The sequence below is a fragment of the Mirounga angustirostris genome, unplaced genomic scaffold, assembly GCF_029215605.1.
Source record: "Mirounga angustirostris isolate CCGP_5_RB_7025 unplaced genomic scaffold, mMirAng1.0.hap1 SCAF_12, whole genome shotgun sequence".
NCBI classification, from domain to species: Eukaryota; Metazoa; Chordata; class Mammalia; order Carnivora; family Phocidae; genus Mirounga; species Mirounga angustirostris.
The window spans coordinates 34,426,662-34,570,840 of record NW_026991720.1 but is presented as its reverse complement, the minus strand read 5'-3'; the positions used below and the strand labels follow the sequence as shown (position 1 = coordinate 34,570,840).

Below are 144,179 nucleotides of genomic sequence, written 5' to 3'. Positions count from 1 at the left end.
TAAAAGGAACCCAACAAGATCTCACCTTTTCCCTGCCGGCTTTATTGAGATATTATTGACATATAACATAGTGTAAATTTAAGATGTACAATATGATGATTTTGTGTATATATATGTATATACACACACACACATATATATATGATTGAAGAATGATGACCACAATGAGATTAGTTAACACATGCGTACCTCAATTATAATTTTTTTGGTAGTGAGAACATTAAAGATCTACTCTCTTAGCAACTTTCAAGTATATAATACAGTATCGTTAACTATGATCAACATGCTGTATGTTAAATCCCCAGAACTTATTCATCTTGTGACTGGAAGTTTGTAGCCATTGACCAACATCTCCCCATTTCCCCCACTCCCTAGCCCCTGACAACCACCATTCCAGTCTCTGTTTCTATAAGAGGGGCTTTTTTTTTTTTTTTAGATTCTAAATGTAAGTGAGATCATACATATTCAAGATCCCACCTTTAATAGAGCTGTATTCAAAGAAACAATAACATTCTTGAAAACTCTTTCCTCTGTGTTTATCTTGCACCCATCACCTACTTCTACTAGGAAACGGTATATATGTGTAGAAATGGAAATACGTGTACATATCCTCTTATGTCACTATTTCATATTGTTCTTCAAAAAGCAAGATGACCCCAACTCCTCTGCCATTAGGGCAAGTCTGAAGTCCATTGTCCTAAATCATCTACTTCCCCAGTTTGTAATCACCGCATTCCTTCTGCACTGCTTCCATCCTCTTTCCCTCCTCTCAGTATCTTCAGCTAAGGGACAGGAAGTGTTTGTTGTCACTCTCTGATGAAGGATAGAATTCTGTTCCTTCTCAGTCCATGATGGATGCAAAATATACCTTTTTTCCTGCTCACTCTCCAGCCACTGTCCGCCATCTCCTCATACGCGCACTTACGCACACTCAGGCACACACATACCCGTCACCTGTGGACGTGGCTCAGCTCCACTGCATTTCTATGCTGCTGTCCTACTTCTTCCTTCTTGTCTCCTGCCTTTTCCCAGAGTTGGTCCATAGTTTCTAACTTTGTTTTCTTTGTTGATACCTGCAAAATAGATTGGAGCTAGATTGGTTTAATATGAAAGGCTTGGTTATGGATCAGTGACTTCCAAACCCAGCTCGTTATCAAAATCCCAATGACAGGTTAAAGAATGCACCTTGGCAGATCCACTCTCCTTGAATAGCAGGTCTGGTGTGAAGGTGAGGTACCTGTAATTTAAAAAAAAGACTCCACAGGTGATTCTAATGGCCAAAAACCCTGTGACTTTTAGTTTTAATTCTGAAAACCATGAACAGAGACTGGAACTAGCAGATGTTAATAAATATTCTATTAATCACATACTTATTAATTAATTGATATTGTAGAAAATAGTAGTGATAGTTGGTGATACAATGTGGCAGAGCCATAAGTTAAATATTCCTGAAGAACATGTTTCCTTATTACAAAATATTGCAAGGAAATCTGGCTTCATCAGTAATAAACACGTTTACTTAAAGAAGGACTTCTCAGATCTTTTAATATGCTCGTGTGAAAAATGAATCTTCAAGAGATGTATACATCATCAAGCTTAGGTGACTCTGCATCCATCGCTTTTAAGTTACTTTTAAATGTTTTTGTTTTAAGGAACATTTTGGCGGACGATTATTAAGCAGAATACCATCTGGAGAAAGCTTTTCCAGAGCTGTCTGATGCTGCCTATCTCCATGACTTATTTGGACCAAATCTCTTCAAAGCTGGCTACATGTTAGAATTACTTGGGGAACATTTAAAACTGATGAATGTCTGGGTCTCACTGGAGACCAATTTAATCAAAATCTCTAGAGGGTAAAGCCAGATAGCAGAATTTAAGAAAAAATCCTCAGATAATTGTAATGTGCTGATGAGGTTGAAAATCATTGCTTAAAAACTGTAAGCAAAATGTAAAATACATTCTAAATTATTGGCTACCAATAATGACTAACATTTATTGTTAACTGTGTGCCAAGCATTTTCCTCATGCATTCTCTAACTAAATCCTCGTGGTTATTTTATGAGGCAGGCGCCATTATCATCCCCATTTATAGATGACAAAACTAAGGCATTAGGGAGTAAAAGTTATTTGCCCAAGACAGGCAAGTAGTAAATTAGGGCGTTCGTGTCTGGGCACTTTGACTCTAGAGCTTGAATGTTGAGCCCTTATACTGCCCTGCTTCCCCAAACTCTTCTTTTGGCAGACTGTCTATATGCTTAAAACTAATACGTTACCTACATTTACTGGACTAAAATCCTAACAGGAAATCTAACTTAATGCTAAGTTCCTCTACCCACAAAATCAAATACTTTGATATTTTGACCATTACATTTTTGTATTTTTTAATCTACTCCATCAAAGACTTCTGTTAATTGTTGTACACATAGAACAGAGTCAAGGTCCCTCCACCTCCTCCCACTTTTTTTTTTTTTTTTAATAGGGAATTGATTTAGGCCAAATCTTTATGCCAGTAAAAAAAAAAAAAGCTGATTCTGTTAGTCAAAATAATTCAGCCCTGCTTTTTCTTTGGTTGTAAAAATGTATTTACTAAAGTCACATCAATGAAGCATTAAAAAAAAATCACTTAATCTTGGGGTGCAAAGCTGATTCTGTTAGTCAAAATAATTCAGCCCTGCTTTTTCTTTGGTTGTCAAAATGTATTTACTAAATTCACATCAACGAAGCATTTAAAAAAATCACTTAATCTTGGGGCTCCTGGGTGGCTCAGTCAGTTAAGCATCTGCCTTTGGCTCAGGTCATGATCCCAGGGTCCTGGGATCGAGCCCCGCATCGGGCTCCCTGCTCCGTGGGGAGCCTGCTTCTCCCTCTCCCGCTCCCCCTGCTTGTGTTCCCTCTCTCACTGTGTCTCTCTCTGTCAAAAAATAAATAAAATCTTTAAAAAAAATAACTTAATCTAAATTATTATTTCCTTAATATAACAAAACCTCAATTGAATGGGCCCCAAATAATGGAACTTTTAAATAATTGGGGAAATTTTTTAACACTCCCTTTCTCCCTCATTCAAAAGCAAAGGAAGTGGAAGCAATTTAAAATCAGGGGCCTTCAAAAGGTATTGTTCCTTCTGAAATTCTATTCCACTAATTATCTGCATATTTAAATAATGTTAGTTTTCTCTTGGAACCCTTTAGAAATCAACACAGAGCTGGCAAGTATGGCCTCAGAATTAGCAAGATAGATAATCTTCCATTTGGAATTTAGGACATGCAAACTTGTATTGTTATTTATTCTTCTTTCTCTTTTAAACATCCACACCGTTGCTGCAATTAGATATTAAATCCCTAGGGTCTGTACATTCTTTCCCTTTTGCTTCTCGGCTCCTGGCAATAAATACATAAGGATGGTTTGGTTCCAGGCGGGGAGGGGCGGGGGGATACAGAACCAACCTCCTGTGCAGCCAGCTTTTTCAAGTATAACATGAAAGCAAATTGATATGCTTCAGCATTTAAAGATCCTGAATCAATAAAATTACTAAATTATTATTGGTATATGTTTATTATGTTATAATCATTCTGCTATCTTTACTGTTTATTTTTAAGTATTTAGGCTACAACATAGAGTATCATTCTTTCTTTATATTTACACTTTATGAATGTTACTGGCTATATTGTGTTCTCCCTCCCCAAATTCATTTTTGAAGACCTAACCCCTAGTATCTCAGAATGTGATGGTATTTGGAAATAAATTCTTTAAAAAGGCAATTAAATCCAAATGAGGTTATTAGGGTGGGCCCTAGTTCAGTATGATTTGTGTCCTTCTGTGAAGAGGAGATAGGACATTGACAGGCACAGAGTGAGGACCAGGTGAGGACACACGGAGAAGACAGCCATCTGCAAACCCCAAACAGAGGCCTGAGAAGAAACCCAAACTGATAACATCTCGATCTCACACTTCTGGCCTGCAGAGTTGTGAGAAATGTAACTTCTGTGCTTTAAGTCTGTGGTACTCTGCTTAAGAGCAAACTAATACAATTAATTCAGCCTGTTATAATCTTATGGGTTTATTGCCGTTTTAGGTAACATCATAATGTCTTCGTGCTTTTTAGTGTCTTTAGTGTTTTTTATTATTGAACATTCTCTTTTGTTGTCACTTTGGATTTTCATAAACCCTCAACAGAAAAAAAGGCAGATCTTTATTTCTCCTTCTCTCCTTTCTTGGAATGCAACATGATCGAAAATGAAGGGCATGGTGTTCAGTTGTGAATTTATATAAACATGAATTTTTATTTGGGATCATTTAAAATTAGAAGGTTAAAAGCTAACTTTCTCATTTGGAAGAAAAAAGAAGGATTCTTCTTAAAATATACCGAACACCAACAATATGACCAGAACTAAGCTTGATGATTTTTACTGTCACCCTAAAGCTCAGATTAGCCACTGGGGGGCCTTGGTGCCAAACCCAGGTGGTGCCTGGCCCCCTCAGTGGTGGATGTTAGAAGCATGTCATGGGTTCCCTGGGTTTTTGAACATTAGAGATTGGATGCTCTACAAATTACCTGAAAACTCTTGCCAGTACCAAACATAGGTTTTTTTTTTTTTTTTTTAAATTGGCCTTCCAAAATGGTCTTGTAAAGGAATTCCACACCTGATATCAATAAGTACCAATCACTTAAAAGGGTCTAGTTTTATTGTATAACATTTTCCATATTTAAATATTTCTCTTTTTTTCCCTCCATCATAGCATTTCTTACAGTTTTGCCCTCTTCTCTTTTGATCAACTTCACATGTCCAACCCCAGCTCAGTAACTGTATTTTTTTTTTTAACTTCACAAGTTATAAAATGGGTAGAGTCATAACACTTGCCCCATAAATGTTGTTTTGAGGTTACATAAGATGAAACCCATCAAGCATTTACTAGTTGATGTTCACATTCTAGGAGCGCAAATAAGTGTATTATTTTTTTAAAGATTTATTTATTTTAGAGAGACACAGAGAGTCCATGCACGTGAGTTGGGGGAGGGGCAGAGGGAGAGAATCTTCAAGCAGAGTCCCCATTTGAGCACAGAGCCTGATGCAGGGTGCCATCTCACCACGGAAACCAAGAGTCAGACCTCAACTGCCTGAGCCACCCAGGCGCCCTGTGGGTATTATTATTAATATTAACAATTAAAATATCTTTCAGTAGGTCCCTATTCATATACCTCAGGTGGCTATTTAAGTTATAAAACAATTTGCAATATACTTGCAATATATCTTCAAAAGACAGATAAAATATCTTTTGGATAATACAAAGAAAAGAATATTTCAGAAAATGTAATGAAAAGCTGTTTATGTGCGATATTTTGCTTGGTCTTGAGAAAAACCTTCTGAATTGGTAATATTAACCCCTTCCTGCAGACATGAAATCTGGGTCTCAGTAGGGTCACCCATGACCTAGCGCAGCCAAATCATACCATTAAGAGTGGTGGTGCTGGAGCTCACACTCAGGCTTTCCCTCCCATTTCCAGTCCGCCATCCTTGAATTTCAAAGGGTTTCTGACTTTGGCCATTCCAGCTTGTTAAGCTGTAAAACAAATCACAACATAAAAATCTCTCACAGCGTACTGATTATTTTACTACCATCTATTTTTCAATAAATAATAAACGATAGCGAGATACTTGGGGCTGTCAATGGTTCCTGACTAGGGGTCATACTGGTAATTTGACACCTAATTTTGTTTCCACAAACAAAAACAAACAAACAGAAAACTGAAATGCAAAAGCAACATCAAAACTGTTGCCAGGTCTTGTGTCTTTAATAAAGGACACATTCTGGACCTAGACCCATTACATTTTTATCCTCAGTCTAATCCTATAATATTCCCACTCCTGAGGTGCCTCTTATAAGGTAGGCACTGAAACCTGCCTCTGTGAGGGACATCATTAGACACAGCGAGGGAAACTCCTTGCAGTGTTTCCTGTAATGATGGGAACATTTATTGTTCATTCCTTTATAAAGGATCTCCTCTCTTCTTCTCAGATTACAAATCAAAACTTGCCAGACTTCTGCACTAATTCTTCATTTTTTCCTCATAGACACTGTCAACCTCGTAATTAAATGCAGTTTTTCCCTTGATGTTACAAGCTTAGAGCCCATTTGAGTTCATCTTTTGCAAGTGAATGTATCTTGTGTCTTGCCCTCATTCCTGGTTCCATCTTCTTTTCCTCCTTCATGTTCTGTTTCTTTCATTCTTCCTGCAAGTTGGAAATTATTTTTATTTTGCTACACTGTATGCATCTTTGTAAGAACCTAAAACCCTTCTGGAACAAGTCAATCAAGCAACTTCAGCTTTCGTGTGTATTTAACCGTCTGATTCCAGGGCCTGGCTGTTCCAAAGGAAAACTCAGAGACGTTGTGTTTTTTATTTTATTTTGGTTCATCCAGCCAACTTAGAGTATAACAACCTTGGGATCTATAAGAGTTTCAGCACTGCTTCTGAGCAGCAAATATGCCCATAAAAATGATTATTCCTGCAGAAGATTGTAAGCAAGTTTCTCTAGGTGTGAATTATTAGACCCCAGAATATTTTGTTGAGGAAAAAGTAGGAAGAAAATATAAAGCCTTTCTTATTAGTCAGCTGAAAAAAAAAAAAAAAGGAAAAGACCAAACAAAGCACTAAAAATTATACCATGAAGAAGAATGCTTTACTGAAAACTGGATTGACCAGAAGACAGACCCCAGACTCTAAGTGAAATCTCTCATTCATAAATCAAACTGTTGGATGAAGATACTCTGCTTAGGAAAAAAAAAAAAATCATTCCTTTACATAATATGTTAGTCTCTTACAAAACATTTATTTAAAGCATTTCAAATAGTGCAATCCAACTGCCTTCCCTTTCCACTGACCTCCTACCCGGCACCTTTAAATCGGGCAGCAGGAGATGTTGTAGGGAACATATTATCCTTATAATTTCACAAGTCCCTCAGCTGGAGTTCAGGATCAATTCTCACACTTTAATCCTATCTGCCAAGGAATTTTTAAACTACATAACTGACAAATAACCTGAGCTGTAATTTATGGATCTTTCCTCCACAGGAAACAGTTACAGCTGGTTTTTAATACAAATCGCCTTAAAATCTGTAAAGGCCGAGTGATCTTGCCAAGACCCACTGATTCCACAAACAAAAACAAACAAACAGAAAACTGAAATGCAAAAGCAATATCAAAACTGTTGCCAGGTCTTGTGTCTTTAATAAAGGACACATTCTGGACCTAGACCCATTACATTTTTATCCTCAGTCTAATCCTATAATATTCCTTTTTTTTTTTTTTTTTTAAATATCGTTGATACCCTTCCAGTTCCTCTCCCAGAAGGATATTCTGGTCACATCATCATTTACCTTTCTGACTAAAATATTATTGCTTTAGTAAAAACATTATATGTAATGCATTTAGATGTTGGTATTCTTTGAATTGCATATGTGTATTTGGAAAAGATGACAACTTTTTAAATCTCGTTTATATATCTGAGCTCCATAATGTCTCTCCAGACTTTCCCATGTATCCAATTGCTTATTTGACATCCACAGCCAGGCTTTTCAAAGGAAGGGCAGCATGTCTAAAATTTCACTTATCATCTTCCCTACCCATACTTGCTTTTCTTTCCATGTTCCTGTTTCAATGAATGCTACGGCCATTTTGCTTTCCCCTACTGAACACCGTCAATCCAATATCTCCTAAATAGCTCAGAAATCCATCTTCTTCCCTCTTTACCCAGGGCTGTTATACCACCTACCTGGATTAATGCTATAGGTTCTTGTGATTGTTAATTTTATATCTGAACTTGACAAGGCTTAGGGATCCCATATAGGTGGTAAACCATTATTTCTGGGTGTGTCTGGAAGAGTGTTTCTGAAAGAGATTAGCATTAGATTCAGGAGACTGAGTGAAGAGATCCGTCTTCACCAATGAATAACCATCATCCAATCCACTGAGGGCCTGAATGGAACATAAAAGGTGACAGAAGGGTGAATTCTCCCTTCTCTCACTTTCTCTTTCTCTCTCTCTGTCTCTCTCTCTCTCAGTTCTTGAGCTGGGACATCTATTTTCTTCTGCCCTCTGATGTTGAAGCTCCTGGTTCTCAGGCCTTCAGATTCTGGGACTTCCACCAGTGACCCCACCCACAACCTCTGCACCTCTCGGTTCTCAGGCCTCCATCTCCCTGCCCTGGTCCTCAGGTCTGTGGATGAGGACTGAATTATACCACCAACTTTCCTGGTTCTCCAGTTTGCAAACAACAGACTGTGGGACTTCTTGGCCTCCATAACGCTGTGAATGAATTATTTTAATAAATCTCCTTTTATGTAAGTCTATATATCCTTTTAGTCCTGTTTCTCTGGAGAACCAGACCTAATACAGCTCCCAACCCCAACTCTTCTCCTCGATTTTGATTTTGAACTCCTTCCATTCATTCTCCAAATGCAACCAGAAAGATCATCTCCAAGAGATGACACAATCATGTCAGAACCTTATTCAAAAACCCTTTGGTGTAGTTATTGGCTTGTTTCTTCTTATTCTTTTAGAAGATATTTTAAGCTCCTTACATAGCTACAAGGCTCTTCCAGATCTGCTCCCCTCTTCAGCCTCACCCTTCACCTTCTGATGTCTGATACTCTAGTCACATCAGGTTACCTTTATTTTGATAATGAATTATATTCCCTTTAGTTCATTGTTGCTCCTTGGACAAGAATTCTTCTCCAAGGACCATTCCTCTGCCAAGACTCACTTATGTACCCCTACAAGGTACTTGGATATGATTTCCCCTGTTAAACTACTTATCTCGCTATATTTTAATTGTTTATCTCTTGTCTGCATCTCACCCATTAGACTGTAAGCAATCTGTATCCTGTTCATCTGCAAATACATAGCACCTAAAATGTTAATCAATTCATTCCTTTTCAGTGCTGTTTTATTTCTCACTCTCCAGCTTTCTTTTCATATTCCTTCAGAAGCAATTCATGCTATAGTTTCATCGCTTAAATAATTTAAAATATATTAAAGATCCTATTGCATATAAAATTTGTTAGGTGACTATTTGGATCTATAAAAAATGTAAAGATACTCTGATTATGGGGATATCAAAAAGGTGCTACATTTTGCTAAAGACATTTATGTAGTACTGAAAACAAGATCTTTCAAAACCTTAGAATATTTCTAGGTTGTGCTATTTATTTATTATTTACTTTTTTTGCTCCTTGACAAGAATGTTGTTTTTTTTTTTTCTATTGAACATAAAATGTAGCCACTATTAACTTGATTATATGCTGCAAATAATAAAACTAAAAAAATATGTTAAGAAGTTATTCTTCTGCCCCTTGATAAGGCTGTACTTAAAACTTTACAAAGATAAAGCTGTTGAAGAACCACCTCAGAATGTATGTTTTAGGAACAATGTAGCATGGGCATTATTTATAACCAGTACTTACATGAAGACAGAGGCTATTCATTCAAAACTTCCATTTTGTCACCACGTAATACTGCTTCCCATTACAAAATAGCGCAATGCATTTTAGAGTAGACTTCTAAATAACTTCTTTTAAATACTGAAATATTTATGTATACATTCAGATAGCAAAGATAAAATCTTGGTCACATTTTTCCATTTGGGAAACTTTAGTGTTTCTTTGAGCAACATGATAAAAATCTCAGTTTAACAAATAGTGTAAGTTTGTAGTTCATTCCCGGCTCTGTGACTTTTCCTGTTTAGTTTTTAGCTTACTTGGTTACATAACCATTGCTTTTGCTTAAAGGTCAGCCAAGAGTAAAGTTATATCTTGCTGGAGGTGAGATGTAAACAATGTCTGATCTTGCCCTGCCATTTTTCTTAAATCTTCCACAGAGCTGGGTGAAATTGTGCCAGTATTCATAAAAGAAGATTATGTTTTAGAATCTGTATTGTATTATTCAATAAATATTTCAAGGTGTCTGCAAACAGGGATTAATGGATATTATATTTCAGGAAACCAGAAAGGTATCAACCCGAAGAATTAAATAAAACACTCGTGTTTGATGCTCATATAAACTGTAACTTAAAATAAAATGTGTATAAACTTCCTTTTCCTTTTGTTTCATTTTCCTGTCAAAAGATAGTACAGAATAGAATGAAATAAGACCAAAATGAAAGGAGACCAAAAAAAAAAAAATCTAAATTTGACCTTCACCCTGAAAAGTAATGCCTTTCTTCAATCATCAGTGTTAATCGTCAATGATGGGGCCTGCATGCAATTAAAACATCTGGATGAAAAACGCATGCTTCGAAGTCTGAGTGGTGTGTTTTGCTGGTACACTGCAAATCGGTGCACTTGGAGGAATCTGGTTGTGAGGGGACAGAACTCTCAAGTCTTTCAACTGAAACTGTGGGTGTAGTAGGTATTCAAGCATTTAGTCATATTTAAACGATTGGATTCTATGGAAAAACATTCTATTTATGTCATCACTGGAAAACAGTTTGTGCATCTTAAGTTGGGTCGTCATTCAAGCCCTGTACTTAAGGGAATCATTAGTGATCTTAAATGGGTTTCTTATCTGCTGCAATACTCCAAAGAGCATAGCTGAGTGCCCCATCCCCTTGTTTCTGTCCCCCTATTCCTGTCCCAGGAAATTCTGTAAACAGGGCAACTACTACTGCCTAGAATATTCTACAGTAGTTTAAGAGGTCTTTTCTCCTCATATCAACCACATTCATTTATTTTTTAAAAATTTTTAAGGATTAGCTCCCTTTTCTTGAAGTGTAACCTAGATCTTGAGCAGAAAAAAAATGTATGACTTAGAATCTCTTCTAAGTGTTATTTTCATTATTTTTCCTTCCTAGAAGAGTCATATTTTTCAAATAATTCAAGTCACATTCTGGGCCAGGGTTAAGAGCTCCAGGAAGGACTTGATCCTGACTAATGCCCCTCTTTGTATTTTATTTTTATTTTTATTTTTCATCTCGAGGTGGTTTTTTTGAGATATAATGGACATACAACAGTTTATTAGTTTTAAGTATACAACATAATGATTCGATATTTGTGTATATTGCAAAAAGATCACCACAGTAAGTTTAGTTAACATTTATCCGATTGAGTTTTATGCATGTTAGAGCTTTAGAAGCTAGACATGCCCGACTTCCAACTAGGATCATGTGCAGAGTTTTAAGAACCATCATCACTTGTGCTCTCCCCCACAGGTTCTGTCAATTGATCTACGTGAGACTATCAATGTTGTTTTAATTAAGTGCTCCAGATGATTCTAAGGTGAGGCCAGGGTTAAGTGTGAGGGCTCCCGAATATATTTATGAGAGTTGAATCGAGCCTTTGGTCTAGGGCTTAGGTAACGGTTTGTTCTGCATGGGTTTGGTAGGGCAGGTCGGGTGCATCACACTGTGTCCATTCTGTGGCTGAATTTTGTGGCATCTGTGGGAGGAGAGCACCCTTGAAGACTAGGAAGGAGAAGCTTCAAATTTGGTCTCCATGTAGGAGCTCACTGCTTCTGAATCTCTCCTGAGACAAAGGACAGGGATGCGTGGACTTTTCTGTAAATCATGTCTCTTCTCTCCGCGGGAATGGTGGTAGTAGGTGAAGGGTTCGTGCCGAAGCCTTTAAAGGTGTTTCTCAAGATGCATGTGTGACTTCTCCACATAATCTCACCTGAGGAAGACACCCAGTGAAGATAGAGGAAGACCTGGCAGGTTCTCAGGTAAATGTCATGTCCTGTGTCAGGGGCTGTGTCTTTTTTTCTCCTGAAAGGCTGTGGTTTTAAAACATGTAAACGTTTCATTCTGTATCTCTGATGTTCTTAACTAGTTTGATTTCAACTACGTTTTTTCCCCTTTTCTGACAGCCAAGGTTAGCTCTTTAGGACGTTTCTCCCCTGTATCCCCAGACCTTCTCTCCATTTCTCCATTCAGACTTCCAATATGCCTTGAGCAATCCCCACTTTTAATTGTGGACTTGAAACTATCGAAGATGTTCCCTTTGTGAGAGAGGAACTTCAAAAGGTTATGCTATCCAAGATTCCTGTATGAGATGAGGGGGTCCTGGGATATCAGTAAAAAAGGAGAATATGTAGTCTTCAGTCTCATCCGGGTGCTCCATCAGCTCTATGTAAACCAGGATTAAGGAAATGTGTATCTAGATAGTATGGCATTAATGGCCCAGAATGACTCAGAAATGTCTGAAAAAGAAGAGTAATTAGAAGAGATGGGCTCTTTAGAATGCTAAACAAAGACTACTTAAATGCAGTAGAAGTTACAGAATATGGGTGCTCTGTGTGGCTTGACATTTGAATAAAACTGATGTTTTTCATGATTAGATTTACATCATGATTTACTTGTTTTTCTGATCAATAATACAGCAGTGACTATGTGCTCTTTGACAGACATGAGGCACCTAATATCAGTTTGTGCCATTGTAGCTAATGCTAACTTCATTTGCTTGGCTCAGACACTCCACCAGATTCTTCCGCTACTCCTTTTTGTTCTCTCTCTCTCTTTCTCTCTCTCTCTCTCTCATTATATATATGCATAGATCTATGTTGAAAAAAGATACCATTTAAAATATATATATATAATATACATTTATATATATATATATTATATATATAGGCATAGATCTATGTTGAAAAAAAGAAGATACCACTTGTCCTGTGAGAAATAGAATTCTTTTGGGGTTCAGAACCATACACGTATATGGGCTTACAATGACTTGATAATAGTATCAGTGCACTTGTATCTGTATGTTCTATACCTGCCTCTTTCTTACACATGACGGTTTATTTGCTAAAAATTGGATTCTGTTAGCAGCCAATTGCTCCCATTCTTGGCTGCCATTATCTTAAAAGATTAATCAGCTTAAATACCCTCAGCTTGGTCTTTGGCTTATGTTAACTACATTGAAGACTTGCTGAAAGTAGTTCTCCAGGCCAGGATCTCCCACATGCTCCCCCAGAGAGTCCAGGCGATGCTTTTTACAGAGTCTGTGGGAGTTAACATTAAACTTGGCACTGAAGTGACTGTGTAGGAAAAAAGTACTTCACATGTTGTCATTTTCGCAGGTGGGTAAGAAAGAAACAAGAAAACAAAGCGAGTAAGTTTGAATTTGGGAAGGAATTATTGTTACCTGGACTCTGATACTTTGCTTTCCATTTCCTATTCCTTGAAAACGAATTTGCTATTTGGGGGGGGCTAACAGATTCCATTTATAGTTCACATGGGGATATTTGGAATTATCATCCTGAAGTAGTAGTGGTGAGAAAATCAGCAAGAAAGATTAACTTTCTCCATGCATATCCAGAAACTTGACTAGCAATCTCATTAGTCTGTTTCCCCCACCAATGACAGCCTAACATACTGCAGTAGAATTTTAACCTCCTGAGGAATAAACTCTTGTTATTTCTTGATAATCTTCTCCCCTTTTCCTATAGTGATAAAATTTGTGGTGTTTTTTTTTTTTTTTTAACTTAGCAGATGCTATCCAGAGATAAAAACTACATTTCCCCCGCCTGTGTAATCTAGGGGTAATCTAGTGCATTTAGGTTCTGACAAAGGGAATGAAAGGGAAAGTGGTAGGTGCAATCTGGGAGGTGTTTTCTTACAGAGAGAGCGCCTGCTTTTCTTCCTTTTCCATCCTCTGGCTGGAATATGGCCAAGCCAGCCAGAGCTGGCACAGTCACTTTGGACACTGAGATGATCTGGGCAGTGTAGGTCATGGATGAGCAACAAGGTGAAAGGAGCTAGCGTCTCGGACACCCTGAAGTCACATACTGAACCTGGGTCACTGACCTCTGAATTTACTTGAACCTTCTATGTATCTGGCTCCCTCTAGATCAGTGGTTCTCAACCTTGAGTGCATTTAGAACCACCTGGGAAGCTTTTACAAAACTGGAATTTCCACTTCAGACAGCATCTTTGAGAGTGGGATTTGCGTAATAGTATTTTTTTATTGAGATGTAATTGACCTATTAATTTCAGGTGTACAACAGAACGATTTAGTATTTATATATATTGTGAAATGACCATCACAACAAGTCTAGTTAACATCCATTACCACACATAGTGATTTTCTTTGTGATAAGAACTTTTTAGATGTATTGTCTTAGTAACTTTCAAATATACAAAACTGTATTGTTAACTGTAGTCACCATGTTGTACGTTATATTCCCATGACTTCTTTTATAACTTAAGTTTGTACCTTTTGACCCCATTACCTGGTCCCCACCCCCACCTCTGACAATCACCAGTCTGTTCTCTGTCTCTGTTGGTTTGGTTGGTTGGTTGTCTAGATTCCACATGGGTTGTCAGATTGTATGGTATTTGCCCTTTCTCTGTTTGGCTTATTTTACTTAGCATACTGCCCTCAAGGTCCATCCAAATTGTCACAGTTGGCAAGATCTTACTGTTTTTTATGGTTGTATGATATTCCACTAATATATGTGTCACATTTTCTTTACCCATTTATCTATCAGTGGACACTTAGGTTGTTTCCATATCTTGGTTATTGTAAATAATGCTGCAGTGAACATGGGGGTGCATATATCTTTTCAACTTAATGTGTGCATTTTTTTAAAATAAAACCCAGAAGTGGAATTGCTGGATCATATGGTAGTTCTATTTTTAATTATTTGAAGAACCTCCATACTGTTTCGCATAATGGCTGCCCTAACTTATATTCCCACCAAGCATTGATGAGTGTTCCTTTTTCTCCACAACCTCACCAACACTTGCTTTTTTTTGTCTTCTTGATAATAACCTTATAACAGGAGTGAAGTGTTACCTCATTGTGGTATTGATTTGCATTTCCCTAATAAGTGATGTTGAATACTTTTTCATGAATGTGTTAGCCTTCTGTATGTCCTCTTTGGAGAAATACCTGTTTAGATCATCTGCCCATTTTTTAATCCAACTGTTTGTTTGCTATTGAGTTGTATGAGTTCTTTATATATTTTGGATGTGAACCCCTTATCAGATACATGATTTGCTGGTATTTTCTCCTATTTGATGAATTGTTTTCATTCGCTGACAGGTTGATTTTTTAGATACTACGTACCCTAGTGCTGGTAGCTAATTATAATATATGCAATGGAAAAAATGTTGTTTTTTCCACTTACTGACAAATGAAATTCACTTTAATAAATTGTATTTAAACAGATGGTAATAAAATGGAAAAATAGGTATTTCCATGTGAAAACCTGAGATAGATAATTATACAGAAAATGAAAATCAGACACAATCACTTCCTTCATGGCCTTCTCAGTATTCAAAATGATTCTCAACATAGAATTCCTTAAACATCCTACTTCAGAACTTCTGTAAAAGACAACCACTTTCTCAAGTACATAAATTATATTCTGAAAGGTCAACCTAAAACTTCTTTCACCTATAATACAGAAAAGCAGTTGGAATTCTATCCCTTCTATTTTGTTAAGCTTCTTGGAATTTTTAGATTTAGCTAACATCATGATGGAATTCTCAAAAGCCTAATTTTCAAAGTTTTCAATAATCTAAAAAATTCGAATCTATGTCTTAGTTATAGTTTTTATTGGAAGTTGGTACCACTGTTCTGGTTTTGAATTATAAATATAATACCTCAGTAAATTATTTATATACATTACTATTTTGAGGAATCAGGTGTCTGAGTTTTAAAAATTGGTACATTTCAACTTAAAAAATCATAGTGTTATTGTGACTATGTACAAAAGAGCTATACTTAGGAAAACAAGACCAGAAGGATATACTAAAAGGTTAATAAAACAAAAAAGCACAGCTAAAATAATGTATAGAAGAGCTTTTAGTCAAACATAGTGGTTACCAAACCTGTTCTTTAATTAGAATTACTGAAGAGTTACTTTTTTTTTTTTTTTTTTTAAGATTTTATTTGAGAGAGAGAGAAAATATACCTGCAGGAGCAGGGGGGAGGAACAGAGGGAGAGAATCTCAAGCAGATTCCATGCTGAGTGCAGAGCCCAATGCAGAGCTTGATCCCACAACCCTGAGATCATGACCCCAGCCAAGGTCAAGAGTTAGACGCTTAACCGACTGAGCCACCCAGGTGCCCCTGAAGAGTTTTTAAAACAGTTTCCTGGTCTTCATCTGATATGTATTAAAATTCTTCTTGGCAGTGCCTGGTAATCTATATTTTTAGAAAGTTTTCAAGGGTCTTCTAATTCATGGTTTGTGTTTGTGACCTATTAAAGAATCCAGTATTCATTTTTTTTTTTTTTTTTAGAGAGCAAGTGTGTGCACATAAGAGAGCGAGAGCATGTGCAAGAGCGAGCGAGAGCACGCAAGCGCGTGCACAAACAGGGAGGAGCAGAGGGAGAGGGAGAAGCAGATTCCCCACTGAGCAGGAAGCCTGATGAGGGGATTGATCCCAGGACCCTGGGGTCTTAACCTGAGCCGAAGGCAGATGCTTAACCAACTATGCCACCCAGGTGCCCCAGTATCTATTCGTTTCTTTAGAATACTCTGATTTGTAGAATTTCTTTAGTAGAGCCAAAATGTAACATTTTCTTTTATTGAGAATGGCTATAAGAAGGCAACATTTGGAGCATTTCTGAATATTTCGCAAAACTAAGGAGAGGATCACTAAGGAGAGTATCCATGGATATGCATAGGCTTGAGAAGTGGAGTGAGATTCATTGCTCCAGACATTTTTGAGGGCCTAACTTGAAAGGCGAAGGTCAGCATGAATGAAGCTCATCAAACTTAGAACTGCTGATATTTTTATTTCAACATATACACGTGACTTATGTATGCTAAAAGGGTTAATCTGTTATATATAAATACTTTAAATATATCACAATTTTTGTAATATTGCTTTTCCCTTGCATTTTAAAAATATATAAGGGACTAAAAACAAACAAACAAAGAAAAAACCAACTGTTGTGTCCTGGACCTCTCTACACTTTGAATGAACTAGCAAATACCTTTATTCAAAGTCTCATGAAAAGAATTTCAAATGAAAATCAGAGATAATGAAAAATCTGTCTATCTTGATGAGTTGTGAGGCTAAGAGAGAACACAAACTCTGCTCCAAATTCAGAGATTGACAATAACAACAGGGACTTGGTTAAGGTTTCTTTCTCCTTGATTTCTATCACTGATCCAGCAAACCAGGAGGGCAGCTATTCTAGGAGCTCAGGGAGCCATGGGAGTGGATCTCCATCTCCTTGTTGTCTGCCTTGCCCTCACAAAGACCTCCATGTCGGCGGTCACTTGTGCGGGGGAGGGGTCAGAGTAGCCCAGGGCCAGGTGTGTCTGCCTTTAATATACTGGCCTTAGTGAGGAGGCCATGGGCATTCGGGGTCTACCTGGAGTTCTCCTTATGCCACAGTCCCGGACTTCAGGACTCTGCCTTACTTCATAGCCAGGCCTAGAATGGGTCTGTGCAAACATACTCAAAGGTGCCAAACCATCATGCCACCATGTCGCCCTTGTTCTTGGCTTCTGGGAGCTTCAGTACTATTTTTGTGTTTAACCTCAGTGTGCATGTTCCATGAGAGCAGAAACTTCATCTTGGTCATCATCGAATCTCCAGTGCCTTTAACCATGCTCAGCCCAGAGTTAAGTGTTTAATCATTATTGGTTAAATGAACGAATAAATGCAGGAGCCTCTCTCTCTCCTTTTTTTTTTTTTTTTTTTGGTAGTTGAATATCTTACTGTGGCTTTTATTTTTTTATTTTTAAGTTTTTATTTAAATTCCAGTTAGTTGACAGAGTATAATATTAATTTCAGGTGTACAATTTAGTGATTCAACACTTACGTACAACACCCAGTGCTCCTCACTACAAGTGCACTCCTTATTAATCCCCATCAGGAGCTTCTTAATCTTAAAAATTAACTTTTAAGATTCATAAATTTTTTTATTTTTCCTTTTAAAAAGCCTCCTCACATTTTTGTTTTCAGAACACAACAGCCTGTTTATTTTCAGAAAAGTTGTACCAAGACATGTACCATAATTAGTTATTTTTTACTTTTAATTTTTGCTAGTCAATCAACGATCGTCACTGTTACATAGAGCACTATACTGGGCACTTGGGGAAATACAAAATATGTAGAAGAAGTAGCCTATAATGAAATTTTAAAAATCCATTTGCTCATCTTCATATTCCTTGGAGAAACTAAACTTTATAAAATGTTAGAATCTTTTTTAAAAATTTCCATACAACTATGTATTTATAGATAAATATATAAGGAGAACTATGTGGCTAAAGTTTGATAGTGGTTTAAAATTGCCATAATTACCCAAATCCTAAGAGAATAAAGTTTCAATGTGAATGAGTTAATACAATGCAAAAAAACAAAAACCAAACAAACAAACCCCAAAAAACCTCAGGGTAAAGCTTTTTATCCCCAACTTCTATTTCTAATCACTTCCCCGGAGATAGCCACAGAAATATAGGTAATAATTTGGGAGTATTTCATCCATTATATTTTCTTTACCCTTATATTTCCACATGTGTGTGTTTTTCTACATCTTGCTCTCCTTCAGCAATTTGCCTTGGAGACCTTTCAAAATTAGCAAAAAGTAGATTTATCTAATTCTGATAAGGTTAAATTATTTGGCACTAACCATTTGTTTGATTTAACCTAGTTTCACATTTTGTAGATAGGACTATATGTGCCATGTTTTATTTTCTAAGCTAACTTATTTTTCGTTTTTTTTTTTTTTTTTAACCATATTTTACCTTATTGGCAAGGTACCGAAATGTCCTCATTTTGAGAATATTTAGCTTTTGAGGTACTGGTTGCTGTAAAGTTTGCTTTTTGTTTCTAATAAAACAGCAAGTGACATTTTCAAATTGTCAATTTCTTAAGTTTCAAAGTGAATAATGGATCCTGTTTTTCTAATTCTATGGCAGAGTCAGCTTTTCATGACATGGTTCGTGTCTTCTGGTACAACTCCACCATTCTGTGTCTTACGCTATTTGAAAATGGAATTTTTCTGGGCAAGGTTAAAAAAACTAGTCCTTAGATGATCACTGACCTACTTAATGAAAACAAGAACGATTGCCGAGAATAATTGTTAGAAAGAGAATGTTTCTGGTTGTTGACTCCCATTCTTTCCTCTCACTTTATTTGGATGAGCCACGTCCAATCTAACTAGGTGTTGTTTTAATAGAAAATTAAGCACTTAAAATTTAGACAGTGTAGGTCTTTAAATACATTCTCTTACTACCTTCTCCTTTAACAAGTACATTGCTACAATGTGTCCAGAAACCACCGTCAAAATTTATAATTTCTTAAAGAATGTAACAAATGTAACAAAGAATAAGAAGCACACTCTAAGTCTTAGATGGAGTTTTCTATGCTAAAAGTACATAATCTGAGTGCTAATGGCCTGAAAATAAAAATATACCAAACTGTAATATTCCAAGGGGATGGCTTAAGAAGGTCACCAGTCATAGACATAAAAGGGAAGGGCACAACTAACTCTCATTTACAAAACGCAAGCATAACATCACCACTGATCTAGATTTAGATCCAGGCTAGAAAGTATTGTATGTGAAGAATTTATTAAATTTGCACATTAGCCTACTTTTGAGTCATTATGTTTCTTTAGCAAAAAAATGTCCTAAGAGTGAGCAAGGGATTCCTCCTTTGCCCCAGAGAGCAATGCAGCGATTAATTCCACCACCTGGAGCAGAAGAGCTCAGAGCAGAATATCTGCCTTCACCGTGACAATCCCAACTGAGAAAAATAGTTTCTCTAAGTGTTCTTTAATATATTTTTGTTTCTCATGTAAGATTTCTAATCTCCATGTTGTTGAAGCTTACATGCTAGATGAGTTATCTGTTATATTTAAGGTACTTCTAATCCTAACAAATATCAACTGAAGCTATTTGGTTGTCTATTTAATTCACTATTACTTGGTCTATTAAAGTAATTTTTAGCGATGTTTTGGGTTCCAAGAATGTATGTGTGTTATATATAAGCTTTATGTTAAGTACCTTACTTCTAAAGGAAAAAGAGATAGTAATTTGTAAGTCAGAACTGCTTTCCTAGTCGCTGAACTGAATACTTAGACTGAACAAAAGTTAAATTTCTTGTGTAGCTCATAGTTTTATTAACTTTAAATTAGATGGGTTCTAATACTGGGAATTCAGTTTATTTTTCGGGAACAAAAATGATCTAGAAATTCTGTTGAGTGTGTGTGGGGGGGAAGGGGAATGGTAAAGATTAAGAAAAAGTTTCTAAAAATTATTCTAGTTCTAGAAGTTTAATAAATCACCAGAGGGGTGCCTGGGTGGCTCAGCCGTTTAGCGTCTGCCTTCAGCTCAGGTCACGATCCCGGGGTCCTGGTATCGAGGCCCGCATCGGGCTCCTTGCTCAGCGGGGAGCCTGCTTCTCCCTCTCCCACTCCCCCTGCTTGTGTTCACTCTCTCGCTGTCTCTCTCTCTGTCAAAAAATAAATAAAAATCTATAAAAAAAAAAAACTTAAAAAAAAATCACCAGAAAACCAGATTTTATCCTCAGTAGTAAAATGAAGTTATACTTGCAGAGATTACTGGTAAAGATGAAAAGTCAAAAGATTGTTTCTCTGTTTTCAGTCTCTTGACTTCTTTTTTTTTTTTGATTACCTCAGCTTTACAGTAAGATATGTAACATCTCTGGTGATTATTATATTAACCATGGTGTTTGTCACAAGTGACAAAAACAAAAAACAAAAAACTCAAACTTGATTTTGTAAAAAGAGAATATATTGGCTCATGGAACTGGGAAGAAGAGGAATGTGTCAATTCTTAGTTTAAGCTGAATCCATAAACTAATAGACATCTTGTCATCTCCCCATCTCTCCTGTCAGCTTCTTTCTGTGTATCAGGCTTTTTCTCTCTTAGTAGAAAGGGATGCTCTCCATTTGGCAAAGAATATAGGTACTCACAGCTCGAGTCCTATACTTAAATTGGTGAATCATGGGGAAAGAGAATTTCTCCTTTCCAGTAACTATAAATCCCTGGAAAGGACTCTCTTTGGGCTCAGCTTTGGCACACCATGACTGCCCAGGCCATGGCTCATGTCCATCCCTGTGACCACAGGCAGTGTATAGTGATGGAAGTCCCAACAGAACCATGTGGAGTTGGGGAGGGGGACTATTACTTCCCTAAGGATTTAGGGGAAAGAAGAAGAAGAGTGTCTAAGGAAACATTTCATTGTTCCTAGTGGCCCTTTGATATTGCTGATTTCCCCCCCTCCAACTACTATGTTGGCTTTTCATCCTCTATCTCTCATTTAGACATTGTCTAATAGTCTATTCTTTTAGAACTCTATATTCTGTCCCACAAATAACTCCTCTTAACACAGATTTTCAACTAGTGTGTCTATGCAGAAGCATTGAGTTTATATCTTCATTTTTATTCTTTATTTTTCTTTATTTTTTATACCATTTTCTTTTTTTTTATTTCAGACAGAGAGAAGAGTGTGAGTGAGCACGAGTGGGGGGAGGGGCAGAGAAAGAAGGAGAAGCAGACTCCCTGCTGAGCAGGCAGCCCGACGTGAGACTCAATCCCAAGACCCCAGGATCATGACCTGAGCTGAAAGCAGACGCTTAACCAACTGAGCCACCCAGATGCCCCATGAGTTTATATCTTTATACACCAGTACATCACTTTCAATTTGTCCTACAAGAGCATAGGTGTGAGTTACAGATTTATCCATCATCAAAAAGTTTACTGCTATAGAAGAAATAAAAACATGCAACATGCATGATATGGCTAATTTTTACAGATTTTTAAAATCTTAACAGAAAATTGTTACAAATCATATTTCGCTCTTCCCCACCCCTGAGACTTAAATAAGGAATTGGCATTCTTACTAATAAAGTTAGCTAAGAACTATAATTAATAGGTGAAAAAATAGTTCTATCAGAAACATTGAAGGTATAGACCTAACCCAGAAACAACTGGGGAAACCTTCAAATCTTTTGGAAAAAAAAAAAATTGCAATATATGTTACGAGGAAATTGTATGAACAGTATCATTCCAGCAGTCTACTGAATCCAGTGACTTGAATCCTTTGCACTGTCTACATTGGTCCCTTCTTCAGTTCCTTCATATAATAGAAGCAGACCGAATGTCCCTTGTAACTTATCACAGCAAAACAACTTTGAGAAGCCAGCCTAACTGTATTCTGCTACAAGGATCGCTCACCCCCATGTCTGCTCAACAATGGCCCACCATGGGGGGAGGAAAATTTCATTCACTTTACTCAAGGTGGTCAACTCTACATTGGTCTGTGTCACCCATTACGGGACAACTAGAGGCATAATGTGGCAGTGTCAAAAGCAAGGAAGCGGGGCGCCTGGGTGGCTCAGTCGTTAAGCGTCTGCCTTCGGCTCAGGCCATGATCCCAGGGTCCTGGGATCGAACCCCGCATCAGGCTCCCTGCTCGGTGGGAAGCCTGCTCCTCCCTCTCCCACTCCCCCTGCTTGTGTTCCCTCTCTCGCTATGTCTCTCTCTGTCAAATAAATAAATAAAATCTTAAAAAAAAAAAAACAAGGAAGCAAAAGTTATGGGAACAGAGAGGAAGGAGAGATCATTTTATGAAAGGGCAGAGTAAACAGATAAATTAGGGAGAAAGGTAAGTTTAATTTTAAGTTTGAAAAACATCTATCCAGAAATTGAAAATTAGTATTTATGGTTAAGGACAGAGATTTCTGCTAGAGGTTGAAATATGTGAGCCATCCAGTTAACCAAATTCTACAAGTGCATGAGCAAATAACCTAATTTCTGAACATTCTGGTTTTCCTACCTTCAAAATAAGGAAAATAAACATAACCATTAAGGTTTTTTTGTGAGGATTATGAACTTATATAGGAAAATTTTTTGCCCAGTTTTATTAATTAGTCATTGTTACCAGTATGTAAATTGCCATTACAATGTGCTTGGCTCTGTGGCATGCTGATGGGCCTAATGAAGCTGTCAAGAAAGAGTCTAATGGAAAGAACCATGATATTGGAGTCTCCTGATGACTGCATTACTCTGTCCTGACCCTCTTTTCACCTCTCAGGATGTTTCTTATTCGTGATTCATTTTTTTACTTTATACCCTGAATCATTTTATTCAGGATGCTACTGAAGTATCCTATCACTGGTAATAGTTTTGCTGCATTACTAGTAAGGCATTTTGAATTAGGACCCTTTGGTTTTACCACCTCCCCAGCTGCCTCTATAAGAGAAGGAGTTACACCCATGCCTTCTTGTTCAAATTCTGCCCATTTTATGATACTTCCAGTCTCAAATTTTTAGGAAAGCGTTTCCTGAACACAGTGACCACTGATGGTCTTCTCAGTGTTCAGATGCAGTATCTTTCTCAGGACTCTGATTCAGAAAATTAAAAGTTCTAGGTGAGATACTGTGGTGGGGGATAATAGTAGGGTAGTCAGAGTTTGGGAAGTGGAGGGAAGGAAAAGCATCTGTTAGGCAAGAGGTACGAGCCTGGGTACCACTCAGGAGAGAGAATGGAATGCCAGAGGAATGGTGAGGACCCTTCTGGGGCACAGAAAAGCAAGATACAGGTAAACATGGAGAGCGAGGTCAGAGACTTGAATGATAGATTGAGGATTTTGAACTTTATCTTTTAAATGAAGTGGTTAAACAGAAAATTTTAGAAAAGAGACGAATAATAATTCAGGGTTTCAGGAGGATTAAATCCATGTTAGGTGTTTATGGTGGACTGGAATAGAGACAAACAGGACCAGGAAAAGTAGCCGAGAGCTGTTGCAGCAAGCTAAGTATGGAGTATGAGTTCTTACAAGGTGGTGGAAGTGGGGAGGATGAAAAGGAAGGCGTGTTGATTCACACAGCAGTTGGAGGAAGACACTAAGGAGCTTGAGGAGTCACAATTTAAAGTCAAGATGATTGGAAAATAGACTAAATCACATCCACTTAGGCTGGTCCAATCTATGTGCAACTTGGAATTATTACATTTTTTTAGGGGGAAATCAACCACTAAATGGGCGCTGTGTTACTATGTTCCTTTGGACTTTACTTCTTACTCTGACATGTGGGTTTACTCTAGTAAGAATTGTTACTTTGTCATTTCTTGAAATGTCCCCATCCTTGTCCAGCATAGTTTTTCCAGCTGACTTACTATTAGAAGACCATGGAATTACTTTATTCTGAATTTTTCCAGCTCTCACTATTCCTTCCTGGTGGGGGGTTGCAGGGTAAAGAGAATTACGAAGTTACATAAATATGTGATTTCATTCACCCTGTTTTTGTAAGAATTGAAATATTTGCCCCATCCTTCATTTGTACTTTTATCCTTTACTTCTTTGCCTTTCTATTTAAAAGAAAGATGAAATTGAATGATATCTTAAATATTAAGATGACAAGTAAAATGATGGAAATTCAGAAGAAGCAGTGGAGTATGTGACAGTCCATAGTACCTAGCTAAAGTGGGGATGTCTAAGAATATTTGTTTTATGGGTCTACATTGCCTCCCTACCTCAAAATTGTATAATGGCTTGAAAGAATAATTTAGGGTATCCACTTTGTCATCAATTAAGAAATACTCCATAACGTTTGAGATTATACTAGTCTATGAATTTTACTGCTGAGAAGAAAAGAAGAGAGAACCATTTCTGGTCAGGTAGTGTTACAGATGAGGTACCACTGATAAAGGTCCCGATGAAAAACTTGCTGGGTAAAGGTGAAACTTCGAATGACCCCCCAGCCCATGACTTTCGTCTAATCTGGGGATCTTTGTTTTACACTGTTTCTGGAAAATACCATATACTATTTTACTATTTGATTTCATATGCCACATATATCTTTATGAGCCCAACAATTCTAACAATTGGATATATAAGGCTTTGTCTACATGACAATAGAGGAGGTTACCAAAGGGAAGGACACTTTAAGGTAATCATTTCATTCATTCATGAATATTCAGCATGTGGACACAGGCCAGGCACCTTGCAGGGTCTAGGAAATACCCTGAGCTGTAGGAGAGACACAGCTGGTGACCTCTAAGAGCTGAGTGGCTCTTGTACTGTTTCTCAGACTGCTGCTTTAAACCCTCCAGCAAAGGGACGCCTGAGTGGCTCAGTTGGGTAAGCATCTGCCTTCGGCTCAGGTCATGATCTCAGGGTCCTGGGATTCAGTCCCATTTCAGGCTCCTTGCTCAGTGGGGAGTCTGCTTCTCCCAATGCCCCTCCCCCTGTGCCCCTCCCCCATGCGCATGCACCTGTGCTCTCTTGCGTGCCTGCTCTCTGACAAACAAATGAAATCTTTAAAAAAATAAACTTCTGGGCACCTGGGTGGCTCAGTTGGTTAAGCGACTGCCTTCGGCTCAGGTCATGATCCTGGAGTCCCTGGATCGAGTCCAGCATCGGGCTCCCTGCTCAGCGAGGAGCCCGCTTCTCCCTCTAACCCTCCCCCCCTCTCATGTACTCTCTCTCTCATTCTCGCTCTCTCAAATAAATAAATCTTTAAAAAATAAATAAATAAGTAAACTTCTGACAACCTCTAACAAATAAAATCTTAAAAAAATAAACTGCACATGAAATATTACACCAAAAATGGAAGAAGTTTACATGAACCAATGAAAAATTTTAAAGCAAGCTACTCAATGATACTTACTTTGCCCATTATGTTGGGGAAGATTTTTTTGAACAAAGAATTTTAAATCTAGTCCAGAAGGAATCAATGAACTTAAAGAAAACAGACTAAACTATTTAAGATAAAAGAAGAATGTCCCTTATGTATTCATAATTGATACTGTTTTCTTTAAAATACAAATATATTATAAACACCTTTGTGTCCCTATTTTTATTGAAGTATAATTGACATAGAACATATTAGTTTCAGATGTACAACATGATGATTCGATATTTGTATATATTGTAAGTATTTAATGTCTGTTACATAGTTATAAAATCTTTTTCTTGTGATGAGAGCTTTATAACATCTCTCTTAGCAACTTTCAAATATGCAATACAGTATTAACTACGATCAACATGCTGTATATTTCATCCCCCTTTTTATTTTATAATTGGAAGTTTGTACCTTTTGACCCTTTGGCCCATTTTGCCCACTCCCCACCCACCACCTCTAGCAACCACCAATCTGCTTTCTGTATCTATGAGTTTGATTTTTGTTTGGTTTTGATTTACAGATTCCATGTGTGAGGTCATATGGTATTTATCTTTTTCTGTCTGACTTCTTTCACTTAGCATAATGCTCTGAAGGTCCATCCATATTGTCACAAATGGCAGGATTTCCTCCCTTTATTTATGGTTGAAAAATATTCCATTGTACATATATATCATATTTTCTTTATAAATTTATCTATTAATGGACACTTGCATTGTGTCTACATCTTGACTATTGTTATTTAAATGCTGCAGTGAATAGGAGGGTACAGATTTGTTTTTAAGTTAGTGGGTTTTTTTCCTTTGGGTAAATACCAAAAGTGGAACCGCTGGATCATATGGTAGTTGTATTTTTAAAATTTTTGAGGAATTTTGAAACTTTTTTATAGTGGCTGAACCAGTTTACATTCCTGTCAGTAGTGCACAGGGGTTTCCTTTACCCCACAAGCTCATCAACACTTGTTATTTGTTTTTTTGATAATCGCTATTCTAACAGGTGTAAGGTGATACTATGATTTTGAGTTTGCATTTCCTTGATGAGTAGTGATGATCATCTTTTCATGAAGGCCTTACCTTGAAGTCTTTAATCCATTTTGTGTTAATGTTATGTATGGTATAAAACAATAGTCCAGTTTTATTCTTCTGCATGTGATTGTCTGGTTTTTCCAACACCATTTATTAGAGTCTGTCTTTTCCCTGTTGTATATTCTTGGCTTCTTTGCCATAGGTTAATTGATCAAATGCGCCTGGGTTTATTTCTGGGTTCTCTATTCCTTTCCATGATCAATGTATCTGTTTTTATGCCAATACCATCCTGTTTTGATTACTATAACTTTGTAATATAACTTGAGATCACAGAGCATGACACTTCTAGCTTTGTTCTTCAAGTTTTCTCTGGCTATTTGAGGTCTTTCATGGTTCCATATAAATTTTAGGATTGGTTGTTCTTTTTCTATGAAATATGCTATTGGCTTTTTGAGATGGATTTTATTGAATGTGTAGATGGCTTTAGGTAATAGGGACATTTTAACAATATTTTTTCTTCCAATTTAAGAGCATGGAATATCTTTCTGTTTATTTGGATCCTCTTCATTTTCTTTCATCAATATGTTATAGTTATCACTGTATAGGTCTTTCATCTCCTTGGTGAAATCTATTCTTAGGTGGTTTTTTTTTTATGCAATTATAAATGGTATTGTTACCTTAATTTTTCTTTCTGCTACTTCACTATTAGTGTATAGAAACACAACTGATTTTTTATATATGGATTTTGTATCCTGCAACTTTTCTGAATTCATGTTTTGCTGGAGTCTTTAGAGTTTTCTATATATAAAATTATGTTATCTGCAAATAGTGACAGTTTTACTTCTTCCTTTCCAATTTGAATGCCCTTTATTTCTTTTTCTCATCTAATTGCTGTGGCTAGGACTTCTAATAGTATGTTGAATAAAAGTGGAGAGAGTAGGCTTCCTTGTTTGTTCTTGTCCCTCTTTTCAATACTCATTCCCACAGATATTTTTGATACTTTTAATAATTTTAATAGTAATCTGGTCATGTTTAAGAAAAAGCTACTTCCCTCTGAGTGGAAATTTTTGCATTTAAGAGAGTGCTTTCTTTCAAATGATGTGACAGTTTTATTTTATAGTTAATATGGTATTAAATTTACTTACAAAATGAAACATATGCTACTAGGCATTTGGATTAATCACGTGAGTACCTATTACTGAACACAGTGACTACTGACTAAAGCAACATTATCTAGATTATGAAGTAACTTTGGTACACTGTACACAATTGGAGTCTCCTGGCTAGATGTCTTCGATTTCATGCTCATGTTAACATGCTTCCTGAATGCAGAGGACTGTTTCTTTTGTTTTGTGCTATTGTGAAACTTGATTTCATTGTGTTAATGCAGCATAAAACACTCTACATTTCTAGAGAGCTCTTGGCATTTCTCAGCTACAAAAAGTCATTCAGTTTATGGCCTTGTAACACTACCCAAGGTATTGAAAATCACACAACTCACAGATCTTACTGCCTTTATTTATTTGGTGACCAGCTGACCTTCAAAGATTCATCAGGAAAGAACGGACATGTGGTGTTCACATTATGAGTTTAGGTCAGTTCTGGTTTTTTTTTTTCTTAAGATTTCATTTATTTATTTGAGAGAGACAGATAGTGACAGAGATAGCGAGAAAGAGCACAAACAGGGAGGAAAGGGAGAAGCAGGCTTCCCACCAAGCAGGGAGCCTGACAGGGGGCTCGATCCCAGGACTCTGGGATCATGACCTGAGCCGAAGGCAGATGCTTAACCAACTGAGCCACCCAGGTGCCCCAGTTCTGGTTTCTTGTAGTTGATGAAAAACTAGCCAGCTGTGATACTGTATGATTTGTTAAATGGCCATAGATGTAATTTAATTTACATTTTGCAGATTTGGGGGACTTGAGAATTTTATCCACACTTCTAAGTCTATTACAGAAACTTTAAAAATAACAACTAGGGGCGCCTGGGTGATGCAGTCAAACATCTGACTCAGGGTTTCGGCTCAGGTTATGATCTCATGGGGGATGAGATCCAGCCCCGTGTTGGGCTCTTCACTCAGCACGGAGTCTGCTTGAGAGTCTATCTCCCTCTGCCCCTCCTCCTTCTCTCTCTGTCTCTCTCTCTCTCTGTCTCTCTGAATAAATAAATCTTTAAAAAAATAAATAACAGCTATGTGATGAGCACAATGAAAATATGTTCACTACAGCTAAAGTTGCTAATTCTTTTACCTATATTGACTGTATTCTGTTGAGGGTATCAGCAGGAAGGATCTAGTTTTTAAAAAATTACTTTTTTATTTGATCATGTAACCTCCTGAAAACCTGGGTTTTCTATTAATTTCTACTACAAAATTTAGAAGTAGCATTTCATGAATGTAGAAAAGTAATGTGTTTAAGTAAATAGCTTTTGAATATTATAACTATATTTTTATAAAGATTTTGCTATGCATTCAATATGATGAACTCCTATTATGCAAATGTATTCTACTGTTAATATGCATTCACAGCATACCTGGATAATGGTTCCAAAGGAACTGTTATAAGATACACTCTGAATATATATGAAGAATAATAGGCACATGTTATGGGTTCAATGTATAGTAAGGGTCCAAAAGGCAGAATACATGGTTTTATTAATACGTATTCACTGAAATACTTATGAAACAAAAAGAGACATATTATGGTATAAGTCTGAATACATATTAAATATATACCACAAATTTAGCAAGCCTTTATGAGGCCTTTGATACTACACAGTAATGTGATGAGTGGTATTTTGTTACAGAACATTAGCTGATCTATAAACATAGAGAATGATTTAGATTGGATAATATCACTTACACTTGAATAAAATGAACCACTTAGAAATTCGCATCTACGATCTATTGATCAAAGTATAGGTTTGCTGGGTCTGCTTCCCATAAGAGGGAATAAGCTTCTAATTGACTGGTCCTCATATTACAATGATCAATTTTGGAGAAAATACTACAAAAAACAAACAAAAAACCCTACCTGAAGACTATGGATAAAGATAATGGACAAAGGCTGAGGTATTTTGGAAGGAAGTTAATACTTGAATGAATGAAGGAAATGGGATGGTTTGATTTCCTGGTTTATGCAAGCTTTGGACTAAAGGCAAAAAGTTGAAGTTCCAATAGAAAAATCATGATTTTTCTGGTCTAAGGAATCAGATGACAGCTCAAGATGGCCATTGTCATACAAAAATGATAATTAAAGAGCTAGGGAAGAGGAAGCCCAGGTTCTGTGTATAAACTCTGCCCAAGTGACTGAATTATGCTTAAGAACTGAAAAATTGAACTGAGATTTGAGATACCATAGTTGAGGCAGATTTTTCAATTTGAAAATCAAATCAAGTTAATTACCTTCCAAGACAAAACAAAACAAAAACCTAACACTCTTCAAAGGAATGTAAAGAAATCCAGAGTCTCTGCAATATAACACTCAATATTTAGGATATAATCTGCAATTACTTGACATACAAAGAACCAGGAAAATGTGACATATTTTCAAGAAAAAGAATCCATAGAGGTTGTAATCATTTTCATTGCTGCATAGCAAATTATCACAAATTTAGCAGGATAAAAAATATGTACACTTATTATTTCACAGGTCCCATGGGTCAGGAGTCCAAGCTCAGCTTAGTTGAATCCTGTGCTCAGAGTTACAAGGTGTCTGCTGGGCTGAGCTCTCATCTAGAAGTTCTACTGGAAGAATCTGCTTCCCAGCTCATTTAGGCTGTTGGCAGAATTCATTTCTTTGTATGGCTGAGGATCCCAACTTTTTTGCTGATGGTTGATAGGAGTCCACCTTTAGATAACAGAGGCTCCTGATAGTTCCTGGAGGCAATCTGTAGTTACTTGAGTTGTGGGATTTTCCTTAATGGCTTTTTAATTAAGAATTGATCAAATTAAAAGGAGGAAGAATATTAGATCTGGGATTTGAATTCTATCAATAATCTCATGAATGAGCTGGGAAGCAAATCCTTCCTCATGGAGCCGTGAGATGCCTGCATCCTTTTAAGAGACCTGGAGCCAGAGGAGCCAATTAAACTCTGCCCAATTTTCAAACTTACAGAAACTATTAAATAATAAATGTTACTGTTTTTGATCCACTAAATTTGGAGGTAGCTTGCAGCAATGGAGAAGTAATACACATAAATATATACCTACTGTTTACTAGAAATGGGAGGATAAAAGTAGAAAGGGACATAGATTTTTCAATTCTGAATATTCATGAGCGGAAGGGATAGACTTGGGAAATCTGAGAGCTAGTGGTCTTAAAAATCACCTGCTGAACCCACTTTGTTTTTTACTCCCGTGCATAGTAATGTAACTTGTCCAAAGACATAACATCATGGTTTAATTTGGAATTCACTACCAAAGTGTTTTTATTGCCTAGTGATTTTCTTGTGGCTCCTTCTACATATGTGTGTTTCTTAGCCATTTCTCACTAGCAAAGTCTCCTAACTGACCCTAGCAATGTTGAATGCCGATGAGGAAAAGAATGAAGATGAACAGTGAATAAAGATAATAGCAAACAGATGCTGTTCATCTACTGTACTAAGCAATGATCAATGTTCTCCATTGCAGGTCAGGTGAATAAACAGTAAACAAAAACAATAAAAAGTGATGCTCAGTCAGATTTTAACAAAGTGGGGTGGACAATTGAGAAATACACTCATGAATTAAGTTTACATAGCCAGTCAGGATTACTTCCATGAGCTGATGCTGATAAAGTGCTAAGCACAGTACCTGCTCTAGGTAAAAGTTCCTTAAATATTAGATATCATTATTTTAGAAATAACTAGTTTGTCTATCTATTTTTATTAACATATACAACACACAGATATAAATTTATGTATAGGTGTCAAAAAATTATACATCTTAGCAGTGTATGTGTACACGTTTTTTTTCCTTTCATCTCCTCTCAATAAGATGACTTTCTGTATCCTCCCCATGCCCAGAATAACCCATGTTACCAACCTAAATTCATGCTTCTATATTTTTATGTATATACTATCATATTTAAATTTATATTATACCTACATCTACATTTGTATCTGCTTCATATCCCTATGCATATTATATCCATATTGGTATCTATGTCAATAACCAAATACACAAAAATACACGGTGAAAAATATTACACATCTTCACGTACATGAATGGTAACCCTGGAGTTGTTTAACAACAGAAGCTAGGTTATATGCTACATTTGCATGTAAGTGTATATTCATGTCTTTACTTGAGGGATTTTTTTTTTCTTTTTTGGTTTGTGTTTTATATAATAGTATATCAAACATATTTGTTTGCATTTTGTTTTTGTAGTCCAACATTCTGGGAACTGTTTCAGCTGAGTTTAATTCTTTCTCTGTAACGATCTTATACTAGTCTGCGATATGTATCATGGCATAATATATTCAATGACTCTTTTAATGATGATATTCACATTATTTCCAGTTCTTTTCCCTGAGCACAGTATTGTCATAAAGTAACATTGTACATGTATCCTTACCTACTGGAAATTATATTTCTATGGGATAGGTTCCTAGGAGTTGCCATGGTAGAGTGGTATAAGTAATTTTTCATTTTAATTAAAGTTGCAGATTACTTTTTTTTTTTTTAAAGATTTTATTTATTTTTTTGACAGAGAGAGAGACAGCGAGAGCAGGAACACAAGCAGGGGGAGTGGGAGAGGGAGAAGCAGGCTTCCTGCCGAGCAGGGAGCCCAATGTGGGACTTGATCCCAGGACCCTGGGATCATGACCTGAGCCAAAGGCAGACGCTTAATGACTGAGCCACCCAGACGCCCCAGATTACTTTTTAAAGCAATCTTTTCTCCTGTTACCACCAGCATTCTAATTTGTAGTGTTGCCTAAAACAATGGATATTGTTGTTTCCCGTCACCATATCCTATATACATATTCTAGTTATTCTGTCTTGGTATGAAGTTTCCTCTGTGGATATAGTTTCGCCTATGTATTATATATGTAACTGCTTAGTTTCCTGCTAAGATTTATATTACTTTATTTTTTATATTTAAATCCATCTGAAGTTGTTTGCCTTTGGTTTAAAATAAAATTATAACTTAATTTTCCAGAAAGATAAATTGTTACATCAGCATCATTTGTTAAATTTCATTAAACTAAAAAATAGTAACACTGTTTGTCACATATACAAGTTATTTCTGTATCTGTTCCACTAATATCTTGGTTTATTTCCTTCAATACCATCTTGATTTGATTACTCTGACTATGTAGAAATTTCTGATAACTGGTAAGGCAAGTCCCCCGCTCTGTGTTCTTATTTATCATATATTAGGAGAGGCATATAGTTATTCTCATGTATTTTTCCATATTAATTCTAAGATTATTTTACCCCAAAATAAAGAAAAAACAAAAAAAAAATGCAACTGAAATGAATTCTAATTGGAATAACATTAAATGTATAAATTACATTTAAGAGGAATGTCATTTTATAATATTAAAACTTCTCATCTAAGAACCACTCTTATTGTTTGTTCAGATTTTAAGCCTGCTGGTAGGATTTTACACTTTTCTTCATATAAGTCAGGTCTGTCTTAAATTTATTTTAGTGGTTTCATGATTTTTATCACTATTGGGCAAGAAATAACAATCTCATTTCCATTTCTATGTTGTCATTGCCTAAGGAAAAGTTACTGGACTTGAAAAAATATACTTACTTCAGGGGCACCTGGGTGGCTCAAACCGTTAAATATGCAACTCTTGGTTTCAGCTCAGGTCATGATCTGAGGGTCGTGACATCCAGCCCTGTATGGGGCTCAGTGCCCGGTGCAGAGTCTGCTTGAGATCCTCTCCCTCTCCATCTGCCCCTCCCCCTGCTCATGTGTTCTCTAAAATAAATAAAATCTTTATTTTATATCTATCCATCCATTTTGATAGTTCCTATTTTTGCTGATCTCATAATTCTAGGTATACAATTCAACTTAAGGAAAAAGAAAATTTTACCACCACTCCCCATCATGTTTATACTGATTGTTTAATTTTCTTTTGTGTTAAATTTGCTAGACTCTGAGGACAATATTAAATAATAACAGCATTTAATACCTTTTATTAAACTGGGTTTAGTGTTAGCTATCTAGAGTAATATTTGCTCTTGATTTTATTAAAGAGACTATTTAATTTTCTCAATTCTTTCTACTTGATGTTTTTACAGGGAATGACTGAATTTTATCAATTTTTTGGCATTATTCTCTTTAAATTATTTGACATATTTTGTTAACAGATTTCTCAATACAGAGTCATCCTTGCATTATTGGAATAAATATTGTTTTATCATGCATTATTCTTCTTTTGCAATATGGTAGATTCTATTTGGTATGCCTTCATTTTAAATTTTAATGTATTATAAGTAAGATTTACCTGTACTATTATTTGTTATTTACAAGGCTTGGGAGTTAATGTTATTTTAGCCTTACACAAGGGATAAAAAACTTCTATACCTTCTTCAGTTTATAATCATGTATTTGGCATTTAATTTGTCTATTCTTTGAAGGTTAAATGAAAGTCAGTGATGAACCTATGTAATTCTGGTGCTTTTTTCGATAGTAGCTCTTTAATCACTTTTCCAGTTTCTTCAGTGGTAACTGGTTTAATCCATTTTTTCACTTGTGTTAATTTTGGTAGTTCATATTTTTCTACAAAAATCATCATTTCTTAACTTAAATGAATTGCATGCACGGAATTGTATATCCCAGTGTCTTTTAATTCTCATTTGATGGGGGAGCTAACAATGGTCTTTTTAAATTTTTTTAAATTTAAGCTTTGTTGAGATATAATTGACATGTAAATTTTAAGATATTTGAAGTGTACACCATGGTGATTTGATATGTGTATATGTCTTTACTCCCCCATCTAGTTAATTAACACCTTTCACCTTGAGTGTGTGGGTATGTGTGTGTATTTGGTAGGAACATTTAAGTTTTACTCTTCTAGCAAATTTCAATTATACAGGACAGTATTACCTGTAGTTCTCATATTTTACATTGGATCCTCATGCTTTATTTTTATACCTGGATGTTTGTATCCTTTCACCAACCTCTACCTATTGCCCCCACTCCCCAGCCCCTTGCAACCACTTTTCTATTGTTTCCGTGAGTTCAACCTTTTTTTTTTTTTTTAAATATTCCATTTATAAGTGATGCCATGCAGTATTTGTCTTTCTCTGGTTTATTTCACTTAACATAATGTCCTCAAGGTCCATCCAAGTTGTCACAAATGTCAGGATTTTCTCCTTTTTAATGACCGAATAATACTCCATTGTATGTGGTATGTACATATATGTGTGTATATCTATATCACCTTTTCTTCATTCATCCATTAATGGACAGAGGTTGCTTCCATGTTTTCGGTGATGGTTATATAGATATATATAATTGTCAAAACTCTTATTTTATGACATATTACATCTTACATCTCAATTTTTTAAAAAAAATCAGAATACCTGATGCTTTAGGGAGATAAAGGAATGCATGCACTTATCTATAAGTGTGATGGGAAAAATTCAGACACTAAGAGTAAGCACACATTTACCCTTTGGCTGAAGGATAACTCTGGTGTTTATTTGGATTGAGAAGCAAAGGAACAATGATCTTTTTTTCCTGGAACATCAGCCTAAGTGCTGGGCATTAAGGTAACTGCCAAGGCTTAAGCTCTCTATAATTCTGAATGGTCTTCTTTTGTGCTTTGTGGATTGAGAAAGAATAATTTAGCAAGTTTTTTTCTATCAGTTATCTATAGATGCATTACAAATGACCCCCAAACTTCATGGCTTAAAACAACACCCATTCATTAACTTATGGATTCTATGGGTAATGTATCTAGGAAGGCTTAGCTGGCTTCTCTGCTTTGGGGATCTGACAGGCTGAAATCAAGGCGTCTGCTAGGGATATGGTTTCACCTGAAGGCACCATGGGGGTGGGGGGGGATGGAGGGGGAACTTCTTGTAAGGTCCTCATGGTTTTTGGTAAGGTTCAATTTCCTGAGGGCTGTTGACTGAAGGCTACCCTCAGTTCCTTATCATAGGGCAGTGAGAAAGAGTGAGTGCCAGCAAGAGACAGAGAAGGTGCTCCCCAGGATGGAATTCTCAAGATCTTGTAACTTCATTGCGGAAGATACATACCATCACTTTCATTTTATTCAGCTCATTGCAAGCAAGTCACTAGGTCAGCCCACGTACAAGGAAAGGGACCACACAGGAAGTGAGGATCATTGAAGGTCAATTTAGAATGCTGCCTGCCCAGATCCGTAATAATGTGGTTAGCATAGGAAATACTGAGTGTATGTTTTCTGGCTTTCAGTGTGCATGAATTATTTTATTTAATAATATTGAAGAATTTACATGATGCTAAAGAGAAAATATAACAGTCCTTATATATATATATATCTTCATAGTATATAGTTATAAGTGCATAATATAAACATTGACAGGGGAATGAAGTAATTTTTCCATGTTATAGATGATTAAATTTGCATTAGAATTCATAAAGTTAAATACTAAAGGAAACATGACTTAAGTAACTATTTTAATTCAGTTTTCTTAATCAACTGGATCATTTTCAGAAATACAAATTTGTGCATAGTACATTATAATAGTTTTTATAGTATAGTAGTTATAATTCATTGTATGGACACTTGATTACTTACTGGCTTGATATTTCAGTAACAGAACTCATCCTAAACAATGAAAATAATTATTTACCTTTAAAATTGGCTTTCTAAGAGAAAGGACCCAAATAGATAAAATCACGAATGATAGAGGAGAGATCACAACCAACACCACAGAAATACAATTATAAGAGAATGCTATGAAAACCTATGTGCCAACAAACTGGACAACCTGGAAGAAATGGACAAATTCCATAAAATTTACAAACTACCAAAACTGAAACAGGAAGAAGTAGAAAATTCGAATCACCAATAACCAGCAAAGAAATTGAATCTGTAATCAAGAATCTCCGGACAAACAAAAGCCCTGGGCTGGATGGCTTTCTAGGGGAATTCTACCGGATATTTAAAGAAGAGCTAATACCTATTGTCTCAAACTGTTCTGAAAAATAAAAATAGAAGGAAAACTTCCAAACTCATTCTACGAAGCCATCATTACCTTCATATCATAAACAAAGGCCCCACTAAAAAGGAGAATTACAGGCCAATATCCCTGATGAACATGAATGCAAAAATTCTCAATAAAATACTAGCAAATTGAATTCAACAGTCTATTAAAAGAATTATTCACCACAGTTAAGTGGGATTTATTCTTGGGCTACAAGTTTGGTTCAATATTCACGAATCAATCAATGTGATAAACCACATTAATAAAGGATAAGAACCATATAATTCTGTCAATAGATGCAGAAAAAGCATTTGACAAAACACAGCATCCTTTCCTGATAAAAACCCTCCACAAAGTAGAGATAGATGGAACATGCCTCAACATTATAAAGGCCAAATATGAAAGAACTACAGTTAATATCATCCTCAATGGGGAAAAACTGAGAGCCTTTCCCCTGTGATCAGGAACAAGACAAGGATGTCCACTCTCACCATTACTATTTAACATAGTAGTGGAAGTCCTAGCCTCGGCAATTAGACAACAAAAATCAATGTATCTGAATTGGCAAGGGAGAAGTCAAACTATTTGCAGATGACACGATACTCTACACCGAAAACCTGAAAGACTCCACCAAAACATTGCTAGAACTCATACATGAATTCAGCAAAGTCACAGGATATAAAATCAGTGTGTAGAAATCTGTTGCATTTCTATACACAAATAACAAAGCAGCAGAAAAAGAAATCAAGGGATCAATCTCATTTGCACCAAAAACAATAAGATACCTAGGAATAAACATAACTAGAGAAGTAAGAGATCTATATCTGAAAACTATAGAACACTTATGAAAGAAATTGAAGAGGACACAAAAAAATGGAAAGCATTCCATGCTCATGGATTGGAAGAATAACATTGTTAAAATGTCTGTACTACTCAAAGCAATCTATACATTTAATGCAAGCCCCATCAAAATACCACCAGCATTTTTCACAGAGCTGGAACAAACAATCCTAAAATTTGTGTGGAACCACAAAAGACCCCAAAAGCCAAGCAGTTCTGAAAAAGAAAAAAATCATGATTCCGGATTTCAAGCTATATAATAAAGCTGTAATCGTCAAGACAGTATGGTACTGGCACAAAAACAGACACATAGATCACTGGAACAGAATAGAGAACCCAGAAATGGACCCAGAACTACACAGTCAACTAATCTTCCACAATACAGGAAAATATCCAATGGAAAAAAGACAGTCTCTTCAACAAATGGTGATGGGAAAACTGGATGGCTACATGCAGAACGAAACTGGACCACTTTCTTACACCATACACAAAAATAAATTCAAAATGGATGAAAGACCTAAATGTGAGACAGGAAACCCATCAAAATCCTAGAGGAGAATATAGGCGGAAACCTCTTTGACCTCAGCCATAGCAACTTCTTATTTGACACATATAAGGGAAACAAAAGCAAGGGAAACAAAAGCAAAAATGAAGTATTGGGACTTCATCAAGATAAAAAGCTTCTGCACAGCAAAGGAAACAATCAACAAAACTAAAAGGCAGCCTACGGAATGGGAGAAGATATTTGCAAATGACATATCTGCTGATAAAGAGTTAGTATCCAAAAATCTGTAAAGAACTTAAACTCAACACCCAAAAAAACCAAATAATTCATTTAAGAAATGGATAGAACACATGAATAGACACTTTTTCAAAAAAGATATCCAGGTGGCTAACAGACACATGAAAAGATGCTCAACATCACTCATCAGGGAAATATAAACCAAAACCATGATGAGATACCATCACACATTTGACAGGATAGCTAAAATTAACAAAAGAAACAACAGGTGTTGGTGAGGATGTGGAGAAAGGGGAACCCTCTTGCACCGTTGGTGGGAATGCAAACTGGTGCAGGCATTCTGGAGAACAGTATGGAGGTTCCTCAAAATATTAAAAATAGAGCTACCTTACAATCCAGCAATTGCCCTGCTAGGTATTTACCCAAAGGATACAAAAATACAGATTCGAAGGGGTACATGCACCCCGATGTTTATAGCAGCATTAACAACAATAGCCAAACTTTGGAGAGGAACCAAATGTCCATCGACTGATGAAGATGTGGTGTGTGTGTGTGTGTATGTGTATGTGTGTATAATGGAGTATTAGTTATCATTTGCAACAACGTAGATGGAGCTAGAGTGTATTATGCTAAGTGAAATAAGTCAAAGAAAGACAAATACCATATGATCTCATTTACATGTGATATTTAAGAAAGAAAACAGATGAACATATAGGAAGAGGGAAAAGAAAAAAAAGGAGAGAGGATAGTGAGCTGTAAGTGACTCAACGATAGAGAACCAACTGAGGGTTGTTGGAGGGAAGTGGGTGGGGTTTGGGCTAGATGGGTGATGGGTATTAAGGAGGGCACTTGTTATGATGAGCACTGCGTGTTGTATTTAAGTGATGAATCACTGAATTCTGCTCCAGAAACCAATATTGCACTGTATGTTAACTACCTAAAATTTAAATTAAAAAAATAATAATAAACCAGTACATTAAAAACATCATTCACTCTGAAAAAAATAGTTGGCTTTCTAAAATATTGATATTTTAAAATTTATCAAGTACAGTACTGTTATTATTATACACTTAAAATAGCTAGGGAAACAACATGGTTTGAAAATACTTCTGATGTAAAAAGAAACTATCTTTTATTGAATATTTTGAAATTACCATTGGGCTTCTACTGAATACACTACATGCACATAGACAGGTAAAAATTTTTATTAATTATAGTTAGCATCATCCATAATCCTAGAAGCAAGATTCTTACAAGTAGAGGTTATTACTTTTTGGAGGAATTTTAACAAACAAAAAGAATGATGTTAAGCTTATTAGAGAATAAAAAAATGGTTTTCTTTCATTTCATCTCACTTAAAATGTACAATTTTTAATGTATCTGTTGCCCTGGGTCAAAGGCCACTAGGGAAATATTTCAAACTGCTGATTGTTTTACGACAGTTTTATCTTTCTCTTGGATTAAGGTTTCAAATTCTCAGAAGTCTTTCCCCCTTGGCCCATTGTCTACTCTGATTGGCTTGAGAGGCTAGGGGACAGATGTGGCCCCTCAAGAGCCATTGAGTGTTGGAAAGCATGACTTTAGCAGAGCCAGAGAAAGGAGTGATTTGTGTTTGTTATGCTAAACTAAAAATTAGAATCATAATTTAAGAATCTTAAATAGCCTTGCTTTTAAAGTAGTTATGGTTACTTCGTGAGTTACATTCACTTTTAGAAATTATTGTTTAGAAAGAATGCTAAGAAAATTCTACACCTTCTCCAAATCCGATTTATTAGAAAAAAAAAATCTAGGTCTTCCGAAGAAGTTACTTCCTTCTGGTTTTGAAGGTATTCACATCCTATATGAAACAGGTGTAGTGTCTGTAATGCTGAATGATCACAGACCATGTCTGTCAGCTAGTATCTGAAAAGAGAGTGCCCTGGGTCTCAGTATAGACCAAATAGAATATTCCGAAGGTATTCTAGCAATTTTAAATGTCATGGTTTCATTTTGTAATGGTTTGTTTCAACTTTATCTTTCTTATCATTTTTGGAATTGATGGTTTTATGTGATTTAGAGATTTCCTTTTATTTTGAAATAACTTCATAATCATACCTTTATAAGCACCATTCCTTCTCTCTTGTTTAAAACATTACCTTGGGGCACCTGGGTGGCTCAGTCGTTAAGCGTCTGCCTTTGGCTCAGGTCATGATCCCACGGTCCTCGGATTGAGCCCCACATCGGGCTCCCTGCTCGGCCGGAAGCCTGCTTCTCCCTCTCTCACTCCCCCTGCTTGTGTTCCTTCTCTCGCTGTCTCTCTCTGTCAAATAAATAAATAAAATCTTTAAAAAAATAATAAATAAAACATTACCTTTACTTGTTAGTAGACTTTTCCAAATACCCACTTCATTACAGAGAGACCCAGGAGAGATTCTCTGTTCTTTGGAGTTTAAAAAGCAAAGACTACGATAAAGAGAGAAATGACCCCAAGGAACACTAACCAATGTCCTCCTCTTGCAACATCATGGGGCAACACAATTCTCTGGGTGGTACTGGTGGTGCAGTTTATGGTATAAATACAAATAAGCCTTCCAAGCCATTTTTTTCCCCCTACCCCTATCAGATAGATTTTTGCCAGCACCATCAAGCCAATAGCATTTTGGTCGTACTTCAGATGGATTGACGTCTGATCACCTGGGGAAAGTTGAACATTCTCATTATTAGAGAGTTAAAAAACTTAGTCTAAAACCAACCTAAAACTATTAACTATACTGGAATTAAAATTTAAAAACTTAATAAAATTAAAAAAAAATTAGCTTAGAAATCCCTCCAATAGAATTCTGAGACAAATTAAAAGTTTCTGGAATGTATCAATCAGGTCCTGTTTTGGATTAGGCATACACGTCATAAGAAATAGAGAAGAACAGGTGCAGGGTTTGGAGTTCTCTGAATGCTCTCCCTTTACCTTCCTCCCCCTATTCTTATGGTTGAATCCTTCTCATCCAGGCTCTTCTCCAAACCCCTATCATTCTGGAAATTCTCTCCACACAGGGTTTGGTACCACCTCCTGTGACCCATCACAGGACCCAGTTCCTACTTCTTAATATGATATAATCCAGGATGATATCTTCATTTCAAGTACTTATTTATGTCTGCAAAGACCCTATAACCAAATGATGTAACATTCACAGGTTCTGGGGATTCAGATGTAGACCTATCTTTTTAGAGGCCACCACTGTGCTGACAACAACAGTCTCTATGAGAGTGAGAAAAGAAAACATGCCTTTGTATAGGTTGGCCGTTGTAACCAAGGTAGTCTGGTGTTGCTGACCTTTAACACAGATAAGTTAGGGAATCATATCTCTAGTGATTTTAGATACCCTTCCCCCAATATATATGCCACAGCATCTTCATTTCTTCTGTTTTTTTTTTAAGATTATTTATTTATTTATTTATTTATTTATTTATTTATTTATTTATTTATTTATTTATTTATCTGAGAGAGAGAGAGACAGTGAGAGAACACAAGCAGGGAGGAGAGGTAGAAGCAGACTCCCCGCCGAGCAGGGAGCCTGACATGGGCTTGATCCCAGGGCCCTGGGATCATGACCTGAGCTGAAGGCAAACGCTTACCCGACTGAGCCACCCAGGTGTCCCTCCTCTGGTCTTTTTATTGCACGGCCTGATAATCTACCAAATACAAATTCAGGCGAGTCTATTACTGTTATCACTATTACTATTATTATTATTATTATTGGCAGTAGTAGTTGTCACTGTTTTGAACCTCTGAAAGAAGTGAGTTAATGGGTACCTTGGTACAGGGCACAGTATCATCACTGGTCTGTGCAAGTCCCCTTTCTTGTACATACGCTTGTTTGCATCTGTATGCTCTCTTTGATTCCTGTACACTCTTCCTTCCCTCCATAGATTACCATTGTAAGGTGTTTATGTAAGTCCTTTCCTTGTGTGTGTTCTTATACATTGTGTTGTTTTTTGTTCACATATTTTTTTTTGTTAAGATTTTGTATTTATTGATTTGAGAGAGAGAGAGGGAGAGAGTACCAGCAGGGGGAGTGGCAGGCAGAGGGAGAAGCGGATTCCCTGCTGAGCAAGGAGCCCGATGCGGCACTCGATCCCAGGATCCTGGGATCATAACCTGAGCCAAAGGCAGCCACTTAACCAACTGAGCCATTCAGGTGTCCCTTGTTCACATATTTTTAATCACTAATCGGTGCTGTGCTGAAATCACACTGTTTCTTACTCTTTTCACTAAATACAGTGTTTTAGAGATTTTTTTTTTTTTTTTTTTTTTGCTATCATGTGCATATAATCTTTTTTCTAATAGTTACACAATCCCCCCTGCTCTGCATCTACCCCTTAACTTCCTGCTCTCCCAGGGATGGCTATGCAGGTTGATTCCAACTCCTGCCACCAAAACAATGTGGCAATAAATAATCTGTATCCCCTTATGGGCCTGAATACATTTTTGGGGTACTATGATCATAGGAACAGGACTGCTGCTCCTAGAATGAGGAAGACTATGAGTTATTTATATCTTTGTGTTTAATACATTAAATCTAATTCATTCCTTTAAACTTCGGGGCATTATTTGCTCAGAGACTAATGTTGGGAGCCTGGGGTAGCAGGAGAATAGTGTGGGACTCCAAGTACCTGGGGGAGCAGAGACTGCTTAAGAAGGAAAGAGGAAAACAATGGAAGATGGGAGGATAGTTAAGAAAATCTTGGTTCTTCCCCACAGTTGATTAGAGGTCTCGGGATTGAGTAGCTTTTAAATGTCTTCGTCATGATCATCATGCAGTTACAGGTTTAGCAGATCAGTGATCATGTTCAGGGGCCTCTTGTATTCATTACTTTTCCACAATGCCTGGTAGATCTGGGTTTGCTTTCTGTCTACCAAGAAAATGTCTCCTTATTGTCTATTGCATACGATATGCCCGTTTTCATTTCGGTCTTCACTCACGCTGTCCTTACCTGACATGTGCTGTGTGACTGAATGTCTCCCTCCTGTCCTTCAGAACACAAGCAGAAAAGTACAGTGACAGCAAGAAAATACCCAGAAGGCCAGAGCCCCAGGCCAGAGCAGTCAGCCAACTGAAAGGACAGTCACAGAGGGCTTGGCAGCGGGGGAGGACAAGTCGAACTAATCCGGCAATGGGAGATCCTGTGCCCAGTTCTCGGGCCATGTATTTACAACAGCAGATCTCAGGAATTCCTAAATATTAGATCAGGTATGCCCTTTCTTCGCCATCACTTAGAAAGGATGAACTCATTGACGTGACTCAGCTGGATAACTGGAACAGGAAGCCTGGATGTCTAGAAACTTAGGCTCTGGGGCTAGCTCTGTAGTGAACCCACTCAACGACCTTTGCCAAGTCATTTAACTTCTGTGGGACTTTCCCACTCCTGTGCCTTTGCATGTGTTACCCCTTCTATCTGGAATTCCCTGAGCTCCTTGACAGGCAAACTTTTACTCATCAGCGATACTCAGCTTGGTATCATCTTCTCTCTGAAACATCCCCTGACTGTCCCCACCTACGCCTGAGAGGTGAGGAGCTGCTTTCTTCTTGCTCCTGTCCTGTGGTTGTTGTGTATGTGAGTGTCCCTGTCCCTGTCCCACCCTGCTGCCTGCCCCTAATCCTAGCATTCTACACTAGCAGCTCCTATTGCCTCAGTTTTTGCATAGAGGAAGTATGCAGCGTATGGTTTGACGTACAGTAAATACTCAGTATATGTTTGTTGAGCTTAATGAACTTTGTCTTTATATCCCTTTGTGTGTTAAATGAAGGAGTTGGGCAAGATGGTAGTTTTCAAATGTTTAAAAAGTAGACGGATGGGTTTTCTCACTTAAAAAATTTTAAGGGAAGGACTGATACGTTATGGAGAAAAAGAGGAAAACGCTCTATTTGAAATAAGAATGGGATTCCAGAAACCTGTCCACTTGAACTCTCCTCTTCGAGAAAGCACTAGGAGGTGGAGAAATACAGTTAAAACAAATTGGCCTAGAATCACGGTTGCTCATTTCCCTTGCAGCTATAAAAATGTAATTCTGTGAAAGATATTCTTCCAAGCAGCAACAATTTTTTATGTGAACATTTTTTGGTGAAATTTTTCCTGAAATGTAAAAATACTGACCTGCTTCCCCAAGAAACAGAATGCAGTACTAATGTAACGGAATCTTCCTTAATGACTAGACCCTCGTTAGGAACGTTCACCGTTTCACTGGGCTGAATTCACAAAGGCACTGTTATGACGTGTTTATTTTCCTGTATCTTCCCTGTCATCTGCCAATTCTTCTGCTGTCATTTTTTCTGACCTAATAGCTCCCTTAGCTAATGTCTTTTTCTCAAAGCCCCTGCGCCCTAAATTTTTTGTGAGCTAAGACATAGAAAATCAAGTTTGCTTAGAGGTGTGTGTTCACAAAAAAAAAAAAAAAAGAATTTGAGAAAGTTGATGGCCATTGTGTTGGCACGATGTGAAGGTCATGAAGATTATTTTTGGTATTTAGAGTCTTAGGGTTATTTCCTAGTTTCTATGTCCCTGGGTTTTGGGTTTGCTAAAGTCACACTTCCACATAAATGAGGTAGGTATATATGTTTTCAAGAAAAACTAACCTTGGTACAATCTGGGATTGACTGAATGGATGAACCTTAAATGATTTGAAGCATTTAAACCATTATTTTTTTTTTTTACAAAGCAAATGATAGAATATTTTTTCGTATGAACCCCTAATGTATACTTATAAATGATATACAAGTGCTTTTGTACTAATGTGTTATATACATTATAAAAACATACTCAAAGATAGAAATTACAAATAATAAAATAAAAACAAATACAAATGCTCATATTAAAAATTTTTCTCATTATTCTTTCACATTGCAGAGAATTCTCTTGTGCACCCCCTGGGAGGCATGCACAGTGAGACAGTGGGCTTCTAGAACTCTGGTTAAGATTACTATGTGAGGATAGTTACTTTGACTTGAGCTATGCTAATCAGCCTCTGCCCAAGTGAAAACTAACTTAGCTGCTTTTCAAGACCTCAAATCAAAATTTTTAGCTCCTGAGCCTTAAATGTGGCCTAGCATATAGTAGGTGCCCAATAAATGTTTGATGAATGTTGAATGAGGGGTGAAGATTAAGTCGTCCATAGGGATGCTTTATAAACTCATTTAATTAGTTCATTTTATCTGCTTAGCTCATGTCAGACTTCTTTGACAACATGTTCACATATTCTATCATGACTAGTGTGTATATCACTAGGCAGAAATGGCTGCAATACACATTGGGATTTCAGTGGTAGAGGGCTTTGAATCAGGGCTAGAGCATTCAATTGTAATGGAAGGCTGGCGCCAGGGACAGTTTCCACCCATCCAGATCATTATAGTATGAGGCGTGGCAAAACCTGGTTGAACGAAGACCATCATATGATACCCATGGGCATCTGGGAGGCTGGGTGGGTACTGGCGGTCGTAGTAACTAAATAATGGTTCTCAGGCCAGGGAGAAAACAGGATTATGACCTTGGGAAGGCTGTGGAGAAAGGGAGAGGGGCCAGGGAGGACACACTTGTATTGAGTTTCAGGGCATAGCTGTGTCTTCGGCCTTCTGCCCTTACACTACATGTTCATCTTGGACGCTCATAACTTCTAGCCAGTGAAGTACCATCTATGGGCTTATGTTCCCAACACCTATCCAGCAACCTTCTGGATGCTTCCAATTAGCTGTCTCGGAGGTACTTCAGACACTACATGATCTACATGATTAATTCAGCAGCTTTTCCCGAACCTGCTTCTCCTAAATGTTTCCATCTCCATGGGTAGTATTACCACCCTCCACCTAGGTGCAGAAAGCTGAAAGTCACCTTTCATTCCTCTGGCTCCCCACCTTTTGTCTCTATTTGGTTTCATTCCCACCATCAGCATCATCCCTTCCCTCCTTATTGGAGCTCTAGTCTCAGTGCCTCCAAGCTGTTTTACACATTATGCTGTTATAAAGGGAAATTTGGGCAATAAATTCTCCTTGTTCAAGGTTAGTAAGACCCCTGTTTTTCTCCCCAGCTCCATCCCCGTCACCGTCCCCCCTTGCATTGGTTATCCTCTGACATTGAACGTCTTCAGTTCTTCAGAGATGCTTGGCTGCCCTCCACCCTCTGGGATGCCACCCACATGGCTCCTTCTACCTGGAACAGTCTGTTTCTTCTCTTTTCACTTTCTCCTTCTGGTCTTAGCAGAGACGTTATTTTTTCCAGGAACTTTCCCTTGGTTCCTAGACCAGACTGCATCTCCCAGCTAGGTTATGATCCTAGCATCCCAGAACTTCCCTTGCCATGCCCCTCAGCAACTCTGTTGTTAAGTGGTTGTGTAACCATACTTCCTTCTAGACCGTGAACTCCACGGGCAGTGGTCCCATTTATCATCTTCATTGCTATGTCCCCAGCACCTACCACCGTGCCTTCCACCTCCATACATATTTGTTGAATCGAAGAATGAGAGAATGAGGGCATGGAGTGCTGCTCATGAGGAACCAAGCTAAGCGATTAGTCAGAATGAACAAATACAGCAAGGGATGGAGTAAATGGGCAGCTTGGGGGAACACTTAGGAGCCTGCACTTAATTTCTGGTCTATCAGATGCCGCCTTTATACCTTCCAGAGGGAAGACCTGAGTTTGCCTAAACAAGTGAGATAGTCTGCCTTATAGTCAGATAGGTCTGAGTTCTAAATTCTAGCAATGCAATCCTGGGAAGTTAGTGGTGGAGCTGATGTAAAAATTCATTGAGAAAGTTTGTGTAAAGCACATTCATGGTTACCTGGTATGTTGATGTGGCCGTTGTGATCTCGTCATCATGCCATGCTCAGTGTAACCCCTCGAAATGCTTCTGCTGTCTAATAACAGTTAACACTTTTGAGCATCTGTCCTCATATCTGACATGCTATAGGAGAATTATCTTTTTATATTTTTAATTTCTATTTTAATTATTTTATAATTATTTTTATAATTATCTTACTAGCCCTCCTGAGGCTCTGTGAAGAGTTTCTCTTATCATCCTTACCTTATGAGGCAACCAAGGCAGAGTTTGACTAAGTTGCCCAAAGTCACACAGCTGAACAAGATACAGCGTTTGACCATCATGGTGATTTTACAACTCAGCCTCACATTTATTCCTATTTTTATTTAAATTTTACTTCTTCCCCATAAAAAAGTAAGATGTTTAAAGTCAAGAATAATTGATTGAATCACCTACTATGTGTGCAACATTAAGTACTCTGTGAAATTACCAAATACTTATCACCGACTATAACTTTCTAGAACAGTGGTATAACTTCTTGATATTCATGGACTTTACCATCTTTGTGAGGGGATCAAAAAAAAAAAAAATAAAGGAGTCAAGGAAATAGTAACAAAGGGATAAAACTGAATCTTTCAGAGTGGTTACTTCCTATCCTGTTCCTTTGATTGCAGATAACACTGCAGTATGCAGTGATGCTTTGTAAATGTTCATTCTTTAATGGTAATGCAGTGATATTCAGAGCTGATCTGCTCCCATCAAGTAGATTCCAGAGTCCAGGCCCCTGTACAAGTTTTCAGGAAAGTTAAGGCACTTTTATGCATACCATATCTGAAACCTCTACACTAACAATAAACAGAAGAAAAAAAAATGTGTTAGTCATAGGTCATTAGGGAAAATGTCATTTGGTTTTTGGTGAGTATGGTCTGAATAACTGTCATCAGAAACTTGAAAGGCTGTGTTTTTCAGGTTTAACTGAAAGTGAGTTTGGTTGCACTCACTCTAAAGTTAAGAAACAGATCTTGTCAATCAATTCCAACTGGTTTTTTGAAGAAATGAGATTCCAGGGATATTAATTAATGATACACCTAGAAAGATATATCCAGTGCACATTTTCTTTGATTTTGTAACATGGTTGTGATTCCTCTCTTGTTTTAGAGATTCAAAGAATGAGTTTGTTCTACCTTTTTTACAAATGAATTCTGCATTTCACTTACAATGAATGAAAAAAAAGAGCACAAGTTATTTGAATGTATTATTAAAGTACTTTCTATCTGCAAATTACTTTGTACTTGTTATTCTAGACTCATCAGATTAAGCTACAATCAGAACGTCTGAGAGTCCCTCGGCTTTTTACTTCCGACCACAAGTTTATCTTGCCACAGAAGCCATTCAGTGTGTATGTAGTAGGCCTGGCTTGGGGCCCTGGGCCTCGGCGTCCTCCTTGGCGTCAACCGCGTCAGCCTGGATGCCTCCAGTTGATCCAAGCAAGTGCAACTGGTTTTACGGATCTAGGATCCTGTTTGACCAGAATAAAGGCTTGAAAAAGAGAATAAAGGTAACTTAAGAGGCACAGAGTAAGAATTTAAACACTCTGCTAAGGGTCACGGTTTCAAAACCACACCTTTGCTATCCACCAGTAAAGTTCGAGAGATATTTGTACTTTTTTTGGTTTTGCGTTGTCCACCCTCCTTCACTCACATAGTTCCCAGAGCTTCCAGTAGGTCTGGGACAGGATTGGGAAGAAAGGCTGGGAGAGAGGGGTTGGGGTGAGTCTGGGCAGGAAGATGCCCGGGCAGCCAGAGGACCAGCCAACTCCCTCCTTTCTCCCAGCCCCTGGAAGAACCCCTTGCTCAGAGCCAGCCCATTCGAGCTTGGCCTCCTGACCCAGACAGCTTGGGCGCAGAGGGAGCCCACGTTGCACCGCCCCCAGCCTTGGGCCACGCGCCAAGAGTTCGAGGCCGCCCGATCCGGATATGATGAAAAAGAGCAACAGAGGGAGAAGTGTTTCAGGAGTGAAGGGGCGGAGGACGGGGTGGCGGGAAAGCGAGGCAGAGGGGGCACAGTCCCCCTCGGAGGGGAACGGGCCGGACTGAGCTGGTTGGAAAGCGGGGGCGGAGAGCGCGGAGTGAGAGGAGCGGCCCCTGGCGCAGTAGCCGCCGCTGCAGTGTCGGGGCTGAGCCCGAGGGCGGCGGGGAGGGACGCGCACGGGCGGCCGCCACTGCTGCCGGGCCACTGGGGCGAGATGCGGCCGCTGCCGGAGCTTCGCTAACTTTCCGGGCGGAAGAGGAGGAGGAGGAGGAAGAAGGGGCGTTGAGAGAGTTTGGGGCGGGGGGGATGCCCAGGTAGGTGGTGGTCTGCCGGGTCAGGAGGAGGAGGGCTTTGGTCCCCTTCCCCCAGCTTCCAAATCTCGTCTCCCTTCCCTAACCCCCCTTCACTGCCTCCCGCCCACAGCCGCCCCTCCCCCGCCCCCACTGTCAGCGTGCGGGGTGGCAGTTTTCCTCCTGGGTTTCAAATCAAAACTTCTCCGGGGTGGGGTTTGGGGGAGGGAAACGGAGGGGGAGGGAATGTCCCGCAGGGGTGGTGTGCTGGTCTCTGAAAACACTTTTTTTTCTGTCCGCCAGAAGCGGTTCGTTCTCTGCACGCAACACCTAAGAGCCCTCCGCGGTGCTCCCGGGGGCGGAGAGCTAGGCGGCGGCGCGGCGCGGGCTCGGTGCAGCGGCCCATGTCCGGCGCGGGTGAAGCCCTGGCTCCCGGGCCCCAGCGCGGGGCCGAGGCGGGCGGCGGCCGGCTGGGCGCCCCAGCCCAGGGTGAGTGCCTGCTTGCAAGTGGCAAGCCGCTTTGTCGTTGTTGCATTTTTAAAATTTGTTCACACATTTACTGATTGGGGGAGGGGGGTGGAGGTTGGTGCGGTGAGGACGGATTCTCACCTCGTACTTGGGAACTTTTGCACACTTAGTGTCACTCAAACAAGTTCTCCAGGACTCCTGCCCTACCTAGATCAACAACCGGATAAGAGGGCGGGGTCCGCCGGTCCTTCCACTCCCCCTTCCTTTGCGGGGAAACTGGATGACAGGATTGCTTCTTTCTTAAGCATATGCATTTTGGGGCCTAAGACTCAAATGTGTGGGATCCCTCCCTCCCCTGCTTCACTTCAGTTCTCGAGTCTTCATCAGATCCCGGCCTTCTGAACAAGCATGCACTGTCCGTTCATCTTTCTGATTCTTGTGGGCCACTCTGCGACTCAGTTGATGATCCAGGTTTCTGTGACAAATTGCTTTGGAATGGCTCACGCATATGTTTCAATAACTGTTTTGTTTTGAAATAAACATGCTTTAAAAGAAACACTTTCCAAGAATGAATTAGCTCCTTTGTGTTCTTCCAAAGTGTAAACACAGGGAACCTGTAAAGAAACTGATCTTGTTTGTGGGAAACATCCCTAACAAGCTTATAAACAAGTCAGGCAGTATCTTTTTTCTCTTGAAGGTGACATACTTCAGGTTTTCAATGGCGACAGTGAACAAGGGCCTTACTCTTCAGATGCATTTTCCTCTAAGGGTGGCTCCGATTTAAAAAGTTCTGGGACTGATAAAAGCTAAATAATTTTCCAGGTCTCAGAAACCTACTTATTCTCTTGATTTTAAGCATATCTGATAGCTTTTCTTTTTCTTTGACAATAATGTAGTGAGCTTCTTGGGGTTGTTCTTTTGTTTGTTTTTTGTTTTTGTTTTAAGGCAGCAGAAATGGAAAAGAAGAAGTTAATGTTGAATTCAGAAGAGGTGAAAGCAGAAAACATCCATGGCTAAATTAGAATGTTCTGGTATTCCGGGCTGTTAAATTGAATTATGTTTATCATTGCTTTTTGTTTCTAAACAGTGACTCATTTTTTTTTCTAAAGAGAAAATAGAGCAAATCAGAGAGCTTGAATGATCAACATATTTTCCCAGAAGCGGCCCACGTTCTGCACATGCTATTGCCAACATAGTCATTTTCCGGTTAGGCATGCCCTTCATAGTCTTATCGACTCATTGATGTTTATGTTCACACTTGAGCTGTTAATCACTATTGTTAAACAATGCTTATGTCAAAATCCACATCAAATATACTACAGAAACAATTGATTTAATATAGTGATACCTACAGTGTCTAACTTTAATGCATCTTTAGAGTCAGAACTTGCAGTGGTACTGAATATACATGTGCAGATGCAGTGCTGTAGAATACCACATGATCTGACACTAAGAAGTGGGCATCTAGAATGGTCTGAGCTGCAGTTGACTGCATATAACACGTTATCAGTGTGGAAACTCTTGGGTTATATTGTACCTGAAAATTGACTTACCATCAGCAACATAGTTACATACTGCTTTTTTATTAGTTGATCTTTGACTCACAACATCCTTTAAATAGGCATTAAGTGTAATATAAAGTTAATTTTTTAAAAAGAAAATCCTCAGAATCTTGTTATAATATCATGTCTCAAACAAGCAGATTTCATAAGGTGTATTGAAAGAAAAAAAAAATTGGAGCCATTGGGTAGAATAAAAGCTTCAAGATCCTGCCTTCCGTTTTTAAGTTGGTTTTATTGATAAAGACATTAGTGAAGAGAGCAGCTTTGCTCACAGAGCACCCTACTCTCAAGCTCTTGCTTGAGTTTTTATCCTCTTCCTTCTGTCCTTGGATTCTTTTACCATACTTTCAGAAGAATAGTTTAATCATTCTCTGGTAAGTTGTGGCTGCTTAGTTAATGGAAACTTAATTTAAAATTTTTATATATTAAAATCAGAAAAATGGAGTGTTTTATGAAAATTAGCAGAAAATACCTTTTCATGAGGGGAATGTATAAGGTCAAGTCTTCCTTTGTAAGCAAAGATACATAGATGACAAGATAAAACCTATATGTATATTATTGGATTATGGTGAGATATCCACACTGCTAACTAAGGACCTACAATGTTAAAGTTAAAAGACATTTTAGGGGGTCTCTAGTGAACTCACCATCAACTCTAGAATCCCTTTCTCCATTCTTTCAGATGGCTAGTTAGATCCCAAAGTGTAGCTCGTTCTACTCATCAGCATTCAGAGTTAGGAAGGTTTTTCGTATTAAAAGTATAGTTCTCTCTCTTCAAAATTTCTACTCTTTTCCTGTGATTCTGCAAGGAAAATTCTATTGCTTTGACAGCATTAAAAATATTTTCTGTGTATTTTGAAAATTGTTACAGAGTAAGGACATAAGCTCATATGCTCCAGGCTATAAGAGGGAACCAGGACCCAGGACAGGTGTCAGAAGATAGGGGGCAGCAGGGATTGCGGGCAGTGGGACGGTGCATGGGTCAGGAGGCAGTACGGCTCCGCTCCAGCTCATTGTTGCCATTGGGGCTAGTATTTTCCAGTATTTCAAGAGACACTGGAAATACAGATTTTTATGTATCGTCTCTCCCTTTTGAAAAGTTGGCAATTGATTAAATACAATTTTTGTCCAGGCCAACAAAGCAACTACACTTTCAGGCTGGAAATGGCCTCTAGGCAGCTGATCTGTTATCTCTGTTACAGAAAATAAAACGTAAACATGTATTTATAACTCTTTCCCTATTTATGCAGAGTACTTGCATAAATGTCTTAGTAGGTGAAGGATGATTTAATCCAAACTTAATTTTGTTTTAAGAGAGCATGGATCCTAATACATTGTATGTTAATTCACTGAATTTAAATTTAAAAAGAGTGGCTCTTGTGTCTGTGGTTCATCAAATTGTCATTTATTTTTCTTTTTTGGATGAGACATCTTAAAATTCATTGTGTTATCAACATGGAATATGTAGGTACTTACCTTTTGGTGCAGTAGTTACTAGAATCCATGCAGTGGAAAGAGCTTTTTAATTAAGTGCTTCATTCATACATTTGTGACTTGTAACTAGAAGGATTTTTAGAAATAAAATGGCTCACTTTTTAGAAATGATGCCCAAAGAATTTAAGTGACTTGGCCAAGGTCTCATGCAGTCAGTAGAAATCAGGGTAGAACCACAAATTGCAGAATATATGTCATTGTGATAAATGTGGTTGAAGTAGAGAATCAATATAACTTTCCTACGGATGGATGAATTGGAGATAATAGGCTTTGGATACTGTGAATCACTTGAGCCTGTTCCAGTCGCTGCGTCACCCCCCCCCCCCGCCCCCCACGCACCCCATTGCATTCGCCAAGACTTAGACTGTTGGACTGTGAGTGCTGGAATATATTTTAATGTGATAATGTGTGATTTAATGCACTCTTCTCTCTTGGGAGAGTCCTCTGAGACTATTAGGCAGACTTTTCATAGCAGGATGCAAAATGCCAGTGAAGTTAATTAAAAATAATTTAAAATAGAAGCTAGGGAGAAAATCTTCAAGTTGAAATTACATAAGAAGAGCTTTGACTTAGAAGCTTAGCTGGGTTGTCAGGAGTTTATAGTGGCTAATCAGATTTCCTTTATGGGAAGCCTGTTTATTTCATTTTATACAATGTATGCTTGTAATACCCATATTCTTCTTGTATCATATTGTTTTATCCTTCTGATTAAGGATGGCATTTCTCAAAGTGTGTCATCTTTGGATAGCTTCTATCTCTGGTTCCAGTCGGGGGTGATTCTGCTTCCAAGGGACATTTGGCAACATCTGGAGACATGTTTAGTAGATAGATGGGGAGTGGAGTGGGTCCTCCCAGGATCTAGTGGGTAGAAGCCTGGGATAATGCTAAATATCTTACAATGCACAGGACAGAACAGCCCCTTACGACAAAGAATTATCTCGCCTTAGAATGGCAGTAGTGTTGAGATGCTATCCTGATCTCTCAAGGCAACTGGCATTTTGGGCCTCACTCTAGACTTAAAGAATCCATCTCTGGGTGGAAGGCTCAAGAATCTGCATTTTTAACAGGCTCCAGGTGCTCTTTATCTCTGGTTGAGAATCATTGTTTTAGACTCTTTTATCTGTAGAAAGACAAGTTATCATAGATTTCTAAGAAGTCTCTTTTTTAGTAGAAAGGCTTCAGAAATCTTTAAAAAAGTCTCTTTTTTCAAGTTCCAAATTTTCAATCCTATCACTCTATATTACTGCTCTTCAGCATTTTTATTACATACCCCAATTAATAAAAATAATGGTGAGTATTCATCTTCAAAGAATTTTCTAAAATTTTATGTACCATCATACAACCATGTTGTGAACATTAGAAAAATACATAAATAAGAGTTGTAAGCGGATAAAGATAAGTGAAATAGATAATAAGGAAAAGAGTGCATAATTTGCACATTAGTTGTGTTTCTTTGTAAGTTGGAGTTTTAGAATCTCAATGATCCTTTCTCATAAAAACAGTGATCAATTGAACCTTGTTATGTGACAAGTACAGCGAGAAATAGATGGAATGAAATTAGGGCCTCACAGAATGCTAGGGAATCCCATACATTCACCCATAACTATAATGCAAGGTAGACTGATTGGTACTATAACAGATGTACAAAGAAAGTATGATGGCAGAACATGGGAGAGAGAAAGTATCTCTAGCTGGGGCATTTGGAAAAACGTCAAGGAAAACTTTTGATTTGAGCTGGATGAAGAAGCGTGATGGTACGACTCAGCTCTGTGGAGATGGATGGTGGAAAACAGCTTGGAGGGGATTACTACAGAATGCTAAGTACTTCACTAAGCCCACTGTATGGGTTGTATGAAGAAACAAAGAGTGAGATAAGGTTGAGAAGATAAACTAAAGTGATTTTGAGGAGGGCCCTAATTCTCGCCTGGGTGTTTGTATATCCTTTCTGGAGGCAGTGGTGAAACACTGAAAGTTCTTGAGAAGGGGAAAGACAGGACCAAATTGGTGTTTTTAGAAAAATAAATCTAGTGGCAGTGCAAAGGATGATGTTGGGGGGGGGTGCAAGAGTGAAGGTAGTGATTATACAGGAGGCTATGCCAGTCATCTGACAAAAGAGGACATAGGGCAGCACCAGTAGGAATGGAATTGAGAAAATGAGTTTAAGAACAATAGCAAAAGTAGGATAGAGTTCTACCTAGCTGTGAGAGCCCCTTGAGGGCTTTGATTTTGACTTATCATCTGTGAATCTCCTAAAGCACAGTGTCCAAATTTTATTGAATTCAACTGATATAGTTGGGCAACATATTTAATATGGGAGATGCTGGAAAGGTAAAAATTTAAGGTAGTCCACGGGTTCGCCTTTTTAGCTTCAGTGGTAACATAGGAGGAGCTGTTGAGTCCTCTTTTGATCATGTTGGTTCCTGGAACTTATCCCTTGCCATGATAGCCAGTAAATCACCTCAAAGTAGGACTTAACCCCTGGGAGAGTGGTGAGTGGTAAGAGTTCACCACCAGGTAGCTGATGGATGGGTACAAGAGTGAGAGAGAGGACTGAGGAGCATATTTGGAGGCATGGCCACACTTAGGGAGGAGAAGGAAAAGAATGCAGGAAGAGAGTCCATAAGGATTGGTCACGGAAGCATTAGAGGTTTAGTGGTTGTGGAAGATGAAAGAAGTGGTTTGCTAAGAGAGAAGCAAGGTGTATAGAGAGCTTCTGCTGGACGGGTAGATTTTGAGCATGCTTACCACATGCTAATGGAAAGAAATCTAGGGGATAGAGAGACTGAAGATGTAAGGGTATGGAGTACAGTGGTGGTTTGGGTGTGTAATTGCAAGAGTAAAATTCTGGGACCGAATGGGACAGAGACCAGTCTTAGGAAAGTAGAGAATGTTCCGTTTTCAGATGGGCATGGGAGAAAATGATGAGTGATAATTTAGAGAAAGTTTGATACGAAAAAGAGATCATGGGAGGCCTCGATCTTCTCAGCAAAGTAGATGGTAACATTTGCTGAGAGCAAGGCTGGGGGGCGGTTAGGATGAGTCGAGAAATTTGAGATGAGTGGAAAAGATTTCAAAGAATGAAGTATTCAAGAGGGATTCAATCTGGGGCAAACAAAAGGGCTGCTCAGTAACACTGAGGGCTTAACTAAGAATGAATGGCATGAATTTTTAGTGGACAAGGTCAGCATGGTTGATTGCCTTTCTCAGCAAGGAGCAGGAGGGAGCTTGAGAATAGAAGCTGATAGAATGAATTTTTGGAATTAGCATAGGGTTGGAGGGTGGCAGGGTAGAAGCAGTGGGGGACAAGGGAGGAGGATTACACATGTGTGGGAAGAATATGTTTGTTCTAACTAAGCTTGTGTTCTAGGGTATATGGGGAGCCGGAGAGACCAGAAGTGCAGTTGGCAGGAGAAGGTTTCTGGCCAGCAAGAACCGTGCCTGTTGGCCTTGCTTGGTCAGTTAACATATAAGGATTTTTTATTAAAACAAACAAATGAAAACACACACGCGCGCGTGTGTGTGTGGATGTATATGTATGTATGTATATATGTTTATATGTATGTATATATAAATTGAATGATCTTTATAGGGCTTGTGGGGAAACTGGAATTTTTGGGTGTGTAAGAGCCTTTCCTGTTTTTTGAACCTTATTTCCTGGATCTTGTTGAGGTGATTTCATGGAAAGTTCTAATAGCTGTGTGCAATTATTTTACTAGCATTATATATATATATTTTTAATATTTTTATTTATTTGACAGAGACAGCGAGAGAGGAAACGCAAGTAGGGGGAGTGGGAGAGGGAGAAGCAGGCTCCCCACTGAGCAGGGAGCCCGATGCGGGGCTCGATCCCAGGACCCTGGAATCATGACCTGAGCTGAAGGCAGCTGCTTAACGATTGAGCCACCCAGGCGCCCCTACTAGCACTATATTTTTTATAATAACAAAAGATTTGGGGAAAATAAGGAAGCATAAATCGACACAATCTAAAGCCATTTGCAAATGGAAAATTAGAAAGATACAATAAATAACAATAGAGGAGAACAATTCAACCAAATTGTCTTTCTGAGATAATGTAATTATTCTACTATATGTAAAGGCAAGGGATGTGATTTTTATGTCTCTGTTTCTAAAGGTCTTTATCATCAGTTTTTATTAAAGGAAGACAGATTCTGCCCTGGCTAGATTCTAGATATTTGGATAGTTGAATGTTGGTGAGTCATTGGAGCAGATGAAGGACGCTTCAGTCCTTCCTGCTGACTTAACCTTACATGTGTTTGTGCACCAGTGTTTTGGATGCTTCTCTCTTTTCTTTATCTTTATGTCTCTGTCCCTTTTTCCCTTCCTGAAGTTACTTAAACTTTTCGTTTCTTCTTTTCACATCAGCACACATATTCTGAAGAAGGAAAGCTTTTAACTTTGTTTTTGAAATCGAGTTGTATTTTAAAGATTCTAATTTAATCAGTTAGGGTTCACTAAGTAGGAGCTATGAACAGAGTTATTTTAACATTAATTTCGTTTGTGGTTTCTACTTGCAGTCCACTTCTGTTTTCAGATTCACACCCACATGATCTGAAGTACGATGATTCATAGCATGTGCTTTTATGCCTGAATTTTTTAGTAGTTTCAGGAGTCCAGTCTGAAGTTAATTGTCATGCCAGTACATAGATTTCATTATTGACACGTTTGAAGAGAAACCTTGTTAACAAGTATTTTTGTGTGTGCCTGCTACGTACAAAGTCCTGTGAAGATTAAAAATGTGTCATGCATGCATCTTTTGCCCACAAGGAATTTATAAAGTAGGTGAGAGAGAGAGGATGAGATATAAATGTGCCAAATTAAATTTTAATTCCTTGCATAAGTATCGATTGAAGAGTCCAGTAAGAACCATGTGACAGATGAGTTGATGGCCAGTTGCCAGCTGATGGGTGCAGTTCTCAAGCACACAAATTCAGAGATTGAATGAGAAACTCAGAATGGCAAGAGGTCAGTTTTGTCTGGGTTGGACTGTTAGTGATCCCATCTGAAGAACACACAGTTTGTAGGTCTTTTTGGTTTGCCTTATGCAGAGTTGAGCACTAAAAATAAAGCAATTTGTGGTTGAGTAGGTGACAGGCCCTCGGCAGGCAGCTGGCCGAGTACAAAGGAACCGGCTTCCCCTCCAAGATACAGTCTTCCTACTCTTTTCCATGATGGATCAGCCCTTGGTCTTTGGGGCTCTATGAATGTGGACCTAATCTGTTATTAGTTTTTCCATCACTTAAGTAACATGCATTTTCTGAGGGGTATTACTCTTTATTTCTCACCGAAATGCAAGATGAAATTATGGAGCATGGGAAAGGTGTAGGAGCTTACATTAAGATGTATACAACGTGAAAATAACTATTCCAACTTTTCATCAATATGCAAAATGAATTTAATTTTTCTTGAGCTAAGGAGTAACATACCCAGTCTTTGTGTTGAAAGTATTTCTGGTTGGAGGAGATAAAGATTGATGGCACTGGTAGTGGGCACTGGAAGAGTCTACATCTGAGAGAAATTGGGACGTTGTAACTAGCTGGTTCTCATAATGATTATGTTGGGGCAGGGAAAAGAGAATTGAAAGATGATTCTGTGAATACCACTGACCAAGATACAGACTACAGTTGGAGAAACAGGGACAGAAGAGAAGTGGTGATGAATTTTAAGAAATGCCGAGTTGGAGTTGCTAAAGATCTATTGATGTAGAGTTGAAACTTCAAATTTGTAGGTCAGGGCATGGGAACAGGCCTAGAATAATGGATCTAAAAGTTCTTCTCCTGGAGGTGGTCATTTTAATGAGGTGGTCAAGTTAATGAGATGACGAAGATTGTGGAGCCAGAATGAGTTGGTTGTCTTAATGGAGAATCCAAAAAAGGCAGTGTCTCAAAGAAAAGCCAGGTTAGTGAATTCTATGAGAGGCTTCTAGTTTGGGCCTTTAGGAGAATTACCAGAGAGGATACATCCCCTGACCTATAATCTGTGTCTATCATTCTGAAGTCCAAAAAATAAATTCCAATACAGTTCTGATTCTCTTATTTGTGGTTTCACTGCTATGTGAAATGCTCTTCTCCATCCTCTCGCACTTACTTATATCCCCACCTGATAGAACTGAGAGGTAACAGAGAAGGTTTTCTTGTGTGTGTGTGTTCTAATAGAACTTTATTTATAAAGACAGGGAGTAAGCAGGGTTTGTCCCATAAGCCATAGTTTTTAATCCCTATTTAGACAAGTGCTAGATAGCAGAAATGTTCTATAGCTTGCTTAGAAAAGTTTTAGAATTGCGGCGTTACAACAGTGATCATGAAAAGAGACTAAAGACGGATGTGTGACTTCATTTGGAAAAAAGGGGAAGATGTCAGAGTCCTCAATTCCTTTTTTGTAATAGGCTTAGTCGATTGCTAAGTAAGAGAACTGCTGTAGTTACCGCCTCTCTGGATTCTCGCAGTCAGACAAAACTCTTTCATAATAGCTTTCTAGACAAGATGAAGAAGACTATCCTGTCCATAAGGGTGGATGTAAAAAAAAAAAAAAAAAGGCCCTGAAAAGACACTGAAGGAATTGAGGGTGTTTAGCACAGAGAAGGTAAAGACACAAGAGCATGAGATATTAGTTCTAAGACAGGACTGTTACATGGAAGGAAGATTAGACTTAACTTCGATTGCAATGAGCAAAATATGATGAATCACTGAAAAATACAGGGAAGTAGATTTTAGCCACTTGTGAGGAAAATCTTTGAATTGTCAAAGCAGTCCCAAACTGGGGTAAGCGGTGTGCTAAGGCTGTGTCCCCGTCCTGGGAGTATTCATGCCTACGCTCCTCAGCTTGTTCTTGGGAATATTGGATGGTGAAGGTATTCATCTGAATTCAGGTTATCAGGTTGGCCCGAGACCTCTAAAAGCCCGGCTAACTCCAAACTCCGTGAGCCTGTGTTTGGTGTTAGCCTGAGTATACTTGGTTGAAAGAACACAATTGAACATCTGTTTGAAGAGGCGGGAGTTTACTATGCCTCAGGGTAAGTCATCCTGAAACTCTGTCTTTAGGAGGAGGAACTGTAGGTTTAGATGTGGAAGGGAGGAGATAAAGGTGGCTGAAGCAATGTGTCCTGGTCACGCGTATCAGCTTGCTGTCACCTCACCTCTCCCTGCTCCTTCTGCCATTTATTTTAGAGCCCTGATTTATTGAGATATTACCGGAACTGTAGCTGCATTTTGTACCCGTGCATTTGCACAGTCGTATTCAATTGTATATCGATCTGATTTTGGAGTTGTTTTCCACTGTGCTATGTGTATAACCCGCTCTGCCTACCCCCAGCCTTTGAACTAGTTGAGTCTGTCATTTGTATCACTCTTGAATGTAAATGCACCATAAGCTTCTGAATGCATAAAAGCCCTTTGAAGGAATGCATTTTAGATTTTGCTCAGAAGTCTTACTTTTCAAAATATCGGTAACAGTGAATCGATTCAATTGATTTAGGTGTTTATTTCTATAAACTTCATAATGATCTGTGCTTATATAATAACTTTATTGTCTTTACAGAATTATGAAATTTTGTGCACATGCTCATTCATCTGTTAAAAATGCTTTGGTTATCTTAATTTTTTTTGGACAATGAGATTTTAATCCATTTGAGAGCATTTGGCAAAGCAGGTTGGTTTTGCTGTGCTTCTTGAAGGTCATTAGGCTTGAGGGGTTTGTTTGTTTGTGTTTGATGAGTGAAGAAGTAAAATTCCAGAGCCTCCGGTCTTCCTGAAAGCTGCTTTGTCTTTGGTTTTTAAAGGTTACATTTGGGAAGCATTTGTAGATTTCCACATTGTTCTGAGCCTCTGGGACAAACAGACCCAGATTTTTTACTTTTCTCAGAGATTCTTGTCTTGGATTACTTGAGATTTCATAAACCAGAACACACATAGATCATCTGAAATAATGCTGGTATTTTAATGGAAGAGTAAAAATTGTTTAAAGCAATTTTGTTTTCAGAAAAAGGAGGTCTGAATATAGATTGCATAGCAGTAAGAATATACATCTTACATAGATTATAAATGATCTGTCATAGATTATTATCAAATATTAAGTTGGATTGGATGAGATCTAACATGCAGAAGCCCCCAAATGTAAGTATAAAGAAAGATACTTATATTCCTTTTCTATATGAATATATGTGTATTTTACCCTAAGTTTTATGAGGTTTTATAAACATTTCTGCCAAGCACCATCATTTATATTAGTCTTTCATGAAGTAAGCAAATGAAGTATGGATAACAAGTAGAAAATGCATGTGATGGTTGGTTTGTGCATTTACACATACCTCTGCCTAGTTCAGCAGAATATTTCAGGTGGCTTTTAAGAGTATCTTTTAAAAGAAGATTAAAACATAATGAAAATATAGGTACCTAGAAGATCCAAACATGGGGGAAAATTGAAATGTACAGAGAGACTGTAGGGTCAGATTCACTCAGTTTTGTCTGTAAATTTGGGTCAAAAAGAAAGCATTTTTTAAAATATGTTCACCGTGCATCAGGAAAAAAAAAATTATAGCTTCTCAGAGAAGGCAATAATTTTCCTTATACTCCGTCTGGAAACAGATTTCTTGCATGGTTTTTCACATAGGGATTATTGAATAGATTACTGCCCTCAACAGCTCCCATATGATAACTTTTTAAAAGATGCTTAATGTCCTAACAGTTAGTGAACTACTGATAGCAAATGTAGATGAGCCTTTATCATATACCAGAAACTCTGCTTCCCAGGCATGATTCCGTTTCTTTCCCCATCCACCTTATGAGATAGATAACTGTTTCTAGTCCTATTTTGACAAAACTAATTTGCCCAGGATCCATAGCATTAGTGGTGGACCCAGGGGCCCTGATTTGAGATCCTCTGCTCTTAACCATTTCTAGTGCAGAGTACAATTTAGAGATGGTATTTCTGTCCCAGGGAACCTAATGAGAGTCTTTTTGTTCATCAGGAAAGAATCAGATACATCTGGAGTTTTACATGACAATATTGTCTCCATTTCTTGGAAGACCGTGGCACATACAGAACTTTATGTTTAAAAGCTCATTAGTAACTTCGACAAACTAATCATCCTCCTCATGCAGCATGACTAGATTCTTTTACTATTATGTGCTAATAGCATTTAGCTATTGAGATAGTATATTTGCTTGATTACAGACTGATGGAAAGAATATCCCTCTTCAGTAGTTGGAACTGTTGTCTTTTAGAAAGGTTTACGTTTATTGTTTGTACCTACAATAGGCAGAACTGGGACTAGTTATAAATAACCTAATAGCAAATTTATGTTCAAAATAAAGAATAACTTACTAACAAACCTAACTGACCAAGAATGGGCTGTGTTTCTTTGTGAGGTGTGATTCCTCGGAATTTTGAAGGGCTGAGTGTTGCAGTGGGTCTTTCTACACTGGCTGCAGTATGAAATTAGCTGAGCTCAAGATGCTTTCCAGCTCTGACTTTTATCCTGTTTTCAACTTAATATCTATCTCTGAGACTCATTCTGTATTCTCATCAGTAAAATGGAGCTAATGTGTTCTTTCTTAAAATATCGTTGATGATTCTGAAGATCAAATGAATATTATATATTAAAGTCCTTTGAAAATTGCTAATACTGTAATTGCAAAAATTAATTAATTTACTCTTTCAACAAAAGGAAGTGTTGTTTCATTTCTAAAAACTTGTTTAACAACCATATACCAGCTGAGTAGCTGTTGTCTGGCATGGAACATAATATAATGTTATACATACATTATTATCTAATTTGCTTATTTTTAATGCTCTTAGATTTTTCTTCTGTTAATCACCGTTCAACTAGGTTATTCCCCAACTCTGAGATAAGTGAAATTCTCATTCTCAAAGTTTTAAATTTGAATAATGTCAACTAGGTAAAATATTATAGAATTTTTAATTAATTGGAAATTCTATTTACCTGGTTCTTTCTCCTTCTTCAGTAGGAATGATTGAGATTAGAGAGAGATTGCTTCTGACCATCCATACCTTTCTTTAGAAAAATAATAAAAAATAAAGTGTATTGATCCTATAAGGTAGTCATTTCTGCATAGGACATAGTGTATGTAAATTGATCGCTTAGAATTATTATTTTCCTCTGATTCTTTTGCTTAATTCATGCTTGTTATTTTCTTTGAGAATTAATTCAAATCCAGTGCCTTACAAAGGCTTTTCTTTGATTTCTTCCACTCCATTCTGAATGCCCTTCAATGTGTATATGAAGTTTTGGCTCTATTGGTTAGCCCTTTTGCAGAGTCAGATTTACAGAATTTTAGAGTCAAAAGCCTCTGCAACCATCCAGCTCAATGCCCTCACTTCTGGTTGAAGAAAATGAGCCCCAGCCACACGGCTGGTTAGTTTCTGAGTCAGAATTACAACCCAGTGCAATTTTTATTACCTTCAGTTTTGTGGTTTCTTGTTTTGTGTGTATGTTGGGTCTCCACAGCTAGAAGATTTTTTTTTGTCAGGGACTAAGGTTTTTGGTTGTTGTTGGGGTTCCCCGCACCACCCCAGCCAAAGATTCTTCTGTACTTCTGTATTCAGAGTAACTAGAATTCTTGGGAAAACAGCCTTTTGGCAGTGGCTGCCAGGAGTAGGCAGTTATTCTCTGGTCTAGTGCTATCTTTTATCTTTTTAAAGTGTCTTCAGTTTTTATTTTAGTTTCTAAAACATGCTTCTATAGTCATCTATTAGTAGAATTGATAAGTGTTATCTATAACTCGGGTTTTGTATTCTCATAGTTCTGGCACAGAGACAGAACTAAATCCCTCTATATGAGTGATGAGGTCAAATTGCGTTTTCTCATAACTTGGAATCCTGTGATGAGGTGATGCAAAGCAAGATGTGTATCTCCGTGTTGGATAGGCTCTCCTCTAAGTTTTCTCTAAATTGTGTAGAACAGAAGAACTTAGAGCAGATTCCCTCATACCTGGCTATCTATGATGATGACAAAACTCCTCCCCTACCCCCTGAATTGGGACCCTCTGAGGTTGGGACCTGTGCATCTTGATGGTTAAAGAGCTCTGCAGTAGAGAACCACTGGCTTAGAAGAACGGCATTATTGAGCCGATGGAGGTTTCCTTTTAAGAGAGAAATTGTTAAGTTAGGGAGGAGTGCTGCTTGCATGTGTGTACAGAATTCTTGTAGGAAGGTACAGACTGATCTCATGCATCATGAAGTTACTTGATTATCTATGGGCTATCTCTTTGGGGACCACATACTAGTTGAATAGCAACTACAAACCTTTGTAAACCCAGCAAGGAAGTGATGAAACCAGGACTGTGGCCCTGCTTCTGCAGTTCAGAAGTAACACCATAAACCCATATTGATCCTAGAAATCTGCTATTAGAAACTGCCTGTTGGTCATCTTAATGAGTAGTGGCTCACCCAAGGTATTGAAAGTTGTAGTAAAGTTGGTTCTGTGGCTGGACATTGTGGTGCTCATCTTACAGTTGTCTACCAATTAACTCTTCCTCTGCCTCAGTGCATTTCTTCAGTGGAAGATGTAATTGTGCACCGTCTATGAGGCCGCCATATAGGTATTCCATTAAATATTACAGATATGTTAATAAAATAATATAGATATGTTAGAAAGTTGTACAACACTCAAGTGGTCACAGAAGTTTAGTTTATAGACGTGGAGAATTGACAAAAGTCAACTTAATTTTTATACTTTGAACTTTTTCTCAGCTTTGCTTTGGGCTGGGTGCTGTGGGTCATAGCAAAAAGCTGAGACCAACTTTTGGGCCAAGACATTTACTTTTCAAAGAAGGCAAAGTTGGAGAGACTGATGATTGTGATATGAGAGTAATTACATTTTATTGATTATTTCTTGAATATATGGGACAGAGAATGGTAGTTTTTGTTTTTTAACTTGAGGAAGACTAACTCTAGAATTTCACAGTTAAGGAAATTAAAAAAAAAAAAGTGAAACTGTTCCTTAATAAAATTTAAAGCAGAAGGAACTTTATGTTCCCCTTACTAGTGGGTCACCACTAGATGCGTGTGCATACGGACCACATGACATTTTCATTTATTCAGTGCAGAGTCTAGAGGGCCTATGTTGAGCACTTGAATATTGGACATGATTCAAATGTGAGTCAAGTGTGTCTAGAGGCTTTATTCATACCTATTTTCTTTTAGTCAGCAATGCTTCATAATGTCCTGGTTTCATGAATTAATTTTAATGGAATTAAGCTTGAACAGCTCAAAATTATATAATTAATTTCATTCAGCTTCAATTAAAGTTACTAATTGAATCAAGCCTACTAGCATGACACCTGGCGGCAGTTGGCTACATAACAGTAGCTGCAAGTACGTGGGACTCTGCTGCTGAGCTAGTTTATGTATACTAGGGAGTTTTTATAAAAAGCTCTTTTGTTGATAATCTCAGAAAGGCCTTGAGTTGACTGTAACAGTGGAAAGATTTCTGGAGTTGTTTAAAAAAGTAAAGATTTTAATTGAAACTAACACCTCTCAGGAAGATTACGTTTTCTCTCGGATAATGCTGAGTAAATGTTACATAAATCTTCTAGAACATATTGGTTTAGCATGCTTCTGATTTATATTTTACTGCTATCTGAATATGGTTTTGCTTTCTGAAAATACTTAGCATTGAAGACCCTGCTTTTTTTCAGAGACTTTAGCCTCTGGATTTAGTTTCCTAAGAGGGTGTCCATCTATTTTCATGTGTTGAAATGTGTTTCATGGCAGAACTTTTCAATTGTTGTGAAATCCCCATGGTACATGAGAAACTTTTGCATGTGCAGAAATTTTTTCCTTCCACTGGAAATGTTAACACAGTTGACTAACAACTTCTGTTTGAATCTCTTTCCTTTCCTTGCTTCCATGGCTTGACATCATCCAGCTTCTCGTCCTTCTCTGACTCCTTTCTAATTGTACAGACCCCTCTTGGTACTCTTATTTTAATGTATTAACTCTTTTGATGGGCCCGTTCATTTAAATGGCTTTAGCAGTCAAGTTTAGGAAGATCACTGTTTCCAGCTATAACTTGATTTATTTATGATTTGCAAATTCAGATGTGCAACACTAAACTCATCCACTAAACTGTGAAGTCCATGAAGGCCTGAGCCACATCTCACAATTCATTGCATCCTTACTGCCTAGCACAAAGCCTAAACATCTACTATGTACAAATATATATTTTTTAAACTAATAAATTATTCTGGTCTCCAGGTTTTCCCAGTCAAATCCTTGACCGAGAGAGCTCTATCATCTCCAGTCCCATCTTCCCTGATTATCTGTGCAGAGTTCTAGTTAGATTTTCACATCTCCCCCCTCCCCCATCTTGTCATTCAGTTGATTAAACTCTGATTAAACTGGACTCTTCTAAGTCTCTCTTTTGGTTTCCCTTACTCTCTTCTCCCTCTTAGGTACATCCATACTCCAGTGATTCTCAATGATGTTAAGTGCAATAATATTACCTAAGTGCCCCACACCCAAATTGAAATAGAATCTTTGGTGGTGGGGCCCAGGAATCTGTTTTTGTTTTGTTTTGTTTTTTAAAACCCCCCAAGTGAGTTAAAACACTGTCAGGATTGAGACATTGCTGTGTACGAATGTATTAATCTTCCTAATGCTTGGCTCTGATAAGGCATTTCATAAAGCTTCAGTGGCTACTTTGACTCACTCGTCTTGCCTTTAAATTCGGTCCAGATTTCTCACCTTCTCATTCAGATATCCATGCTGTGTCCCTAATCAAACCTTTACAGTCTTATCTCCTAATGTCCCCCTTGAAGTATTTCACACTCCAGAGTGTTGGAACCTTTGCTTGCGGAGTTTGCCCACGCCGTTCTTCTACCAGGCATTGCCTTTCTCCCATCTCTGCTTTGAGATTTCCTGCGAATGTTTTAAAGACCATCCAACATGCACCTTTCTCTCTAGTGCTTTTCTTGAGTTCTGAATTGGGATGAGTTTCTTTTTCTTCCTTCAAACCTCTTCAGTGCTCTGGACCTCTGATGACATGGATTTTACCTTGTGTTACAGTTAGCTTTTTGTTTGAGTTACTATGTTCCGGTAAGATGTTACTTTTCCTTACTGGCTTTCCCCCTGAGGACCCATAAACCCATGTATAAATCTCCCATCCTCAGTAGCCTCCCTTTCTGAGAATGCGTAACACAGTCGTTGCCTCTTTCCCGAGTTTCCACAGAGAGAACTCTGCACTTGCTTTCTACGCCTTCTCACTTCTCAGTCGCTCCTTATTCAACTGCAGTCTGACTTTTAGCCCAACCGTTCAGTGGGGTCTCTTCTCCTTTGGAGATTCCCTTCCACGCCCGCCCCCTACATGTACAGACTCACTTTCATCTTGTATGTGACCTTTGCACATGACTCTGTCATGGCAGACCACTTGGTGTGTTACGATGACTTACTTAATAATCTTAACAGGTTATTTTTGTTGTATGCATGTCTGTTTCTTCGATGCTGGTCACGTAGTAGGTGCTCAGTAAATCTGTTACTGCTTCAATAACCTATGCAACAGTCAATAGAGATACTGCTCCCATTTTCTTAAGTTATGGCAGACTTGGAGGCATTTGGGGAAAAAAAAAAAAACCTTAAAAAAGAATAGAAAAATATGTAACATTTAATAATAATATATCTTTTGTTTTATTTAGAAAAATGTGATAAAGAAAATACTGAGAGAAATATAACTCAAGCTACCGATAGCTGCTTCACACATGGAGAGATGCAAGACCAGTCCATTTGGGGAAACTGTTCAGATGACGAACTCATCCGAAGTGAGTATTTTTAGAGAAAATCAGAGTGATTTGGGTATATGGCTATGATAATATGCTTTCAGTTAATTGTTCCATATAATTCTCCCAGAAATCTATAAATCAACAGAGTTTATCTGAAAGTATATTCATGAATATTTTAAAATGTAGAGCTAGGATATAAGTAATACTGTCTGTCCATTTTCATCCTTTTTTTTTTTTAAAGAAGAATTGACCTGTAAATTTTGGACTTTATTCTCATAGAGATATAGTTAAACTTAATTCCTTCTTTTTTTTTTTTTAAGATTTTATTTATTCATTTGTGAGAAAGAGACAGAGCACAAATAGGGGCAGTGGGAGAGGGAGAAGCAGACTCCCCGCTGAGCAGGGAGCCCGACGTGGGGCTCGATCCCAGGACCTGTAGATCATGACCTGAGCCGAAAGCAGACACTTATCCATCTGAGCCACCCAGGTGCCCCTAAACTTAATTCCTTCTTGAGCATTGATGAAGTAGAAGTCATACAATTCTGAGTGGACTGTGAAACTAAAAAGATAAAGACAGAGCAAAAGGACAATAAACAGTACTTTGAAGGTTGATACTGTTCTGGTCCCTGTTCTTGTAGTCAAATGATTCCAAACTGTTGTTTTTTATTTTTTCATTTTTTCATTTTTTTTGTTTTTTTACAATTAACACTTTTAGCACTACTTGGTTTCTTTTTATTCTCTTTCTCTCCCTGAAAGTGCTCTGTAGAATATATACAAAAGCTTTGGTATGTTTTCATTTAACTGTGGGAATGCCTGACAACAGCAGTGTCACTGGGGTGCTATTCAAAATGCTGATTCTGGGGACGCCTGGGTGCCTCAGTCGGTAAGCATCTGCCTTCGGCTCAGGTGATGGTCCCAGGGTCCTGGGATTGAGCCCCACATTGGGCTCCCTGCTCGGCGGGAAGCCTGTTTCTCCCTCTCCGGCTCCCCCTGCTTGTGTTCCCTCTCTCGCTGTGTCTCTCTCTGTCAAATAAATAAATAAAAATCTTCAAAAAAAAAAGCTGATTCTGCATCAGGTTCTGTAGACCTGGAGCTTCCCCCTGGTAGGTTCAAAGAATGAATTATTCTCTCTAGTAAGCATGTAAGTATAAAGATTATTACTATACTGTTTGGTGAAGCTCCATCTTAGTTACAGAATTCATACCATTAAAGGGAAAGGATTTAAAATGAATTTTTCTCCCTATTGTTAAACTGGTTAAGTGGGCAGTGATTAAAAAAAAAAAAAAATACTGTAAATTGCATGAAATAGTTTCTTTTGAGATAAGGATGGTTCAGCCTGTACCATGGGACACGGGAGCATCTGGGAGCCACGGTCTAGTTTTACTAACACGCACTGGACAAACGCAGAGATGGAGCATTATGACCCCCTGTGGGAAGGCTGCTGGGAAAACGGATAGTCGAATGGATATCCAGAAGAGAAAGGCCAAAGACAGCAATGCCATGCCTGCCCAAAATGTAGCTGGCAAGAATTTCCGAATATTTGCGGGTGACCTCGGACTCTGAGTTCTGATTACAGATTTCAGAAACTGTATTTTTGTCTTCTTCCGGGTCACACTTTTCTAGGCAAAGGCGACTTTGTTGGCTCTCCAGAAAAATCTGATATCTGGATTTGCCAGAACGGAACGATTTAGGTCATCTTTAGACTCCACTCAAGTCTGGCTAGCGCTTCAAGGTCTGACACTCTTTTTTTTTTTTTTAAAGATTTTATTTATTTATTTGACAGAGAGAGAGACAGAGAGAGAGGGAACACAAGCAGGGAGAGTGGGAGAGGGAGAAGCAGGCTTCCCGCTGAGCAGGGAGCTCGATGTGGGGCTTGATCCCAGGACCCTGGGATCATGACCTGAGCTGAAGGCAGACGCTTAATGACTGAGCCACCCAGGCGCCACCAAGGTCTGACACTCTGATAGCTTCTGCTGTTCCAGCTCCCTGACACTGGCCTCCCCAGAGCTGTCTGGATTTTCTTCTTTGGCCTTCCCCATAGAGTAGGTGGTCGTCTCTGCATAATTCACTGCCTGTCTTTCTTAACCCCACTGTTAGGGAGGTGTGTTTTCCTCTCGGCATCTAGCATATTTTGGGGGGTCCGGTAAAATCTTTTGTAGTAACAATAGGCCCTGGAAAGAAGGCCCTGGCTCAGAGTTGTGTGGGGGAGGAGGGGAACATCTGTGGTGAGTCAGGCCCGGGCTGGCTCCCATTCCAGGAGTCCTGTGTGGTTCCCCGAGCACTGGGGAAGGGGCGGGCAGCTGGCTCTCATGGAATTGATTTTAGTGTTCCCACTGTAGTGTGAGGTTGGCTGGATGAAGGGATCATCAGAAAAATGAGGCCGGCCGGGGTGTGGGAACATTTTCAAATGCACAGCCCACTCTTTTTCCGAGCGTCCATGGGACGGCTCAGCTGCATAAGCAAGAAGTAGAGGAGAATGAGTCTGCTTTAATAGGACTTCTCTTTCTCTATCTATTCTGGAGCGTGGTTAGAAGGCTGGCAGCTAACATCTACGTTGTCCCAGACGCCTGCTGCTTTCTTTGTTGGACATTTAAGGCGTAATTTATAGGGGACTGTTAGCTGTCAGAGTGATGAGGCTGTTTTTACTTTTCTGAGAATAACTGAGCTCTGGAAAGTCAAGGGAGTGGTTGCTTTGGAAATTGTATTCTAATTAAAGGGTGTATTCTCAGGCCTCATAAACGAGATCCAAGCTGAGAATAATTTCCAAATTATTCTGTGAACTTTAACCCTGACCTCAGTGGACCACCCACTTGTGGCTCACACTTGGTTCATGCTCCACACCGAAGTTCGAGCTTTGTGTGCCTTCCCTTGTCCTTCTAGAAAACATTGCAGGTGGCAGACCTCAGGTACAGTGCTCTCAGGACCTGGATTTCAAACTGGTTGCCCTTGAGTTGCTAACTTATTACAGAGAATCCTTTCTGGAAGTTATAAATAAAAGAGAAGAAATCCATATGGAATCAAACATTTCGAATAAATAGGCCACACACAATCTGGTCAGGGAATGTGCATTGTGATTCTCTTATGAAATTTAAATTAAAAAGACAATTCCAACTACTCAACTTGGCTTAAAAAAAAATCAGATCAGTAAAGAATTAAAAATGTAATGGAGGTTTTTGAGGAAATTTTATGATTGGAAGGTTTTATTTTTTCATCTTATGAATTTTCTTTTTACAGTTTAAAAGGGGTTCAGATTCTGAGGAAATGCTTTGGTATATAATTTCTGGAATGAGGCTTAAATTTTAGAGTTTATAAGAGTATCTTTTTATGGGAACACCAGTTAAGGCTTTGGCTTTTCCCCTCAGATGAGCCTATATGATTCAGTATATAATTTGGAGTGCTGCCTTGTTTTTATAATCACTATTCCTCTGAATTGGTCAAATAAATGTGGCAGGGAAGTGACACCCTCAATTAATATTAATTTTTCTATTTAACCCATAATATGCATAAACTGATAACAGGCAATAGGCACCATTTCATGTTTAATTAGACTAGAAAAGAAACAGAAGTAACATTTTGATCTTAGTCTTTGGGGGGATTTCTAAGGTAGGAAAGAGTGTGTGTGTGTGTGTGTATGTGTGTGTGTGTGTGTGTTCCTATGTTTATACTCAGATATGTGTAGTATTTTCCTTTAATTTAGGTCAAACTCTATTCTAATTATTTCCTATATAGAGAGAGCTTACATTTTTCTTTGTTCTTCTTTCCAAAGTGCCTCAGGTCTCTCTCGCAGATTTTTCTAGGTCTTTCTGAAAATTCTTATTACTTAACTTTATTCTTGGACATTGCTTTTACATAAACGTCTCCTAATTCTAAATGTCATTACTTAACTCCAGAAATTTTCCTTAGCTCCCCTTCTGAAATAAATTTCCCATTAAATTAAACTATTTTGTTCAGCTAATTCTCTCCTTTGTGATTTTGTAGAATTCCCATGATCTGAAGCAAAGTTAGAATGCTCCACTTAAATGGTAATCCTCATTGTATTTAACCCATTTATTCATTCTGAAGAGTTTTTAGCTCTCATACTAGTAAGCACTTAAATGGTAGTAGACTGCAAGCCTCTTCTCTAATTCACACTTGTCTCCTCTTTATGGAGCTAATGCTTCCTGGCTTCCTGCTGTTTCACTTGCTCTGCTGCTGGAAACCTTCCTCTTGGCATCCTTGGAGTTTCCTCTCAACATCACCAGGCTTGGTTCTAAGGAGCTCTATTCCTTCTCTTCCAAGACTTTGCCAACTTACCTCTGATCACTCCTTAGTGAATATGACTTTATCACTTGAGGGAATGCCTCCTTTCTGTCAAATACTGAAAAAAGGCAGAGACTCAGGCATACTGTTTATATACTGAGAACATTTCTTATTTGATGATAAGGAAAAAGCATGAGAGATTTGGATTTAAATTTCTAAAGCAGTTCTCATGTTTGAGTCCACATTATAGTTAATATTATTACTATTATTCTTTTGGAATTCACTTTATATAAAAGAGGACATAAACAAGCCCCGGAAATAAGTATCTCCCAGTAAGACTGGGCGGGGGGCGGGGAGCGTAGCTTTCGTGTTATGTTTCTTAGGTGATCTGGAATTCTCTCTCAATAGTGCATGCTGATTCATTCTGGGATCCCATATTGGAAGTAAGTCTTTGTGACTTCATCTTGCTTAGTATCTTTTCATCCATTTGTCTGTCAGAAAAAATCTCTTTTTTTAAAAATTTGCTGACCAAATGGTTATGTGGCTACAGTTGAGATGCTTTGATTATTGCTGTAGAGAAGAATCGTTAACCATCCCGTTATTCCAAAATCCAACTCATGATTTGGTTTCAGGGTTGGATGGATAGTCATAAGCTATTTTTTGATAGTTACCTGTATTTATCTCATTGGCCAATGACCATGATTAGGCTGCATTCTAGAATGGAACTCAAGTTTACTGACACACTTCTTCCTTAGGATGCATTATTCCAAGCTCATCTAGGTTTTGGTCAAGATACTAGAGAGAACCATTGCCCATTGTTTTTGCTTTGAGCAACTTAAGCTCGGGGTCCTGGAAGCTGACTCTCAGGTTCGGATCCTGGATACATCATTATTGCTGGTGTTGGGCAAGTTACTTAAACTCTGTGATCAAATGTCTCATTTTAAAATAGAGGTGCTAAGGGGCACCTAGGTGGCTCAGATGGTTAAGCGTCTGCCTTCAGCTCAGGTCACGATCCCAGGGTCCTGGGATCAAGCCCCACATCGGGTTCTCTGCTGAGCGGGGAGCCTGCTTCTCCCACTACCCCTGCCTGCCACCTCTCCTGTCAAATAAATAAAATCTTTAATAAAATAAAATAAAATAAGATGGAGGTGCCAATTCTTTATACCTTACTGGGTTATTTTAAGGATTATACAAGAAAATGTATGTTGTATGCTTAATTAGCACAGAGCTATATATGTAAACATTGAATGAATTTATTGGTTTTCATTATTATTATCCTTGGGCACAGGTATCAGTTACAAAGCTTTGTTTTTTTGTTTTGAGTTTTGCTTTTTCTTTTGATTCGTGATTCCAGTGGGTTATGTGTCCAGACATGCTGGGTACGTAGACCATGTCTTCCAGAGATCGTTGATATTTATGTCACAACAGTAGCCAGCACATTGGATGCTACATGGTTTATGCTTAATAAATGCGTAAGAAGCACATAGAATTAATGAGATTCTTTACCCATCTTGCTTGTATTATTTCAGACTTTAAGGTCTCTCATGAACATTCTAAATCAATACATTCTTCCTTTTATTCCTTCTAACCCCCTTCTTACTCCCAAGCCATACATGATTCATTCAAGTCAAGTTCCAAATATTTATAGATGACTCTAAGGATATTAAAGCAGTCAAGTCATAGGTTTGACTGCTGTTGGCTGATAAGTTCTTCAGAAGAGTTCTCAGTGAACTATGGCAGTGTTCTGAATAACATTCATTGTCTGTAGAGGTGGGTAGAAATGGCACTTTAGGTAGGACCTTTTTTGGTTTCCTATTTCTTATTTTTCTTGCCGAGCTAATAAGAAAAGAGTCTGAGACACTTTAGTTTCTTTCCTTCCTTCCTTCATCCCTCCTTCCCTTGCTTACTCCCAGCCTTCCCACACTCCTTCCTTCTCCCCCTCCTCTCTTCTTCCTTCTCCTATCTTTCTCTGCCTTTCTAAATTAGTTTTTAAAGGCTTTGTGTTCTATAAACTGCTATGTATGTTGTTGCTGTTGTCGTTCTTACTATTCCTATGAATATTCTAATTTATTACTTCACCCTTCACCCTTATCCTATACCATGACTCGTTTGATTTCCAGTCTATCTCCTGCTGCCCTTTTGTCAAAGATTTTCAGTCTCTTTCTGATATCCTTAAAATCTTTTGGTCTTTACTGGGGGAGATGAGATGGTATTGAAGTATAAGTGGTGGATGGGGTTCAGTGAGGGAACCAGATTTATTCCTTTCCCATTTGGGAGCTTCTCTGAGCCTCGGGGAGGTGCTGAGGCTGGGGAACTACCCCAGAGATCACCCTGAAAATGCTAACCACTGAAGAAATAACATGTAAAGATCAAGACCATAAATGCTAGATAATTTTAGTTCTCAAACCTCCCAACTTCCTGGAGCTGAACACTGTGTGAATTTACACATAAATTATTTTTTGTAGAGTATGTTATTCATGGGTAACTTTCAGGATTAGGAGTCAAAATATAACTTCTAAAGCTAAATAAGAAATCAATTACATTAAGATGGAGTGTTACAGTGTGCTGACCCTGTATTCTGTTGGTGATACAGTGATAAACACTGCAAGTGTGGTCCCTGCGTTCAGAGTTTATAGACTTGAAATAAGGTGTATTATGAGTGCTGTGATGGGAAAGGGCAGGCTGCTGTATTTTCACATTTGAGAAACACAAAGTCTCATGTTGGGGAGAGGTCAAAGAAGGCTTTCCAGAGGAGTGATGTCTATGGTAATGCCTAAAGGAGCTAGCCAACTCAGGCAGAGCATGGGAGTGGATGGAGCCATAGTGTTCCAAGCCAAAAGAACAGCATACTTAGAGGTCCAGAGGTAAGAGGTCAGCTTGAGGAGAGTTGGAGAAGTTTTGTTTAAGCTGAGATGGAAAATGTTCAATGAGAGGTACAGAGAGGTGAGAGGCAAAGAATCGATTAACAGAGGCTTAAGGGAAGATGGAAGGTATTGAAGGGAATAGTGACTTGAATAGGCTTATGTTTTTATTTGCCTATATTTTATGAAGATTACTGGTGCAATAGTTGGAATATAAATAAGAATGGAAAACCAAAAATATTAGACCAACTGGGAGACTGTTGTATTAATCCAACTGAGAAAGATACATCTTGGATGGGGTCATGGCAGGTGGGACCGAGCTTTCTGTGGTGTACAGTCAGTAAGACATATGGGGTGAGAGAAAAGCAGGTGCTGGGAATGAGGCCAGGAATTTTAGTTTGGACAAATGATAGTTGTTTTGAAAGGACGGCATGGCAGAGGATTTAAGGACATTGTCCAAAGAGGGTTTGAAATGCTGGGCTGTGGCTGTCCATTGGGTTGAGAGGGAAGTAAAAACAAGAAAGGTCTAACAAATAAGAAAAATAGCCAGGGAGGCTAACAATCCCTAAAGGTTTCTATTCCTGAAGAAACAGAACAGTTATCGATGGAATAAGTGAACAGGAGAAGTGGAAAGAGAAGATGAATTATGAAAATGGGCAGTAAGAATTTAAAATTTTTTAAGTGGAACGGTCCCTGGTGAGGTGAGGTTGCAAGGATAGACGACTGAAATAGTTTCTCCCAAACCCAGAGTGCCAGATTTGGAAGAAATTTTGGAGGTTTCATAAAAATTGCCCTGTTCAGTAGGTGGGGAAACAAATCCAGAGGTTTGTTCCAATCAGCATGACCAATAATAGGCAAAGCTGGGGCTTATCTCTGTTTGAGTCTCAATCATCTGAATTCCTCATCGAAACTTAACAGTTGAGGAGAAGCCAGCGAGTTGGTTATCTCTGGTTCTTTCTGCTTTGCCCTAAAATTAGGTACCTGTTGTGGAGGAATGGAAGAGTAGTTTGATATCCTCTAAGCTGAGGACTCTGAAATGAATGAAAAATAGCACACGTTGTTTGGAGCTGCTGGTTTGCCTCATTGAAAGATTTGGAAAGGTCTTCTCCATCTAGTCCAGTAACATACAAAATTGGGATTTTTAAAAAAGATATATGTGTAACTGTCTCTTATATAAATGTGTGTACGTATATATATGATTTGTATCAAATCATATGTGTGTGTATTTTTTTTTTTTTCCTTAACAAAAGTTGTCTCTTCACAATAGTTACTTTTAGGGAGCTATGTGAAATTGAGTGGGGTTGTACTGGTGAAGAGGACTTCCACTTAATATTCTGTATACCTTCCTCTGTATTGTTGATTCCCCCCGCCCTTGGGGTGAATTATTTTATTATATTAAAAGCAACAGTATTTTAAAAAGAAAATTCTCCCACATAGCTAACAATGCCAGGGTAAGGGTGCAGCTTCCCAAAGCTACATTAGAGCCCAGGCACCTGTAAGAAATGCTTCCAGTCACAGATAAGCCAGGAGATTCAGATTCCTTCAGGTTCTGCAGGAGACAGGACCAGCTAAACGAATTGGTAGGTGGAGTATGTGTGGAGTATAGTGCAAAATGCGAATTCCGGTCCCCTTAGTCAAAAAGTGTGAATTTCAAGATGGCAGCGGTAGAGCATTGAACCCACTCAGGGTCCTTCTGCGAGTGGGGCTCTGTGCCATTGCGCACACAGGTCCCATGGCTACGGAGCCGGGTCCGGCTGGAGGCATCGAGGGTGTGGGGATTTAGTTCTGGTAAGCAAAAAGGAATACTCTATACCCATTTTAGAATTTGTTTTTTCAGTAAGGCTCTGAAATTCTACAATGAGGAAGTTTTTTTGGGCTGGGCAGATCCTGCCTTTGTCACAAGTATGAGTAGCCTGTGCAGGTATGTGGGACAGTTGCTGTGTAACAGACTCTTGAAGGCAGTGGTTGCTGGCAGTGGTTGCCAGCTTTTATCCAGGCACAGAAGGACTGAGACCTGCTTCCGGCTTTAGCTTTATCCATGGCTCAGTAGACAATGAGAAGGGTTGGTGGAAATCCCTCTCCACTCCTTCCAGGAGCTCCATTTCCCCTCCATCTTAGCACAGCTGGGAGTCAGTACGGTGACTTGCCCTGTGTTTCTTCCTTCAGTGAGTCTTTCAGGACTCGGTGGTAAATCCGTGCTCCACCATTTTCCATCGGAAGCTGGATTCTTCCCAAGTCCTTGGGTTCCGCAGTAAGACACCCAAAAGTCAGGGAAATATCTTTTAAAACCCCCCAATGCTGGTATTAGAGGGTAAAATAGCATTAAGTGAGCTAGAGAAGAGAGTGGGTGGAGAAATTTGTTCTGCATTAGAACATAATCTAATTAAATACATTTTCCATGGTTCTTGAGAATTTAGAGTGGGAAATTTAAGAAAAAAAAGATTCCCACCATTTCAAATTGTCATAAATAATTGATTCATGCCAGTGTGATCTTAAGATTTTATTTATTTTTAGAGAGCGAGCATAAGCAGGGGGAGGAGCGGGGGGGGCGGGGAGGAAGGAGAGGAGGGGGAAAGAATCTAAAGTGGACTGCACTGAGGGCAGAGCTGACGTGGGGCTCGATCCCACAACCCTGGGGTCATGACCTTGGCCAAAACCAAGAGTTAGAGGCTTAACCGACTGAACCATCCATATGCCCCCATGCCAGTGTGATTTTTTTTTTAATTTTTTAAAATTATTTATTTATTTGACAGAGAGAGACACAGAGAGAGAGGGAATACAAGCAGGGGGAGTGGGAGAGGGGGAAGCAGGTTTCCTGTGGAGCAGGGAGCCCCAATGCAGGGCTCGATCCCAGGACCCTGGGATCATGACCTGAGCCGAAGGCAGATGCTTAATGACTGAGCCACCCAGGCCCCCCATGCCAGTGTGATTTAATAAGACCATACATGTCATCTTTGTATGTTGCCCATCGTTCCTTGTCTTAATGAAAAAGATAATGCTGTATCATCAGCATAGAGGCCCATCTTTGCAGGGTATCTTCTCCATGTTTGTTCAGCATTGCAAAGGTGCTGTCATAATCACAAAGGTGAGTGAAATGTAGGCAGCAGCATTGAGAACACACATCCAAAGAATGGTGTGATCGTGTGCAATTAGCATTTTCCTACTCTTCCTCATGAGTTAGGTTCTTCTTACTGCACTTCTCCCATATCCAGTAAAAATTTTTTAAGAGATTTATTTATTTATTAGAGAGCATGCGAGCAGGGGTAGAGTCAGAGGGAGTGGGATAGAGAGAATCTCAAGCCGACTTGCCGCTGAGCACAGAGCCCTACTGGAAGGTGAGGGGAGAGGGAGCTCAATCTCACTTTTCTGAGATCATGACCTGAGACAAAATCAAGAGTTGTCCACTCAATCTACTGAGTTGTCCACTCAATCTACTGAGCCACCCAGGCGGCCCTCCAGTAAATTTTTAAAAGTCTTATCAGATAGCTCTGAATATGAATATTTACTACTGGAAATGTAAATTTAAACCCATGTTCTTACCTATTTAGGTTTTTAATATTTTTCATTTTAGCCAATTTCAGGCGGTTGATTTTTGGTCTGGCTTTTTTACATCGTTAAAAGAAACAGAGCACATGCCCTTCAGTATTTTCCAGGTAGATATGTATAATTTGCCTTTTTAATTTCTTCAAGATTATACTGCAGTGAAATACATGTGTATAATATTGAGAATATATTTTAGATATATATCAGAAGATCTTTTTTATAGGAGATTGAATAATACTAATGCTATAAAGTCCAAATTTGTTTGGACTGATTGACGTCAGGGTAAAAAAATCTCAGTTTATGTAAACATTAAATCTGAGCCTCACTGCCTATCCAGTGCCTGGAAGGTTGGTGTGAGGGGTGTTGGTGGTCGCCGACACTCCGAGGCACATAACAGAGTCTCCCATGAGTCACCGCGTGGAGCGGTGTTGAGTGTGATGGTGCTGGCTGCTCATACATCCTTCTCCACCTGCCGGCATGACCTCTTCCATCCCTGACTGGGGTCTGGTTTGTCCTCCAAGTCAAGGCTGCTTTTAATTTCCTTGAACTATAGAGCTGCTTTTAATTTCTTTGAAATCACACCGGTGCTTGACTTCTTTAACTCAAAAGGACCTTCTATCTGTTTCACTGGAGCCACCTTACAAACCTAGACACACCTTGGACCTTGTTTCCGCCAAGGTCTCTTTTCGAAGACCTTGAAATCAGAAATTCACTTTCTCATTTCTGTCCGTTCTTTACCTTAATTATGCCTAATCTCTTAACTATGTTCTTTTCCCCCATAGAATCTCCTTAACTTTATGTTCCTTTTTGTTTTTGTTTTTTTCCAGATAGATCCAAATGATCTTTCATTATCTGCCTCAATTCCAATCCTCCAAAGTCCGTTCTTTACCTTAATTATGCCTCATCTCTTAACTATGTTCTTTTCCCCCATAGAATCTCATCTCCTTAACTTCATGTTCCTTTTTGTTTTTGTTTTTTTCCTGGAAAGATCCAAATGATCTTTCATTATGTCCCTCAATTCTATGACCTGCTGTACTCTTGGCCATGACAAGGTTAATGGACAACAGGGTCAGTCTTCTCTGCTCAGATTCCAGGGGCTGGGGACTCCTAGATAAAAGATGTTATATGCAGTAGGATTAGCTTTAGTTTGACTACATGTTCTTCGATCTCAATTGAGACCTCTCTGCTCCTCAGCTGTACTTTAATTTCTAATTGATTTTTGCTTTTGGTCCAGTCTTGCCTTTTGATTTTGTGACACTTTTCTAAAGACTCAGATTATATTCTAATATATCTGTCTCTGTCACTGAGACATTTTAGGTTATATTTTAGCACCAGCTCCTGGTATTCAAACCCAGTTCTGGTCTACCCGGCTGATCCTTAGTCTATCTTGATATATGTCCTAGAGTTTAAATGCAGCTGAAACCATCTCTTAATACTGATAAGTCCATTCACCCAGTGGCCTCCTCTCAGTCCTCTTTTCTTTCTGTAGTGTTTGTCAGGACAGGTTTCGTGCTGGAAATCCCTCCCTCTGCCTCCCAAGTTATACTGGTTTTCTTTCTGTCCTCCAGATGCCCCGAGTTTCTTTGTGTCTCTGAGCTTTTGCACCCTGGGTTGTCATCGTGTCCCTCCCCCCACCCCCCACCTCCTTGCGCTCCAGACTTAATTGTCACTTCTGAAGAGAGCCTTCTCTGTCTCTTCCCTGTTTCTCCAAGCACCTGTCCTTTCAGTTGTCACAATTTGTAACTTGGCTCTGCTATGACATGGCTACGATATGCTGGCTTTAGGTTGCACCCCCAGCAACTAGCACTGGTGCCCGACCACAGTGGACTTTCCCGAAGCTATTTTGGATGCCTATGGGAATAAAAGAAATTCGGCTTTTTCCTCCATGCCTTCCTTTTACGTAGTTTTGGTGTAGCCAAAATAGATTCCTTGTTCTTCCCTGTACGCGTCCAGTCCTTTCCTTCTCCCATGCCTCACTCAGGTTACCCCACATCTCCAGCTGCATGAGCAAGGCCTGCTGTGATTTCTCCCTCGTCTAGGCTTACAGAGTGGGTTTGTCTTCATCTCTCCTAAAGGACTTATTAATTTTGAAATTGTCCTGCCGTGTGGATGGCCCTCTTCCTTGTCACTGAACTGAAGGCTCCTTAAAGGCAGAATTGGCGGCTCCTTCAGCTTTGTAGCCCTCCCAGCATATAGCCCAGGGCCATGCACAGAGTTTGTTCCCACTACTGTCATGTTAATTGTTGAATAAATGAAAATCTGTACCTTTTGACTACATTTAGCTTCTCTGTAGGAGACTGACAGCTTTGAATTGGTTAAGCTATAGTAATTTGTCTTAAAATGTGGATTGACTATCTTTGCCTCTCTTAAGGAGCTAATTTTCTCAGTCTACAGTTCATGCATATCAAAGGAATGCTTTTTATTAGTAATATTAACAATGTTATTATTAGAGCTTTTTACAGTTAATGAAATTTTTCATATTGATGATCTCATTTGGCCTATTGGCAACTTTATCAGGCAGGTGGAATAATAAGTATTATTGCCTCTCAATGAGACTGGGCTCAGAACAGTCAAGCAGTGTCCCTCGGGCCACACAGCTCATCTCCTGATTATCTAGCCTTGATTCTCAGATGGGGGATGGAGTAGGGGAAGGGTCGGGACTTTGTGGTGTTCATGGTGCCCTAGAGATTACATTCAAGTCACAGGGGAGGTGATAGTTTTCCCAAATTATTGCCATTCTGTCACTATTAACGATGTGACTGTATCCTGCCTTTGTATTGGATCATAAAAGAGTTAGGAAAATTTGAAAGTACTGTGTTCCTTTGGAATTTTATCTTTGTTGTGATAAATTCAAGACAATTGCTGGGCTTACTATATACTTGACATCTTAGAAAAAAGACTTCTTTAGTTTTTGAGAACTGTTTCCTCATTGCCTCCGTGAGAACTTACTTGTTCTCATTCCAAGAGATAGGCAGAGAGTCTTGACATCTGCTCTTCTTTGCGGTGTGAGGATATTCATTTTCCTTCTGCACCAAGAACAAATCACAGTAACTGAAGCTGGAGCTACAGGGGCAGGAATATAATGCTATAGTCCTATCCCCTTGTTCAAAGCAATGGTTCTCAACTCTTTATTTTAGCTTAAAAACATACTGATATCCAGGCCCCACTCCACGCCAGTGAACCTAGACTCAGATGTAAGTAGGGCCTGGACAACTTTAATTTCTGAGAGCTTCACAGTTAATTTTGAGGTATGGCTCAGACTTAGAGCTGATAAGATTTTCAATTGAATATATTGCTCTAGAACAAAAAGAGCTTGTAAAGTAAATTGAACAGTTTTTTATTTGAATATTTAAAGATTTTATTTATTTATTTATTTTGGATAGTGGTTTCTTACAGTTTTGATTGATTGATGACCCGTAGGGACTGATAGCCTTGGTGGCCTGGTTGGGAGAACCCAGGTACTGGCCTCTTGTTCTAGCCCATAGTCTTTCTGGGAAGTTGTTTTTTGGAGAGATGTTTACATTGTTCGGAAAATGTTTCGTGCTTTTAGTTTCACTGTGCAGCACTTTAAGTTTTATGATATCGGAAAAGAACTACTATAATTTGCACTTGTGGCCTCGTGAAGTGGCATGATGGAGTTGACTAGCGCATTGAAAGGACTTTAAGATGGAAAACTTGATGCTGCCATAAGGGATTATTTGATTATCTTTAGAATCTTAATGTATTAACCCAAGATCAAGGTGTATGTTATGTAAGAGTCGGATTTCTTAAGGTTGAAAACCCTTTTGCCTGTTTTTCTGAGGAATTACAAATGCCTGCTTTCATCTTCTCTTGACACTCTGTCCCGAATGGGAATACGCTCTCTTTCAGTTAATCATCTCTGCAATAAGCAGCGTTCCAATCAAGTGTTTGTAGATACAGAGGAAAGGATAGCTCCTTAACTACCATAGCTAAGAGTTTGTTCTCGGAGTAAAGCAAAGTCCCTCATAACAGAGATACAGTTTACCTAAGAGTCATGTTAATAAGTAAAAAAAAAAGATCAGCTTTTTGAATAATATATGAATTCATCTGATATCAGTGGTATCTGGGCATTTGGGACAATGCATGATTAGTTTCAGTTCCTTTAGAGAGGGAGATATGGCTGTTAAAATAAATTGCTGATGAAGCACAGACTTTGGAGAACAGTGTGTTTCATAACTGTGCAATACCAGCTATTTCGTTCAATGGTCTGGAAATAGAGCCTAAGACGGAGAAGATTTATGAGGGGCAGTTTACACCATTCTTGCTGTATAAAAGTTCGTAGCTGGCTCATTTGGAACTAGTTACTAAAAGAAGAAGAATGGCAAATATTCATAGGCCTGCTGGGAACACATTAGTTCCGCGCAACCTTGGCACCATTGTTTGTCGCCGGTAAACCAGTCATAATCCTTTGCTTGTATAAGAATAATCAGTATCGGGCGCCTGGGTGGCTCAGTCGGTTGGGCGACTGCCTTCGGCTCAGGTCATGATCCTGGAGTCCTGGGATCGAGTCCCGCATCGGGCTCCCTGCTCAGCGGGGGGTCTGCTTCTCCCTCTGACCCTCCCCCCTCTCGTGCTCTCTGTTTCTCATTCTCTCTCTCAAATAAATAAATAAAATCTTTAAAAAAAAATGCAATAGCTTAGGGCGCCTGGGTGGCTCAGTCGGTTGGGCGACTGCCTTCGGCTCAGGTCATGATCCTGGAGTCCCTGGATCGAGTCCCGCATCGGGCTACCTGCTCGGCAGGGAGTCTGCTTCTCCCTCTGACCCTCCTCCCTCTCATGCTCTCTCTCTCTCATTCTCTCTGTCTCAAATAAATAAATAAAATCTTTAAAAAAAAAAAAAGAATAATCAGTATCACAATAGTTTAGCATTTAAAAGAGCTTGGTCATCTCGTTATTAAGAGTTACCCTTTTACAAAACTCTGAGTAATGGGCCTACCCCAGAAAATTCAGCTCTCACAGAGTGAGAAGACTTGGAATTGTGGGATAAATACATTCTGAGGCAAGAAGGGAGGGAGGGAGTTTGGAAAAAATTGTTTTTTATTAAGTAAAAGTGAAGAAATGGACTCCATGGAAGGAGCTGTTTTGCTACAAGGAAAAATACTCCAAACAAAACTGTTCCTGGGCAGTCGTGTCTCCTCATTCTCACCTTGAGGGAGTTCCTTCAAAGGTTTCAGTTTTACCATGGAAACTAATTAATGAGGCGTCAACATACACCGTATATACGGGATATGGCATACGTAGTATAAGGCCCTCTGCAAGCACGGTTTACCCTCTGCTCCTGAGGGTTGGAGACACACAAACAAAATACTATACCTTTTGCACAACTCTTTGAAGTTTGTACTCTGATTTCGGTACAGTTATTGTCATTGTCTTAAATATGTTCAGAAGTATTCTTCCTGAGAAATGGGGCCCATTACCTAGCCAAGGATTCATCCCCTTGCTCATCACCTTTCTCAGGTTTGCTTCTTTTGATAAACATCACATTCATGAGCAATTCCTTGTCTCCATTAAGCCTGAAGAAAATGAGGGGTTTGTTAGAACACTCACTAGGGAGAAGTCTTTAATTTGGTTTGTTTTTCTGATGACATCTACGGTGTTAAAGTAAAAATATTTAAATATAACAGTTCACCAAGTGCATACTTAATGTGCAAAAAGCACAAATGTGTGGGGGGGTTCATTTTCTGCATTTAATTTTTTCTTTTCTTTTTTTTTTTTTTCCTTACTAACAACAAACAAACAAAAGCCCAACCACTACTTCTTCGACCGAAAAAAACCAAAATGGGATAACTAAGCTCACAGAGTCAGAATCTACAGCTCTGGCAGGCCGAGTAGGTGCGATTATAGCTTGGTCAGTAATAATGACAGATTTTAGTGTCCATTTTAGTGTATGAAACACTAAATTACAATGAATTGAAAAGATGGCTGGTTTATAGTCCTAGAATAGCATTTCTGGGAGGTAAGGATGACGTTAAATCATTTTGGGATGGTTTCAGTTGTTTCTCTTTTAATTGCAGGTACAATGTTGTTTTCACTTCTTTGCATGTTAATACAAATGGGAAAATATTTGTGGATGGTCTATTTGGGAGAGACACTCATTATGATGTCTATCTCCACCTTTAACCGATCCCTATTTTTTTTGTTCTGTTGTTTGTTTTTGGCACCCAATATTAGAACTCAGCCCCTTGGAAAATGTCATAAAGAAGTTTCATGATTCAGATAATTTTTTTTCTAAAAGTCTGCATGCAGGCTGCTTCAGCTAGAGAGTTGCCAGTCAGTCAGGCCTGATGCAATCCACTCTAGCCCGCCTTGCAAACTCAGTGCTAGAATCTCTCATGCTGTTAATGATTATGTATGAAGACTTGGGAAGAACTGGAGGTGTCATCGACGACAGATAAAAACATAACATGGTGCTTTTTTCAAGTAGGGGAAGGTACACATGTGGCAAGCCAATTAGATTGACTTCCATATTCCAAATAGACAACGCATTTGAAGCAGAAGTGAAAATGAAATAATGGCCCAAAGCTTGACTTGTCAGCTAGCTCTGTGTTTGACAGGAGGGAGGCTCCTGGTCAGACGTTGTAAAGGGGCCAATGTGTAACACTGGTGCTTAGAGAGAGGCTGTGTGTAGGTGGAGAAGGTAGGATGTGGAGTCCTAGGATTCAGATTCTGATTCTGCCTAAAACTCATTAGCTCTGCGGTGTTGGGCCAGGTCACTTCATGTCTTGCATCTTCAGAATATAGATGGAGGGGAGGTACTGTCTTCACTCAGTACCTCATGAGGTCAGTGAGGAGGCAACCGTGAAAACCTAAGTGGAAATACTTTGTTAACCCTTAAGTTTCTACGTGGAATTTGTTCTACATTATGATAAGAATCACTAGTACCTGGGTTAGAGGAAGAAGTGCTGGACCATTTTGAGTTCCGCTTTGTAAAGAATGGAGCCTCTTCCTTAATCCCATTTTCGGGCGGATCCAGAGATACTAAGCAAAGAGCCAGGAAAGGAAGTAGAGTGTGAGTCTCTGGATTCTATCCTTGGTTATCCAGGAATTAGCAGGGGAGAGTCACGTACACACAGCATGGCCTCTTTTTATGATTCTAAAAAAAATACAACCTAAAACACATCGTCAGAGTTGCCTGCAAAAATGTAAGGACATGAGCCACTGCACTGAAGGCGCCTCTCTTTATTTTAAAATGCATTTTCAGTTTTAAATGTAGTGAAATATCTCAGTCAAAACAAAAGATTATTTTTTTTAGAAAAAGGAGATACTGTTTTGCCCTCGATACCTGGTAATATCCCACTGTGTTAGTGTTTTCAGGATAAAACAATGCTTCTACCTAAGTACCAATCAGTAGCAATTCACTGGTTTGTGGGCTTAGGTGCTTAATCAATAGGATTCTGATTTTTCTTAGCATTAAATTAGCTGCTTTAAAAATGAGAGTTAAAAAAGAATCTTGAAAACACCCCAGCCAAGCTCAGACTTAACAAGTGTTAACATTTTGCCACATTTTCTTGAGATATTTTTTTTGTGATGGTTTTTAAAAATCATGTTTGGTTCGGGGCGCCTGGGTGGCTCAGTTGGTCAGGCGACTGCCTTCGGCTCAGGTCATGATCCTGGAGTCCCTGGATCGAGTCCCGCATCGGGCTCCCTGCTTGGCAGGGAGTCTGCTTCTCCCTCTGACCCTCCCCCCTCTCGTGCTCTCTCTATCTCATTGTCTCTCTCAAATAAATAAAATCTTTAAAAAAAATAAAATAAAAAAAAATAAAAATCATGTTTGGTTCAACATGACAGATTGAACATATATATTCCATTCTCTTTGGAAATCCCACTGAAATTAATAGTAAATTAATGATAATTTTACAAAGACATAAATTTAAGGAAAGCAAGAACAGACAAGGAAATGGCAGATCAGAGATGTTAAACATTTTCTGAAAGACAGAAAGTCGATGGAGAAGTAAGAATTGGCTTCGTAGCACAGACTAGCCAAAACCTGAGTGTTAGCATGACCGGATACAGCACTACCCCTCAAAAGGTTCATGATCGGAGGCACGAAGGCTCTTGGAATCGGGGATGAAGTTGGGAGCGCAGAAGCGTGCCGGTTAGAAGTCTGCTTACAGATGACTAAGACCATTCGGTCTTTTCCACCCCTTGAGTCGAAGTAACCATATTATTCCCACTCTGACCTTCACAAGACTCAAGAGAGGGATGCTCTGGAGAATTTAAACCAGGGAGACTCCAGACCCTGAGTGCCTGGCACAACAGAGCACAGGAGTGAGGGACAGACTGACCATCAGCTGCTCGAATGATGAGTCGCAGATACAATCTCAGCCTCCTTTCCCCTTCAGATTGATGGTCATAAACCAGTTATCACCATATAGAGAAAATACTGATGTTCATACTCTCTTTTGGTCACTAGTTTTCGAAGTTGGACCAAAAAAATGGAAGAGATTTAATTTTACCCCCTGCTGGTTACGTTGTCACTAGTAGCAGCCCCGAGCTCCTGACGCCCGGCTAAGCGAACCTTGTTAAGTTAGTAATTGTTGGCTGAAGGTGGACAGCAAAACACTCAATCCCAACTGTCACTCCCTCTGGTTAACCTTGCTCCCACTGAATGGTTCTGTTCCCATTGAATGGTGTCATACCTTCTACTCTCTCATACTTCTTTCTCTAAAAAAAGATGACATTTGAATAATTATATATATATATATATTTTTTAAGATTTTATTTATTTGCAAGAGAGACAATGAGAGACAGAGAGCATGAGAGGGAGGAGGGTCAGAGGGAGAAGCAGACTCCCCGCTGAGCAGGGAGCCCGATGCGGGACTCGATCCTGGGACTCCAGGATCATGACCTGAGCCGAAGGCAGTCGCTCAACCAACTGAGCCACCCAGGCGCCCTGAATAATTATATGAATAGATATTCTCTAGATGACTTAGATTTTGAATGTTAAGTCCTTAACAGTGTGGGTGCTTGCATTCATATTTCCCGGTTTGTTTTCTATATATCATATGCCATGTTTACATTGTTTTTCTACATGTTGAAAATGAATCATGGGCCTATATATTCTTATAATATTAAAGTTAGGGAACGTCCCTTAGAGATCAGTGTGTTCAATCTCTGTGTGTTTTTTGTTTTGTTTTGTTTCAGCTGGCAAATTGAAGCATGAAAAGGGGTAAACAATTCATCCAAAGTGACCCAAGTAGTTAGTGGCAGAAGCAGGGCTAAAATTGTTGAAAATGGGCTTTGATTATCAGTGAGAATATATAGTTACCACTTGTAATCTGTAAACTATAATGTGGGATTTGAAAGGCTATATATTTTTTCTTTTTAAAAAAAATTGTATTTAAATTCCAGTTCATTTACGTACATGGTAGTAATGGTTTCAGTTGTGCAATATAGTGATTGAGCGCTTCCATACATCACTTGGTGCTCATCACAAGGGCCCTTCTTCATCCCCATCACCTATTTCCCCCATCTCCCCCAACCCCCCTCCCCTTCTGATAACCATCAGTTTGTTCTCTGTACTTAAGTGTCTATTTCTTGGTTTGCCTTCCTCTCTCTTTTTTTTTCCTCTTTGCTCATTTGTTTCTTAAACTCCACATATGAGTGAAATTATATGGTATTTGTCTTTGAAAGGCATTATTAATAGAAAATAATTGTTAGAAATTCATAGGGATTTTTAAGACCCCAGGTAGATAAACTTATTCCACTGACTGTCCAGTTGCCCATTTTGTTCTCTCCTAAGAGTTTGCCTTCATGATAAAAATTTGCTCTTGGTCAGCATTCTACCTATCTCTGGCTCCTGTATTAGAATTCGGATTCTCCAGTGCTGCACGCAAGCCAGGAGATAGGAGAATCACTGGAGGAGTTTGTTTTTTGAACTCACACAAGATATTACTAAAGAATGTGTGTTACTCAAATAAGCCCAATGGAGTTGGAAAAAGGTTGAGAGCTACTGCTAGAGAATTGTATTTTAAGTAAAGGAATCGGATTTGGGAAATTGGAATAAAATAGGAAGATAAGTATAAATCACAGTGATAGTCTCTTATCTAAAATCTGAGCAGATTCCTAAGAATAGTAGCAAGAGTCTCTCACAACCATTCATTTTACTATTAAAGAACATCAAATAATTCCTGCTAGTCTCTCTAGCCCCAGAACAATTTCAATATAAATAGATTTGTACATTTCAGAGAAATGGATGTATGTGTTTCTTTCTTGGAAAGTAATTAAAGGATAAGATTTTTATAAATATTTCCTAATATTCCAAATTGTGGTTGTATTTTACATTTATATACAGTTGATGGCCCCTTTTTGTAACTTCCTAAGAAGTCTTTTATTGGGAGTATTTTGATTCACAGTAAAGTATGTAAGTCAGCTTCTGGTCAGTTTTACTGAGAGTGGTCTTATAAGTGAATAATTTATTATAGTAATGGCTTATAAGGTAAAGAAGCACAATTTCTCCAAGAATATTGCCAGGAATTGTTGATGGAAGCACATTCTTTGATTTTTCTAATGTATTTGTTAATGTTTATCATTTGAATTAGGCAATAAGTATATGGTCCAAAGGACTGTGGGAGTATTATCTAGCCACACTGGCTTAACATCGGGTCAGCAAATGCTCCGGGCCCTGTTCTGCTTCAGAACTTCGCACATGTTGTTAGGCTGGCCTGGAACCCCATTACTCCTCTTGGCAAGGCGTCTTCCCCTTCAGGTCTTTGTTGAAATGCCATTTAAGTATTTGGTAAAAGAAAGCATAACACATAAAGAAAACATAATTTTATATATAGTGGGCACTTCCACCCACTCTTGGTCTTCAAGTGTTAGGATCTGTTGCTGGTGGTTTTTACCAGCTCCAGTTATTATTTATGGGTTTTTATCTACTGTTGGAAGGCAGAGCAACGTTCTTCTGAGTGTTAATGAAATTAACATGAGGTCTATGGTGACAAGTGAATTAGACATTCTCATTTTTCCCATTTCATCTGAAATACAACTAATATCTGGCATTATAAATAACACAGTGTGTGTGGGCTAGTTGTTACAGGGCTATAGGGTTAAGTAGAAATCAAATTACATCAGGGAGGTATGGGAAAAGGCAATTATTGTGCTTACATTTTCCTTATTTACTTTTCTAGGTAAGAAATACGTACTTATTAAGGTTTTACTTAAATAATTGAAATTAGGAACTGTAGAATGAACATTACTGTTTCTGTCATTCCTTCATTCGTTTTGCTAAGTGAGCACTGCTGCAGCAGGTTGTCAGAAGTGCTTGGCCCTTGAATGTAGTACTTAGTAAATGCTCATTAAGTGACTATATGAACAAATGAATGAATGGCAGGTTTCTTTCTACAGAGAAGCATACAAACAGTTTGGTAGAGAGGGCAGACCTTTCAACAAGTGTTGTTTTGTGGGGAGAGAAGAAGGGAGCTTTAGTTTTAGCAGGTGACCCAGTGTCCACCAACGAAACCTGAGGGACATCTCCTGCAGGAAAGGATTTTTTTTTTTTTTTAAATATATTCTTAAAGAGACCGTAAGAAAGAGCATGTCTTTTTTTCAAGGGCTGTCATCATCTCTGAATGTGACGTCTGGAGGTGTTTCACAGAGTCTTGTAACTATGAGGAGAATAGTCAGGTGGGAAAGTTGACATGCCAAGGATGGCAGTGAAAATATAGAACCTAGGAAATTAATAATAGTAGAGCTACCCTATCTTTGGATTTCTTGTTATGCAAGATAATAAATATCTGTAAGCTTTGTGAGGGCAAGTGTTTGTACATTTTGTAATCTCTCTTATGCCTGGAACAGACCCTGGCACTATACTATATACATAACAAATATTTTATAATATATTTAAGTTAGTTTGTCACCAAAGGTACCTTGATGTATTTAGTGGGGTTTAATGGCAAAATCAGAGGAAGAAATGTTTTTATAAATGGACTCAATTGTGTTAATCTTTAAATGTGGTTAATGAATTTGTTCCTCTGTATGGAAGCCATTTCTTGGGGCTTATGTTTGGGGTAACATTTTATTCCCATAAATGTTAAAATCATCTTGATACACTGATGAAGACAAGAATCTAAAATTCACATTCTCCAAATCAGTCTCCAAAAATTTAAAGTAGCCCTGTAAGGGGGTGGGAAGCGGGGGTGAGATTTCATCTTCAGAGAAGACAAGATGAGAAGGAGAAAATCATGTTATTTTTCCCTATTTGTTTACATATTAAACCTTTCCATCATGTTTAAGCTGTGATCTGTTGTTCACATGTAAGAAAGAATTTAAAATTCATATATACTTCCCACTACTTCCTGAGGGAGGAAGGTCTCCAGAATCTCCTGCAGGGGTTGGATATGATCATTGGGACCATCCCAGCCTTAGAGTCACTTCTGAGAACTTTGCTTGGAGTCCTAAATCTTTAAATTATGTCGGAGAGAGCATCATCTATAATGATAACTGTTCTTAGAACTAAAACACAAAGGTTTCCTCGTCTCGGACCATATCTTAGAGGAATTTATTGAAGAGTGAAAAGCTATCCCAATAACAAATACTCACCAGTGAACTTTGAGGGTTATGACCTATATTAAAGCTCAGGGGAATAACAGTGGAATTTACTTTTTTTCTGATTTACCTTGTATAAGCTACCAGAAATAAATTTCTTTTTAAACGTTCAGTTAGCAGCACATCATTTCCTCTACCTGATTCCCTCTCTTCAAATTGGAACTTCATTTGCATTTCCACTGCTCTAACCTCAAAGAGATACTACATTAGGTTGGATTTACTTTTATTAAAGGGTGGGGGGAACTTTTAGATTTATAATTTGGTACTGACTTTTTAATGCTGTTTTCAAGAAGGTCACTTAACTAGTATTTTTGATACATTTCCCTACACATTGTATGATATCTGTACCTGAATCTTTAATTCCCTTGTTATAGCCGAGAGAATTTCTTGAATCCTTGCTGTAGCTCCACCATCCTCATATTATGCTTTTACAGCAATTCCCTAGACTCATGAAGGTGAAGGATGAAGTTTATAATGGTATTGAATACCAAACTGTTGCTTGATTTATTCAGGAAGGTTGTTATATACTGGGATCAAGTGACAGCTTAAAAGCTGGTATAATTCATCATCATCAGTTAATTTTCACTGGGTGTCCACTGGGTGCTGAACATTGTACAAGGTTCTTTGTCAGCAGGTATGTGCCTGATAAGGTTGATGGAACTCTAAGAAGACGGAATTTTGTCTTTAAGGTACTCGCTATACAATCAAAGGCAAGTCAGTAAATGCCCGGTGTTAAGCTCTGTGTACAAAACACATGCAACTAAAAGTATTTTATTTTTTGAAGGGTTCTTGTTAGTAAATTGAGGTCCGGCTCTCATGAATAGCCATAGTGACACCAGAAGAAAGTGGGTGACATTGGATGGATCAAGGTTAGGTGTCTGCTATGGTCCAGTTCTTGCTTGACCCCCACACATTTACTTGTGTGTACACACAGATACTTTTTGTTTCCGTGCATATGATTTCACAATATTCTTAATGAGATCCAATTATCCTTTGAACAAACATGTGCACCCCGCCTCTCCCTAATGAGAGACAAATCAAAGTCACATTTAGATGATGCATCTAGAGCTGGTGTCATGTCATTGTTCTACAGACCTCTGGGTGATGTTCATTCCTCCTTTGAGATGGTTCAGAAATGTGACCTCAGTCAAATTTGGAGTTAGCTCCTCCTGATCTTGCAACTTATGTTTTAAAACATCTCTGGCTGTATGATGGTGAAGGGAGCATAGGATAGCTGCAGTGTCAACTCTCAAGTATGGTACTGGTCTGGGGAATATCCATATACCCCTGGTGAGGCGTAGTACGGAAGCATCTGTTGAGTTTCTCCCTTGACCTTGGCCTGGGCAGTGGACGTGCTCACGCCAGGATTCTCTGCTAAGATTTCTCTTGTTGGGTGTCCTTCATGGCCGTAACTGAGAAGGGCTTCAGGGAGGATTCCCTCATAGGGGCCTTAGCAGTTCTCTTCTTGTTGTTAACAAGGACTCAGATTCAGGGATTGCCTTAGGGTGGAACTGTCATAAGCCTTTATTTGCTAGGCTAGAGATTTTACTAGCAATTTAATTTCTTTAACATCTTTGTTCGTTGCTTATCAGTACCCTTTCTTGGGAGGTAGTGGGGGAAGACTTCATGTTCGGGTAACTGGCATCAAAAGTTGTGTTGCATAATGATCTTTGACTCTGGGCCCTTGACTTGCCACTTCTGTTTTCGAGCTCTGGACTCCCTCTGTCTCCACGTAGTAGCTTGCTGTCCCTAGCTGTCCCTAGCGGCTGCTCCTTCCCCAGACTGTATCCCTTGTGAACGAGTTCTGGGAACTACTTACTGATGGGCAGTGAGTGTGGGAGGCACCTGACAGAGTCTGCAGTTTCAGGCTTCCCAGTTCTCGCTCTCCTCCCTCTTCCATCGTTCAGCACTTCGTGTTTACCTAATCAGCACACTGAATTTTGACTGAACACGTAATCTGGCTGCTGCAATTCAGTTGCCATATCTGACAGTCTGAACTTCAGTGGTCTCAGCTCTCTGGCTGCTGGGGCCGCTGCTTAGGGCTGTATGCCTGTGAATTGCACAAAGGCAAGTGGAGGCCGAAACCCTGCCCTTGCTCTAATCACCGAGGCATGTCTCAGGCAAGGAAGGCTTGTGAAACTGGTCTATGCAGAGGGGAACACCTTTTTGGATTTACACACTAGCAAGTTTATGTGTGTGTTGCTAGCTTTGTCTCTGTTGCTTGCAGAGAAGAACAGCTCTCTCTCTCTCTCTTTTTTCCCCCCAGTTGGCTTTTACCATGGCCAGTTAGAATGGGTTTGTTGTTTTCTTATAGCAGCTACGGAAAGCCATAAGAAGTCCAATATACCAATATATGAGTAGTTTTCTGCAGCGTACCCCAAAGCTCCAGCCTCAGTACGCACGTACTCCATGTTCCAAGAACTGATGGCACCTTATTTTAACCCCTTTGCCACCAGTTCATAGTGACTACTGATTTTGTACGGTAGAATGTATTGATCCTCATCCTCCCCGTTCTCGGCTTTACTTAGGTGATTGCACGTTTTAACAACCTACTCTTTTTTTATTTTTTATGTTCAGTTAGCCACTGTGTAGTACATCATTAGTTTCTGATATAGTGTTCAATGATTCATTAGTTGCCAATAACACCCAGTATTCATCACAACACGTACCCTCCTTAACACCCATCACCCTGTTACACCATCCCCCACCCCCATCCCCTCTGAAACCCTCAGTTTGGTTCCCGGGGTCCATAGTCTCTCATGGTTCATCTCTCTCTCTGATTTCCCCCCCTTCCATTTTCCCTCCCTTCCCCTATGGTCCCCCATGCTATTGCTTATGTTCCACATATGAGTGAAACCATATGATATTTGTCTTTCTCTGCTTGACTTACTTCACTTAGCATAATCCCTTCCACTTCCATCCATGTCGATGCAGATGGTGGGTATTCATCCTTTCTGATGGCTGAGTAATATTCCATTGTATATATGAACTGCATCTTCTTTATCCATTCATCCGTTGAAGGGCGTCTCGGCTCCTTCCACAGTTTGTCTATTGTGGACATGGTAACAGCCTACTCTCGATGCAGTTTTTATATTTGATCAGAGTTCTTGGTTTCAAGATTTTTTTTTTTTTTTTAACTTGTATCCTTGCTTGACTGGAGGGCCCTTATCCCATGGGGGGAGAGCTAAAGGCACCCCAAGGCAGGGATGGATTTAGGGCCTATGTCAGAAATCAGTTCTGCATCTATCCAAGTGTGTCGGTGTGTATCTTAGTTGAAACCTAAGGGTGCTGCGTGCTTTTAGTTGTTGCTATCTGATACTTGCTATTGTTCTGAGAATCCTGAGGAAACCTATTTGTTAAAATTTAACAGAGTAATAGTAGGATTTTTCAGGCTTCTGCTTGCCCGCCCACTAATTGGTTTTTTAAAAACCAAAAAAATGCCTTTTATAACTTAAAAAAAAAAAGAAAACAGGTAAAATTTCAGTATGTAAAATAGATTTTTGGAAGATTGTGACTTTGTGCTATGTTTTATTCATATGTTTTCTGTCATCCGAAAATACTGCTTAGCTTATTTATTTTCTATAAAATATAAGTGCATATGCATTTATTTAGATATGTATTATACAGTTATAAATAATCATAAGCAGAGGTCACTTTATCAGTTGAATCAAGTGATGGAAATACCTATTGAGTCCGAGAACAAGGGGATACCATAGCAAACGGAGATCCTATCTTCATGATGGGATTATATCAGAAGACAATATGATCTTTTAATATATAAATAAAGCTTGTAGATAATAATCCATAAGGAAGCATGCTAACTTAAACTGAAAAATATTCTGTTCTCAAATGTAGGAGTGGTGGGCTTCTATTATCCATATAAGTTAACTAGAAACTGTGATGTGCATGAGCGGGCATAAAGTCAGGCTGAATTCGTCATTCATTTGGGAATAGAAACAAGCATTCAAGAAAAGCTACACTTGGAGGGAATATAATACAAATTTTTTGTTGTTCATTGGTTTACTGCTTGGGGCCTTTTAGAAAAATGTGCAAATCTTATTTTCCTTCATAATCCTTGTATTTTAGTATATTTACTATATTTTTCAATCAAGTTATTTTTCTGAAAAATGAAAGATGACGTTTGTGATCTTTTTTTTTGCAAACTGTTTATTTCTAAAAAGGTTTTGCGTTGATTTATACGGAGGAACAGAAACCCCTAGTAACAGAATAAAAAATAAAAGCCAAATAGTAATCAGAAAGAAATGACAGGAAAATTTTGCAGGGAAGAGAAAGGAAAGAGAAAAACAGTGGTATGAAACTGGGAAGTGTTAAACCTGTCCATACCCATGAGGATCTGTCACTGTTTCTCATTTTACCAGTGAAGGTCCTAATGCCCAGGGGGATGATGTAACTTTCTAAAGCTCACAGAACCGGGAAATACTTACTCTAGAATTCAAACCCTAGTGGGTCTCGCTCAAAGCTGATGCCCTTCCCTCCATCTGTTGATACTGGTGTCTTTTAGAGGAAAACGTTAGCAATTGTGCACAAATTGCTCCCGATATAAAGGTGACCAACTTGTCCTGATTCACCTGGGACTGTCCTCGTTTTAAAACTAAAAGTTCTGCATCCCAGCACCTCCCTTAGTCCTGATCAGACGAGATGGTTGGTCACTCTACTAGATTTCCCACCAGCTGTGGTGACAATACAAATTGTCTTCGAACAGCAGAGTAATACTGGGGTCCTTTTCCTACAGAGCTGCATGATGCACGATTATCCCTCAGTAATAATCAGCTTCTGCATTGTAAAGCTTATCTGCTGTCTTCTAAGATTAACCACAGGCTGTGGATTTGGCAGTGGCCTTTCTACTGCTACCAATGTATTGTTGCTTTCTTTCTAGTGAAATGTGCTATCTTTTGGGTCATGAGTGCTAGGGGCAGTTCACGTATAAGTATCTATAATGTGCATCATTGTTCATAGGACTTGATAGAAGCTATTAGTGTTTTATAACAGTGAGTCCCAGCGTTACTCTGTGGGCTAAATAAAAGTTTATTTCTTATGGAAGAGTATAGGATGAGAATTCCAGGTCAGTGAGAGGCTCTCCTCCTCCCTGCTGCCCCTGCAGATTCCTTCTATTTGGTTTCTGCAGCATGCCTAAGATACTTCCCTCTGCTGTGGTCAAAGCTGGGTTGCTGGCAAGTGCGAGAAGGAAAGTATAGAGGACACACCCCAGGCTGAGGCCTAGGCCTGGAAGTGGCAGAAATAATTTCTGCTCTCATTCTTTCAGAGTGAACATGGGTACATGGCTGAACTTGAACCACCAGGAACACTGGGGAAACGGTTAGCCAAGAGCCAGGACAATGGGGAGCATGGATTTGGGGGAGAAGCTAGCAGTCCTCCCTCTTTCAGGCTCTGCTGAAATATGTCTAAACACTTTCTTAATGTTCTTTACCAGATGAAGAAAATGATTGATTCTCCAAACAACTTCTCAAGTTTTATCCTTTTGTTTAGGAAGAAGTATTTGTAACCCCTGCCACTGATTATGGATGAATTACTGTTAAAAATGCTTTCATCATAAGACAGTCTCCTCCATCCTGTGCATTCCAAGTCATGTAGGTAGACAGAATTTGATTGGGATTCTTAAAGTGATCAATGTTACCAAAAGGTCACAGTTTCAAAATAGATTTCACCATGTTAATATATACATTAAATAAAATGAAGATGTAATAGGTGATGAAAGAGTTCAGAGGCTCAAGAGAGAAATAAAAATTTTCGGATATGCCCTTGGAAGGGAACTGAGGAAACAGGTAGAAAATGCCAGGGGCTCCCAGACTGTGGAAGTGTTAGGGTACAGGGTCTCTCTAGGGTACACTCAGGAAGGCTTGCATCAAGCTGAGGAACAGAGTTGGCCATTAGCACATTTATTTTACTTGATTTTAGCCTAAATTTACATTAGAACAGATAAATACAGTTTTATCACATTAGTGCATCTTGAAGTGATTTTTAAAGCTATTGTATCTAGATGCATGTTATACATATTTATAATAAAACCCTGTGCTTTTCATATATATAATCTCTACCTATAGGTGCATGTTCTAAGTATAATAAAACACTATTTTATTTATATATAATCTCTACCATTTGTGTGTGTGTGTGTGCATGTGTGCTCATGTGCGTGTTCGTCTCTGTCTCAGGGTGACCACAGGGTAGCATGGTACTGCGCACCCAGTAAAAGCTTCGTTAACTATCTCTGGGAAGAGTAAGTTCGGTTCATACCAAGTCATCCCCCGGCAGTATTCTATTTTGATAATTTTGTTACAATTTTAAATTCTAAGCATTTAAATTTTCTTTGTATGTGTACCACCACCATTTAGATTGGGTACATGGTAAGGAGAATTCTTTTGGAAATTCATTAAATTTTATTAAATTTGTGAAAGAGACCAGGGACTGGAGATGACTTGCACATGCTAACAGATTATAGGCTATAACAAAATGTCGCTTTATATTGCCACTCCAGCAGCTGCAGTTTCAAGTGTGGTTATTACTGGCTACAGTATCACCCAGTTTTTTGTTTTTTGTTTTTTTTTAATTATCAAAAGAAGTTCATGCTATCGACTCATTACTTCCATATTTATTATTCTTACTGAAAATCACTAGATTTAATTCTCTTGGTTTCCTTCCTGATTGAAAACATTTGAACCCAGAAAGCACAGTATTTCTTAAGACATTTGTAACTATTCATCACGGATATGAAAATTACAATCATGCAGCATTGTGTGAGCAGTGATTTCCAAAAAAAAAAAAAAATTCTTTACACATACGGTAAGCGGGTGACCAATGCTATCCAGGTTTGAAGATGCTGAATGTTCATATAACTGGTATTTGAAATTTTGATGTGTATTGCATTCGTTACTGAATATCAAGAATAAGTTTTTTTTGCTCATAGAGAGTAAGTTTAAAATGGGGTCTTTTGTAGAAGCACCCATCCTGTTTAGAATGATATAACAGATGCTGAATGTTCACATATCAAACAAAATGCCAGCTTTCTGTAGAAAAAAGGTGTCAAAAAGTTTCTTTGTACCTTTAACGCATGTGATTATGTAGTACAAAATGCAGAGTTTGTAAAATTTCTTGAATATACAGGCAAAAAAATGAATAATTCAAAACAACTCATAAGTTCTCCATTCTATTGTCCCTTTATAACGCAAGCAGAAGATAGCGGTGCGCTCCCAATAGAGCTGAATTTGCACAAGTTACACCTCTGAAAATGCCAGATGGTCTATGGTCTACTTTTGAGAGTTGTCACATATGTAAAGATTTGAAAAAAGAAAGACAGCTGAATGAGAGCAGTGGATCATTAAAGGGAGAGTGAAGGTCCCTAGGCATCGCTTGTGTTTTAAGAAGCATTGTGTCGTTCCCATATTAGTGTGCTTTTTTTTTTTTTTAAAGCCATACACAACTTTTATGCAGTAAGGAAAAGAAATCTGTTTAAAGCCAAGTAGTTGGGGTTTAATCAGTCGGATGTTTTTGTTCTTTATTTGAGAATAAAATCATGTTTCCGACTTGGTTTTACTTATAATTTTCCCGTAAGATTCAAGTCACACCCATGAAAAATTATCAGTGACGTTAAAATAAATGTTAAGATAGCTAATCTATCTAGGGTTTATCTAGTTTTAATTTGACTTACATACTGCGTGTATCTGACCAAATCATAAAACTAAGAAATTGTGTTAATGTTAAAAATCTGGCGTAAAGATATAATACTCGGTTGTTACCTGACCATAATACAAACTATAGGAAAAATAATTAGGTGACAGTGAAACAAAAATGAATGTACTATCATTTTTCTGCCAACAGAAATAGATATCATTTTGAAGATTGAAATGTAGATAAATCATTAAGGATATGTTTGACTACCACTCCAGCCATACCCGGTAATTTGCAAATAGTCAATTTTGATAGTAGAAAAAGGTCAGATCTGTCAGTGTGAGAATTTGGTGGCAAGACGTAGTTGTCTTTTACCACCTTTATTTTTATTTATTGAGAATGTTTATGACATGGTAATTTTAAATTTAATATGGATTATGGACTATGACAGGACATTTTTGATTGACGAGAAGCTCCTTAGTATTGGTCAGTTGGACGTTTCAATTTAACCAAGCTCTCAGATTGCTTGAAATATTCTTTTCAGAGAAAAAGTGGCCCAAAACATTCCATTTATTTGGCGAGATTACTGGTAAGTGCTCTGAAAAGAACACCAAATTAGGTTTAACTGTCTTCTTTGGCATCCCTTTAAATACATATGCATAACTATCTATGTTCAATAGCAGCCATTAGGATGTCATTCTAGTTGATACAAGAAGCTATGGGAGCAGCAGATTAATCTCTAGATCAAATGATTGCACACCCATAATAGATCTCCTCTTGCAGATGTCTTGTCCATTTTTGTTACAAGAAGGTCATATATAGCTGCTAAACAGAGAAGTAACCTTTTTTTTTTTTTCCATCAAGAGTTAAGGACAAAACCAAAATATTTTTGATATATTTTCACACCATTACTTTGTCGTATTCCCCAATATTTAATTTTTAGATAATCATTCTCCTTTATCACTGAAGAACCGAAAAACTGTACGAGGAGTTCATAGGTTAGTTTAATAAATCAGATATTAATGGTAACAGATTTGGTAGGAAAACATGCTTTTGTTAAGAAATGAATTCTTTTTTCTTGAAATATGCACAATCATGAGTAGAATGTTTTGATATGTTAAGATGTTTTTCTTCAAGAGACATAGGATATGTGAACAAGAATCGAAGTAAACAATGTGTGCTAAAGACCTACTCAAATGCAAACTGTCTTCTTTGTCAAAAATATATACCGTTTTGGCTAATCCCCAAATCACAGATAATCAGGCCCTTTTTAGACATTGTCAATACCATGTATAATTGTTAAGCTTTGCATGCAATACTTTTTCTAAATTGAGTTCTTAGTATTCAGATTTAATTTACATTTTGTAACTGTTCATAATCATAAATGGAAAAGAAGACTAATTAAAACAGCAGTTTTTGATTTTGAAATTCCAGGAAATTATAAAATAGTAAAATTTTGGCAATGAGTGGTTTTTGTTTTTTCTGTTGTTTTTGCTGAAGTGCTATGATAGCTTTGCTTAGGGGCTACTCAATCAATGGAAATATTGATTTTAATAATCTCATTACTTAACCAGTGTAAACAAATAACAGCTGGGGGAAAGAGGAGTCAGGGCTCTTCAGCTGCAAAAACTAGAATCCATTTTGGCTAATTTAAATGGAAAAAAAATTTATTAGTGATGTAGTTTTGGAATAGGGGTGAGGTTTGGTGGGGTGGGGTGCAGAGCCAATGGCCCAGAAAGAATTCTTGAGACGTCTTTGGTGCAAAAAGGTGGTTTTATTAACGCACGGGGACAGGACCCATGGGCAGAAAAGAGCTGCTGCACCAGGGTTGTGAGGGGTGGCTGATTACATACTTGGGAGTTGGGGGTAAGGGAAAAGGGAAGTTTTCAAAAGAACTTCATATGCTGAAGAGGACGTAAGATACTGGAGGCCTTGCCATTGTCAAGGCTTTTTTTCCCTCTAGTAAGGCATTAATAGTAAGACAGTTGGGAGCTTCCTGGAGGAATGTGACACATATCCCACCCAGGAGTTGGGGTGGGGTGGGGGAGGGATGTTGCAGGGTGTCAGCTTGTGCTTTGTCCTCAGCTAGCCTTCTGCTCCCTCATTAGCACACGGACCCTCCCAGGTGTTACACGGCCAGAATCATACCCATCCATTCAGTGGGGCTTCTCTGTTGAAAACCGCACTGCTGCGCCATCAGCCCATGGTCTGCTAGGGAGTGGATATCAGACACTGCGTCCCACTGCCAAGACCAGTAAACGTCTTCTGTACTGTTTGTGCTGAGAGTTACCTCCCTGGTGTGGCTGTGGTCTTGCTTTGGCCACTGCTGTATGTAAGTCATCCTTGTGCTTGGTAGGACTTAGGTCACAAACCTGCCCCTTAGCTGCAGAGGAGTCAAGGAATGGGATAGAGGAATTGACCAAAACTCTGTGCGGGTGCTCAGAAATGCCAGACAGCACAAATGATGAGTAGTCATCCTGCTTTTTTTTATGATTTGTTCTCCAAAGAATCTAATTTGTCCCTCCTTAGTATCATGGTATTAAGTCTCATATTTTTTTTAAAATATTTTATTTATTTATTTGAGAGAGAGCATGCGTGCAAGAGAGCAGGAGCAGGGGGAGGGACAGAGGGAGAAGCAGACTCCCCAGTGAGCAGGGAGCCCCAGGGGACTGATCTCAGGACTCTGGGATCATGACCTGACCTGAAACCAAGAGACAGATGCTTAACTGACTGCGCCACCAGGTGCCCCTCTTATATTTGTTTTCAATCTGAAATGTTTTGCTTTTCACATATAGGCATTTAATGCATCTGTAATTTATCTCTATAAGGTATATATGCACTTAGATGTGCAAACACATACATATTTGGAGCTCTCTCTCTTTCCCCTGATTATTTGTGCCTGGACCCACAACACATGGCTTTAGTTCCTGGAGTTTCTTGATAGGACTATATATTTAGTAAGTCAAGCGCTGCAACCCTCTTTTACTTCCTTAAAATTGCTTTAGTGATTCTTGTTTGCTTTTCCTTATAAATTTTTGGATCAGTTTCTCAAGTTCTGTGTAAAAGCCTGTCGGAAATTTTATGGGAATTACACTAAGTAAATAAATTGGGGAGGATTAATATTCACTCTACATTTAGTAGGGTTTCTTTTATGTCCTTCAGTACTGTTCTGTGATTTTTTTGCCATAAAATCTCTGCCCATTTTTTTCCTATCTTAATTCTTAGATACTTATGGGAGGTTTTGGGGGGCTTTTTTTTTCTTTATTTTTCTTTATTTTTTTGATCTTGTAAAGAGTTTATTTTTTCTTGTATATTTGCTGTTTGGTTACTGTTGGCATAGACGAAGTTTGTTGATTTTAATGTGGTTGATCTTGGATATATCTTGTTAAATTCTTAGTGTTTCAGGGTTTGTAGTCTCATAAATTTCCCCTAGAACATTCCAATTAGGTATGCATCTCAAAAAAATTTTTTTTTCAGACCTGTTATTTGTTTTTCATGTTATATTCCTTTTGCCAGTACCTCCAGTGTCATGTCAAATAAGAGGGGTGAAGTTGGGCCACTTTTTCTTGGTCCTGACCTAAATGGGAGCATTTCTAAAGTGCTGACATTTAATTTTGGCAGATGTGTTTTATCAGATTAAGGAAGCTCTCTTCGATTCTCAACCAACTTATTCCCAATAAATGGCTTATTTTTATATCAAATTAAAAAATAAATATGGAAAAAGTTTTCTCCAGGACTTAAAAGGAAATTGAAGGGGTGCCTGACTGGCTCAGTCGGAAGAACATGTGACTCTTGATCTCAGGGTCATGAGTTGGAGCCCCACATTAGGTGTAGAGATTACTTAAATAGATAAAACTGTTTAAAAAAATTAAAATGAAATTCAGATCTGTACCTCTGAAACAAATAATGCAATATATGTTAAGAAAAAAAAAAGAAGAAGAAGGTAGCGGGAGGAGAAGAATGAAGTGGGGGAAATCGGAGGGGTAGATGAACCATGAGAGACGATGGACTCTAAAAAACAAACAGGGTTCTAGAGGGGAGGGAGGTGGGAGGATGGGTTAGCCTGGTGGTGGGTATTGAGGAGGGCACATTCTGCATGGAGCACTGGGTGTTATGCACAAACAATGAATCATGGAACACTTCGTCTAAAACTAATGATGTAATGTATGGGGATTAACATAAGAATAAAAAAAATAAAAAAAAAATTAAAATGAAATTGAAAACTATATTTTATATTTCTTTCTATATTGTCCAGTTTTGATACTTGGATTCATTGTTTTTTTTCCTTTTATCTCAAAAGATAATTAAACATTTTATCCTGTTATTTGGGGATGTTGAGATAATACCATGTTTCTAGCACCCAAAAGAGGGACTTGGTACATAGAAAAACAAACACTTGCTGTTGAATGAGTGTAGAATAACTTTTTCAGATTTCCAATTTAAATTTTCTTAAAAAACAAAGCAGTCTTTCCCACTGTTTTCATATGCCTTGTATAAGGTCACTTTTGATGACCCTGTCCCACTTCCCTTTTTTACTAATTATGTTTTCTCTGTGTCCGTGTTTATTAATATTTTCCTTTTTTCTTTCTCTCCATTTTGTAGAACCATGGGTAAAGCCCGGGGGGGGGGGGGGGGAGTCTGTTCCTGAATATATTTTGATGATTTTCAAATATTTCTTTTTTTAACTGGATCAACTTTTCCTGTTGTTTAGCTCAACCCCAGCGCTTGCCTCAGCTTCCAACATGCTCACAGGAACCAAGTGAGGAAGAAACCAGCAAGATAAAGAACGGCCACACAAGTCTGAGCAATGGAAATGGAATTCACCACGGGGCCAAACATGTATCTGCAGATAATCGAAGACTTTCAGCACCTGTTTCTCACAAAATGCATAGAAAAATTCAGTCCAGCTTGTCTGTAAACAGCGATATCAGTAAGAAGAGTAAAGTAAATGCTGTCTTTTCCCAAAAGACAGGCTCTTCACCTGAAGGTAAGTTGGAGATATATGCTTATTTTATTTGACCAGATGTAAAATCATAGTCACCAATAACTACTTGATCAAGCAAACATGAATGAAGAATCTTGCTTATCTTTGAGACAAACAGGAGTTTTGGTAAAATACAACCTCTCCAAAGGGAAACACAGGCTAGGAAAGGAAGTGCCGGCAGCTGACATCCTGCTTTAGATTATTGCTTTCTAGAGTGAGGAGTCATTACTTTAAATAGAACCGATATACTTACTGTTTTTAATACCATGTTTAAAAATATGGATGCAACATGCTGGTGGTGGATGCATGTATTTTCTCTGTCCCTGGTTCATTATGTTACTCTGCGGTTCAAAGAGAAGATTGCCTGCTTGTATGTTTGTCTTGCAAATGAGTTCTTAAATATGCAACACTAAAATGAGAAAAAGATTTGGCAATGGTCATATTCTTGCCAGAGAGTGGGCCAGGTGATCTCTGTTGCTTCACTGGCTCGCATCTCCCAGCCAGCTGTGCTGCCATTCCCACCCCTTAACACCCCCCCCCCCCCCCCCCCCCCCCCCGCTCACTGTGCTCTGGCCTTGAGCTTCTCCCATGGAGGCACAGGGGTATTCTCTGACCTCTCAGGAGCTAGTTACTAGGTCTGCAGTTCGGCTTCATCCTGCCCTTGGCCAGGTCAAAGTCAGGTTAAATACTATGAACCTGAGAAAGGTTTTCTTTATTACAACACAAACTCATCTGATGACAGCGGGTTTATAACCCACAGACTCCTTTTATAAAAATAGCTTGCCATATTATATATATTTTTTATTTTTTATTCTATTTTACTTTTTTTTAAAGATTTTATTTATTTGACAGAGAGACACAGTGAGAGAGGGAACACAAGCAGGGGGAGTGGGAAAGGGAGAAGCAGGCTTCCCACGGAGCAGGGAGCCCGATGCGGGGCTCGATCCCAGGACCCTGGGATCGGGACCTGAGCCGAAAGCAGATGCTTAACGACTGTGCCACCCAGGCGCTCCTACATATTTTTTTAAAAAAGAATAGTCTCCCTATCATGTGTAAGGTCCCAGATGTCTGCCAGCCCATCCATGTTCCTCTGTTCTTCCTCTTTGCTCTCCTTTAGCAGTTCTTGGGATCCAAAAACTCAAATCTGTTTTCTAAATATAGGTGTAGATAGATCTTTCCACCTGCTAGTTCAGGTATATCTGATTTTTTTTCTTGTTCCCCTTACCTTTCAATTTTAATTACCATAAAATCTTAAAGAAGGCAAATTCTGTCAATGCTTCTGTGAAGTTGGCCATGCTTATTCATAGAGATAAATTGAGTTGTAAATAGGAAATTGTATCGAGAGTTACCAGTAATGAGTGGGAGAAAGGATATTGTATTTTGGCTACAGGTGTCTCAAACTCAACTGAGGTAAAGTGTTAGGTTGATCAAATGATATGATAATAAATGGTCTGCATAGTTCTAGGTCAGTGACACTACTTTCCAAACTAATTAGATTGAAAGGGACATGATTGACACTTTAAAATGAGTTTGACATGTAAGCTGTATGGTCATCTCTGAAGCAGAGGTAGGCTGTTAACTAAACTGGCTCTCCAAGGAGTTGGGAAGGCAATGCAATTTTCTTTAGAGTATCTTTGCTTCTAGGTGATTGGGTGAAATAATTGAAATCTACTTGTTTTATACATTTGAATTTACTTATTATTATTACAGCCTTAACCTCTTATTTGCCACTTAATATTTACTTATTTTAAAGAATGGTCTCTCAATCCAACCGGAAAGGTGCATATCAGCCCAACTTGAAATATCTTACGGAATTTTTAGAAAAATATTCATTATTTTCTTATTTTTAATACCATGTCTGAAATTATTTCTGGTGGAAGAATGCAGCTTCCTTTTTTTTTGCCTAAAAAATCTTAAAAAGATTTTTATTTATTTATTGGAGGGAGGGAGAGAGTGTGAGTGGGGGGAGGGGGGAGAGGGTGTGTCTTAAGCAGGCTCCATGCTAGGCATGGAGCCTGACACGGGGCTCAATCCCACGACCCCGAGACCATGACCTGAGCTGAAATCAAGAGTCAGCCGCTTAACCGACAGAGCCACCCAGGCGCCCCAGGAATGCAGCTTCCTAAGTAACCTACAAAGGAAGAGGAAAATCAGTAGTGTTGAAAGAGTTCTAGTCTCCCCCTCTGTCTCCGTCTCATTCAGTCCTGTGAGTGTGCGACAGGGATAAGGATTAAGGACAATCCTGCTCTTTATCACAAAATCTTTCCCAGATTGGGCTGGGGGTATGAGTCATATGAAACACAAACGAAGAGATCTAAATATATTGTAGAGTGTCCTATCCAGAACTCGGCTGTGAGGCTATAAAACTTAGCCGATTGTATGTTCCTGGTGTTGTGATTGCTCAAATCCAGATGAAAATTTCCTTGTCCCAGTTCATATAGTCTCCAAATTAGGTATCCTCATGCTTTTTGATGCTATTTAAAGTTGAGCCCTGAGTTTCAGTTTTGAAGTTAGGTTTCTTCTCTGAATGGTGCTGTAGCTAAACAAAAAGGGACAGACGGGGCAGATAGCAAGTGGAAGAACCAACGTTGTGAGCATGGCCAGCAAGCTCGCTGGGCGACCCGGGTTTCTCTGGGTCTGCTTTCTCTATAAAACTGTTTGGAGGAGAAATCTTCCAAGTTAGCTTGTGTTCCCGGATTCTGTGATACTGTCCTCACAGCAAAACCGCTCCGTTGCACGGCATGTTTCTTGCTCGACAGAATATGGGATTCCAGGCTGAGCAGAACTGTAATACTTGCTGAGTGGGACAGGGCAAGGGCAGGGATGGATTTGATGCACAGGGATGACATCTGGATTTCAGGAGGTCTGTAGGTCACAACGGTAGGTCTTGGACAGGCTTGATTTAGGACATGAATAAAAATGGATAAAAATTATTAAAAAAATAAGGAGGAGCTTAATAGTTTTCTCGGTTTTGTTTTTTTTGTTTTTCATTTTCTTCAGTCTTTATTGTCTACATCTGTTCCTCTCACAGTAAAATGAGCAAATGAATAGCAAAGTCATATTCACCCTAAACCTCAAATCAGCTAACCACAGTTTGACAGTGTGTGTTTTTTCTGGACAACCGGCGCTTGTGGTTGTTTTTGTGTTGCACATAAATAAGAATGACAAGTAGAGGGGCATTTTTCTGGCTCAGATGATGGAATTAAATATTTAACTATTTCATTTTGCTTAAGAGAAGTAGGGGCCTCTTTGCTGACCAAGTTTGGAAAAACCCTAAGATGGGGGCCCCGTGCTTACACAGAGCTAAAGACTGACCCCACCCCTTAATTGAGTCCTTGTGTTGGCAAGATCTTTTAAGCTCTAACTGTGGTTTGGGTACGGCCTGAATGCTCTTTTTTAAGCTATGTTGATTTGTGAGTTAGTTCATTCTGTGTTCCTGCTGCACTCACATGATCTCATTGTAAATGAGGAAACTGAGGCACAGACAGGTCAGGTGAACCCGCTGACATTAGTTGGTATGTGGTAGAAATGAGATTCAACCCCAGACATTCTGGCTCCACAGTCTAGGCTCGTAAGCCCTGATATTTTGCCTTACTAGAGTTCCCTAAGGTAAAGGTAATCACTGGTCATTCCAACACTGCATCCTAGTGTTGACCGGGTTACCTGTGAAGGTTAGGCAGGGATCTTCGTATACATTTGCCTTCTAGAAGCCTTTTCTACTAAAACTTTCAAAAGAATTTGCACACTTTTGCCCTATTCTTGTTTTCCTTTCCTACCAGACTGTAAATTCCTGAAGAGGCTGGACTCAGATGAGTCCGTTTTGTTTAATTTAGTGTGGTGCCCAGAACAGTCGCTTCATAGAGTTTCCTGCCAGTTAATAAGTGATGGTGTTTTATTTCACACACCTTTATCCTACTCTTCCTTCAAGCTAGCACTGGAAAATAAAATCTGTACTCATATTCATTAAAAAATGTTATTTTAAAAATTTCCTTTTATGCAATACCCATGTTGGAAAATATTGTACCTTTTATTTAAAGGTTATTAAATAGGTAGATTTCTACTTATTTTGTATAATTAAATATTTTCATACATACTTTAATTTTCTGATTGCATCACCCAGGTGGAGAGTTTTAAGCCTAAATGTTTAAGATTCTTGACCTTTGAAATAATTATAGTATAATTTAGTATCATATAATATTCAAATTGCCAAGGGTTTTCATTAGACGCGAAACACTTTTCTTACCGTAGGAACTGTAAATCCTAACATTTCAGGTGTGCCAGTTACAGCTCTATATTTGTGTAAAAATTTTCAGCAAAGATGTTTTTAAAACAGACTTTGTACCTTGGGTTAATGTGCCATCCTTTGTACATCTCCAGCTCCAGAAGCTCATTGAGCATAAATGTTGAATCAGACAGTCTAGAGCCTTGTGGATAGCGGAGTACCTAGAATCTTTTTTTTTTTTTAAGATTTTATTTATTAGAGAGCACAAGCAAGGGGAAGGTTACAGAGGGAGAAGCAGACTCCCGACTGAGCAGGGAACCCAATGCGGGGCTGGATCCCAGGACCCCAGGATCATGACCTGAGCTGAAGGCAGACGCTTAACTGACTGAGCCACCCAGGCGCCCTGGATCCGTCTCATTTTTAATCACACAGATGCTGTGTGGCCTAGTGATTAGAGCACAGACACTGGAACCAGTCTGCTTGGGTTCAAATGTTGACTTCACCACTGTCCTGTGATGCGTCCTTGGGTAGGCTTTATGCCTCAGTGTCTTAAATGTGAAACGGGGATGTTATTCGTACCTACTTAATAGGATTGTTGTAAAGAGGAGTTGCTATGGAATTCCTTGGAGTTAGAACAGCAGTCTGGCCCAGATGAAGTATTTGATAATGATGACAGCGACAGCAGTGACACTTAACCCCTGCGAGTTCCCTAAGAATGTTAACTTCCTCGAGAAAGCAGTACCTGGATGGAGACTCAGTAGCTAGTGAGGGTAGGGGGACGCATTCAAGGCTGAATGGGTGTTATGAATTACTGTGTTTTGTTCAGAGAACCCTCAGTATTTCACTGTTGTCAAAGCTGAATTAGGAGCACTAAGACTGGAAATGTGACAAAGGGCAAATCCACAGCACCCCTCGGATGTTCTGTTCCTCTGAACCTTTAAGAAGGACACCATTTTATATCCAGTGTGCATTTCTTAAAAAAAAAAAAAAATTCTTTTCCTAATGCAGAAATTCCATGGTTGCAATTTTTTTTTTTTTTAAAGATTTTATTTATTTATTTGAGAGAGAGAGAATGAGAGACAGAGAGCATGAGAGGGAGGAAGGTCAGAGGGAGAAGCAAACTCCCTGCCGAGCAGGGAGCCCGATGCGGGACTCGATCCCGGGACTCCAGGATCATGACCTGAGCCGAAGGCAGTCGCTTAACCAACTGAGCCACCCAGGCGCCCCATGGTTGCAATTTTTTAAAACCAGATGCCTTCTTACCTGTTCAGTATGGCTACCCAGTAAGCACCCACCCACAGACTGCCTTCACTTTCCTTTTGTATGTTAGAAATAACTGTCGCCGTATGTGACATGATGAATTACTTTAGGCTTGTGGAGCTGGGATGCTACCAAGCTCTAGGAAACCTTTGGATGGACCTAAGCCCAGTCTTCAAATTTTACTGGTTCTCTCTGCTTCCCTTTCTTCTATTTTGTTGGCTTCCTACCTTTTTAGACTCCGCCTCCTCCCCTTTTCCGGTGTATTTCCCCTTGTATTATTCGTAATGTAGTAGTTTTTCACTGTATACAGGAGAGGGACAGGGCATGGCAGTGTCAGTAGGAGCAGAGGCGTGCCTGGGAGAGTCTGGGTGGGGGCACACAGCCTTCAAAGGGGATTTAGCATAACCGAGCATGACAGTGTGAAAAGCTCACGAGGTGATCAGACAGGTCCTGCCCCCCCCACCCTTCCTTGACTTCCCCTACCCTCCTCACCATCTGCAAACCTTGATTTCACTCGGTGTGTTTGAAAGTATGCCTTTACTACAGTGATTTCTAGTTCAATTAGTTGGGAAAATGAATAGAAATCAAGTGGCACAGCTAAATGCCCTTGCTGCTTCTATCCCCTCAGCCTGGAATGTTCTCATAATTTTCTTTGCCTTTTTGACCTGTGCACATTTTTTTCAGAACTCAACTTGGGCTTCATCTACTGATGCCCAGTTTTGAGCTAACTGGCCCTCTTCCGTGTCCCCGTAGCACCTTCCACGTACACAGTGATACTGAAGTTTATCTGTCTTCCTGCACTAAAACCTACTCTTACCGAAGGCAAAGCCTTTGTCTTACTCTTCTCATTTCCAGCAAAGCCCGGAGTCTGGCTTGTAATAAATATTCAGTCAATGCTGAAGCAAGTAAGGAGTATAAACCTGAGAACACAGGTACTTGTTCTTTAACATTCCACAGACATTGTGGTTGAGACCTCAGACTGGCTGAAATCCTCAAGGGAGAGAATGTGGAGCCATAGGAGTGCAAAGATCTGAGGTCAGAGAGAGGCGAAAAGAAACTCCACTGAGGCGGGACTGGAACTCAGAACTTTTGCCTCTCACCTCCATCGTTTCCTCCTCATTCCTTGAGGTTTTCAGTCAACACCATGTTCCCAACTCCTAAAACCAGAAAAAAAAAGGTAAAATTCAAATTGAATTGTTCATTCTCAATTACATATTATAAAATCTTACATTCATTTTCCCCCATAAAAACGTCAGTTTTGCCTGTAATTATAGAAATACAAGTATTCTAGTGGACGAATAATAGGATTTTATGATATGACCATAGTGTCATAATCTGAGCTTCCAGAAACAAACTTTCTGTGGCTTTGGCAAGCTATGTCGCCGCATTCCTCAAAATACTTAATTTGCTTGGATGATGTTTTGTTTGGTGCTGTTTTCTCAGGCACAGTGCCTTCCATTCCAATGTCAAAATGATCGTGTGGGAGAAAGGTTTAGGATTCTGCTTTCCGAGGCAGTATTTGCCAGTCCAGTGGAAAACAGGCTTTTAGTAATTTTTACTGCTCAACTAACAAACTAAATGGAACAACAGTAACACAGGGAGATGGGTGTGTGAGGAAAGAAGGCCTGACCAAAGTTGACGGTGTCAAAGTACAAATCATTCCGCACATATAAATCATTTTTACTCACTTGAGATATTTAGTCAGCTGTTTTTTAAAATTATCTATCCAAAGTATTTATAAATGGTAAGTGTGTCTTTAGGACCAAATGCAAATATTTAAACACACTTCCTTTAGAGTTTAGGAAAATGGGTTAACTCTATACTTTATGTGCTGGAGTAAATTATTCTCATACCCATCAGTCCGATGAGGAGCACAGAAAAGATTTTATAAGGTCCTGAAATACATACAGTTTAACATTTGAAACACCTCAGGTGGTTTCTTTAAAAGAGCTGACGGCTTTGCAGGCCAAGTGAAAGAAGAGAGAAGCCATCAGCTAGGTAATGGATTTCACCTCCTTTAACTTGGGCTTTTGTAGACAAGTGGCTTAGACCACTGCTCGAACAATTTAAATTAACTTAGCATTCACTCAGGAGGTGGGTGGGGAGGAAATAAAACAATGGAGATACAGATAGATTGGCCAGGAAGCTCTGGGGTGTGGGGTGGCAGAGTGAAGAGACTATTTAGAAACCCAGCTTCAAAATAATAGGCTAAATGGAAAAACTGAATAAATCTCACAACCCTATTAATACACCATCGTTTTAATTTTTGCATTCGTAGTGAAACGTTTCGGTGGTGTTTTAATATGTGAGACAGCACTAAGTAGCTACAGCAGCCAGGCTGCTCTAGGATGAAACTTTATTTTCAGCCCTGTGACTTGTGCTGAATGTGAGCAATGAGAACCTGAGATTTTCTTCAGGGTTTCAGGATTAAGTGCTGCGTCCCAGCCCAGGGTTAAAAGTGAATAGAACTGAACTGCAGCCAGACATCCATCCTGATTGGGACTGTCATTAATTTTCTAGTTCAATTAGTTGGGAAAATGACTAGAAATTAGGAAATCATGAATAGCTCAGTGTAGTTTGAGGAGGACCAGGAGTTGTTTTAGACCTTGTCGCTTTCAAAAGATGATATACAATCCAAGAGCATTTGGAAATACAGACTTGGAGCTTGGGAGGAGTTAGAACCAGGTATGCTAATTTATATTCTCGTAGAGAGAATATTTGAAACTGTGAATTTGGATGAGTTTTCTCAAGAGATTTAAGAGAAACAATCAGATGGCTGAAAACTAAGTGACTCAGGGATCACTGGAGGCCAGCCAGCTTGGTGGGTTGGGAATGGGAGTTCAGCTTGCGTGCTTAGGAGACAATCCCATGGAAAGTTCAGACTTTTCTCCACAGGTGATGTCCAGTAGAGTAAGTCAGAGTGAGGCCAAGACCCTGATAAGATAACCTACGGGAGAGGTCAGAGGCAAAGAGAGGAGGACGATTATCTTGCTGAGGAAAAAAAAAAAATTGGAAAGGGTAGTGTCATGGAAAGAATGTTTTAGGAAAAGGACTGCACCGGATAATTGACGGGTTCAGCAGGATGAATACTGAAATAATTCTGTTGGATTTCATTGTAGATATCATTTGGTGACCTAATTTAGAGCCATTTTCACGGAGAAGCCTGAATGATGTAGGTTGTGGAATGTTGAGGAAACTCACTGATAACAATAGTTCTAGAAAGGCTAAAGTCCAGGGTGGAAGTATGGCTCCAGGGAGGTTGTGTTGTTAGGTGTTCTTTCTTTTTAAGATGGGAAAGCTTTGAATGTGTTACATTTCGATGGAAAGGATCTAGGAGAGAGGAAAAGTTTGAATATATAAAAAGGTAATTAACTTCTTGACAAGCCGGCATATAGGTTCTTCAGAGTTCAGCTCTTGAGTTCAATGATACTGAATTGTGTGGTTGTATATCCATCACCAAAGAAGAGAATTGAGCCACCAGAGAAGCATTTACTGAATTGTTAACCTAGATGACTACTCTGTTGTGTGGTTGATTAATCTTAGAAGCCTTCTGAGTAACTTCTGTGGAATGACTGCATAAGAGGAAATTAACTTCAAGTGATTAAAAGCCTATCTCAAGCCCCCACTCCTACCTCATTCCAGGAACACTAACTGGCATTTGAATGGAAGGCATTGACAGGGTGGGCAGTTAGGATTCTGAATTCCACATTTCTGACTGTTGTATTTTGGACCACAGGTTGATGGATGTTTAGAGCTTCTTATACTTTAGAATTGAATTTAAATCATAGCTTATATATGTATGTATATATGTGTGTGTGTGTGTGTGTGTGTTTATAGTATAAGAAAGGAAATAACATCAACAAGTAAAAAAACCAGTTAAAGAGTTAGTTACAAGAGAAGTATAGGAACAATGAGTAAGGAAACTACTATATAATCCAGAAAAATAGAAGACAGGTTAATATTAAAATATATTTAAAGTAAATTTATCTTTTAATATGGCCTACTCTTGACTGAATTAGTGTTGCAAGCAAAAGCTTGAAAAGGTTAAGACCTAACCTCTAATAAATTGGAATATTGATTATGATGGTCTCTTACACAGTGATTCATTTTTGGTTCATGGGCTTGAGAATCTGACAAAAGATGTGATTCTTTTCCTCAAGTTTTTAAGAAAGATGGTAATGGAATCCTGTTACCTCTTGTGTTTTTCCTAGAAGTAAAGACATTGGGCACCTTCAGACCTCTTACTCTGAGATCAAATATCTCTAAGACGTTTGAATAGTGAGGGGGGATGCTGAAGAGCTAGTGTAAGGATTTTGAACAGATGAAGGACATGATCTAACTTACCATTCTTAAACATGACCTGCTTCTGGGGCTGAGAGTCCACTACAGGCACATGAGGGCCGAAGATGGAAGCCTGCTGTGTGCCTCTTGTAAGAAGTCAGATGGAAGATGGCTGGGTTGGATCAGGGTAGCAGCGGTGGAGGTGGGGAGATGTTACACCGGAATGTATTTTGAAGGCAGGGTAAGATTTACTGAATGATGAGATTTCAGTGTGAGAGACAAAATTTAAGGATGATTCCCAAGTTTTTTGGTCGAAACAGTCTAAAGTAATGAGTTGTCATTAATGGAGATGAGAAGGCTACAGGAAGAACAGGGTTTTGTTGGTGGAGGAAGGTAAGGATTTTGGTCATGGACGTGGATTGAGATACCCTTTATTTAAGTGGTGATGTGAAAGGAGGAGTCTGGAATTCAGAGGAATGGTCTGCAGCCTGAGATATATCTTATGAGTCATCAAGGTATAGAATGTTCGTTGGAGGGCACTCCCTAGGCCTGGGGTTCTCCATCCTGGCCCTGAGTATTTGGAGTAAGAGCTTCTGGGCCAAAGGAGTAGGAAGTAGATTACTACTCTCTGGGCTTTGTCCCCAGAGATTCTAATTCATTTGGAATGCGGTAGGGGTGGCTAAGTTATCAGTCTCCTTTAGAAGCTCCCCACAGGATTTCAGTATGCATGCAGAGTTAAGAACCACTGCTCAGGATGCAGGAGCCCTGGACTACTCCAACATAGAGAGGTCAGAAAAGGAAGAGGAACCATTTAAAAAAAAAAAAAAAAGATGAGTAACTGGTGATGGAGAAGGCACCATGAAAGAGGGACAGCTTGGAAGCCAAGTGAACAAAGTGTTTCAAGAGTCAAATGCAACTGAGAAATCCAAAAGGATGAGTGAGAGGTAACCCTTGACATTTTCCTGTGAAGGTCATTGGTGACCTTCATACTTTTGGTGTTGTGATGGGGACAAAAGTCTGATCGAAGTTGGTTCAAAAGAGAAGAATTAAAGATGCAAGTCTAGGCTACTCTGGTTCAAGGAATTTTGCTGAAGGGGAATGTTTTTAGAAATGGGAGATACTGTGTTACTGGTAATGAGTTACTTAAGGTGAGAGCAGGATGTCCTGGAGTAGGAGAGAGAGGAGGAGATGTTACAAAATGCCTTAGGTTGTAGTTATTGATATCTGTATCTATATTATATCCTTCACCAGTTTTAGAGTGTTAAAGCAGCCATGCTTTAAAGGTGATCTTAGAAAGTGCCTCCTACATATAAGCACTATAATACATACAGCAGGCCCTACACATTTATTTAGCCGGATATCCCTCAGATGGCCAGTAGGATTTGGCATGGACTTATAGTTTTGGAAACCTTCCACTTTAAGAAAATATTTTATCATTTGGAATGATGTTAATTATGATAAAAGTTTCCATTCGTTTTAGAGGGACTTCAAAAAATTATTTCATAGTTACAATAATAGCACTAGACACTGCGTAATACTACAATTCTCAAAGGAGGAAGTTTTTGGGAAAAGATACAGAATGTGCAGGATGTTTTGAATCTTCTGACAAAAACTGGCTGATGACTCATGAGTCTCTTACAGTTTGTGAAATATACAGAGGGAAAATAGTACCAAAGTATTGCTCATTGGATATAATTTTTGTCTTCACATATCGGAGGTGACCAGTTACAGCAAAACTTTATCTCAGATGCTCACGATAAATTTAGCCTAAAATTTAGCTACAGTATTTACACTGTAAAAAAAAAAAAAAAATCAGTTCAGTTTCTGAGGTTTGAAGAATAAATTTAAATAAAGCTAATGAACTGAAGATAATACTGATGTGTAATCCATACCTTAATTTATGTCCAAATATCATGTGGTCTGCCCACTGATGATCTGGAAAAAAGAGAAAATTCAAAATGTTAAGTTTAACTGGGTTATATTCATGTTCCTTTGACTTCAACTAAAACCGTTTTTGATGATACTCTACTGTGTGTTTTTTGTCTTGGTGCTTTCATAAATTTCCTGGGGTTTTTTTGCCCCATATTTCACTATGTTCTTTCAGTTCTTTCCTTTGTTTGCCCCTACCATCATCTCTTTATACTCAAAAGATCTATTGTTTCACTGGCTGAATACACACTAAAATGTTTCAGAATAGAGAACTGTAATTTTGGGGGGAAATTAATTTGGAACAGGAACAAAAGGGTGTCCTTCATCTCTAGGAATAGGTCTGTTTTGTCCCTAGGGAAGCTTCTATCTTTGCAGATCTGGCCTGCAAGCCAAGTTTTGGCTCATTTTGGTTGTTGCTCCAAAGTATACCTTCCACATCTCTGTCCATCTGCCTGTCTTTCTCATCCCCCCTACCCCAATCTGTCTCTCCCCTTATTTTTCTCTTTTTCTTACTTTCTCTCCCTCCTGACTCAGAAATTTTGCATGATTTCATTGAACAATTTATTGCAATTTAGAGGAACCCAAATGACAGTGATTCATGACATTTTCAATAGTGATGATTTAATGTTATTTTCCAATAAGTATTCTTAGCTTGTATGTTTGTGAGTATGGGTACATGGAGATTTTCAGGACTATTTCTTTTAAGCTAAGACCCAAGATTTTTTAAACAATGAATTAAACTCTCGTGATATTTGAGTTGATGTCGTTCAGAATACATAGTTGCTTCACTCTTGGAGTTAGGTAGGGTCATTTGAGAATGTAATTTTAAAAAATCAAGTGAAGTAACAGAAATGTATACAGTTTCTCTTGGAAATGTTTTCACTAATTTTAATACCAATATATAGTGTTAAATTAGTACAGTTTTTGAGGACCTTTTATAATTTGTATAACTCTCAGTATAGTATAAAAGGGATAGAGGGGGAGCTGATGGTATGAATTTGCCTTATTTCTGAAAAATTCTCGCAAAGTAAAATTTTTTCTTATATAGAAGGTTTAAGTTGAATACACTAGGAAGCTTTTTGAAAGATTCACTTAGGATCCTCCAGTTGAGGGGTTCTTAGCTTTGGGAATGGTCCGTAACTTTGAGAGAAAAAACAACAACTTCATTTCCTTACCTTCTATACGTGGTATCTATTATTTCCATTTATAATTGAAGGAAATGCTAAACTTCAGTAGCATGAGTAGTACCTCTGACTTTGTCACTGATATTTTCATGTCCTATTACCATTGTTGCAGAAATCCTGAAATGTTGTTTATGCTAATCACTACTGTAAAATTATGGTAGTTACCAGATCACCACAGAATCTTATTATTGATGTATGAGAAAAAGCACATACTTATAATATTTTTATTCTACCTCAACTTTTAATAACTTTTCAACATAATTGGTTTCCTTTGAAATCATTTTTACTTTACACATTCAAAAATATTTTGTCTGTGACGCAAAAAAAACAATACCTGCTCTACCCTGCTTTGCTACATCCTCAGCATTCTTTGTAGTGTAATTTCCTTTGTAACCTTACATTTCTGGGTGTAGTTTTCATAATGCAGAGAACAACTTTTTTTTAATAGCTTTTTTTTTTGCTCATATGAAATTGAAATAAGCTTTATAAAAGACATATCCAAATTTCCACCTTAAGAAACTGTTAGATAGTAAATTCCCAAGTAACCGTTCTCACGTTTACCTTTTCATGCATACTTTTGTAAAATTACTTCTTTTTTTTTTTTAAAGATTTTATTTATTTATTTGAGAGAGAGAATGAGAGACAGAGAGCACGAGAGGGAAGAGGGTCAGAGGGAGAAGCAGACCCCCTGCTGAGCAGGGAGCCCGATGCGGGACTCGATCCCAGGACTCCAGGATCATGACCTGAGCCAAAGGCAGTCGCTTAACCAACTGAGCCACCCAGGCGCCCCTAAAATTACTTCTTTTTAACCACAGTATAGTCAGCAGTATCAGGATACAGAAGCATGGAGAAAATTATTTCTGTGGTTTTGCGTGCCATAGTTTGGGTAATCTTCATTTAACTCTCCATAAAAATACAGGAGAAAACAGAAGAAATATATCAAAAGTCAACAACGTGGTGAAAATTTTGTTTCCGGGGTCTCAGGCAACTCTTCCTAAGGGATTAGTGTGGCTTCAGGCCCTCTTCCCAGCACCGGACCCTGGTAGTTTGTCTTGACTTCCCTACTTCTTGTACACTCAACCGAAGTGAAAATGGAAGGTGGTAGAAGTTGGCTCAGGTAGGTAGAGGAGGCAATTAGAAGAATAAAATGGAATAACTAGAAACAGTTTGCTCAGGGAAATTACTGATATTCCTTTCTCTGAAAGGGAAAATATTCATACAAATAAATAGTAGTTGTATCCTCGAAGATTGAGAAATCCAGGAATTGGGGGGAAATGTGAAGATAATTGAAAGAAAAGAGCACAATGGATTAATATACTAGTTTTCCAAAGACGTATTAAACCTGCCTAAATTTCTACTCTGAGTTCTCTTGGGAAATCAGATGGGAAGAACTGGACCTCTTGGGGAATAATATCCCCATAACATAATTTAAAGTTGACACTAGAAGCTGGAGTTTATTTTTTTCCCTAATAATTATGCTCAGTGAGGGATGCAGAAATTGCATTTTGGAATGACAGAAGAGTAGTTAATTTTAGAAAGAACTTTTCAACATCTGTGGGTAGATAGCTCCTGGAAAATGTGTTCTGTGGAGTGACAGGAGATGAAGTAAAACCCAAAGTAATGTCTGTCTCAGGCCATACAAATGAATTTCATGAAGTCAACAGGTATTTAAGGATCTGCCCTGTGCCCAGGCCTGTGTAAGAGAGTCTACAGAGCAGTCCTATTTTTTAATCTAGTGCTTTTGATAAATTGGTTACTTACTTCTGACTGAAAGTATAATTTTTTAAAAATATGCACATACTGGCTCTTGAACACCAGTTGACCCCATTATATATATCTGGCCTCCCAAATATTGTCTTCTTTATTGATACTTGGATCCCTTGCTGAACCTCTTAACTTGCTTGAGACCCTGTCCTCCCGGCATACCTGCCTTTCAGAACCAAAATCTAGACTGTGTTTTTCAACTTCTCTCCGTACCAGGGAGCTGAGCACTACTGAGGAAACCTGGCCCTCCATAAAAATCACCATCATGATCCATGTGTGGTCTTGGGTCTCAACTGGATTTTCAGAATCCCTCAGCAAACCTTTGGTGTGCCCCTCATTCATTCAGCAAATCATTAGCGAGCTTGCTCAGGGGCAGGCACCCTTTTGGGGACTGGGACATTGCAGTGAACTACACGGACCTGCTCTATTTTCCACAATGGCTGTTCTATTCGGTTGCCACTCTCCTTAAATGAAACTCTCGGAAGCTTTCCCTCACTCTCCAGGGGGAGAAGACGCTTTCTCTGCATAGATTTCTTAAAAGGATATCTGCAGTTGCCGTCTCTACTTCCTCATTTTTCAGTTACTCCTTCCCACTGCTATTCACTTTCATCCCTATCACATCACTGAAATTTCTCTGGCTAAGCACAGTCTTTGACACAATCTCCTTGAAATCTTTTTCTTTCTTGCTTCCATGTCACCTCCCTTTCCTAGAGTTTCTACGTCCTTGGTAAGTCCTCAGTTTTTCTCAGTCCTTTTCTCAAATGATGTCATTCTCCCTGGACAACTTAATAATTTTATTCACTGTAAGAATTTCAGCTACCTGTGACTTCCTACCCTGGATCTATCTGTCTCTTAAGCTCTAGGCCAGTGTCTCCAGCCACCTCTTTGACATTTCCATTCGAGTATCTTCAGACTTACCATGTCTTATTTTTTTTTAAGTGGGTTCCTTTGAGTACTTTCCATGTCCAGCATGGAGCTCAGTGTGGGGCTTGAACTCACAACCCTAAGATAAAGATCCGAGCTACCCAGGTGCCTCCCCAAAGTATTTTAAACCACACTATTTTTCTTCCCATGTTTCTTTCTTGGTAAACGGCTCCAGAAACTAGGGAGTCATACTTGACTATTCTCTTCCGATGATTGCCTCATCCGTTGTCTTACCAACTCCTGCTAATCCGAGGACCCCCATTATATTCCTTAAAGTCACCTTACCTGACCCTCCTGACACCATATAATTATCACTGATGCTGTTCCTGCCTCCTCCTTTCCAAAATGGAAAATTGAAGACTTTCTCCTTGGTTTTCCCTGCCCTAACAATGTTGAGCCACTTGGCATTTCTAAAACTATCTTGTTCTTGCCTGTGTGCCTTTGGATAACCTCCCCACTAGCTAGAGCCACCTTTACCTTCTCTTCACCTAACACATACCATGGGACCACCTGCTCCTGGGGCTTAGCCAACTTGGGGCCGACACATATTCAGCATTAATTAACTTTCCATTGTCCTTTGAATATCAATGAAGCCAAGTAATGGCTCTGTTCAAGGCCAAGAAAAGACCATGAGCTAGACTTTCATAGAAACTTAGTGCCTGGAAAGAATTTGGAGATCATTTTCTCCTTCATTATGTGCATATAGACAGTGAGTGAAATGATGTGTTCAAGGTCATCTAGCCAATTAGTGACAGAGTCAAGACTTAGAAAATATGTTTTTGTGCCCCCAAGAATGTCATTTCCTTGTTGCTAGAAGCCTCACCAAAACCAGACAGACAGACAACCACCACAGACACTTGTGGCATTTCTTCCAGTCGTTCTGGCATTTGCTGGCCTGAATGGCCACCCTCGGTAATGAGCTGTGACTCGGAAACTCAGCTGGGGGGGTGGGGGAAGCTGATGAAGTGCAGAGCAGAAAAAGGCAGCGCAGTAAGAGGGGTTTTATTTTTTATCTTCTTTTCTACCATTTATAATAACAAGGCTATAGAATTTTTATTGGATGAGAAAACCAGGTGTGTCAGTATTAGAGTACTTGCAAATAACATGTTCATGGATTTTCTTGGCTCCAAAATTGTTTGTACACTAAATTAAGGTGGAGGTATTTATACCTTATAATTTCAATGTCATGCTGTCCTGTTCATCTGAGGCTTAAAAAAAAAAAAAAAAAAAAAACCCAAATGGTATTAATAGATAACATGGGTGGAGAGGGAGGGATGTGGAAAGAGTAATAATGCCATCATTGAATCACAAATTAATTCCATAAATAACAGGATTTACCTCCTGTGCACTACTTTGAAATGTGCTTTGGTGTCTCATTTCACTTGGCTTGTGCCTCTTCATCTTGCCTGGAGTGTCTGTCAGACTGCTGTGCCTCTTTGGTTGGGGCCTGGCTCTTCTATCAGGACCAGGGAGCACGTCACTAGGCCTTCTCAAGGCAAGGCTATTCGTGCCTGTGGGAGGCCCGTCCCCCCTGCTGGAGTCGCAGTTCTGCCTCCATAGGAGCTTGCAGCAACAGGAACTGAGAGACCCTTGGGATCGCAGAGGTGCAAGTGCTTGGAGAATGAGGGTGCCTGATCCCAGCCCTGTGAACACTGTCAGCTTCTCTTTTTGTGTGTGTTTGCTCCCATAAGATCTTGTGTCACAAGTAACCTGGCCCATCCTGTGTGTTCAGTTACAGGCTAATAACCGGTGACTAAGCATCTGATAGAGGGAGGGCTTGTTCAAGATGGCGGTGTCAGATTCTGAACTCACCTCCTCCCATGGACACCCCAAATGTACAGCTACATATGGAACCATTTCTTCTGAAAAGAACCTGAAAACTAGCTGTGGGAACCCTTCACATAGGGCAAATAAAAAAACCCACATCCAAAGCAAGCAAGAGAGGCTGAGAAGCTGTCCTGCCATAAAGCTCACTATGGCGCAGTGATTTACAAGTAGGAGGGAACTCAAAATGTGGAACTTCTCCCTGAAGAGCAAAGGGTTTGAACCCCACATTCAGCACCCTAACCTTTAAGACTGCATCTGCTAGGGATGCAAGCCCCCTTGGTTTACAAAGCTAGAAGTTTGGGGGCTCATCTAAGACCCAAAAAAGACTACGTTGAACTGAGGAAAGGCTATTAATGGGCTTGTGCCCTTGGACCCCCATACCTCAGTATAGAGGCAGCTAATTGAGAGGTTAGACCTAAACCTTAAGATAAGCAAATACTTTTTAACATAAACATAAACAAGTGAGGGGCAGGCATCTAATTTAATACACATCTAGGGGTCGCCGAAGTACTCTGAGGACTGAAGCTGGCAGGTACCCCCTTAGAGAGGTTGCTTTCCCTCTGCATCCCTCCAACTAACCCACTCTAATCCTCTCCAGAAACCTCACAGTGGGGGCACTATCTTTGTCATCTAGAATGCCACTGTCTTTGGGAGAAGATGAGCTTATACCTGTGTCTGGTTGCCCAGGGACACCATTTGATTGTCTAGCTCTGGTGGACAGCAGGGCCTGTGTTCCTGGGTCCCACAGACTAACAGAGGAGAGACTGTTCATGGCCAGCTGACACTCCTAGGGCATTGGACAGATAGCAGACTGAAACATACCCCTAGTTTTCTGCAAGAGAAGCCTATTTGCTTAACATGAGCTTTGACTTTGGGCAGGCTTCAGGTGGGGCATATATCTAGGGACCTACTGATAGGCACTCCACGGGCCTATGGATGCTTTCTTTAAGCTCTCCTTCTGCCTTGTTCCAGATTACCAGTATCCTCCCAAAAGGAACCTGTATACCCATCTGCTGCCCTGATTTTTGTAACTGCCACCCAGTGAACACCTCTAGATTGTCTAGCCTTGGAAGGCAGTGGGCTGCATACTTTAAAAACTGCTATTGTTGGGGGGGAGGGGTCTGTCTTCTAAACAGTTTGAATCTAGGTGCTGACTGAGATCCTTCCTTTTGGAACATTGATAAGTTTTAGCACACTCTTCAACCACTGGGAGCCACTAAAAATAAAGTAGGCTGTTGGACAATCACAAAGGTTTGAGAGACAACCAAGAGCTAGGATAGGGTTGAACAATAAGATTTATCTACTACACAAAGCCACTCTACTCCTTCACACTGGACAAGGTGGCTGTTTTATTTAATGCATAAGAGGCAACATAGAGAGTCAAGAAAAATGAATAAAGAATATGTTTTAAAAGAAAGAACAAGACAAAACCCAAGAAAAAGTTTACCTGACAAAGAGTTCAAAATAATGGTTTTAAAGAAGTTCACCAAATTTGGGAGAAGAAAGAAATGTAAGAAATTACCAAATGGAAGTCACAGAGCTGAAGAATACAAAACCAAACTGAAAAATATGCTAGAAGGATTCAACAACAGACTATTTGAAGCAGAAGAAAGGATCAGTGAACTCAAAAACAGGGCAGTGGAACTCACCTCATCAGAGCAGCAGAAAGAAAAAAAATATGGATAAGATAGCTTTAAGGAAGTTATGTGACATCGAGTGGACCAACATTCACATTGAAGGGATCACAGAAGGAGAAAAGAGAGAAAGGGGCAAAAAAGTTATTTGAAGAAGTAATGGGTGAGAATTTTCCTAACCTGGTGAAGAAAACAGACATCCAGATACAGGAGGCTGAGAGATTTCCAAATATAATGAACCCAAAGAGACACACACCAAAACACATTATAATTAATATGTCAAAAGTTAAAGAGGAGAGAATCTTAAAAGCAGGAAGAGAAAAACAACATATGTACAGCAGGGAACCCCAATAGACTATCCTCAGATTTTTCAGCAGAACCTTTTTGGGACAGAAGGGAGTGGCACGATATATTTCAAGTGCTGAAAGAAAAAAACCTCACAACCAAGAACACTCTCCAGCATAGCTTTCATTCTGGATTTCGGGAGAGAGAAAGCATTTTCAGACAGACAAAAGCTAAGCCTGCCTTACAGTAAATGTTAAAGGGACTTCATTCAACTGAGGTTAAAGGGTACTAATTAGTAACAGAAACACATATGAAAGTATAAATCTCAATGGTAAAAGTAAATATATAGTGAAACTCAGAATAATGTTGTAAACATGGCAGATTAATCACTTATAGAGTGTAGGTTAGAAAAGTAGTAAAAATAACTAAAGCTACAATAAGTAGTTAAGATAAAAAGATGTAAATATGACATCAAAAAAGAGGGGGAAAGTAAACATATAGAGCTTTAGAATGCATGTACCTCTGAAACAAATAATACATTAGATGTTAAAAAAAAAATAGTAGGAAGGGAAAAATGAAGGGGGGGGGGAATCGGAGTGGGAGATGAACCATGAGAGACTATGGACTCTGAGAAACAGAGGGTTCTAGAGAGGAGGGGGGTAGTGGGATGGGTTAACCTGGTGATGGGTATTAAAGAGGGCACGTATTGAATGGAGTATTGTGTGTTATATGCAAACAATGAATCATGGAATACTACATCAAAAACTAATGATGTAATGTATGGTGATTAACATAACATAATAAAATAAAATTAAAAAAACAAGTTATAAACTTAAAATAGACTGTTAGAAATGTCATTATATGTAAGCCTCTTACTAACCACAAAGCAAAAACCTATAACAGATACACCCACAAAATATGAAAAAGATTAATCTTATCATACCACTACAGAAAATCTTAAGTTACAAAGGAAGAAACAGAAGAGCTACAAAACAGCCAAAAAAACAATTTACAAATGGCAGTAAGTACATGCCGATCAATAATTACTTTAAATGTAAATACACTAAATTCTTCTATTAAAAGGGTTAAATGAAAACACAAGATTCATCTGTGTGCTCCCTATAATAGACCCACTTCAGATGTAAAGTCACACAGACTGAATGTGAAGGGATGGTAAAAGATCTTCCATGCAAATTGGAAACCAAAAGAAAGCTGGAGTAGGTGTATTTAGATCAGGCAAAATAGACTTTAAAACAAGGACTATAAAAAGAAACAAGATAATCACATACTGATAAAGGGGGCAATCCAACAAAAGGATATAACATTTTAAATATTTACCCACATAGGAACACCTAAATATGTAAAGCAAATATTTACAGACCCAAAAGAAGAAATAGCAATACACTAACAATAGAGACCCAAAAGAAGAAATAGCAATATACTAACAGTACTAACAAGACTTTAATACCCCACTTTTGTCAATAGATAGGTCATCCAGACAGAAAAATCAATAAGGAAACATTGTCCTTAAGCAGCTCATTAGACCAGATGGACTTAATATACACAGAACATTACACCCAAAAGTAACAGAATACACATTCTTCACAAGTGTACATGGAATTTTCTCCAGGATAGAGCATGTTAGGCCACAAAATAAGACTAAATCAACTCAAGAAGGTTGAAATCATATTAAGCATTTCTTCCAACCACAGTTGTCTTTAATTAGAAATCAATTACAAGAAAAATGGAAAATTTACAAATATGTGGAAATTAAATAACAATCTATTGAACAACCAGTGGGTCAAAAGAGAAATCAAAAAATGCCCTGAGACAATGAAAGTACAAGTACAACATAAAAATAATGGATACAGCAAAAGCAGCTCTACCAGGGAAGTTCATAATGATAACTACCTACCTCAAGAAATAAGAAAAATCTAAAAACAACCTAACTTTATACCTCAAGGCGTTAGGAAAACAAATGAAGACCAAAGTTGGTAGAAGGAAGAAGCCGCAAAGATCAAGTGTAAGTAAATGAAATAGAGGCTTAAAAGACAATAGAAATGATCAATGAAACCAAGAGTTGTTTCTTTGAAAAGATAAGCAAAATTGGTGAACCTTTAAATTCACACACAAAAAAGCAGACTCAAAATCATAAATGAAAGAGGAGACATTACAACTGATATCCCAGAAATACAAAAGATTTTAAGACACTACTATGAACAATTATATTCCAACCAATTTGACAACCTAGAAGAAATAAATTCCCAGAAACATAAACCTACCAAGAGTGAATCATAATAAAATAGAAAATATGGACAGACTGATTACTAGTAAGGAGATTGAATCAGTAATCAAAAATCTCCCAACAAACCAGTCAGGACCAGATGACTTCATTGGTGAATTTTACCAAACATTTATAGTAATATCCATCCTTCTCAAACTCTTCCAAAAACATAGAAGAGGAGGAAACACTTCCAAACTCATTTTATAAGACCAACATTACCCTGATACAAAAACAACACAAGGATGCTACAAGAAAGAAAATTAGAAGCCAGTTTCCCTGATGAACATACATGCAAATATCCTCAACAAAATATTAGCAAACAAAATTCAGCAGTTCATTTAAAAGACATACATTATGATCAAATAGGATTTATTCCAGGGATGCAAGGATGGTTCAATATCTGCAAATTAATGTATACACCATGTTAATAAAACGAAAGATAAAAATTATATGATCATCAATAGATGCAGAAAAACTATGATAAAATTCAACATAAATTTATGATTAAAAATCTCAACAATTGTGTATGGAGGGAATATATCTTAATATAACAAAAGCCATATTAGACCAGCCCACGGCTAACATCATACTCAAAGGTAAAAAGCTTGAAAGCTTTTCCTCTAAGATCAGGAGTAAGACAAGGATGCCCACTCTTAACCATTGTTATTCAACATAGTATTAGACATTCTGACCCAAGCAATTAGGCAGGAAAAATAAATAGAAGACATACAAATTGGAAAGGAAGAAGTAAAACTATCACTATTTGCAGATGACATAATATGTATAGAAAACCCTATACACTCCTACAAAAAAACTGTTTAGACCTAATCAACCAATTCAGTGAAGTTGCAGGATCCAAAATCAGTAAGAAAAATCTGTGGCATTTCTATATACTAATAGAATATCAGAAAGAGAAATTAAGAAAACAATCCCATTTACATTTGCTTCAAAGAATAAAATACCCAGGAATAAATTTAACCCAGGAGGTAAAATACTTGTACCCTGAAAACTACCAGACATTCGTGCAAGAAACTGAAGACAAGACAAACATGTATGAAAATATTCTGTGCTCATACACTGGAAGAATATTGTTAAAATGTCCATACCTAAAACAATCGACAGGTTCAATGAAATTCCTATCAAAATGGCAAGGGCATTAATAGAAATAGAACAATCCTAAAGTTTATTTGGAATTACAAAAGATTCTGAATAGCCAAAGCAATCTTGAGAAACAACAACAAAGCTAGAGGCATCACACTGTTTGATTTTTATCTATATTACGAAGTTGTAGTAATCATAGCATGATGGTATTCACATAAAAACAAACACATGGATCAATGGAACAGAATAGAGAGCCCAGAAGTAAACCCATGCATATATGGTCAATTAATTTTTGACAGCCAAGAAATATGCAATGAGTAAAAGTCTCTTCAGTAAATGATACTGGGAAAACTAGACAACCAAGTGCAAAAGAATGAAACTGAACCACTATTGTATACCATACACAGAAGTTAACTCAAAATAGATTAAAGACTATAAGACCTGAAACCATAAAACTCAGAAGAAAATATAGGCAGTAAGCTACTCCTTGATTTCTACTCTGCTGGCAATTTTTTAGACTTGGTACCAAAAGCAAACCTAGAATAAACAAGTATGACTACGTCAAACTAAAAGGCTTCTGCACAGCAAAGGAATCCATCAACAAAACAAAATCACAAGCTATCGAATGGGAGAGAATATTTGTAAAACATATCAAATGAGGGGTTAATATCCAAAATATAGAAAGAATTCATACAACTCAACAGCAAAAAAAACCAATCTGATTTAAAATGGGCAGAAGATTTCAATAGATATTTTTCCAAAGATGATATGCAGATGGTCAGCATGTCCCATGAAAAGGTGCTTAACACCACTAATCAACAGGGAAATGCAAATCAACATCACAATGAAATACCACCTCACCCTTGTCAGATTGGCTAGTATCAACAAGACACGAAATAACAAGTGTTGAGGTTGTGGAGAAAAGAGACCCCTTGTGCACTGTTGGTTAGGAATGTAAATTGGTATAGCTACTATTAAAAACAGTATGGAAGTTGTTCAGAAATTAAAAATGGAACTATCAGGGTGCCTGGGTGGCTCAGTCAGTTAAGTGTCTGCCTTCAGCTCAGGTCATGATCCTGGCATCCTGAGATCAAGCCCTGCATCAGGCTCCCTGCTCAGTGGGGAGTCTGCTTCTCCCTCTCCCTCTCTTTCTCTCTCATAAATAAATCTAAAAAATATTAAAAAAAAAAATAAGGAACTCTATATGACTCTGTAATTCTAGTGCTGAAAAGACTAGTTCTAAAAGGCATATCCACCCCCATATTCACTGGAGCATTACTTATAATAGCCAAGATATGGAAATAATGTTTCTTAATGGATGATTGGATAAAGATGTGATCAATACATATATTTAAAATATATAATTTTTTATACTATATATATAGTGTGTGTGTGTGTTCATTATCTGGCCATAAAAAAGAAGAGGGAAATCTTGCCTTTGCAACAACATGGATAGACCTTAAGGGCATTATGCTAAGTGTGTAAGTTAGAGAAAGACAAATACCCTAGGATCACACTTACATGTGGCATCCAAAAACAGAGTTTGTAGGTAAAAGAACAGATTAGATTTATGGTGGCCTGAGGCAGTGGGTGGAGGTGGGTAAAATGGATGAAGGAGTCCAAAAGCAACAAACTTCCACTTATAAAATAAATAAGTCATAGGGATGTAATGTATAGCATGGTGACTATAGTTAACATACTGACTATTTGAAAGTTGCCAAGAGAGTAGATCTTAGAAGTTCTCCTGAGAAAACTATGGTGACAGATAGTAACTAGACATATTGTGGTGATCATTTCACAGTGCAAACACATTGAATCATGTACACCTGCAACTAATGTTACATGTTAATTATACCTCTATAAATATCAATACATAACAAGCATCTGATAAGACAAGGGTCTTGTTATTTCACTGTCATCATCACCACCACCACCTTCTGCAGGGTCACCCCCACTGGGCACTATTTGGCTTAAAAAAAAAGAAAAAGCTGATTTCTGAATGTACCCTGCACAGTATTTAGACAAGCACAAATAAGAAGAGGAGAAACTGAAATGTGAATTGTGAAAGAGACACAGTTGTGAAAAATGGGAAAAACGTTAAGGTTTGGGGAGAGATTTCTTAGATCATTTTTGTACAGTTTTAAGAATGTAAATCCTAGTTTTAATGAAAAAATATATTTTTTCCTAGCCATACATGGCACTGTGACCAACTAAGAAGACCGTTAAACATATTCTTTCTAGGAAAGTGCTTCTAAGACCTAAAGTGGATTTTGTTATCCAAAAGTTACATTCAACTTTATTAATTAAACCTTTCGGATTAGAGCTTTTCCAACTGGCCAATTGAATAAAGTCAACATTGACTAAGTTCAGGTAAATTATAGCATTTCTCTGTTTATGCCTTCCAGCTTCCGGAGAAAAATAAATGAACGTAATTTAAATGTGGAAAAAGATGATTATTTTAAGTCTTCTGCTGCAGCCAAGCATAAGATTTCCTAATTTTTCCTAGGCCGATTTCTGCGTGCTTCATTCTTCTGCAGATTCTGTCTCTTGCAGTTGCCTTTTTGGGTCTCCCTTTTCAAGTGTTTCAACTATGACCCGAGCCTTTTTAAACCTCCTTCGGTTAAAATGGAATGGCCCGATTTTGGTGGGGTGATCAGAGTGAATGAAATATTGCTAGGTAAAGCGGTGTGGCCTCCCTAGAATAAATCTTCCATTATCTTTGTTGCTATGACAGTAACCAGTACTTAGTAAGTACTTCCATGATAAGTCCCTTCTTGAGTACTTGTAGGCATTGCCCCTTTTAATCCTCATTGCAACCCTCTGAGGACAGTACTGTTATTACTAGCTATCCAATTTGGCATCTAGCTAAAGTAATGTAAATGTTAGTTGCGCCTTTTTTTTTTTTTTAAGCTTTTCTTTACCCTCTTCTCTGCTCACTAACTGTACATGTGAAATATTTTAAATAAATACCTCTACTAACTGAGTGTTTATGCCTCTTCGGATTTCTTTGTACAGCTCCTGGGGTTGAGGGAGCGGTGGGGAAAGGGGGTTCTGGTATATAAGCTCTGTTCCTAGACTTAGTAAGATGTGGCTCTTTAGAAAGGATTCCTTGACTCAGTGCTACAGTTAAGTCATGACTAACAATTACTGGATCAAATCTCTCAGAGTTTGGAATATTTAATGAATCAACCATGGAGCAGGCAGCAGGATAAACGAGTAAGAAAAGCAAAAAAAAAAAAAAAAAAATCTGCTATTCACTTAACTGTAATTTAAAATGCAAATGCACTTCTCATAAGTGCAGGATAGAATCCAAGATTTGGACAGGTGGGAGGAAAATCAAGGAGTCCCTTTGTGGGATGTGGGAGAACAATTTTTTTTCCCAAGGTTCTTTTGAATTTGCTGAGAGGAAAGATAATAGTAAATATAATTGCTCAGTTTTCCTAAGTGTGGTCTTCTTTGTAGTGCAGTGGAAAATATAGCTCTTCTCTCCTTTTACCTCCTGACCTAACTCACTTTCTTCCCCACTAGGAAAATGTTGACTGTGTTCTGGCTGAGATGCATGGCCTCACGGGGCCAGCAGTGTGCCAGAGAGTTCTGTGTAGGAGGGACACTTTGGGCCAATTTATGCAGGCAGCAGGTCATTCTAGGGCTGTAGGCCAGAATGCTGTGTGTCCTCTGGCTTGGAGACACAGGGCTACTTGGAGCTGAGCTACCGTGCTCTACTAGTAAATATTTCCTGCCCCTGCAAACACTTGAGGAGAATTCCCTGGAGATGTCTGTGTCTCATCCCTCACAGCTGGCTTTTCACGGAGGCCAGATACTTAGCTATCCTGGCTGTGATTCAGGATTACTAAAACCCACTTCTAGCCTGCTTTTTTATTTTGCATTGAGAAACAACGGTCGCAGTGAAGCGGCGTCTGGGAAGAAGAATGCCTCCACCCAATTAGGCATCCTCTGTACAATGAGCCCCTTTGTACCCCCACCGGGCAAATGTGAGCCTTAGCAGCCAAAGACATGGGAACACCTGTGGGTTCTCTGTAGCTTTGGTCGTAAAGTCAGGTTTGATCTCCATGCAATTTCCTAAATTACTAATTAAGCATAGTTGACTGCTCATATTTTTATCTACAATTGCTTTTTGGCATACTGTTGGTCTGTTAAAAATGGTTACAAATCTCTTTTTCTCTGTATATAGTTTACTTGTTGGGGACCTGATTAAGAAAGTAGTTTCAAGCATATAAGTCATAGGAAACATTATTAGAGATTAGTCGAGATAAAACACATACAAATCTGCATGCACTCAGAAATGGTTTGTGGGTTATTCTCAGAATTTGTTGCTCTGCGCTTCCCAGTACTCTGCTGTTTGGGGTCTTTGTTCCAAGAAATTCAGAGCATCTGTCATACCACATCTTAAAAAAAAGAAAACTAAAGAAATGTAAGAGACTCCTTTAGAAGAGAGCTGAGTTTACTGTGCAGATAGATTTCTGATGGGTCTTAGTCAGGGGTCCATTCACTGTAACTGCTTCCCTCGTATTTTCTTAGCATTTTGGGTCACATATGATTGGGCTAATCAATTTGGGATCATTTCGTTATTAAACTAATGTGTTCTTTTTTTTTTAAATATTTTATTTATTTATTTGAGAGAGAGAGTGAGAGCATGAGAGGGGAGAGGGTCAGAGGGAGAAGCAGGCTCCCCACTGAGCGGGGAGCCGGATGTGGGGCTCCATCCTGGGACCCCGGGATCATGACCTGAGCAGAAGGCAGACGCCTAACCCCTGAGCCACCCAGGTGCCCCCTAAACTAATGTGTTTTTATAAAAATGAGTCTCCAGTCTCATTTTAAACAGAACCAAGCCCCTTGGACTGGTCACAGATGTTTCCACCAGTCATCTAAGATGCTGGTTATGTAGGCTTCAGGTGTTACCTTCATGGCATGGGACAGCTAGACGCTTTCCAGATAGACCAGCTGCATGGGCTTAACACCGATGACCTTTCATAGGACTCAAAAGATTTTGTTTGGGTTTGTTGTCTGCAGTCATTCATAACAGTTTTGGTTTCTTTTAATCAAACGTTGTGCTAAAGCTTTCTTTTTATGGCTTCTTGCAAGGTACTTGACTGCTGGTGTGTTCCTTTGTTTTCCTAAACTTACAGTAGCTGTCAGTCTTGTGCTGAGCTCCCCTCTCAATAGTACGCTGAATTGTGCAATTCTTGCTTGGCCCAGTCTGAGACAGGCATCCTTCCCAGAACCTAGTTGGCTTCTCAGAGGTTAAATACTTTTGGCAAAAACAGCAAATATGACTGAATAAAACCATAAAAATGAAAAACCTCCAGAACAGGGGGGGAAAGAATTATTTCTGACTGTGAACTACATCGATGCAGAGGACTCCTCTCTTCTTTAGTCTTCTTAGTTTGCTAATACTTCTAATCCTCTCTCTGCTTCACATAAAACCAACATCGTAATGCTGTTTAGGATTGTTGATCCCCCTGCAGGGGGTGGGGTGCCAGTGGTAGAAACTGTCAGCTCTTTGGTCTTACTTTAACCTTTTCATTACCTCAGGTCACAATTTGATCCAACTGCTCTTTCTAGAGCACAACTAAAAAGAAAAATAAGTTGATTTGAGAGAATTTAGGGATCTTCTTGTTGTTGTCATACCTAGGTAGTTCTTTACTTATAAAGGACAGAGAATGACTGTATCTGCGGTCCATGTCTCTGTAGATGCACCTTGTTTATTATCACTGTAATCTCTAAACTGCATTTTGGTTTGTGGCTTTTTTTAGGTGTCCTTGAATAGACTGGTTTTTCAGAGTAGCCCAAAGTGGTTTTCTAGTCAATTAGCTAGTAAAGAGGATGTCCTTTTTGTGTATGTTTAAGTTTTAGTATTTACATAAAGAACTTACTCTTTTGAGATGTGCGTCATTACCATGTTTGACTAGAATTCCTATGTCATCTGCTCAGTGCTTTTGTTCATGTATGTATGGACCTTAACTTTTATGCTTTAAATTGACAGATTTGTTTCTTTTGAGACATCTCTCTTGGCTGCCTACTGTCTTCTATTTCCACAGTGTGACCGGCTGCTTATCAGTTCTCCAACTCATAAACTTTGCTCTTGTTGAGGGTTAACCTTTACTATCAACTCTTCATTAAAAGTGAAATTCAGAATCATCTTTAGAAAGGAAAGGAACATGAATCAAGGCTAAAAACAGATCAAGACAAATCAGAAAGTTTTGGATTTATAACTGATCTTCCCCCAAGGAAGATGAACCAAGTGCTCTGCCCCCGCGGTCAGCACAGCATGCTGGATTAGAGCCTGGCCCATCCCGGCGAAGTGCATGGCTTCTCACTCTGACTCTGCTGCTGGCCTCTAGGACTTGGGGCGAATTTTCAAAAATTTCTCTAAGTCTATATTGGTAAAACAGGGATCATACCAGTACTGCTTCTTGAAAATATTATTAGAATTAAGGGAATTCATATTTGAAAAGAGCCTTAAACAGAGTTTAGTACAAAGTAAGTATCGAAAATAGTTTTTAAAAAGTGGAATAGTGTGGGCGCCTGGCTGGCTCAGATGGTTAAGCATCTGCCTTTGGCTCAGGTCATGGTCCTGGGATCGAGTCCCACATCAGGCTCCCTGCTCAGTGGGGAGTCTGCTTCTCCTTCTACCCCTACCCACCCTGCTTGTGCACGTGCGCACTCTCTCTCTCTGTCTTTCAAAAATAAAATATTTAAAAAAAAATAGTGATGAAAACATCTTCTCTTCTAAGGTAACATATTCCTTAATTCTGAAAACAGCCAATAAATAATTTTCCTTCATTAACACTAGGCTTCCCATTCTATGAAAAACAACCACTCATACCTATTATAGAAATCACATTTTGGGAAAAAAAAATCACATTGTGTTATAGATAGGCTAGAAAGGAGTGTTCGATCTATTGACAGCTAAGAACTTGTCTTTTTCATTTTGTTTACTAAAAATAGTTTAATGGACTTAAATTAATCTGTGAATCTTGTTGGCTAAAAGTAGGAGTTTGGACAGATCCTGCTCTGGATTTAGGGCTCCTCCTTTCTGTACGACAACTGTCGCTATCTAAAATCTGGAAGAGCTTTTTTTTTTTTTTTTTTTTTTTAAGATTTTATTTATTTATTTGACAGAGACACAGCGAGAGAGGGAACACAAGCAGGGGGAGTGGGAGAGGGAGAAGCAGGCTTCCCGCGGAGCCTGGAGCCCGATGTGGGGCTCGATCCCAGGACCCTGGGATGGAGCCCAATGCAGGGCTCGATCCCAGGACCCTGGGATGGAGCCCAATGCAGGGCTCGATCCCAGGACCCTGGGATGGAGCCCAATGCAGGGCTCGATCCCAGGACCCTGGGATGGAGCCCAATGCAGGGCTCGATCCCAGGACCCTGGTATCATGACCTGAGTAGAAGGCAGACGCTTAACGACTGAGCCATCAGGCGCCCCTGGAAGAGCTTTTAATTTCCAATGAATAACTAGGTCCTCTGAGTGGGGATGAGCTGTTTAGTTTGGAGGGTCACTCCTGTCCCTTTTTATCTTGAGGGCTGTTGATGTCTTAACAATCACATTCAGTCTCTCCCCTCCTGATTATTGGTTTCTTCTCCTTTCTGTGTATAGGCATGGCTGGGCTCCCTTCTTCTGAATCAGACATTAAAACTTTGTATTTCATTCTGCTACCAAATCCTGTTAATGCCTCCTCAGCCATGTAGTCAATCACGGGCCTCTAGCTAACTGCAAGATTTGATTTAGATTTCTTTTTATTACTTTAAACTCTCAAGGTCTAAAAATTAACTCATCTGTCTCGTTATTTTAACCTAAGAAAAGCCACATATTGAGAGCAAACAGTCATTTTTGAGAAAGGACTGGTATCTTGAATATATGAAGAACTTCTACAAATCAGTAAGAAAACAAAACATAACTAGAAAAATGAGGGGGGAACATGAATGGCCTAAACACCTGTTTCAAAGAAGAAGAAACCCGAAAAGATGTCTAGACTTACTAGTGAAGACATAAATGCAAAGTAAAACCACCATGAGATGCCCTTTCACACTCAACTAACTGGCATTTATGGAAGTAGGACAGTCTCCAAGATTGGTGAGGTTGTGGGTATTGAGCATTCTCAAACTTGGTTGGGGGCTGAGGGGAGTAAAATTTGGAGCAATGGCTTTGGAAACAAGTTTGCATATCCTGTTAGCCAACAGTTCTGCTAGTGACCTAGCACGTGAGCTCTAGGATACTTGCACAAAACTGTTCAAACACTACTATTTGGAATGGCAAAAATACTGGAAATGACAAATATATTCATAAATAGTATGGATTAATTATGGTATATTTAATCAACTGGGATACTCTACACCTGGAAAATAAGTGAACTTAGCAACACGAATCATTGAGGGTAAATTAACAGCGTTGAGCAAAAAAATGCTACTCACAGGAATTCCTCAGGTACCCTTTTCCTTTCTGTTAGGTTACTGAGGGATGTTTCCACATTCACTGTTGTGAAAAGTAAGGGAAAGATTCAGTCAAAATTCAAGACATTGATTATATTCTGGGAGAGGAAGCTTTGCTTAGGAAGGGACCAAAGGAGCCTCCAAAGATGTAAGCTTCTCCTTCTAAGGCTGGGTGGGATGGCCATTCTTTCCCCCCTTGAAACTGACAGATCCAATACAGATAGTTCTGAGTATGATGTGTTCTATGATTAATATATAAAGAATCTTATGTTCAAGAAGATTCTTAGGGCTTTAAGAGTACTCCGTTAAATGTTCTTCAACGTCAAGTGAGTTTTTCTAGATTCCCCTTTCAGCCTTGAAATAGAAGCGTTCCCTAGTGAAGTAGAAAGTTAAGGTCACACGTGTCAGAACTAGTTAATACTCGTCTCTCTCTGAAGGCATATTGAACAGAACTGCCTATCTGGCAGGTAACTCTATTTTCTTCATATGATAATAAATCTAGCTCTTTGTAAGAGTATCTTTATAAAATTACCTTACAAACCATGATGACAGTATAACCCTGAAGAAGTTCGGTAATATACTGAATGTATCATACTGAATATTTTTTCCTTCCAGTTTTGGAGCAGGTGGGTGGAGCCGTCAGGTGTCTATTTCTAAAGAACTTGAGTGTCACAGAAGTGTTGAGCCTGTGCGATGGAGAGCAGTAGGATATAGGGAAGATAGGTAAGAGGCACAGAGAAGTAGAACCTAGGACGAAGACCGCTGCACAGCGTGTGCGAATAACCTAAAATCTCAGCCACGTGCACATACTTGTACACACACAACCACCACCTATTCGGTCGGTTGGTTGGCTGGTTGTTTCCTGAATGCAATACCCGCTTCTAAAGATTGCGCATCTAAAATGTAAGTTTCTTTGTGAGCTCTCAGCCCACAGGAAGACTTCTTTTTTTTTTTTTTTTTTTAATATTTTATATATTTATTTGTCAGAGAGAGCGAGCATGGGCACAAGCACAAGCAGGGGGAGTGGCAGACAGAGGGAGAAGTTGGCTCCCTGCTGAGCAAGGAGCCCGATGTGGGACTCGATCCCAGGACTCTGGGATCCTGACCGGAGCCAAAGGCAGACGCTTAACCAACTGAGCCAGCCAGGTGTCCCCCACAGGAAGACTTCTAAGACCGCATGGCATGGGGTTCTGGATTAGTTTGATCAATTCTTATCATTCAGTCCACTGAGGATTTCTCTATTTGTGTTCTTTTTTTTTTTTTCCCCCCTCACTACGGGGTCTCTTCCCAACTGAAAATGCAGATTGCTGTGTCCACTGTATCCTGGCCTGCTTGTTCTGTGAATTCCTCACCCTCTGCAATATCGTGCTGGGCCAGGCCCCCTGTGGCAGCTGCACCTCCGAAGCCTGCTGCTGCTGCTGTGGAGACGAAATGGGGGAGGACTGTAACTGCCCCTGTGACACGGATTGTGGCATCGTGGATGCCTGTTGTGAATCATCGGACTGTTTGGAAATCTGTATGGAGTGCTGTGGAATTTGTTTTCCTTCGTAGGTATTTATCTTCTGTTTGTGTTAAAACTGGAGTGTTTTAAAATTTTTCTTTGGGGGGGCGCAGAAAAGCACATGGTAAGATTCTCATGAAGCAACCCAGTGTTTGCACTGTTAACTCATTATTTCAAGAAATCTCCGGAAGCCTGTTTCTCTCTAACCGAATCTACGTGGTTTAATATGTGAAATTTTAACTACTTTTAAACTTAATAAGTTACAATGACTGAGGGACATTTTGAACCCTCCCCCCCCAAAAAAAAAGAAAAAAAAAAACCTAAATGTCTCCTCCTTTTTATGCATGTTTCTGTTTCTTTTAACCATTCTTAGGAGCCTCTTGCTCCAAATGTATTATTTCTCTGTGGGTATTTAAAACAGACAATTTAGTTTTGATGTCTATCTCTTCATGGTTCAAAGTAAGCATCCCTTCTTTTAAAGTGAACTTTGGGAAACAAACCCACACCGTAGCTGGGGACCCAGGGTTCAGTTCCGTACTGGATTCTCCCTTTCTCCCCTTGTTCATCAGACATTGAGCGCCTACTGTGTGTAATGGCCTGCTCAGATGCAGAGGCGAATGCCACTGAACTCCCATCCAGAGGAGTATACAGTTTAGCAGAGGAAAGAGACCTGTCAAGTACAAACCCCATTCCTCAAGGCATACTGAAGTGAGGATTATGACGGGGACAGAGGGAGAGGGAGAGAGAGAGACTAAAAAGGCTCTAGGAATACACAGAACAGAATAGCTCTTGCCTACTGGAATATGCACAAAGCTTCAAGGAGAAGGTAGCATTTCAGGAGGCTTTTAGGATGAGTGATCCATCTATGGCTTAGATGGATTAGATTTAGTGAGACCAAGCTTTAGGTGGGGAGCCTGAACTGTGTGTGCCCTTTAGCCATTAAAAGAAAAATGCCTTAAGTATGTATTTTCTTTAGTTGCAGGAATACAGTTTTTTTTTTTTTGGTTGAAGACTATAAAATTTAACTAAAAATATGCAGTTTTTTACACATCATTTCAATGTTATGATAAAATTTTTGATAAGAATATAATGCTTTATTAAAATAGCTCTATTTTATAAAGAATGTGGAATACTTTTGACAAAATGCATTTAAATTAAGTGATTTTTTAACTATTAAAATCTCAGTATTCTGATTTTGATTTATTCAAAAATGTTTTGTTTTGGGGGGTTTTTTGGAGAGCTTTCAGGCTTTTGTAGGAGGCGGAGGCTGTTTGTTTTGCTTCGTAACTGATGTTTTATAAACATGGCTCATCTTAAATGTAAATAAACCCTTTCTTCCAGTGCAGTGGGACATCCACTACTGTGACCAGATTTCAGTATTGCAATTTTATGTTAAATTAAACCAACACTGCAGGTTATCAAGATGCTGCAAGTGTAAAGAAATAGTCTCATAATCGACTTAAGCATATAGTTAGTAAGACATAGACACTTTGTGTAGCCCAGATGAAAGTGGGAGTAAATTTCCCTACTGTGTGCTCTCCTACTAAGTCTGCTCTTCCCAGAATTGTAGTTTGGTTTGATTTAATGTAATTCCTTGTAGAAATTCTGGAAGGATACTTTTGGATTAATAGTTATTTTTAGTTCTTCCAGATGAAATTCAAATTGATAGTGAAAACAAATTCATATTTGTAGGAAGCCTTTGGCAAACCTAAGCCTTTTAAGAAAGGTTTTAAACCTAAAGCATAGGAATGTCACCTCTGGTTTTTCCTTTGAGATAAAACCTAGCTTCTACTTCCATCATTACTTTTAAAGGACCTAAAGGAAAAAAAAAAAGCAAGCTCCTGACTCCCCTTTTCAGTGCTTTGTGCATGTACACACACACACCCTTTAAATTGTTGGGTTTAAATAGAATTATAGGAAACTGCTGTCTTTCTCTTGTCTAAAGAGTGTCTTTGTTACATTAAATATAAGAACATCTTTGTACTATTTCATAGTAACCAGAATCTGAATATTTACCTATACCCAAAGTTAACTTATGCGTATCTATTAGGATAGAGGAATATCATCTGTGTATTGACATATAAAGCCTTTTAATGACCTGGAATTGTTAAAATGTGTCACTTTTTATCTTGCAAGATTTTTCAACCAAGTGGTTTGTCTAATATTTAAATATATTCTGCCACTATTTGCAATGAAAATATTAGCACTTTTAAAGTAATGTTTCTCCATAACAGAGAACATTAATTGATAGAATTTTTTCATATTTATATTCACAGTACTTTTCCTCTGTTGTCTACTCTAGTCATTCCATAAAGTATCTTGTATAATTTTAAAAAATGGAAAAAACCAAAGTAGGAAAATGTGAAAATAGTTTCAGTATATATTAGAATTTCTGTATGTAAAATGTTTTGTTGAATTACGTGGCCATGATGACTAAGTGCCTCAGTTTACAGTTATAGATTTGGTCTCTTTTTAAATGTGGAAACTTTACCTTTAATATTTTTAAACTGGACCTGTGTTATCCTGAATACATTATTTTGAAATAAAAAAATGCTCTCTATTGTGCTTTAGCTTATTTTCTACCTAACTGATACATTGATATTTGAATGAATTTGACTGTCATTTAAAACTTGAGGCTTTTTTGTCTTGTTACTTCCCTCTCTAAAGATTTCCTAATTTCCTTATGTAAATCACATGACTCATGCCCCTAAATGAACTAGGAAAGATTCAGATCCATTTATACTGCAAATCATAGTTAGTATAGGAGTTTAAAACATAGTCTTAACTAAAGGGTTTTTAGAAGTTGGGAGATGATAATTCCAAAGGAAGTAAATGGAAACAAAGGTAATTCTATTTTTAATACATATACTGAGATTAAACAGAAAAAAAATCCAAGAACTCGGGTATTAGATTTAATGAATTTCATCCAAAAGTTCAATCATCAGAAGTATTTTCATCTCGGGTTTTTAGTGGTGCAATTTTTACACCAACAAACAATAACTTGACATAGTTCGTAGCCTTTTGCAAAGGAATAAAAGCGTGTTGAGCAGGGAACCAAAAGATCTCATTATAGGATGAAGCCAAGCCATATTAAAGCTTGTGCACTAGTAATGTTTTATAGTTAGTCTTTAACCCCTCCAAAATCACTTTAGTTAGAAGGCTTTTTATTTAGGAATATAATTTTATTTTTATATTCTTATAGTCTATCAACTATATCCTTTGTCCTCACCTAAAGTGGTCAGGATTTCTCTGAACAGTTCAAGGAGTAACCAAGGCAACCTTATGTAATAATTTTCCATTCTTTACCCATACAACCTCTATCAGTGCCCTAGATTCTAATGTTATAAATGTCAAAGTCACTGCCTAACATAAATAAGACTGGAGTCCTGAGTCTGTGGCTTGCCTTCTGGAATTCCAGTTTAAATGCTTAGATTTACCCAACCACCTAATGAATAAGTTTATTTATTAATGAGATTATTTTTCAAATTATTCAAGACCTTTATGCCCTTTCCAATTACTTGTGATTTGTAGGCCTGCAGGTTTATTACATCTAATCTGACAGGCAAGATAAAATTTCATCAAATACTACACTATCCATTTTTCTTTTCCTTTTACACTAATGTAGTAAAGCATACCTTTTTTTTTTTTTTTATAGATTTTACTTATTTGACAGAGAGTGCGCACACCAGCAGGAGGGAGGGGCAGAGGGAGAGGGAAAAGCAGATACCCCACTGAGCAGGGAGCCCGATGTGGGGCTCGATCCCAGAACCCCAGGATCATGACCTGAGCCAAAGGCAGACGCTTAACAACTGAGCCACCCAGGTACCCCTAAATCATACCATTTTTGTTTTAAATAGTGGTTAAGATATTGATAGGGCTTACTCCACACTTACTGTTTACATTTTTTGATCAAGCGTTTTTACAAGGGAGTCAGTCCCTTTAACCTTTCCTCTCCATGCCCCACTATTACCAATAAATTTCCAGTGTGCCCATTTTCTCAAGGTACCTCAATGGAGTCGGGACCCTCTTGCAGTTTCAACCTAGGTAAGAAGTTTGGCACCTCTCATGAGAAACTGTTAGTGTTTACTTGCTTATTTAATATTAGAGATTTTGTGGAAGGGGGTATGGAGATGGGAGAACATTACGATGCAGCCCTAAAGTTGGAGGGTGGTTTTTGCAAAAACGATCAGTGGTGACTAAATCCAAAATTCCCAACAATGACTGCTCCCTCGACCGTAAAAGGGCTGTGAATCAAAATACATTGTAAATGTTCAAATTTTAATGGAGTCAGTATAGCTCCTAAGCTGCCAAATGTCAACATGAGTAGTTTCCTACCTTCATACTGAACTGTGGCCACTAGTTCTGGTTCCATTGTTTGTCTGTTATTTATGCCCTCGAGCCCTCACCTCGGTGCTTGCTAAAACAGAGTGCTGCATTCAGTTGTGAGGTGACCGGGAAGAAATCACGGTAGATAACCATCCTTTGACACATTACCGACATGGGGTATAGATAATATGTGTTAAAGACAAAGTGTAGCTTTGCAATTAAGTGCTCACTTCCAGGCAGGGCTTTGTGTGAGGTTCGGTGGAGAATGTAATTATTAGGAAAATAGTAAAAAGCAAATTCAAACAAATTCTAAGTTTAGCTTGAAAAATTGAAAAGGTTCTTAAGTTCTGTCTGATGCATAAAGGGGTAGAAGCAAAAGAATTACGTTCCAAAGCCAAGAAAGAGGGTGTATAAAAGCAGCTGATCCACTTGACATAGTTCATAGCCTTTTGCAAAGGAATAAAAGCCTGTTGAGCAGGGAACCAAAAGATCTCATTATAGGATGAAGCCAAGCCATATTAAAGCTTGTGCACTAGTAACTATGTCTAAAAACAGCCTGCTGTTTTATATTGAACCAATACATTTCTTAACTTGGTAGGTTGCAGTGTAAAGATGTACAGAGCCTGTCTGCTGGATGCTATGCCAATTACAGATGTGGCGGAGTGGTGTCAAACACCTACAAATAGTTAGGATCTCAAGCAATCTTAGGGTGAAACAAAAGAAGTTTTAAAATGTCATCTCAAAACCTAGAAAGCGCAGTTCATCATGTGTGTCTGACTCTTACAGTCTTGAGATCACCTTTATTATATAATTTAATGTGGACGTCATATGATCCCTCAATCAGAATGCACAATTCTTTCAAGGACATGAATAGTGCCTGAGAGATAAGGAGAATATCTTTTAAAAGTAACACCTTCAGATGACAAGGCATCTGTGATCAGCTCTGCAGGAAGGGCGTTTTATTGGTGTTGAGGCGAAGGAGGAGGGAAATACCCACGAATACATATTCTATTAGATTTTCTTAGATCATCAGAAAGAATAATTGGGCATATTTACACAATTACATTTTAGTAAACTGTGATGCCAGCCTAATGAGAATACATATCCTGGTAAAAGTACATTAAATGGCAATCCAAAAGCAATTTGGCTGCTGAGGACATTATTTTTTTTATCTAATTATTCACAAATTAATGAATAAAATTAAATTCCAATCACTGAAGAAAATGAAGCAATGGTGAGAATCAGAACTACAGATTAGTTAAAGCAAAGATATGCAATGCATAACAGAATTAAAGCATTTCTTTTACTCAAACTCGGGTGCTTAAAAAAGAACAAATCCATCATCTTGAAATTTGACTTGTAGCTTGACATTAAAAATAATATGAGTAGAATTTTCAGTGGGGTAAGCACAAAACTAGTTCAAGTTGTGTCACTCTCAATTACTGTACTCAGGTGGTGTGCCCATTAAAATTCCCACTTGTGGGTTCCGCTCACTATGCAAATGGGGTCATTACCTGGAGAATTTAATTGGTTATGACACTGGGAGTAGGACTTTCCTTTCAAAATAAACCCACTTACACACATTTTCACTAGAAATATGATTGTTATATATACTTTGGATTGTTTTGCTCTATCAATATTTACTAAAATTAGACTCCCTTTGCTTACGTATTCCTTACGAGTAATTCACAGTGGATCCAAATTACTTTGTGGATATGGTTTTGTCTGTGACACTACTTAGAATGACTCTTGTAGATCATATTGCTTCTCACAATATCAGATGAGTCTCTGTATTGGTCACCCCACCCCTCATGTGGGTGGGTCCATTTCCAGTAAAGGTTTTTATCTTTCCATAGTACACATCTTCTCTTTCATCAGCGTTCTAAATATTTGATTTGAGGGGATTCTTCCCTTTTTCTCCTTTTTCTGTCACTTTAAATAAATGTACAGTTAAAGCCTTAACCTGCCCTCTTGGATGTATAAAACACATACTGTTTATGTAATACAGAATGTATAATAATACATATGGCCGAGGAACCGAATCTGTACCACTTGCAAGGCCCTTACGTTCACCGAGGAGTCTGGGCGGAGGACAGAAGTTATTTCTCAGAAATGGTTCCAGAGACACACTTCGACCAAGAGCCACTAGACGACTGAATTTATTTATTTATATTTAAGATTTTTATTTGTAAGTAATCTCCACACCCAACGTGGGGCTCGAACTCACCACCCCGAGATCAAGAGTTGCGCGCTCCACCGACTGAGCCAGCCAGGCGCCCCTAGACCACTGAATTTAAAGAGAACAAACAGCAAGCAGGTGTGAAAAGTGCAGCTCTTCACACACCTACCATCTGTTCTCATTGTGGCGATTTCAACTGGAGAAAACCTGAGTTTATAGCTACCTAGTAAGGATATTAATAATGGCCAGAATTTACAACAAATCCTGAAATGACAGCATAGTTTTGTGGATGTAATATTAAACTGGGCATCCAGGAATTTAGTTCCCAGGGTGAACTTGAAGTAGGAACAGGATTGTTGTAAGTATTAATGATAGAATCTCAGGGAACCACTAACAGTTCCCTGAAAGAGCAGGGCCAGGCTGTCCAAATTTTTATCACCGCACCAAGTTGTAAAAGCCAAGATTTTATCACTGGCTTATCTGGACCTAAAGAGAAGATCTTTTTTCCTTTAATGTAAAAAAGAATATTCTAAAATGAGAAAAAATAATTCCAAAGATGATAGAAGCAGAAATAGTACACATTCATAACTGGACCATTGGGCAGGATTTTTAACATCTGTAACTATGGGAAATTTCCCACAGAATATCAAATATGGATCCAAGTCTCTGACATTAATTTTTCTATGATATTTCTAATTGTGCCCAGAGGATAAGGAGTTGGCGCATCCAATAAATATAATCATTTACATGCACGGAGCTCCCTTTGAAGTTAATAGGACCTATGGAAAGGAGAGTTATGCACCACGAAAATGGAGTTCAATGTGAACCTAGCTCTTTCTTGTTAACATGCAGCGATATTGCCAACACATTTGGATTTTCTTACTGCTTATCTTTTCTTTGTACGTGCTGTTTAAGTTGGAGTTGAGTGAAGTGCTCCATGTGTGGAGGAAAGATAGTCAAGAGAAAGGATGTGATGATTGCAAGCATATACTCAGGGACCAGCTTTATAAGATGGTATCCAAAAGTGATGTTGTCTGAATCCGATCTTGTTATCCTGTGTTTCGCAGATTTGTCAAAATAATGTAAACTCTGGTGGTTTCTTCGATGTTTGTCTCTTTAGCATGGACAGTCAAATCTAGTATTGTAAGAGCTACACTAGATACTCCAGAAATTAACTTAGCAATTTCAGGTTCAGTGATTACCCATCTTCATGCTAACATCTGACAATGTAACAAGCTGGCAGTGGAAGAGGGAAAGGAACAGGGTATTATTACCATGAGTGATCCAATATTTATGATTGAGTTTATAGAGCTCTAGGATCCCTAAAGATAATGAGGTTTAACTTTGTTCCACACAACCTGAAATGACTCAACATCATTATCAACGTAAGCAGACCCACAATTAGCCAGGAAATCAGTCCCTCCAGAAAGGTCTTATTTAGAGACTCCATATGA

At 38.7% G+C, this 144,179-nt stretch overlaps 1 protein-coding gene across 1 annotated transcript; it reads left to right on the top strand.

Annotated features, from left to right (window-relative positions):
- Window positions 1-49,139: 49,139 nt before the first annotated feature.
- Window positions 49,140-138,780, top strand: MDFIC (MyoD family inhibitor domain containing). Its single transcript, XM_045864380.3, has 5 exons — window positions 49,140-49,476; window positions 49,756-49,941; window positions 67,646-67,768; window positions 103,295-103,570; window positions 136,023-138,780. Exons 2-5 carry the CDS (start codon window positions 49,857-49,859, stop codon window positions 136,268-136,270), a joined length of 732 nt encoding a protein of 243 aa, XP_045720336.1. The 5' UTR covers window positions 49,140-49,476; window positions 49,756-49,856; the 3' UTR covers window positions 136,271-138,780.
- The last annotated feature ends 5,399 nt before the right edge of the window (window positions 138,781-144,179 follow it).

What these genes read in the sequence shown, in the direction of transcription:
- MDFIC (XM_045864380.3), top strand. Translation starts at nt 49,857, where the DNA reads ATGTCCGGCGCGGGTGAAGCCCTGGCTCCCGGGCCCCAGCGCGGGGCC. An exon ending in GCTGGGCGCCCCAGCCCAGG is followed by an intron (nt 49,942 to 67,645) that starts GTGAGTGCCTGC and finishes TGTTTTATTTAG; the next exon opens with AAAAATGTGATAAAGAAAAT. An exon ending in AGATGACGAACTCATCCGAA is followed by an intron (nt 67,769 to 103,294) that starts GTGAGTATTTTT and finishes CCTGTTGTTTAG; the next exon opens with CTCAACCCCAGCGCTTGCCT.